This window comes from Ascaphus truei, chromosome 4 (assembly GCF_040206685.1).
Source record: "Ascaphus truei isolate aAscTru1 chromosome 4, aAscTru1.hap1, whole genome shotgun sequence".
Classification (NCBI taxonomy): Eukaryota; Metazoa; Chordata; class Amphibia; order Anura; family Ascaphidae; genus Ascaphus; species Ascaphus truei.
Genome location: NC_134486.1, coordinates 303,188,335 through 303,332,513, shown reverse-complemented (window position 1 = coordinate 303,332,513; position 144,179 = coordinate 303,188,335). Strand labels below are relative to the sequence as shown.

The following is a 144,179-nucleotide window of genomic DNA, read 5'->3' as shown; positions in this document are numbered from 1 at the left end:
AGGAATTAATACCCCCAGCAGCGTGGTCTGCGGGATCGGCATGTACTGTAGTGTCTGCTAGGCATACAGGTACTGTGGGTACAGCGGGGTTTGCAGGTAGTGTGCTGGCTGCACGTACAGGGGGTATGGCAGACATTGCTCCAGCCTCCGTCATGCTGTCAGTGTTGTGTGACGTTCAGGGATTCGCGAAATTTCTATAGACATTGTTACATTGTATATTGTATAGAAACATCTGCCGGACACATACTGAATTGCAATTACATAAATAAATCCCACAAGTAACTCTGCTGCCTGTCGCCAGCCGGGCAAGCCGCAGTGAACAAAGTGCTCCAGTGGGTGGCATCTTGTGCCTTGTAATGGTACCGAAACCAGTAAGTCTGGCTACATCTGTATATTGCCTCTACAAATTTTTGGAGAGTTTGGTTTCTGTTTCTAAAATCATGTAATCTGGAGATGTTTTGCTTCTTGCATTTGTAACATTTCAAATGTATGTGATATTTTACTCCCTAAAAATAGCAGTTACAGTTATAGAACATAATGGTCCATATTTAACAAGCCAAGGTGTAGATGTAGGCTTCATTGGTTTCTTTTCCATAGCATGACTGGGGATACTTCAGTTTTCTGAGGCAGTTTTGCCATTGAAATTCTGAAATATTCTCAGGCATGTCTCGGTATGCAAAGGTATGTATCTGGGGAAGAATGAAGCCTGCTACATCTGTATGTCATAGGACATCTTCCAGCAATGGAAGTTACCTTATGGCTCATTGGCTTGAATGGACTGTAGGAAAATGTCTTATGGTGTAACACCGCATAGTAAATGCGGGTCAATATGCCCGACACACAGCACAAAAATATTCTATAATGATCCACATATAATGTATAATTTTGTGTATTGTCTCAGGTTCCCTATGTCAGGGGTGCACAAACGTTTTGAGCTGCTCTCCCCTGCCCGGGAGCCGCAGCGTTCGCGCCCCTTCCCCCTCCAAAGACTCGGCGTCAAATGACATCGCGGGTCATGTGATGTCACGTGACCCCACCGCATCATTTCACGCCGCGTTACCATGGCGATGCGTTGCCAACGACCCGTCAGAGAACAGGTAAGTGAGTTACAGAGGCCTCATGCCTCCCATTTAATTTAAATCCCGTGGGAAAGAGCGCACGGCTTCTGTAACCGCCCGCGCCCCCAGTTTGCGCACCACTGCCCTATGTAACCAACAATTGGTTATTTCACTTATTTTCGTGCATACTGTACTAGGCAATACAACACATAATACAACTCTAATGTGTTTGGCATGATCACCAAGTATACAAAGGTGCTGATTCTCCTCTTGCTTATCTTAGAGAAAAGAGGATGAGCATAGGGCTTAAACAAGTGTAACAGGTATTCCCCCACCCAACCGCATATAGAGTATGTGTGAGGGGGAAACTAGGTGTTACCAGGTGTGGTGCGTATACCTGCAGGTTCATCAGGGGCCTGAGCCTCCGCTTGCTGGGAACCTGGGGTGCTCTCTGGAACGTCTCTTGATCAGCGCCTCCACCTATGCTGGATTCTAGGAGTATAGAATGTACCCTACACAGGACCCGCATATAGTAATCACATACACTGGAGTATAGGTATAACCATTTACTATATGCAGCATCAATAACACAACACATTAACCATATATATTAGCAACTCAGTAATTGTACCAAAGTCTCAAGTGTCAGTCACTCCCGCTAAGAGTGTATACCCCGTGCCCACCACCGTGTACGCCCACACTGTGTCCACAGTATAACCCCCTTGTCCCGTGGTCAGTGCTGCCACTATGTGTGAGTATTTTGTTGGTGCACTTATAACGATACGTGCCTGGTGCGGCGGCACCTGGCTTTAAAGAATCTTCTCAAAGGATCAGACGAGTTCCTGCACGACATCCAGGATCCACCGCGTGGTGATCTGTCAGGGGCGATCCCACCCTGAAGATAGTCCAGCTCTCTTTAATGGCGTGGGCTGGAGCCCAAGCCTCTTGGCGGGAAACGCAGCGTCTGCTGTGTCCCCAACTAGCAAACAGCTAATGGGGCAGGGTCCCTAACCTAGGGCCTGTCCCTATAGCAACACAAGCTATTAGAGGGGCTCAGGACCTATCTGGAGCCTAGGGGGGGTTGCTGGCCTAATGCAGCAGGTCACAGACCCCTGCACGCACCTCTTATCCCTTACTCTTACTGGTCCTGACTGACCTCGCTTCCCCAGCATGCGAAATGTATCAATTCCTGGTCCTGCAGGGCAACCCTTCATCCCTATTGGCTCCCTGGCATCACATGGGGTGCTGCTGAGGCTCATGGGACTTGTAGTCCCTTCCAAGAGCCTTCCCTGGTAGGCTAGCGTTAGCGTGCTGCAATTGCGCATGCGCCACTATTCAGGGCAACCGGCACTCATTGCGCATGCGCGAACTTGTGCAACATGGCAGCGCCCTACACGGGAGCCGCCGGGGACCTCCGGAGCACCGGAACGCTCCCTGCCTGGCCCCCACCCTCCAGATTGGCCGTCGGGTCTGCCGCTTGGCTCCGGCAGCACCCAACAACGATCCCAGCCACGGAGGTAATGGGGGTCGCAGGGCAACGAGGGGTGACCTGGCTACACAAGTATGCCACTTCAGCAGATTAAAGACAGCCCCACACAACAAACCCTCATTCTCTTTGAAATAACTACCGGAAACAATATATGGCACTATTTGTATGAGTGCCAGTGTTTAAGTGTGTATAATGTGTTTGTGTCATTGCAGTTTGTGTTGTTGTATTTATATGTTTAGGTCTGGCCGTGCATGTAGCCTTCAATGGATGTTTTTAGTGCTTGTATGGTACAATCATGTTTTAATAGCTGGTTTGTGTATGATTGTTGAATGATACAATTGTATGTGATATATCTGTGAATTAAGAAAAATGACCCCCATAAGATAATAGGGACACCAAAGAAGTGTTCAAATTGGAGCACACACAAATGTACAAGAACACAAAAATATATATTTTATTACGGCAATAGCTACATCACCAACATACTACAATATATCAATTATATAAAATAATGTAAAAATACATAGACATAATGTAGAGCAGAAGAACACATCAAAGTTATTGCCACATAATAATAATAATAATAATAATAATAATAACAATAGAGAGCAAACGAACCTCATGAGGGAATCCATAAGGATCTCCTCCTGAGCAAAATACCTGGGTATGTAATAGAATGCAACTGTTGGGAAATAGCACAATAACTATTAAAATATCAGTGTAACCCCTTAGTATATGTTATTGCTCAGCACATGGGTATGCAAATAAGAATGCAATAATATATAGAAAAATATTTTTGCAAAAACGTATCATGTAGTGTCCTCTGGTCTCCTTAATATATGGATTAACAAGCGTTCTTGATATCATCCAGCATGGCATCGGGCATCACAAGAACGTCACTGGTACAAATGTCTACTGCTGCAAACATCAGGAAAAACCTGACGCGCGTTTCACACAAGGTTTCGTGAGGGGTGTGGCTATCTCAGCATGCGTAGTGATGAAAAAAAAGAAACAGACAATTCATGATAAGACCCACATCAATTAGTAACTACCGGAAAGATCAATTTCTCATTTAATCCACTAGGTCTAGCATAAATATCTACTTGCATTCCTTCTATATGCATTAATTGCTGCCTGTCTACAATAGCATCTGAGAAATCCACATCTGTTGTAGAATAATTCAAGTCTTCCAGTTGATAAAGTGCTCATGCTCCAACAGGTGCGCCGACGAGTATTCTAAAAATTGCCTTGGAAAATCTGGGGATATCACCAACAAGATCCAGGTACATGCTGCAAACATTTCAGTGACATTTCTGCAGAGACTAATGGCCCATCGGATTAACACAGCAAGGGTCCCTGGCAGTCCCATTCAGTTTGAATGGGACTGCCAGGGACCCCCGCTGTTAATCCGATGGGCCATTAGTCTGTCTGCAGAAATGTCACTGAAATGTTGCAGCATGTACCCAGCATGTACCCAGGATGTACCCAGGAGGTACCTGGGTCTTGTTGGTGATTGCCCCAGATTTGTTTTAGAATACAGAATACTCATCTGCACTACAGTATGTCTCCAAAAAATGATTTTATTATGCAGATAAATAATCACTAGAGTCCTGTACAGCATGAAATGTGTAAAAAAGGCATTTGTGCAGGCTGTTAATGCTAATAGAGTTACTTGTCCCTACAAAGAGAGATGTGTGATCTCATTCTGATAATATACGTTTTATTGCTACGCATAATCCTCAATGGCAAATGTGCGGTGTTCTAAAGAAACATTGGTCTGTAGTGATCAAGATGTTATTAATTTTACTGGTCCATGTGTTACCATGCCTACAGTATAAAACAGTTCTTCATAAGGGATTATAAATTGTTCATGCACAGGAGTTATTTGTGGTTTAAAATGTCCTTGTAATATGATATATATCGGAATGATAAGATCTAAGGAGATGTGTTTTAGAACACATTTCTAATATAAAGAATGCTAAAAAGGATCAGTCTTTAGGGAAAAAAAAGTCAAGTGTGGCTAGACATTTCCTGCATAAACATAGGGGATCACCACTGGGATCCTAGCATGGAGGATTCAGAAAGTGTCCCTAGGAAGATGCAGTGGTGATATTGAAAAATGTTTATCGCAGAAGTAATGCAAGCAGATCTTTATGCTTGATACTGTGACACCTAGGGGATCAAATGAGGAATTGCACTTTCCTGAAGTTTCTAATTGATGTGAGGTCTTATCATGAATAGTTTGTTCCTTTTTTGGGCTATGAAGTCACCATGTGAATGATATTTAAGTCACTACGTACTCTGAGATAAGCCCCCCCCTGATGAAACCTTAAGTGATACGCATGTCTGTTTTCTTCCTGATGTGAGCAGCAGTAGACGTTTGTTCCTGTGATGTCAGATGCCTTGTTGGATATCAAGAAAACGTGTTCATCCACATATTAAGGAGACCAGAGGACACTATATGATATGGTCTTTGCAAAAAATATTTTGCTGTATATTATTTAATTTTTATTTGCATACTCGTGCTGAGCGATGGCATCTATTTAATGGTTACACTGATATTTAATATAGAGTGTTATTGTGTTGTATTTCCCAGCAGTCGCATTCTATTTAGTAACCAGGTACTTTGCTCAGAAGGAGATCCTTATGGTTTCTCTCATGAGGCTCTTTTGCTCTCTATTGTTATTATTATTTGGGAATAAATGATATGTTCTGCTGCTCTACATTATGTTTATGTAATTTTTAAATGCTTTGATATAATTACTATATTGTAGTGTGTTGCTGATGTAGCTATTGCTGTAATAAAATAGATTTGTTTGTATTTGTTTACATCGATGTGTGCCCAAATTTGAATGCTTTTTTTAAATCCTTATTTTCTTATGGGGTTATCTGTCAAACTTATAATATTACCATGTCTTCATGGGAGCAACGATGAACTTACTTTGGCTGTGTTCAATTTTGGTTGTAGTGCACTTTCAGTTTATTCTTTAATGTATCTGTGAATGTCAGATGATAATGGACTGTGTGATCCCATATTTTAGTGTGTGTTTTGTGCTAACATAAAATCAAAGAAAGGGCGCAATGAAAAGTAAGTGTATGAAAATCTTTATATAAACGCTAAACAAATACACCCATTTTAATTAAAAAATCACACGTTTGTATGATTCCACATCAACCAATTGATTCGTATAATAATAGCAGACCCTCTCCAACTCTACTGTAGTGAAAGCAGAATTATTTGCATCCAGGACCACTGGGGATCCTGGATCACCTTGATTGTGATGGCTGCCATCCGACTGTGTGCCATTATGATGTGGTGTATCACTTGCAGACCTCAACGCGTTTTGCAGAGTTCTGCCTTCTCAAGGGGTCAGTAGTTAAAACATTCTGAAGACTCTTATTTAGCTCTGACAATTACATTTATATCAAATTAAAATCTCTCACTAACAATGAATTGTAAAAAGACAACATAATTCATCTGCATAAATATGAACTATAAATCAAAATACAATGGAGTCAATATAATTCATATATTAGCTTAAGTCTTGTGCTAAAAACGTATAGAAATCCATTTATATAAAAGAAAAGCTGAATTTTATCACTATTCAAATATATATAGTTTTATATAGATAGGATAGTTTTTATATAGATAGGAATTAAGATGCTAAGTAGCAGACAGGTGCTGCTAGTCAAATGCCCTTGACTAATTGATCATCAGCAAGTGTGACCACCTCTACAAAAGCCGAAGTTTTAGCAGTTTGCCGGTCTGTGGCATTCAGGTGTGTGTTAACACAATGCCAAGGAGGAAAGACATCAGCAATGATCTTGCTGCCCATCAATATGGGAAGGGTTAAAAGGCCATTTCCAAACAATTTAAAGTCCATCATTCTATAGTGAGAAAGATTATTCAAAAGTGGAAAACATTCAAGACAGTTGCCAATCTTCCCAGGAGTGGACATCCCAGCAAATTCACCCCAAGGTCAGACCGTGCAATGCTCGGAGAAATTGCAAAAAAAACCAAGAGTTACATCTCAGACTCTACAGATCTCAATTAGCATGTTAAATGTTAAAGTTCATGACAGTACAATTAGAAAAAGACTGAACAAGTATGGGTTGTTTGGAAGGGTTGCCAAGAGAAAGCTTCTTCTCTCTAAAAAGAACATGGCAGCATGGCTTAGGTTTGCAATGTTGCATCTGAACAAACCACAAGACTTCTGAAACAATGTCCTTAGGACAGATGAAACTAAAGTGGAGATGTTTGGCCATAATGCACAGTGCCACGTTTGGCGAAAACCCAACACAGCATATCAGCACAAATACCTCATACCAACTGTCAAGCACGGTGGTGGAGGGGTGATGATTTGGGCTTGTTTTGCAGCCACAGGACCTGGGAACGTTGCAGTCATTGAGTCGACCATGAACTCCTCTGTATACCAAAGTATTCTAGAGTCAAATGTAAGGCCATCTGTCTGACAGCTAAAGCTTGGCCGAAATTGGGTCATGCAACAGGACAATGATCCCAAGCGCACAAGCAAATTTACAACAGAATGACTGAAAAAGAAAAGAATCAAGATGTTGCAATGGCCCAGTCAAAGTCCAGACCTCAACCGATTGAAATGCTGTGGCAGGACCTGAAGAGAGCTGTGCATAAACAAATGCCCACAAACCTCAATGAACTGAAGCAATGTTGTAAGTGGGCCAAAATTCCTCAACAACGATGTGAGAGAATGATAAAGTCATACAGAAAACGATTACTTCAAGTTATTGCTGCTAAAGGTGGTTCTACAAGCTATTGAATCATAAGGTATACTTAGTATTTCACACATGGCTTCTCCATTTTGGCTTTATTTTTGTTAAATAAATCATGACACAGTGTAATATGTGCAAGGGAAAAGTGAGTGGACTGGGCGCTTCTAAAGTGATTTAAAATGACAGTGTATTTCTAATGGAATACAAAGTGAATGAACTTCAAATGTGTGTTATAAACAAAATCCTTCACCAACCCAATAGTGAAAGATAATAAAAGGTGTATACAAAATGAAGTTTGAGCTGCTCAACACCCTCAGATGGGACTGTTCTAGGTCCCAATAGTGACAGATTATTTTCTTCTTGTGTTTGAGGAGGAGCGCTGAATAATTCCAGTGATATATGAAATATAAAAAGGAGCAAAAATAGTGCAGATGGTATATAATGGTGATGAATTATTCTTGAGGTCTAATAAGGTTGCACTCACAAAACTTGTTGATGTTATAGATATGTCAGAGATTCTTCTCTCTCTGACTGGAGCCCTTTAGCAGATGAATGGTAAAATGACAGGATACCCCTCAGTGTATATGGTTCGTGATCGCCGATATGCAATAGGAGAGAAATACCACAATAGTGTATACTATTTCACAAAATTGTATTAGAAGTACAAAGTAGAATAAGCACACTCACATTTTCCAATAAAAAACCTTTCATGGGAGAGAACCGCCGACGGGATAGAGTAATTGACCGGTAGATGCTGCTATGCATCTCACTCGCGTCTCAGCTCTGCCTTCCGCATGCGTCACTTCCAGACGACGTCACAGGTGAGGGCGGAAGGATGCCTTGCCTGTAGACAGGGGTTGGGGGCGGGACTAGGTGGCGAGTAGATTTTTTGGTTCGGCGAGTAGATTTTTGTGTGATTTGTCAAGCACTGTATATATATATTTAAAACCAGAGACAGAACATGAAACACAGACAGAGCTCAGTGCTACATCCAAAGACACTAATACACGGTACAGTGCCTAAGATTTTTGGGTCATTTGTCAAGCACTATATATTTAAAAAAAATTGTGATTTGTCTCTAGGTGCTGGAATATGGCAGCTATGGGACTTTCCAGCGTACAGAGAGTTAATTTCCCTAGAGAAGCCAGCAGCAGCTGCAAACTAATTGAGCAGGCTGAACTCCTGATTGCTCATGTTTTAAAAGTCAGGAAGTGACTACACACTGAGAGAGGCTGCTGTTCCCAGGGAAGGGGGACAGAGAAGAGATCACTCCAGCTGTGGAAGCTGACACAGTCCCCTAGGCTCACTGGACCATGGTCATGGAGCATGTTGGGACTGCATAGGTTGTTAATCTCAGGAAGAAGGAAGGACTTAGAGTAGAGATTCTCTGAGCTGTCGTGGGGCTGAGCTGCCTTAGGAAGGAAGGATGCGAGACTGTTCTGAAGCGGGGACATCTGCTCTATATCCTTGGAATAAAAGATAAGAGAAACACTATATTGCTGTGTGCAGAGACTGTATATGTTTAGCTATAATAGTACCTGTTTTGCGGCGGTAACCATTTTAGCTGTCCATCCAGTTAGTAAGGGCTGAAGCTGCATGTGTAGTTAGTCTCCTAAGAGGAGTAGGCATTTATTTTATGATTTGTTTTGACTTAAAGGGATGGTGGGCCTCTTAGTGTATACAGTATTTACCCATGTAAATAAACCCCATATAGAGACATACTACATTTCCAGCCTTAATCTGGGACGTAAGATCCTACGCTGTACGGAGACATCACAATATATATATATATAGATTGGATTATTAACAGTGAAATGGTCCTAATAATGATAATCAGAACTCCAAGACCGGTTTCATTTGTATTTTGGGGGCTTTTTTGATGGTAGGACATTCGCCTTTTGGATTAACAGTAATTCATGGGGTCTTTGACCCTGGGCACCTTGGAGGACCTCTACATAGATAAGATAAGGGATATTTTTTTCTCATTAACCTCTTCAAAGCTAATGAGGCTACCTAGGCTCTTCCATATAATTTTTTCTATATTTTTTAATGAATTTGTATTGTATCTCTATTTTAAACAGATGTAGCCGCCAGACTTGCTGTCCCCAGGGCCACAGGAAGAAAAGGAGAATGCTGCGGCCCTGGGAACTGTAAAAGCCATGTCTGCCTGCAGGGGTCCATTCTTCCAAATGGGACCCTTCATGGAGAGGTTCAATGCTGCAGGATGATGCCACTGTCAGGATATACAGCTGTAACCATTGAGTCTGGTTACAGCTTTATACAGTATTGGCGGAATTGCTAGGTATGTTTTTTGTTTTTTTTAAACTTCAAATTTTTATTGAATATTTTCATATCAAATAAAACATTGCATATTTAGAACTTTCAAACGTGGAATAAAAAAATATTCTTAACCAAATTGTAACATGTTATCTGTTTGTAAACAAGAAAAAAAAACAAAAGACACAAAAAAAAGGGGGGGGGGGGGAGGAGGGGGATAACCGGTGTGAGAACTCTGCTTCTGTTAATTTACTATTACTCCTATGGGAACTTTCTTCAATTCTTGACTAACGTTCTTATTATTTCTTATATTTCTGGTTAGTCTTATTAAAAGGTGACCTATAGCTCATTCTTACTCATATTCTTACCCATACTTCAAAAGAGAACGCATTTATCTCTATCATTGCCAGATTGTGGTTCTCTCACAACAACAACTGGGATGTCTGTCTGGCCAACCACGGCGTCCAGACTTTTATAAATTTGGCGCCAGTGTCATTAACCAAACTCGTTAATTTTTCCATCTGGCAAATATACCACATTCTATTCCTAATCTGGGGGATATTTGTAATCTCTGCTTGTTTCCACAGTGTCGCGATCTCGCACCTCGTGGCTGTTGCTAAATGCATAATCAATTTGTTACCTGTTTTGGAAAGGCCCGGCCAAGGTCTTTTCAAAAGGAATAGCCATGGATCCGGAGGAATAGTGACATCAAAAATCCTCTGAAGCCAATGTGTAATGTGTGCCCATAATGGGACTATCCGAGGACAAGATCACAACATGTGTAACAGGTTCACCGATGCTCCACACTGTCTTGGGCACAGAGGGGAGCATCCTGGTCCAAACCTTGCTAATTTCTGTGGAGTGAGATACCACCTCATAAGGATTTTATATGCGTTCTCCTTTAAAGTAGTGCATATCGAGCTTTTAGCTGGGTATGTTAAGATGGGGCAGGTTGGGGCTAGGGAGGGTGGCTAATGGGGTAGAGATGCATGCGTTCCTGACCACTATGGTTACTAAGGGATTAGAGATTAGCTTCCTATCAAATCCCGTATCACACATTCAATTCTCCTCCTCTCTTTTAAAGCTTTACACTCTTCTGCTTCTCCTTACATCTCAGCCCTAATATCTTGCTATATACCATCCCAACTCTTGCATTCTGCTCAAGGAGGTCTTCTCTCTACCCCCTTTGTATCTAAAGCCCTCTCCCACCTTAAACCTTTCTCACTGACTGCCCCACACCTAGCACCCTCTCTATCCACCTTTAAAACCCACCTCAAAATACACCTGCTTAACAAAGCATACGAGTAGCTCCATGGCTGATAATCAACACCTCATACATAAACCTTGGCCTCTTGCAGACGCACTTACCAGAATTGCCTCCTACTGTGTCTGTACGTTCTTCCTACCAACCAATTAGATTGTAAGCGCTTTGGAACATGGACTCCTTTTTCTAAATGGTACTTTTGTCTGAAGCACTTCTCCCCTTTATGTGTTATTTATATTATTTGTTATTTATATGATGGTCACATGTATTACTGCTATGTATATTAATGGCGCTATATAAATAAAGACATACATACATACATACATACATACATACATACATACATACATACATACATAAGTCATTGTACATTTTTTTTCAACTAGTACAAGGTTCCCAATTAGGCTTTTTTTATGGGAACGCTATATAGATGGCCAAATTGAGCTGTTTCAGCATCTTAGACTACATGGGAAAAATGATAATTTACCCAATAAATGCTCTTCAGAGATTATTAAATACAGCCAGGCCCTTTCAATGCTATTTTTCTATTCAGCCGGAAAAAAAACACTGAGGTTTTCTTTGGGGGTGGGGGGGAAAGAGGCTGCTTATCTATATACCAAGTGTTTAATTCAGAGAAGATAGCTTTGACTCTTTTATTTGCGCAAATATATCCACAGCCACCACTTTGGACTATACAGAATATGGCCCCATATCTGCCTTTTAGTTATGCAGTGATCAAGCACTAGAGGTCCCTCTGTCACTCTTCAAATAGTAAGAAATCATATACACATTCATAAAACTTGCTTGAACACCACAGCTCAAAGATACTATAACTATAAAGTAATACATGTGCAATGATAGCCTATTAATAGATAGACTCTTAAGCATGGGAATCCTAGCCTCAAAGGTCCAAGCTTCACTTACGTCTTAGGCCTGGGACATAGTGAGATTGTCCGGGCTGAGGCGTGCTGAGGCTCAAGGAAAGCGGTGCTTTCCCTGGCCTTACACAGCGCGCCGTCAGGGGGCGGGTCGGGGCGGGCCAGTGACGTCACAGAGCTGGTTCGCCCTCATTGGACGAACCTCTCACGTGACCGGCCCTGCGCTCCGGCAAGCAGGAAAATCTCAAACCTCCGTCAGACACACGCTTCCCCAAGCGTGCGGACGCGTGCGCGAGCTCCTGCTAAAGCCGCTCTCATTGCGGCTGCAGGGGCTCAGTGCCGAGCAGCAGCACGGTTCAGCACGTGTCAGCGCATAAGCGCTGACCATGTCCGAGGCCTTAGGCTGAGTTTATAGTGGCGTAGTGCTTGCTGAGGCGTGCTGAGCATATATTCAGAGACCATTATATGTTATGGTGCCATTCTGAGTGAAAGCTTCCGCTTGCTTGCTCATGCTTGCTGAACCTCGATCAGCTTCCAGCTACAGGCAAATCTGTGTTTCTGTGCTTGCTGGAGAGGAGGTGTGGTCACGTGACCCACTGCCGTCCAATCAGAGCGAGGCACAAAATTAACTTACACCTGAGAGCAGCCATTGTTCCCTGATCTGACTTTGATCTGACTGATCCTTACCCAATAAATACATTCAAAAACCAGCACCGGTTTTGCCCCCCCCCCGCTCCATTTTTGACCCCCCCACCTCCGTTTCCCCCCCCCAGCTCCGTTTTTGACCCCCCACCTGCGTTTTTGACCCCCCCAGCTCTGTTTTTGACCCCCAGCTCCATTTTTGACCCCCCCCCCAGCTCCGGTTTTGACCCCCCCCAACACACACTGACAGACACACACACTGACAAGCACACACAGTGACAGTCACACACACAGTGACAGACACACACAGTGACAGACACACACACAGTGACAGACAGACAGACACACACACACACACACACACACTGACACATACACACTGACACACACACACTGACACCCCCTTCCCCCCCAGCCTGCCTTTCCCTTACCCCCCGCCCCTGCCTTCCCTTCACGCCGCCTCCCGTCTCCCGCCTCTGCCTTTCACCCACCCGCCGCCTCACACCCCTGCGCCCCACAGCCGCCGCCCGCACTCAACAGACACCTGCCGCCTCTCACCCACTCGACACACACCTGCCGCCTCTCACCCACCCGACACACTCGACACACGCCTGCTGCCTCCCGCCCCTACGCACCGACATCACTGACCAGCCACCGTACCCACTCACCACCCACCCAGCCTTCCCGCCTCACACCCACCCAACACACTCACACCCCTACGCACCGACATCACTGACCAGCCGCCGCCCGCACTCACCAGACACCCGCCGCCTCACACCCGCTCACACCCTAGCGGGACCCCCACCCACAGCCAGCACTCACTACGCACCCGCCACCCGTACTGAACACCCACCCGCCGCCTCACACCCAATCACACCCTTGCGGCACACACATCTCACATTTTACATCATTTATGTCACCAAAATATACATTGTACTGTGGTGTGTTTACAATAAACCATTTTTAACAACATCGTATTACATTTTCTTCCATATTTCTTTTTAACATTATTATACTACCTTTCCACCAAATAGTCAACCTATTGTTCCCCTATTTATACATAATACTACCTATTACGGATTTACATCCCGGGCAACACCGGGTATATCAGCTAGTGATATATATATTTTGGATATATCTATATATATCTATATATATCATACATATATATACATACATACATATAATACATACATATCCATCACACAGATCCCTGTCCCGCCTCCCGACCCGCCTCCGTCCCACAAGCCCCGCCTACCAGAGCACACGCTCTGTCTGAGGGGCAAGAACATGAAAAGCAGCCGCTTGGTAAGCGAGAGGTGAGCATCAGCGCTGGAGAGCACGGCCACTCTCCACTATAAACTCAGCCTTAGTTGATTTGCTAGGCACAGAGGCCCAGATACACAGAGGTCCATGAAGTCCAGGTTCCTAACTCTGTTATGAAAATTGATAACAGATGTTGGTTTCACTGAGCTTAAAGCTGCAGACAGGCAATATCCTACATATGTGTGTTTTTTTTTTTTTTTTTTTTTAATAAATCAGTGCTGTACTATGAAAAAATACTCGTAGCATTTAAAAAAAACAATAACTCTGAATTACCTTTTTAATGTATTATAATGTAACAAGCCTTTTTTGTTTCTATAGCAGTCATTTGCAAAGTCACACTGCCTGCAGAATACTCCTCTGCAGTCATTTAGTGAACCCCCAAGTCAAATTTTCGCCGATCGATCACAGGAGAACGGATCGATCGGCAATTTAGCTAATTACTTATCATTGTGTGGATTGTATTAATACACATACTAAAGGAGGGGGAGGGTGGCAGCTTAGACTGCTGCTTTAATGGCGATCCGCAAAGCTAATCCAATTGAAAAAAGAAAACCCTATGACACAGGTTCCGGGTCACCTCATTGAAGCAACCACAGACGTGATCAGAGAGCAGAAAAGTGCCAAGTATGTTAGGGATTTCACTAGCGAGGACGCAGTTATGACTGTAGCCTGCCTGATATGCGTCACTTATTAGAAGGACAGTGTCACTCATTAGAAGGACAGTGTCACTCATTAGAAGGTGTGTCACTCATTGGAAGGACAGTGTCACTCATTGGAAGATCCTGTATCTCTTTTAAAAGGAGAGGATGGGGCGTGGCCTAAAAACCACAAGATGACCACTTAAGGCTTGCAGTCTACAACACACTGAAACAGAAATAGATACAACAGCAAAGAATGGATAAATCCTCATAAAAAGACCTAATCTCCACTCACCTTCAGGAAGTCTCCAAAGCGAAAACCGCAAGAACAGGTTCAATTCTTTAAAAAAAATTGGGCCGAAGGAGAAAGTGAGCGCACTTTGCGTGGATGAATCAGCCCAAGTGTCGCCACATACTCTATCAGACAGAGTGGATGAAGAAGGAGCACATTATTCCTCCTGTGAATACGTCACAAAAGATGATATAAAGCAGCTATCAAGAAAGACAGATATATGTGAACAATTAACACAGATTAAACATATAATCAGAGAAGAACTATCTGAGATATAAATGGAGCTTTCCCACCTGGGTACCCATGTGGCAGATCTAAAGGAGGAGAAAGAATATATGCTGAACACGCAAGAGCAGCTCTGTCCCTGAGACTGTGTACCCTGCAGAGATTGAAGGATACCTGCAGAGCCTTTTCTCTCATATCATAGGTTTGGGCCCGGGCAAAGACATCGTCATGGACAGAACACACAGAGCCCTCAGGCCCAGACCGAGCAGAGAATTCCCGCCTAGAGACAGTGTTCTCAAATTACATTACTTTAAGGATGCAACGGAGATTATGACTAAAGCTATATACAAATGAGAATTCCCCTTTAAACTCCTTGCTTCTTTCCAGGGAAGTACGCGTGTACTGATGGACCTGGGGGACGCACTTTGGCTCTGGGAGGAACATGATTTGCCACTGCCACTGATGTCGCAGGAAAGATGACTCGCAGATGACCTGCTATTTCACAGACAACGGTGGAATCTGGTAGACCAAATAAGGCCATAGGGAGTACAGGGTTGTGTCCCAGCTCCGGAAACAGGGGAGCCTTCCTGTAGAGGGGTTGGGACAGCCGGAACTGCAGATTAAGCTGCAGAGGATTTGAAGTGACTAGAGGCACTTCCAGACCTCTGGCAGCCTCCACAGACACAGTAAGAGGGGGAAACAGTAACTCAATGTTGTGTAATGTATATGATTACCACCTTAGTTGCCTAGATTAATGCAGCAAACATGTCTGGGGTGCCTTCCCGGGGGACTCAGATCCTCACCCAGGATATTTGGAGTTGGTGGGATCTAGCAGGCCCACTCACTCACCTCCTCAGGTTGCTTCCGTACTCCGTAGTACAAGAGACATGGCCTCAAGCTCACAGTTATATAGGTTAATTATCTAATGTTGAATTATAAATGTTTTTTTATTAGACATCTTGATTAAGTGTAGTATATTGATGTTTTTTCACTTGGAACACCAGTTTGGCTACAGAGCCCTATGTAAGTTAAGTTAAACTAATAACTGTTTTAGTGTGTTGGAACTGCTTTGAAGGAAAATTGTCACTTTCCCCGGCAGATCATATAGCTTGGGAAACAAAACGTTTTTTTTTTATGAAAAGCTAGCTAGGTCATATTCCCTTTAAATCTTTCCCTTTTTCTCACTATTATTTGGGAACCCATTGATAGGGATTACTCCTTTTTCTCAAACCCTCACAGAACATACTCGACGACAATATTTCTTTGACCAGAGAAATCTGGTCAAGGAGGTAAAAATAGGGCCTATTATGTGGTCAGATCACACCTCTATAGTGTTAACTACAGCAATTGGAGGGCTAAACAAATTAAACTGGTCATGGAGGATTAATGAGACTGCTAAAAGATTACACTATAACTGACAGAATACTTTCAAAAGAACCTAGTGAAGGACACCCCCGCAATGGTTAAATCGAGAAGCATAAAAATGTCTGATCAGCGGGGCATTAATTAAATTAGCCACCCACAAGAAAAAACAAATGGCAAAAGACATTGAGAAACTAATCCAGAAAATACAGGAGACGGAATCAGGACATAAAAAAACACTCACCACCAAGGCTGGGCTAGAACTGCTACACTTAGAGGGAAATTAAGACAGTTACTGAACCACAAGACAGAAAAATCTATGATGTGGACGAGACGAAAATACTATGAGAAGGGGAAATAAGGCAGACTACAGGCTGTGGCTTTGAGGAAAAAGCAGAATTTGCAATATGTAAATAATTTAAAAACCTCAGATGGCCAAACCACGTATGACCCTAAACAAAAGAAATTTTTTAAAAGTTCTATGTCAGTCTTTACAATTTATCAGGTAAAAATGATTAATACCTGCAACAACAAAAAATGAAGAAAAATATAATCTAAATTCAGCAAATCTGCTAAAACAGCCAATAGAATGTGGAGATAGAACAAGTTATACAACCCATGCCTATGGATAAGAGTCCAGGCCCTGATAAACTAACTCAATCAGGCAATAACACACTCTGCCAAAATAGATGGCAGAGGAATTACGCGCCAGTTATAGGCCAATCATGTTACTCAATGTTGACATCAAACTTGATAAGATCCTGGCAAACTACCTTAGTCCCCACCTCCCACAGTTAATTCATCTAGACCAGGTAAGTTTCATCCCAGGTAGAGAAGCACAAGATAACATGAGAAAGCTTATAAACATCACCTGTTATTAATAGAAAACACATACCTGCAATGTTCCTTTCAATGGATGTGGATAAGGAATTCGACAGGATGGGCTGGGCCTTCATGGAACAGGTGCTGAAACAGATAGGGTTCAGGCCGATGTTTAGGACATACAGTGGTGTGAAAAAGAAAGTACACCCTCTTTGAATTCTATGGTTTTACATATCAGGACATAATAACAATCATCTGTTCCTTAGCAGGTCCTAAAATTAGGGAAATACAACCTCAGATGAACAACAACACATGACATATTACACTGTGTCATGATTTATTTAACAAAAATAAAGACAAAATGGAGAAGCTATCTGTGAAAAACTAAGTACACCCTTTCTGCTTCCATAGGAATTAAGATGCCAAGTAGCAGACAGGTGCTGCTAATCAAATGCCCTTGATTAATTGATCATCAGCAAGTGTGACCACCTCTATAAAAGCCAAAGTTTTAGCAGTTTGCTGGTCTGGAGCATTCAGGTGTGTGTTAACACAATGCCAAGGAAGAAAGACATCAGTAATGATCTTAGAGAAGGAATTGTTGCTGCCCATCAATCTGGGAAGGATTATAAGGCCATTTCCAATCAATTTAAAGTCCATCATTCTACAGTGAGAAAGATTATTCAAAAGTGGAAAACATTCAAGACAATTGCCAATCTTCCCAGGAGTGGACGTCCCAGCAAATTCACCCAAAGGTCAGACCGTGCAATGCTCAGAGAAATTGCAAAAAAAACCCCAAGAGTTACACCTCAGACTCTAGAGACCTCAGTTAGCATGTTACATGTTAAAGTTCATGACAGTACAATTAGAAAAAGACTGAACAAGTATGGTTTGTTTGGAAGGGTTGCCAGGAGAAAGCCTCTTCTCTCTTAAAAGAACATGGCAGCACGGCTTAGGTTTGCAAAGTTGCATCTGAACAAACCACAAGACGTCTGGAACAATGTCCTTTGGACAGACGAGACCAAAGTGGAGATGTTTGGCCATAATGCACAGCGCCACGTTTGGCGAAAACCAAACACAGCATATCAGCACAAACACCTCATACCAACTGTCAGGCACAGTGGTGGAGGGGTGATGATTTGGGCTTGGTTTGCAGCCACAGGACCTGGGAACCTTGCAGTCATTGAGTCGACCATGAACTCCTCTGTATACCAAAGTATTCTAGAGTCAAATGTGAGGCCATCTGTCCGACAGCTAATGCTTGGCCGAAATTGGGTCATGCAACAAAACAATGATCCCAAGCAAACCAGCAAATCTACAACAGAATGGCTGAAAAATAAAGGAATCAAGGTGTTGCAATGGCCCAGTCAAAGTCCAGACCTCAACCCGATTGAAATTCTGTGGCTGGACCTTAAGAGAGCTGTGCACAAACAAATGCCCACAGACCTCAATGAACTGAAGCAACGTTGTAAAGAAGAATAGGCCAAAATTCCTCCACAACAATGTGAGAAGTATAATGCGTGGTGCTAAGAACTGTAGACAGCTATAATGATAATGTTATGAAGATAATGAATCCTATATGAGGTCTGGGATATATTCTTGATTGTAGGGGGGTACTGGGTGTGGTATCCTAGTTGGTAAACCACCATAGATGGCACTCAAATTGTCCAGGAACCCAAAGGCTAATGATCACCCCAATGAATAGTACCCTAATCCTTTTGTGGAATAATGATATGACCATGTAGCAAGCAAGAAAACTCACGAGTCTGCTGCAGCGTCCACGTTGATCCCACCAGACCTCTGGGTGCGCCTCCGTCCTTGGAGATGGATGCAGATGAGAGAGAGAAATAGCAGAGCACAACCGGAATCATCCGAACAAGAAATTAGGAGGAAAGTGCGTTATCCATAAAAAATGTAATAGTCATGGAAGGAAAAAAGGGCAAGGCATTACCCTACCAACATGTTTCGTGCTACACAGAGCACTTTATCAAGTCCTTCCATAACTATTAAATTTTTTATGGATAACGTACTTTCCTCCTAATTTCTTGTTCGGATGATTCCAGTTGTGCTCTGCCATTTCTCTCTCTTATCTACAACGATGTGAGAGACTGATAAAGTCATACAGAAAACGATTACTTAAAGTTATTGCTGCTAAAGGTGGTTCTACAAGCTATTGAATCATAAGGTATATACTTTGTTTTTCACACATGGCTTCTCCATTTTGGCTTATTTTTGTTAAATAAATCATGACACGGTGTAATATCTCATGTGTTGTTGTTCATCTGAGGTTGTATTTACCTCATTTTTAGACCTGCTAAGGAAAAGATGATTGTTATTATGTCCTGATATGTACTGCTGCGGCACAGTTTATTCGAGCATTTGCCCGTTCTGTGCCGCAGCAGTAGCCTGGCGCGCGCCCGAGTGTGACGGGCGCGCGCCGAAGCAGCGGAAGAGCGCCCTCCGATCGGGGCGCTCTCCCTACCGCTGCCGGGTCCGCCGGGTCCCCCGGAACCCCCTGCCGCTGTCCCGCGATCGCGGGACACCAGGGCTCCCTCGGGGAGCCCCTGGACACGCGTGCAGGGGGCGCACGCTCCCGATGACGCGTGACCGCGCGTCTATGACGCGCGGCACGCCGAGGGGCGGCCACTAGCAAGCCGGGAGATTTCCCGGCTTGCGGTACCGACCACACTTCAATAAAGTGTGTCGGTAGTGTAAAACCATAGAATTCAAAGAGGGTGTACTTTCTTTTTCACACAACTGTATATCAAAGCACTCTACACTAAGCCTTTAGAAAGGATTAAGGTAAATTTGGTATTGTCGGATTATTTCAGTATCGTCAATAGCACAATTGCCCTAGTGTAGGCCTGCACAACTCCAGTCCTCAAGGGCCGCAAACAGGCCAGATTTTTAGGATATCACTACTTAAGCACAGCTGGCTCAGTCATACTGAGCCACTAATTGAGCCAGCTGTGCTTAAGTAGGGATATCCTGAAAACCTGGCCTGTTTGTGGCCCTCAAGGACTGGAGTTGTGCAGGCCTGCCCTAGTGCAATGTACAATGCATGAAAACTGGAACGTTGCTCGGCAACTTACTACTCGGAGGGCTGTCCTTTTAAAGGAAGTTGCCAGAAACAAAGATGGATGATTCAGCCACAGAGAGTGAGCAAAAGCAAAATTCCTAGTCGGAACCTGAACTGAAAACCGGAAATGATTTTGCCTCCAGAATCGATCTCCGGACGATTTAGACGGGCTTGTCGGGAAACCTCCATTGGAAAGTTCGGATCAAAGAGGAAGAGTGAACATCACCAGCCTTCACCCAGGAATTTCTTCTGGACCGAATCCCTTCCAAGATATTAGATACTGGAGACTACCTTGAGATCTATGGGAATCCAGAATCCGACGAATTACATACTCCTCTTTGCCCTCCACCAGAACTGGTCCTGGAAGGGTGGGAGCAGCAGAGAAGTTTTTGTGGACCACCGCCTTTAGTAGCGACCCATGGATGACCGGGAGAATCCTTAAGGTATCCGGTAGCTCCAATTTAAATGTGACTGGACTTACTTGTTTCGCTATCTTTTAGGGACCTATAAACCTGGGCCCCAGCTTCATGGAAGTAATCTTCAAATGGATGTTCCTGATAGATAGCCATATGTGGTCTCCAACCTGGACCTGTGGAGCTGGCCACTGACGCTTATCCGCATGATCCTTCTGCTGAAGGGAGGCCTTAGTTAGGTTGGTCTTAGTCTTCCACAGAGACTGTAGCTCCTGGACTTTGTCATCTGCCGCAGGAGCTGCAGAAAGAGAGACAGACAATGGGAGAGAAGAAGGATGGTACCCGTAGACACAGAAGAACAGGGACTCCTGTGTAGAATCGTGTTTCAATGAATTACTTCCACATTTTGCCCAAAGAAGAAGATCCACCCAGTTATCCTGATTTTCAGAGATGAAGCAACGTAAAAATTGATCCAAGGATTGGTTGGTCCTCTCCGTGAGGCCATTGGACTACATTATATCCTTTAATCAGGTCACATCAAGATATAGATTATAGAATTCCCTTAGTAGAAATCAGGATGAAGACCATATATTAAACTGTGGTACTAGATCAAATATTAAGTGTTTTGGGATAGAAACCCAGTTGGAGCCCCGCAAACAGCTAGGGCAGCATATGGGCTTATAAAAGACCCAGCAACTTTAGATCCAGATAGTAAACAGTTAACGCAACTTCTATAGGCAGTAAGCCAGATATAGAAGATAAACGCTCTACTCACGGATCCGTTCTGTTGATTGAAGCAACGAGTGGGTTCATCCCTACGTGCATCCCGTGAAGGCAAATCCGGAACAATATCAAAAGAGTAACATGGAGGACAGCAATAATCAAAGAGAACTGGAGGCAGGATCAAAAGTAAAAACAATAAAATTGTACAGACCCATGATGCCCGTGAAGAAACTGAGGCAACACTCTGACGCGTTTCCCGCCGTAGCTGGCGCTTTATCAAAGTGTGGCCTCCGTTTCTTCACAGGTACCATGTGCCCTCTAACTGGCAATTAAGGTTGGTTTTTTTTGCTAGTTTTGGCTGTATTTGCCTGCCTATTAAACCACACACCAACCTCTGTTAATTATTGAATTGTTTTAAGTTTGTTTCTTCGCCTTATTTAGAACCTGTTTATTTAATAAAGGTTATTTTGTACTTTGCTGGGGTTTCGAGTGCAGCCACAACTGCATTATTTTCCTCACACAGTTCATTTAAACCCAATTCCTTGCTAGCACCAACCCTTGGATTCTAAATTGCCTCACTAATTCTACACCCTATTTGTAGAGCAGGATTTCTCTACACTTCCGGGTTTTTCGTTTATTGAGGTTTTTAAACCTCTTTTGCACATCATTAACAGTAATGACCCTTAAAGTAAACGGTAGGCTGTCTAAGCAATAAGTTAGGCCATAACACTCATTTTGGGAGCTTTGAAGAGTGCCATTGGCACTTAAGATGTAACTGAAGTTAGAGCCTCACAGAGTTCTGTGGTTTCGGACCAGAGTAGGCAAACTTACATTAAATGTAACATACTGTAAATAGAGGCTGCAAAGTAAAACAGCCAGGAATAAATAATTACACGTGATGGCCCAGGAGGCCCTGCGCTCATACCTGTCAACCACTATATCTCCAGTTCAACAGTGTGTAAATAATCCTGTACTAGTTTTGTATTTTAATTTGCCAGTCTGTTAGCAAATATAAGAGAGACAGGTCTAAAGGAAGACCAGACTTACCTTGGATCATTATCACACTGTTGAGCTAAAGTTAGTTTGCAGACATTGGGTCAGTAAGACCTTGGCATTAAACTCATCCAGCCACTAGGTGAATAGCTTGTAAAAAAGGAACTTTTATAACGCTTGGACAGTTAATGCATGAAACAAATAGTCTGTGAAATCAAACCCGTCCCGGTGAGTATCTGTGAGAATCAACTCTGCTGTTGAGACTTCTTTAAAAACTTGTTGCAGTATTGTCGTGATATATATAATTGGAAACAGGAGAAAAGAGCGCATTATCCCTGATGATCTATATTTGTCATTGCTGTAGATACATATATAAGTGTCCTCATATCAGACCCATGGGATGATTACAAAATTAATTTAATAATACTCAGTGTAAAAATCCATATAAAACAGGTGGAAGTGACCTGACAAGGTATAAAATACTCCACAATTAATATTGGCTGGACATTCCTTCTCTCCGTTGATGTTAAAATTGAAAACCTACTTACTAGAAGTAGCTAGGACATGCACCAAGTACATGAAAATATTGATCTGTTGTGTATCCCTGGCTGGTTGCTCGATAGTGCTGTGAATGCGCTGAATTAGCTGCTTGGCTCCACCTTTCCAGTCGCGTCGCCGGCCGACTTCTCCAAGTGATGTCACTACTCTCAGATGCGGGATCCTCGATAGAAAACCAAATGAACCCTACACATTTCAAGACAAGACTGTCTTCCTCAGAGGGTCTCTAGAATATCAGTTCCTGGCTGCTATTTAAACTTTTTCAGGTACAGCCCTGATTGTTCTTGACGTTTTAGTCTTCTATGACTGGACTATCAATGAATTAATCAGTGTCCGCATATTCATCAAAAACAATGTTCATCTGAACTGATTATTTAGAAAACAACATAGACTCGAATTGGAGTACATATTAAAGGGGATAAGTTATACTGTGCATAATAAGCAGTTGTTGTACCACTCATTAAGAGTGTATACTTATATATAACAATCACATCAGCAATATTACAGTATTTGGCAACAATATGATACTGTAAATAAATACATTCAAACTTCTAATTATAGATAGTTAGAAACATTGGATCTAGAAACTAGATGTTCCTGATAGTGCAGGATACATATATAAAAAATGTTCTCCGAAAATTTGAAATACATGGAACGGTGATAGGGTATATACACATGGAGTACAATTATTTTCTAACGTGTATAAACAATTGTACAATATACACATTGTATTGCAAGAGTATATGTGTACATGTTATTATATATGTGCACTGACATATCGCATATTTGTCGGTGCTACGACGCACCTTGTAGGAATAGCTGTAAAAACACATGCACGTCTGCTATTTTGCTTACCCCGATATATAGTATATATCGGCTTGTATTACGTTTTATGTAACACCTCTTCAATTGGCATATTGCTGAGCCCCAAGCCTGACAGTGAAAATGAATGACACAAGTATTTATGACCTGAAGTACAAGGTGAGTGTAAAAAAATCTAAAGATGATGGGTACATTCATTGACCTCCTAAAAGGACTATGACACTTTGGGTGACTCACATATATATTGATACAAATAGTCCCTGAGAAAGCAGCCAAATCAAACTCTTCATTAAGCCCATGGGACGTGAGGGATTTCAGTTCATATATCCAATATAATTCTCTTCTAGAAATTTGATTTATTCTGTCTCCCCCTCTCCAGCATGCTATTGGGCATTCTATTGCTTGGCATTTAAGACCTATTGGATTTTTATCGTATTTTAGTCGAAAATGGTTTGATACATTGTGAGTCACTAATCCCCTTTTAATATTATAAATATGTTCACCTAATCTTCTTTGCAGTACCTTAATGGTTCTACCAAAGTACTGCAAGCCACAAGGGCATTCAAGCAAATAAATGACATACTCTAGGTGGATACACTGTTCTTTTGGAAATACTATTTAAGTAATGCTCGGCCATAAAATGATACTGAGTATATCATTATATAATGAGTGTTATTACATTACAGACTATAAGGTTGAGAAATATTGTGATTTTATGTTAGGTCTACAGAACAGTGGGAATAATATGATAGGATTTCAGTTTTGGTACAACATTTACAGGTTTTTTTTTTTTTTTTTTAATAAGGGCCGTACCAGCTAAGACAAAGGTGAAGTAATGGTACTGTTAGGTTAAATGAGTTTAAATACACACACACACACACATATATATATATATATATATATATATATATATATATATATATATATATATATATATATATATATATATATATATTGAGAGAGAGAAAAAGGCCCTAAATAAAGCACTCTAGTATTTGTATCAGTACAAATCACATAAAGTTTATTAAATGTATTGTCACAGAACAAAAATGGTTAAAACAAAGCACAGAAATGTTTAAAATACAGCATGGATCCCCTGTTCATTACAAAGCTAAACAACTCCCTCAATGAAGATGCCCAAAATACACTCAGATAGTATTCTGAAACACCTGACAAAATATACCTGGTGTGACACCCAACAGACTAAATAGCCAAGAACTTGAATCCCTATTAGATGACCAAGGTATAATACAGACAGAAGAAAAGGATATCTTATCACATTTGAAACCACAGTCGACCTTCTGCCCTCCATGGCAGATTTGTCCTCCAGTGGAAGTATTCCTGAAAATGGTCACGGAGGATTTCAAGAAAATATCTACTAAGATGGATGACGCAAACCTCACAAGATCAGAGTCTGTGGCGATCAAGGAATTGAAGGAGATGCGGGATATCGTCATCAAACCCAGCGACAAAGGCGGCAATATAGTCATCTGGCCTGAGGTGATGTATGAAAAAGAAGCTTACAAACAATTAAAAAATCATACATGTTATTCAGAAATTGCCTCAGACCCCACTATCCGCTATAAAGCTGAGATCGACCGCATACTGAGGTCAGCAGTATTAGACAACTATATCACTGAACGTAATAGTCAGGCCTTAATCACCAAATTTCCTAGAGTCCCCACGTTTTATTTGTTGCCGAAAGTACACAAGGATCCGACCCACCCCCCGGGAAGGCCTATAGTATCAGGCATAGGTGGGTTATGCGAACCCATCTGCAGATTTATAGACTCTTTTCTGCAATGTTCAGTGGAGACGTTACCATCTTATATTCGAGATACCATGGACGTGTTGGCGCGCTTAGCCCACATCACAGTCGATGAGAATACTCTTCTGGCGACTTGTGATGTGGAGTCTCTTTATACATGTATTGACCATGAGGATGGTCTGCGCGCCACACGATTTTATCTGTCCATGCAGAATGTCTCCACTGGACTGATGGACCTTATCCTGAAGTTATTGAGATTTATTCTCACTCATAATTACTTTATCTTCAGGAGTAGGTACTATCTGCAGAAAAGAGGTACTGCGATGGGGGCCACCTGCGCACCCTCCTATGCCAACCTCTTCCTGGGCTGGTGGGAACGGGAGGTTGTGTTCTCTGAGGACAACGTCATATTCACTCAACACGTGTTGTTGTGGTTGAGATACATCGATGATGTGCTGATCCTCTGGCGGGGCACCGCCGCGGGGTTCAAGGACTTCGTCGATGTTCTCAACCACAACAACATGAACATCAAACTCACCTTCAGCTGTAGCAGTACGCAGGTAGAATTCTTGGACCTTTATATTAATATAGGTCCTGATGGCACATTGCATACTGATATCTTTCGCAAAAAGACAGCCACAAATTCCATACTTCACGCATCCAGCTTCCACCCAGAACACCAAATCAGAGGCATCCCAAAAAGTGAATTCCTGCGACTTAGACGCAATGTCTCCACAGAGAGAGACTTTTCCACAAGGGCAGGAGAGATGAGGGAAAGATTCAGCCAGCGAGGATATAGCAAACGCAGTGTGGACAAGGGCTATAAATTAGCTCTAGCTACCCCCAGAGACACTTTATTGTACCCTAAAAGCAAAGCCCATGCAGACTGTAAAATCCGCTTTATAGGTACTTATAACCGACAATGGTGCCAATTGCGTACTACACTTCAAAATCACTGGCAGATTCTAATGACAGACCCGGATCTCAAAAAAGCCTTAGGCGACAGAATTACAATGAGCAGTCGCAAGTCGCCCAACCTTAGAAACAAACTAGTGACTAGTCATTTTGTTCCTACTATACAAACTACTTTCCTCTCAACAGCTAAGAGAAAAAAGGGTTTCTATAAATGTAAAAATTGTTCTGCCTGTCGGTATATGTATCAGACAGAGGTATTCACTGACTCTTCCAAGAACCATACCTTTAAAATAAGAGACTGTCTGGGATGCAAATCTAAAGGCGTCATTTATTGTGTCATCTGCCCTTGCGGGCTCCCTTATATAGGGATGACAACCCGTGAAGTAAGGTTTAGAATACTTGAACATGTAAGGAACATCAAAAACGCCTCAAAAGACCTTCAGGCGTTTAAGAAAATCACCTCGGTAGCCCGACATTTCTTTGAGGTACATATGTCAGACTTTTGTAAGGAATCCGCTCCGCAGTTTACTGGTTGCCTTACCTTGCAGACGTGTGCAGTCCTGGAGCACCTCTCCTGATGTTTGCTGCAGCCTGGATTCACTCACCAAAGCTATACACACTCCCTCTGGTATCTACTGCAGCTGTGCAGCCTATCACTGCAACCTAGACTTGCATTCATTCATTGGAGCAGTACCTTCACACCCCCCTCCGGGGATTGGCCCGCTGGCCTTTAAGTATTGTCTTCCCATAATGCTCCCTGCCGAGCATAGTCCTTCCTGGATGTCACTATCTGTTCTGCCACAAGCCCTCGCTTGTTCCTGTCTCTCATGCTGAAGCGGAGTATTCTCCTTGTTGTCTGCAGCTCCAGGTTTCCTATGGCCGGCTGCTATATTCACGCAGCGGTCTGCTCCAGTCTCCTGTGTTGTAGCTGAGTACTCTTCTTGTTCACTTCAGCTCCTTGTTTCCTGTGACCGGCTGCTATATTCACGCAGCGGTCCACTCCTGTTCTCCTGTGCTGAAGCAGAGGTTTTCGTCCCTGCGTCCCTCAGCCTCCTGGATTCCTGCACTGAAGCGGATGTTTCGTCCCTGCGTTCTTCAGTCTCCTGTATTCCTGCACTGAAGCGGAGGTTTCCCTGTGTATCTTCAGCTTCCTGGTTCCTGGGGCCTACTCTTTCCCTAATCTAGAGAGGCCGTGTCCTGGTTCCTGCGCTGAGACAGAGGATTCCCTAGCCCGCTCAGGACTCTTGCGCTGTAGCACTGGTGCACCCGTGCAGCAAAGCGGTGTGCTACTCTGGTCTGCCTACCATCTCCTGTGACCAGTACCATGGGCCATGGTCGTCGCTCGCGCAGAGGCCAACCCCGCGCTCCTAAGCTGAAGCGGGGCTCTCCTGACTACCTGTTGCCGAACTCTTGCCTGAACAATGTTTATCCTGATGTCTCCTGTCCTGACCCTGGCTTCTACAACGACGACGCTGTCTTCTCCAATCCTGATCCTGCGACATATGACTACGAACTGCGCAATCCGGATCAGCCTGCGCGGTCTCAGGTCGGTGCTTTTACAACCCCACCTCAGCCTCGCGGTCCGGTCCTGGTTTGTGGCGAGCAGAACCCTGACAGTATGCTTGGCCGCACAAACTCGGACCGCCCTGTGGTGAGGGTTGGTAAGTTTCTGTCTGAAAGCCTGTCCCAGCCTGTAAACCAGTCCCAGTGTGAATACCAATTTCTATGTGAGATAATACCCCTGATTGAAGATCTGATTGTGTTTGTAGGTTTAACCCCTTTGCAAAACAAATGCCGTAATGATCTCATGATGAAGGTTTACCGCCTCCGGGACTTAAAACAATCGCTGGCCGCTTGTATTTGCTTTCCTGGTTACCCTTTAACTTGGGAAAATGTGTACCCTTTAGAATTGGACGACGCCCAAAAGGAACTCTCTTCCCTGGCCTTGTCTTTAGACATTTATATAGCAAAAGAGGACCCTCTCCTCATGTTGGCTGATGCCCAAAAAACATTCCATATCCTTTCCATGACATTGGACATTTGCATAAAGGAACAGGATCCTCCCCTCGCCAGCTTCGCTGCCGCTTGGCTGTATCCCTGGTCTACCACGGATCCTTGCCCTGAGTGTATGCCCGGGTTCCCTGACACCAATGATATGTTTTCGTTAACCCCTGCCGATCAGTCCTGTGAGGTCCCCCTGGAGAATACATATGTTGCTCTACCCAGCCCTAATGTTCTTGTATCAGAGAATAAGTTCATTAGTTCTCCTATTTCTAGCTCAGAAGTCCTTTCTCTAGGTCTTGAGGGTTTTCCAGCTTTAACCCCTGCCGAGCAGTCCTGTGAGGTTCCCCTGGAGAATACATATGTTTCACTAGCCAACACTAAGGTTCTACTATCAGAGAATAAGTCCCTTTGTTCCCCTATTTCTAACTCCGAATCTGTCACTCCAGCTCTTGAGGGTTTTCCAGCTTTAAACTCTGCTAGGCAGTCCTGTGCGCTTTCCCCGTCAGAGAAAGAATCCCTAAGTTCTGTTCCCAGGGTCATTTCTGTATTAACCCCTGAGGGGCAGCTCTCTGAGTTTCCTTTGGTAAATCCCTGTTCTCTGTCAGCCATGGTCACGCCCCTAGCTTCAGAGGAGAGATTCCTGGTCTGTCCTAATACAGAGAGAAGATTACCTATGTTTTACTCTCAGGCATTTTCTGCATTAACCCCTGTAAATTCTTGCTGCCTCCAAGTTAATGCCTTCGTTTTAGCCTCAGAGAATGAGTCCACAAGTCAGACAGCAGAGGTTGCATTGAGGGATTCCCATAACCGTACGGAGTCCCTAGATATTCTTTGCTATAAATCCCCTGCTTCAGCTCAAGTTTCCACAGTTTCGTCTCCGGAGACTTCGGCTAAAGTTCTGGTTCCTGATAAATGTATTCAGGAGTCAGGTTTTTCCCTAAGCTTGCTCGCAGAGTTCCTTCTCCCGGGTGTTTCGCTGAACCAGCCTGTCGCCCACATAGCGGTGATCCCTGCTTCAGCGCATAGTTCCCACATTATGGAGTCTGCAGTAATTTCTGGTTTCCCAGACATTCATTACCAAATACCTACTTCAGAGACCAGTACAGTTATGATTCACCCCCGTGTACTGTCTGAGTTCTCCTCCTCTTTAAGCTTAGGGTTAAAAGCATACAGTAGTCTGTATGTCCCTCCTGGGGTTCATATTATGTTCCCAGGAATGTTTGCTGACGCACGGTTTTCTCCCAAAAGTGACGCTTTTTCATATAGATTAGTAAAAAGCTTGCACACTGTATCCCTTTTCGCTGAATTGTGTCTTACTAGTTTTGAGACTCTGAGAGGTAATGATTCTCCTTCTGATTCTGAAGCTCTTCCTACAAGGAGTATCCTGATTGGGGGTCCCCCTGATTTCTCTGTCCAGGCTAATTCTCCAGGGATCAGCATATCTGTGGTCACTTCCTTAGTACTGTCTGAGGTCACCATGCATATATTACAAGTCCTGGGGTTTAAATCTGAGCTATTTAGCTGTCCTGCCTTTGCTGAAACCCAGTCCCTCAGTACTGTGTCTAAATATGCCCCAGCAAACATGGGGTTACTCTGGGAAGAAATGAAAACTCCTGTCTTAAAGGGTATTTTTTCTCACATGTCCAGCAAATCTAGAACCTCAGTAATTGTTTCTAAGTCACTTATCAATACATCTGATTTTTTCTTTAATCAAACCCAGACACCCTCACTATCGGTTAGGAGTCCTGTGATCAGAGATTTTGCACTAGAAAACACACCAATTCATGTTTTTGTCAGGTTAGGTACCCCTGTGGTTAGGGCCATTGCAGTTTCAGAAAAGACTCCTTGTACTCCTAAGGTGCCTGTCATTAAGAGTTTTCATAGTTCATACTTGCTGCTTGTTGATTCTCAGGGCCCTGTCACTGAGGTACAGACTTCAGCTTCTGATGTTAGCTTCCCTCCCACCACTACCCTGGCTCTGCCTTTTTCTCAAGCTACTGATTTAAAGATCCCAAGGACTATTCCTGATTCACTGACAATATTATCTCCCAATGAAGATTTCCCAGTATTGGAGAGCTCTACTGTTGTTTGCTTCTCTGCTCCTGCTAAACCATGGTTTTGTCCCTCGGAATTTTCGGTTGCCCCTGTTATTTCCTCTCAGTTGGAAATACTCTGTACGTATCCCAAGATTTCGGTCCCTATGCCTGGTTTACTGCTTGCCTTGTCACCTTCCATACCAATACCGGGAGATGCTTCCAACCAACCTATACCCTTACTAACCATTACCTGGGAGCCTTCTAGAGGAAAAATTCCTCGCAAATTCCAACATGCAGTGGTCAGCCAAGACTTTTTCTGTTACAAAGTTCCTCCTGGTGTATTCGATCAACTATCAGGGCCGCTGATCCTAGAGTCCGGTTCATTTATTAAAGACTGGGCTTCCTGTAGGGGTTCTCCTGCCGTTTCTGCTCTGAAACCCTCTGGTTCTTCACAGCCCTGGATTTCCAAGTCATTTTGCGAGGCGAGCCATGTACCAAAGATGTTTCTTCCATCAATCTCATATCCTAGAACTGTACTCACCAAAGAACTGCTCGTTTACGGATGCCCTTTCCACCTAAAGAATTTTAGGAACAACTCAATGTCCCCAAGACCCATGGATGGTCCTGTCTGGCCGCAGTTCTCACCGGGGGGTGGGGGTACACTAAGGACTAACCACGAGTCTCTGGACCACGACTCTAACCCCAATTCTAGACGGTTCAGCAACAATTCCCGGTCCCCCAACTCTAGGTGTGCTCATGTTCGCCCGGAGGTCTCGCGTGAAGGGGGGGGTACTGTAAGGAATCCGCTCCGCAGTTTACTGGTTGCCTTACCTTGCAGACGTGTGCAGTCCTGGAGCACCTCTCCTGATGTTTGCTGCAGCCTGGATTCACTCACCAAAGCTATACACACTCCATCTGGTATCTACTGCAGCTGTGCAGCCTATCACTGCAACCTAGACTTGCATTCATTCATTGGAGCAGTACCTTCACACCCCCCTCCGGGGATTGGCCCGCTGGTCTTTAAGTATTGTCTTCCCATAATGCTCCCTGCCGAGCATAGTCCTTCCTGGATGTCACTATCTGTTCTGCCACAAGCCCTCGCTTGTTCCTGTCTCTCATGCTGAAGCGGAGTATTCTCCTTGTTGTCTGCAGCTCCAGGTTTCCTATGGCCGGCTGCTATATTCACGCAGCGGTCTGCTCCAGTCTCCTGTGTTGTAGCTGAGTACTCTTCTTGTTCACTTCAGCTCCTTGTTTCCTGTGACCGGCTGCTATATTCACGCAGCGGTCCACTCCTGTTCTCCTGTGCTGAAGCAGAGGTTTTCGTCCCTGCGTCCCTCAGCCTCCTGGATTCCTGCACTGAAGCGGATGTTTCGTCCCTGCGTTCTTCAGTCTCCTGGATTCCTGCACTGAAGCGGAGGTTTCCCTGTGTATCTTCAGCTTCCTGGTTCCTGGGGCCTACTCTTTCCCTAATCTAGAGAGGCCGTGTCCTGGTTCCTGCGCTGAGACAGAGGATTCCCTAGCCCGCTCAGGACTCTTGCGCTGTAGCACTGGTGCACCCGTGCAGCAAAGCGGTGTGCTACTCTGGTCTGCCTACCATCTCCTGTGACCAGTACCATGGGCCATGGTCGTCGCTCGCGCAGAGGCCAACCCCGCGCTCCTAAGCTGAAGCGGGGCTCTCCTGACAACCTGTTGCCGAACTCTTGCCTGAACAATGTTTATCCTGATGTCTCCTGTCCTGACCCTGGCTTCTACAACGACGACGCTGTCTTCTCCAATCCTGATCCTGCGACATATGACTACGAACTGCGCAATCCGGATCAGCCTGCGCGGTCTCAGGTCGGTGCTTTTACAACCCCACCTCAGCCTCGCGGTCTGGTCCTGGTTTGTGGCGAGCAGAACCCTGACAACTTTAACCTCTTACAAGCATTTGCGATTGAGAGGGTAAGTTTAGGACTCAGAGGAGGCGACTTAGAAAGGGCATTACTATGCAGGGAGTCGAGGTGGATTGTACAGATGGATTCAATGATTCCCAGGGGTCTCAATGACTACCTGGGTTTCGCAATGTTTATATAGGCATTGCACTAACCTGTACTATATCATACTGCCATTATCATCCTCTGAATGTTTTTGATATCCCCTGGCTTCTTAAGTATAAATTTAGTGATGAGAATCTCATACACTTCTTTTTGTCTCCCCTTCCCCAACCCCTGTTTTTATATCCACAGAGTCCTGGGTTTGCATATTACATGGCTGGTTCCCAACTATACACGACTCACATCGCCTCTCCGTTTGGATATTTCCATAAAGACTTTTGGCTGTTCTGTTCAGCACTGCTCCACACTCTACTTGAACCATTCAAGAAGGACTAATTTCTGATTTATGCATCATCATGACGTTTATCATCTTACGTCTTTATTTGAAGACTAATATCCGGAAGGACACCATCTGGCGTTATTACTGCGAAAAGAAAACCACACACCATGTTTTTTCTTCCAAGTCTGGACGTTCATGTGGGCATTGGATCTTATGTACTTTCACTGATATGTCAATATCATATATACTAATAGTGATTTATTGGGGAACTCTATTGCCCCTTTCCATCATGTATGTGCTATCATACTATACTGGTAGTCCACAGTTTTGTGGAAGATTATTCTTCATTGAATCCCATTTGTGCACAAGTCTATATATTTATTGATGTACAGGTATGGATCATACCTACATGCACTTACCTGTTGATAACAATTGTACAACAATATATCACTCCTATATCATCCCTTAACAGTTATCTTTGGATGTTACATGTCATGCCTTAAGCAATATGTGCTTCATCTATTCTTATGGCTTCCACAGTGATGCGGACCACACAATTGTTTGCCTGGTTGCCCATTTGGGGGCTATATTTGATGAGCTTTTTAATCCTTAGGTTCCCTTTGCACTCTGAATGAATTAGGCTGATCATTATGTACATTGTGCTTACATCAGCTATATCTGTGGGCGCTTTGCGACCGTGGTGAGCAGATATGTGTGCTCTTTTGACTGCTCATTACACTTGCAACCATTATGCAGAGGCGCGCATGCGCGAGACGCGATGCAGGGCTTATTCAGCCTGCCTAATACACGGATACATCAGTTACAGAGCCGCGCATGCGCAGTGAACTGCCCATAGACACTTTCTGCCTCACTAGTGCCCATTACTAAGCTCAGTTCGCCCTACCTTACCAGACGCGACGTTATGACGTCACGGACATGCGCAGTGACATATGGGAGGCCCGTTTTCTGCCCTTAAACACATTATGCCATTAATTCATTACATCTGTGGCCCTGAGGTACATTATGTGCTACAGCCTGAGGATAAGCTTTCTGCTACTGCCACATATTGGACTCACCAGGCAGGTATTCATGTAATTACTGACTATTTTGGAGGAGTGTGAGTGCACCCACAATAACAATCTTTCATTGGCTTATAACCTATGACCATCTCTGACTCTATTAGCCTCACTCTTAGCCTACACCTGTTTGTCCTCTGCATAAACTATGTCATTTTGATTTTTGCCAGGTGATTACACCCACTAGCCCAATTAGTTCCCTTTTTAAACCTGCATGTTACCCTGCTTACATCACCACTCCCAGTAGAAGGCTGTGTGCCGAAACGCGTAGGAGCAGGTCCAGCAGGCAGGATCCCCTGGTTTGTCCCCTCTCTGGGTCACATTACTATGCTCTAACATCCCTCCTTGTTCCCCCTTGAATGTACCGACCACATTGTACCTGACCATAGGTGATGTATCACTCTTTCTAGCTATAGGCTTATATGTGCTTTGCAGGCTTTAATCTGTGTATCTCTGCTGTCACTTACCTGCTACTTTTTGTCGCCTAGACAAACCCTACACTGCAGGGGTTAGTAGGCATATCAGACCTTTTGCAGATGATCACATAGCCCTAGCCGTGACTATTTAGTCTGTTGGGTGTCACACCAGGTTAGTAGGCATATCAGACCTTTTGCAGATGATCACATAGCCCTAGCCGTGACTATTTAGTCTGTTGGGTGTCACACCAGGTATATTTTGTCAGGTGTTTCAGAATACTATCTGAGTGTATTTTGGGCATCTTCATTGAGGGAGTTGTTTAGCTTTGTAATGAACAGGGGATCCATGCTGTATTTTAAACATTTCTGTGCTTTGTTTTAACCATTTTTGTTCTGTGACAATACATTTAATAAACTTTATGTGATTTGTACTGATACAAATACTAGAGTGCTTTATTTAGGGCCTTTTTCTCTCTCTCAATCTATTATACTGCCCTTATAGCACCACCGACACATCATTGTAGTTTGGATTTTTCCAGTGTTGGTATTTAGCTGTGTTTACATGTCTTGTGGATGCGGGGTCCTCTCTTTCTCTCTTGTATATATATATATATATATATATATATATATATATATATATATATATATATAAATACAACTCCAAGGATGTCTGCACATCCCTCTGTGATAGGCTGAACTGCCTGTCACTCACCCAGAGACAGCCAGCGAAGCTGCCCATCCCTCCCCCTCTGTGATAGACTGATAGACCTGTCACTCACCCAAGTATAGCCAATGAGATGACACATGCCTCCCACTCTGTCATAGACTGAGTGGTCTCTCTCACCCAGGGAGAGCCAGTGAGACTGCACATCCCTCCCCTTCTGTGATAGACTGATTGGCCTGTCACTCACCCAGGGACAACTCCTTTTACCCTCTCTGGCCCATTAGCCACTTTTACTCCGCTCCCCCTTAACCCATTTTACCTCCCAAGCCCATTAACCCTTTTTACCTCCCACCCAGACCCATTACCTCCCCCACCCAGGCCCATTTCCTCTTTTTTAACCCATTGCGCCTCTCCCCTGTACCTAGACCTTCTACTCCCCCTCAGTTTGCGATGGGGGTGGAGCTGCTTCTTATATTTCTCCTTTGCCCAACAATTTCTGTTGGCGGCCCTGTCCATACCTGTTAAGAAAAGCATACACATTTTTCACAGAACAGAAATAAGGCATTTTTTTTACATTTCAATCTGTCTGACTGGATATTAAAGTAGCTGCATGGACTAATTTAGCAAAATGGACCAGCCACTGAGGCCACAGACACATTATGTCACGGTCAGATAGTAATGTGGGATCCGTAATGACTGTATTCTTCTTCTTTTTATATGTACTAAATGTACTAAAAATCACAAATACACTGCAGGGAAAGACACAGTCCTACTGTATATAGAATGAAACGAGCAAAATGATGTTAAGAATGTCAGAATATAATGAATTTGTGTAATCACTTTCTTATTCTTTCCCTTGTAGATTTAATTGGGTGTTTTCATGTTTTTCAAGCAAGAAACAGAAAAGGACATTTGTGTTTGAAACATTTCAACCTGAAAACCTGTTAAGGAAAATCAAAGTCAACTACAGGAAACTCTGAAAGTGAAAGACAATATGTGAAACGATATGCTGGGAATAATAATATCAGCAATTTAATACTAATTTGCCGCCGGTACATCCAGGTAGAACACAGTGCCCCATTCATTAGCGGTTAATAAAGCATTGCATAGCAAGGTAGTATATATTTTTTAATGTATGAACCCCTTTGGTGCCTGTGGTATACCTTGGTAACCAGACATCATACAGGTTAATGTTATTTTGATCAGAAGCTTCTGTAATAATAGTTATTACAAAACCCTATGATATAAATATGATCACAATGCAGGGTAATTAATGCAATATTAATGGCTGCATTAATTTCCGCATTGCGATTTTGGGCCGACAATAATAACGCCTGTATTTTTTTTCCCGGGTGCGATATTGTCACGGGAGACCAGGTACTTTTTACACCATTTATATATTACTGGTATCATTCATTAAGCAGAACAAGATAGTAAAAACAAATTGTGTTTATTTTGGTAAACCAACATACAACAAGAAGAAATACACAAGGAACAGTTAAAAATACACTTCCTGGGGGGGAAATCCAGGCTTTCCTAGGTGCAGGGAACCCGCTTGGATGAGCTTACCCTGACCAGGATATACCCTGGGTTATCCTGGTCCTCATTCCGGCTTCAATTCCTAACCGCAACCGCTCCGTTCGATTTTGAGAACATGGACACAAAAGACGGGACTTAGGGGCCTATGCAGAGAGCAGCGAGAACCGCAATCTCGCCAGGTTTTGGCGAAATATGGCTATAGCAAATTAGTTAATGGCGAGAAACTGCCGAGATGAGTAAAATCCGCCAGTTTTTTTTTTGTTTTAAAAACTCGCCGTGCGGGTGGCGAGAACCAATATCTCGCCAGTTTTAAAACCCGCCGTATGCAGGTAGCCCCGATCAGCATCTCGCTGCTGTTCGCGTCAATAAATTGGAGAGATGTTCTCCAAATCGCCCCGCCAAAAAAAGTTGGCAAGAAGCTGGAGCTGAGCGGCGATAGGGGCCATAAAAAAAAATCAGCCCTTTTCCTGGCTGAGATTGATGCTGGGGGGCTCCAGAGCTGATACCCATTAATAGCATCACCGGAGCCCCCCGGCATGCATCTGAGGCAGGAAAAATGCATGTACAGCCCACTTCATTACCTTAGCGGCTAACCGCTAAGGCAATGAAGGGGTTAACCCACCGTGCCAGCTTTATTGTGGGTAGCAGGTGTGGGTGAAGGGGGTATTTGGCCCTTGGTGTGAGTTTTGGGCTTGCGGGGGGGGTTGCGGGTGCACTTAACCCCTTCACGACCGTAGCAGTTAATACCGCTACGGTCATGAAGGGGTTAATCTCTCCCGCTACCCCCCCGCAAGCCCTAAACAACCACCGTTGGGGCTAATACCCCCTTCACCCACACCCGCTACCCACAATGAAGAATAATTACACACAGCAGCCCCACACTAAATAAATAAAACTAAATGAATAAATAAATAAATGAATATAAATATATATATATAAATATATATATATAACAACAACCCCTATAACCCCTAACATACACATATATGCACATCAATTATACTATAGGCCGGCGGGGGCCCTCGGGTGTTACCCGCAGGCCTGCAGTACCAATTATGTGCCCCCCCCCCAATTAATGAATAAACACATACATTCTTTTAAAGAAATAACCCCCCCCCCTAACACATACAGTATAGTTATGGCCACAATTACTATTATCCACAAAGGGATAATAGTGAATGTGCCCATTTTAAATACATAAACAGCAATAAATACATTAAATACATATAGCATTTACTCATTACCGGTTGCCACGAAGAAGGCCATCCTCATCTTCATCCTGCCCATGCCCCCTCCGCTGCTGCAAAACAGACAGAAGAATGAAAACATCCAATGTAATGTCCCCTAACCCCTTAATCACCATAGCGGTTATTAACCGCTACAGTCATTAAGGGGTTAACCCTCCCTCACCCACCACTCGGGACGCCTACATACCCTCCCACAGTAACCCCCCACCCCGTGAGGCCTAACCACCCTCACCCACTACCCACAAGGGAGGCCTATCCACATACCGTTGGGGAACACCCTCCCCCCCCCAACACCTACAGTACAATAATGTGCAAAATAACTATTATCCAGATAGGGATAATAGATTATTTGCACATTATTAAAAACATTATCGGCACCTCATAACGGGGCCTGTATCTCGGGAAGCAGGGGGTCCCCAGACCTGAAACAAATGCGGTTCAGCTCGGGAGACCCCCTGCACATGTACACTCTGCTGCAAACACATCTCGGCAGGGCACGGCTTCTCGGCAGCCTGTCTCGCCACAGGTTACTCGCCATTATTTCAAATGGTGGTGGCGCATTCATTAGCCAGGGATTCGGCCCTTCATGCATATAGCGAGTGTAACACGCCAAAAACATGGCGAATTCAAACCCTGCCGAATGCAATTTTCCGCTGCTTAGTGCATAGACCCCATAGTGTTAGGACCAAATGAAACGTTATAGCCAGGGGCACTAGGCTACCCTTATATGTGTTATTTAAAGATGAAAGCAATGGTAATGTATATTTTATCTCCTTAATGCAGGCGTTCGTTAACAATTGTTTAGGGTTTGTTTTGTATTTTTCCACGTTAAAGGGGGCAATAACATCTGCTACATCTGTAAATTGCTCATTCTGAGGCAACTGAGGAGCTGTTGACTTTGTATACCTATGGCCCAGATTTACTAAGCTTCACTAGTTTGTTGAACTTGAAACTATTGAAGTATTGGAAAGTAGACCTTAGACCTGGCGTATTTTTTTAAAGCAAATACAAGACAAAAAAGTGATGCACGGTGTAGCAGAGCTTTCTACATATCATTATAATCTATGCGCCATGCCTCCTATCGACACCTCATAAATCATAAACTGACACCTACTTACCCTTTGATACAGTGCCACACAATAGGTTAGAGCAGGGGAGTACATACCTTTTTAGTTGCGCCCCCTGCCTGCTCCTCCTCAGTTGCACGCCCCCTTCACTTGTTTCGTGGCGTCAAATGACACCACTGGATGACCCCGTTGCCATGGAGACGGATGTGTGACGTCACTTCGCATGTGTAAGGATGTGCTCACCACAAATGAGACGGGACCGCGGTGCTGAGGTGGGATAGGAAATAACGCCACCCACAGCCACGAGGGCACGTCTTGATTGAAGAGTGGTCTGGGATTCCGGATCGGGGTAGGAGAGGTACGGTAGGTAGAGAGGCCGTTAGCCAAGTCCGGGGTTAGAGAGAGGGACGTTGTCGTTTACCGTAAGCCAAGATCGGGAGGCCAGAGGTGCGGAGAGTCGTGTAGCCGTATGCCGAGTTCGGGATGCCAGAGGTACAGGAAGACGTAGCGGAAGCCGGTTCAGTTCACGAGGAAGTCTGCGAAATAGAATAAGGAGGCAGAGAGAGGTGAGAACTACTGGTTCTATGCTCAGCCAACGAGTCAGTGACTCTGCAAGGTATATATAAGAGAAAGGATCCAATAGCAGCACAGCAAGGTGGAGGTGTGTGGAAAGGCCAGGTTACAGCAGGTATAGGTCCAGAAGGAGTCCCAGGGGAGGAGCCATAAAGCCCAGCAACCTGACTGTATTTGGTGATGGCCATCAAAAGAGGTGTTGTGCCTTTAAGAGGCGGGAGCGCCTCCGTGTGGCCGCGCCTCCGTGAAGCAGTGCCATCGGCTGCGTGCGCGGACCCACGCCCTGCTCCGAGGGCAGAAGAGAGAAGAAGACGTGCGCGCGCGCGCATAGGAGGAACAGCTGTCGGCGGCTTGCTTCCGGAGAACACGTGCGCCGCGGGAGACCCAGACGGAGCTGCAGGTAAGTGAGGAGCACGCCGTGAGCGGCATGACTCCAGAATCCTCACAGCATGACACTGCGGCGTCATTTGACGATGCGTTGCCATGGGACAGTCACAGCAAATCTCCAGATTCATCGTAAGTGAGTTGCAGAGGCCTCACGCGATCCCCCGGCATTTAATTTAAATGCCTCGGGGAAGAGCACGGTACCTCTGCAAGCACCCGTGCCCCCCAAAAGATATCCAGCGACCCCACTTTGCACACCGCTGGTTTAGAGTACAAAATAAAGGAAATTGGTCTTGGTAAAAATATATGCACCTGGATGGAAAATTGTTTAAGGATTGTCAACAAAGAGTTGTCATAAAGTAAATGGAACTTTTTCAGGTTGGGCTAAAGTTCTGAGTGGAATACCTCATGGATCGTGCGACAGGGTGAATGAACGTCACCAGCCCTATACCTGGCTATGTGGTTAGGTCTGCAGTGCAGCAGTGATGAGGTTAACATTCAGCTTGGAGGTCTGGTTAATTAGTCTGATCCCAGCTGCCTCCTCAAGCAGCTTTAAAAACCCCAGACTGCACACACATGCAGCCTGTCTGATCCAGTGAGATACACTGAAACTCTGGAGGGAGAACAGCTTGATTTAAGGTCTGTTTTTCTGGAACATTTTGTTTGATGCTGAATTGTTTCTGTGGACTTTGATTAGAAAGGGCAAAGCCCTGCTCAGGACTTGTTTGTATTATATTGTATGTCTTTATTTATATAGCGCCATAAATGTACATAGCGCTTCACAGTAGTAATACATATCATATAAATAACAAATAATATAAATAACAGGTCATGGGAATAAGTGCTTCAGACATAAAAGTAACATTAAGGAAGAGGAGTCCCTGCTCCGAGGAGATTACAATCTTATACTGCTTTACTTTATATATGCTGAAGAAAAGCTCTTGTTATTTTTGTGTGCCATATTTGGAGGCTCAATAAAAAGCCTTTTTCATGGAAAACCACGTGTGGTTGCATGTACCCTGCAACATATGGTGTCAGAAGTGGGATGCTGAGAGGCCCCTGCAGTTGAAGGGCCACACACACAAAATGGAAGAACTTTTAAAAGAGTTTCTGTGCGAGCAGACCAGACAGCATGGACTGTTAATGCAAGAGCAGGCCCAACTACAGGCAGAGAGAGATGAAAGACTGTTGCAGCAGCAAACCCAACTCATAATTGTCAAGGATTGGACTTCGGCTGAAGTGGATCCCAGTGGCAGGAACAGCAGGGAGCGAAGTCAGGAAACAAGCAGGGGTCCGAGGCAGGCGGCAGGTAGCAAAGTCAGGAAACAAGCAGGGGTCCGAGGCAGGCGGCAGGTAGCGAAGTCAGGAAACAAGCAGCGGTCGGCAACGAGGAAACTGGAACAGGATGATAGCAATAGCTAGCACAGCAGTAAACACAGGAACCTTGCAGAAGCTAAGGAACCAGTATAAACAGGCAAAGAGGAACAGGAAAGGGAGGTTTATATAGGCAGGCTGGGAGGTGGAGCACAGGTGCAGAGGTGTCAGGTATCAGAGTCTGGAATGTTCCTTAGTTTAGCAGCAGAACTCCCGGTGGGCAAGTATAGGTACTGCAGGCTAGAACCAGACATTGAGAGTGGCAGCAGTCCCGGTGGCCAAGCATGGGAACAGCAGGCTAGAGAATATGACACTAATCCAGCAGCAGGCAGCACAGGATGAGCGGAAAGCCAGGTTGCTGACACAATCCCAGGGGTCTGCCAGTCCAGAGTTTGCGAACAAACCTCCGGTCCTCCTGAGGAAAATGACTCCGAACGAGGATCCAGAGGCTTTTCTACTGACGTTTGAAAGGGTTGCCGAAGCCCAGGGCTTTTTTTCAGATCGCTGGGCAACCGCTTTGGCCCCGCTCCTCATAGGAGAAGCCCAGGTCTCATATCAGGGCCTCCCAGCGGATCAGGCAATGGACTACAAAGAAGTAAAAGCCGCCATACTGGATCGCTTAGGTCTGACCCCAGAGACCTACCGGCAGCAGTACCAGAACCTGAAGTACACCTCTAAGATGAGACCCCGGGTCCTCGCTCAGCGGTTATTGGACTTGTGTACTCGCTGGATACAACCCGAGGAGCGCACTAAGGAGGCAATTCTTGATCAAGTTGTTTTGGAACAATTCCTACAGGTAATATCCCCTTCGGCACGCTCTTGGGTAAAACGCCATGCTGCGGAAACCCTAGCTTTGGCGGTCCGACTCGTTAAGAACTTCCTTGGGGCCGAGGAGCAGGCGAGTGTCCTGGACCCGACGGATCCGAATCCACCGGCACTTGCGGACGCCCAAAGAGGGAGATTGCTCCAACTGGGAAACTACGGCCCCTCCATACGCAACCATCAAGTGCCACGAAAGGAGCAGTCCTTCCAACAAGGAAGAAGTCAAAACGCCGGGCACCGCAGAGACCCTCATCCACTTCCTGATGTCGGCTCGTCGCCAAATGAGAGGAACTTCAGAAGACATCACTCACAGGACCCATCAGATGCCTGGTCTCCAGTATCCGGTCCAGCTGAGCGGTATCCACGGCACCCTCCTGCGAGGGAACCCTCTCCATGTTCTGCCTGCGGAGAACAAGGCCACCGGCATATAGACTGTCCTCAGATGGATTGTTCCTTCAGCAGGACAGTCGCCTCGGCCTTCCCCAGAGAAAGTTGCAAGCCTTGGCTACTTCCAGTCCAGATTGGGGGTAAAACCGTCCAGGCCCTTGTAGATTCAGGCTCTGGAAAAACGCTGGTCTCTGGAAAAACGCGAGAACTGTTACCACCTTACGTGCTTTCCTTTGACTCCCCATGGAGTATAGAGTGTATACACGGCGATGTAAAATGGTATCCGACACCCAAAATCCTGCTGCAGGTAAAAGGGTAGGAGGCCAGGATCGAAGTAGGAGTCGCTCCTTGGCTCCCTGCCCCTGTTTTGCTCGGCCGTGACTGGTCTTTCTTTTCAAACCTAATGGCTCCAGTCTCTCAGGAGGAGCCTCATTCTCTGGCTCAGGAGAAACCTGGTAAACTGTTCCCCTTCTCAGCAGACCAGTTCCACAGTAGACCCCAGGTTCCAAAGACTCGGAGGAAAAGACGCTATGACAAACAGGACTGGTTGCAGAAATCTGGGACTCAAGATGGCCATATAAATAGGCAAAAGTCACAAGTAATGACTGGGGATGGCCAGAAGGAGGGAGAGATAGGCCCTGGGGATTTACCAGAGCTATGTCCCCCTGATTTTCGCCAGAGGCAGAGGGAGGACCCAGACAATATGACAAAGTGGTAAAAATTGATGACCAGATATTGAATGCCAAGGGGTAATGGTGTTCCCTCATTTTGAATTGTCGAATGATATCCTGTATAGGGTGAAGTCCCAAACAGGGGAGGTCACCAGACAAAAATTGGTTCCTAAGGCGTTTGTTAAAACTGTCTTCACCCTAGCCCATACTGTCCCTTGGGGTGGTCACCTTGGTAGAGATAAAACCTTGGACCGTATTTCGTTCCGCTTCTATTGGCCAGGGATGCGTAGTGATATTGCTAAGTTATGTGCGGCCTGTCCAGAATGCCAGCTAACTAGTCCGAGGGGACAAAAAACAGCCCCCTTGGTTCCTCTAACCTTGGCGTCAGTTCCCTTTGAGAGGATTGGGGTATACTTGGTAGGACCTCTGGAGCCTTCTGCAAAAGGACACAGGTTTATCCTCGTAATAGTCGACTATGCAACAAGATAGCGAGTATGCAAGAAGACAAGAACAGCCTCCCATAGATCCCTTTTAACACGGCAAAGACAGGCTAATAAAGTGTTAATAGGGGTATAATGCTCCCTGATATGTGTACAAACAAGCTGTAGGGGAAATCAAATGTAATCGCACCAAGTTCTATTGATGAACAATTACCAATAAAAGCCTAATTAGGCAAAACAAAAAAGAGTTTATTCTAATTCATATAACATAACGACGCATAATCAATACGCATAAAAAAACATTAAAACACAAGGTGTGGGTGATAACAGGAGACTAAATGCTATATTAGTATCATATATAGTTCATAAAGTGAACCCTCCTGGTAAGCTCAGAATCGGAGAGGGGAGTAGAGTTGGAGTAGATATAAATATACATATATATATAAATATACACAGGTATAGGATGAATGCTAATATTCTATTGCAATTGATAACCTGTCTGATAACCTACTCCCTAAGTGAATAAAGGGTGTAACCGTATATCATGTGTTGAACCGCAATGTATACACAGCGCAATAACGGACAGTGTGTTCGTAGTCAGAGTGTCATCACCAACATGGTAGTATAATCTCTCTCACCAATATTTAAATCACAGTATTCACAGTGCGCCACAGTGTATTATGAGCAGTATCAAAACACTTGAATTGTAGTCGCCGGTGCAGTAGCACAATATCCACTACCAACTCAGTGCACTCCCTCAATCTCCCCTTCTCCCCGTTACTGGAGCAATCTCACCCGTGTCCTCCGACGTCAACGTGATGACGTCATCCCTATCAGTTGTATTTATATGCAACAAGATATCCTGAGGCGTTCCCCCTGAGGACAGCAACGGTGAAGCAAGTAGCCAACAAATTGTTGGAGCTGTTCTCACGGGTTTGACTTCCCCAGGTTATGTTGACCGACCAAGGTACAAATGTTATGGCTAAACTGATGCAGGATGTCTTGAAATTTCTAGAAGTCAAATCTGTTCAGACATCGGTCTACCATACACAGACTGACGGATTGGTGGACAGATTTAACCGAACTCTAAAAGGTATGCTGAGAAAATTTGTAGATTCAGAGAAGAGAGCCTTGGATGAACTTCTCCTTTTTCTGCTGTTTGTAGTGCGGGAACTTCACCAGGCCTCCACGGGATTCTCTCCATTTGACCTACTGTATGGCCGCCAAACCCGGGGTATACTAGACCTCCTAAAGGAGTCCTGGGAGGGACAGCGGTCCCCTTCTAAGAATACCCTGCAATATGTATTGGACCTTAGGAAGCGCCTAGATGTGGTCGGCCATTTTGCTAGGGAGAATCTTTGATCAGCCCAGAACAGTCAGAAGAGACATTACAATCAAAATGCTTGTATGAGAGTGTTTCACCCGGGAGACCAGGTGATGTTGTTGTTGTTTCCCAGTTGTGAGAGAAAACTCCTAGCCAAATGGCAGGGCCCATTTGAAGTACTCCGCCGCACAGGTGATGTGGATTACGAGATCGCTCAACCAGGGTCCAGGAAGGGTAAACAAATTTACCATGTGAACTTGCTGAAACCCCGGAAGGTGCAGCGGTCTCTATTCATCCACCCGGTGGAGGAGGAAACAGACCTCGGTCCTCAGCCCCCTGGGAGAACATCTGTGGTGACGAGAAAATCCCAGTGGGTAGGCAATTGTCCTCTGAACAAAAAGGGGACATGTTAGAAATAATTACACAATTCAATTATGTTTTTTCTGATTTACCAGGGCAAACTAATTTAGTTTCACATGTGATAGAGACAGCACCTGGGGTAAAAGTACGTTCTCATCCTTACAGGTTGCCTGAAAGTCGTAAGGCCCTGGTAGAGAAGGAGGTACAAGAAATGTTACACTTAGGTGTGATTGAGGAATCATGCAGCGAGTGGTGTAGTCCACTAGTTATGGTCCCTAAACCCGATGGGAAGGTAAGATTTTGTGTGGACCTCCGAAAGGTCAATGCAGCATCCAAATTTGACGTATATCCGATGCCAAGGGTGGACGAGTTAATTGACGCCCTTGGTAATGCGGAATATATATCCACGCTGGACTTAACAAAAGGATTCTGGCAAATACCTTTAGAGGAAAAGTCCAAGTGCAAAACAGCCTTTGCCACTCCCATGGGTTTATACCAGTTTGTGACAATGCCATTTGGACTGCATGGAGCCCCAGCCACATTTCAGAGACTCATGGATAAAGTGCTGAGACCTTATAGGGCTTATGCCGCAGCCTACCTAGATGACATTGTCATTTATAGTAAACACTGGCGGGCCCATCTAAATAGGCTGAAAGCGGTCCTCAAATCTCTAAGAGAGGCAGGGCTCACAGACAACCCTAAGAAATGTGCCTTAGGTAAGGCGGAAACCAAGTACTTAGGGTATGCAGTGGGAGGTGGAAAAGTAAGGCCACTAGCCGATAAGGTAGCTGCCCTGAAAGAAGTTCCGACCCACCGAACAAAAATGCAGGTACGCCCCCTGTTGGGTTTAGCAGGATACTATCCGATGTTCATCCCCAACTACTCGGAAGTTGCAGCCCCACTAACAGACCTCACAAAAAAGTGTGCCCCTACACAAGTGGTATGGTCAAGGGAGTGCCAAAGAGCTTTCGAGGAAGTAAAAAGGTGTGTATCAGAGGGTCCCGTCCTTTGAAGCCCAGACTTCGATAAGCCTTTTATCATTCAAACCGATGCATCAGAGATAGGGCTAGGGGCAGTGCTCTCACAACAGTTTGAGGGAGTGGAACATCCGATCCTTTTTCTGAGTAAAAGAAGGCAATATATATATTTTAATAGAATGCTTTATCTGTATGTAATAAAACAACACCGCCGTATCGTTTCACCTCAGTTACACATTTACCATCATTTCTTGGAAATAGCTCACCATGTACATTTTATTGAAAAGTGGCCTGGGGTTTGCAAAGCACATGTACAGATAACTATTCTTTAACAATATCTAGACATCATACTGCAGGGTGATTGCTTACTCAGTATGTACAGCTGTGGTTTGTGGTAACCTAGTTAGTTGATGTATCACTGTCTGTGACATTAAACTTACAAGGGGCAACAGACAGGGTGTCTTGCTCTTGTAGACTGCTTTTTATTCTACATTTAACTTTTTGAGACACTTTTTTTGTTCTTACGGATCTTCCCCCCATCTTCTCTGCAGCTCTTGGTGCTGCAAAAGTGCTGAGAAAGAAGAGTGTTTTTCTCTTGATAAGGCAATTCGGTGCATGCTGTGGCTGTATTACTACAGTACCAGTGCAGATAATGATGTCCCCCAGGGTCGTACAGGCTGAGCAGGAAGGAAAGGCGATGACGTACGTATTTCCACAGCTAGAGAAAAGTTCCCTCCTGCTGAATAGCTGAGTACTTATGATTTTTCAAAGCTCTGCAACTGAGAAGGTAGGAAATATGTCGCTGTTAATCCATTCTAATGAGAAATGTCAATGGAATGTATAGGCATTGAATAAATGAGCCACATTATAAATGGCTTATCTTTTCACGATGCACTGTGGGCGAGAAACACTGTGAAGTGAAAAAGGATCAAGAAGTAGAGGTAATTCTGTACTGACATGTTTGCATACCTGCTTAAATGTACAAAGCATGATTGTACACTACTGTATGTAGCTTTGTTTATAACATGAGATCTAGATCTTAAACACACCATTGATTGTACTGGAATGACGTGCTGTGAAATGCGGTGCAAGTTTTACCATAGATCATTATAGAAAACCTCTAGATTGCAACAACTAGCACTCTTTCTCTTTTACTGCTTGCATGCTCAGTAATGTTCTAGTTAACTTTTCTATCTCGCATTAGGTAAGGGAAATGTGTGGGGATCATGAGATACAGACCCTCTTAGATAACCATCATCTTAAGTAACGGGGAAGGGTCTATTTGGTCATGCAACACTATTTTTCATTCTTTGCATTGTAATCCATAGGACATTATTAGGGTTGACATCCCCTTTTTTCCAGGCAACACAGATAGCAGGAATTATATTATTCCTGACATGGATGGACCAATAAAGTGTTCTGAGTGTCATAGATATGTTCCTTAATTTATTTTTTCATGTCTATATTAAAGGGATGTAAAGAAACAATTGGCCCTCACATTAATGAATCACTTAAGATGACATCCAAGAGTACTTTTCTAAATTCCCTACATGGTATAATAGTAGTTAGAGATTGAATATGTGGGAAAAAATGTGCCATATGAAGGCTACAGTAGCTCACCTGCACACTTGACTTCAGAACAACACAACATTTTTGTTTGGAAATTGCAAAGTGTTTTAAAGCTGCAGTTCAGTCAATATTCTGCATGTGTGTTTTTTTTTAATAAATCAGTTCTGTAGTAAGAAAAAATACTTTTATCATTTTCTGTTTTTAAAAAAACAACTTTGAAAGACCAATTTTCTTGTATTCTATTTTAACAGCCATTTGCTAAGGCACTGCCCCTTCATGTCCTGTCACAAGCCCTGGCACACCCCTTTGTCAGCCCTGCCCTCCCTCTAGCACATGTCAGTGCAGGAGTGCTCATGAATATTCATGAGCTTCAACTGAGTGACAGAAGCAGAAGAAAAACATATCCCTTCTCTAATGATGTCACCAAATTTTGCCGATCAATACATGGAGAACGAATTCACTGGCAGCTATACAGTTCTTTAGGTAATTAGAGATTGCCCACATGAAACTATTGAAGTAAAAAAATTAAAAAAAAAAAAAAAAGACTGAACTGCAGCTTTAAAGCAGCAACCCATTTTTTTCCATATTTAAATTTATTTGAAGAGATCTCTTATTGACCTTTCTGATGCTATTAAAATCTGCCTCTCTGTTCAGGAGATCTAAGCGTTTTAAGCTGGATGTGTCCCAGAGGTCAAAATGAAGCTCTCCCTACAGCCCAGTATGGGCTAATGGTTACCATGATAACTTCAGATGCTAGCGATTAGGAAAATCAACATTTGTAACACTAAAATGTGTTTTTTGTAAAGAGCAAATCATGCAAGCAGGATACGAATATTATATGAGTTAACCCATATAGGCTTTTAGAGAGGAGTGCTGCTTTAAATCACTGAAATATATACCTAACCGATAATAGAAAAAAAGTTTGAGCTGGAAGGGTGTTTTTAATGTTCTACTAAGCATGAACATGTTTAATATAACAGTTTATTGGTCACTGTAAGAAAAATAACACCTCCCTTTTCCTTAATACATAATTAATCTGTTTACCTATAAATTCGGTTGTGGTCGCTTTGTTAGTTCATTTGCTCCTATGAAAATACAAATTCCTTTTTAAAACGCAGTAGACACTTTTTTTATTTGAATGAATAGAATCATTTTGATGAGAAGCTTTCAAGGGTAATTCCCTCTTCTTAATGTCAAGCACTTAGAAATCTATCAGCTCTAAAGCAGAGGAGATTAGCTTCATCGAGTCTCATTCCAACACATCATTTCTCCAATTAAATCAGTAGCTTATGTTATGAGTTGCAATATAAAGCAATACTAAGGGCTGGATCCACAAAGCTCAGTTATATTAGGGCTCATACTGGGAGCTCATAATGTGACATTACCTAAAACAGGAATAAACGTTATGTTCCCTGAGTTAACATAGTAAAATAGCTAATTACAGGCAAAAGCAACATCCGAAACTACATCTCATTGGGACAGGCTGAAAAATCACATTATTGCATATCTTCCAATAACGGGGCGTTAATTATGTCGAAGCGTAACAATGATCCAGACCCCAAAGTAGGGCTTTTGCTGCAGTGGAGAGAAAGGAGAGGGAAATAATGCCAGGAAATAACGCTATGTTATTTAAAGATTGGTTAACTGTGGAATTACACCCATTCAGACATTGCAAACGCCCTGTTTCAGCGTCTGGTTAGGAAAAAGTATAGGTGTGCGAACCAGTCCATATCGGTTTCCTGTTTTTTTTAGACTAAATCCGTCCTCCCCCATACCAAAATCCATCTGCGGATTGTGTACTAAAAAGTCTGAGCAGATTCGTCTGAATCCGCCATTGGATACAATTATTGTGGATTTTTAATAATGCACACTGAGATTCCACATTGAATGCGAAATCCGCACTGCGGATTGTTAAATCTGAGTGTGCATTTTTAACAATTCGACCACGGATTATTAATCCGACTTGTGGAAATCTTGTGGAAATCTGAAAAGGGCAGATCGCCCTTTTTGAGACTGATCCACAGATATCCACGGACCAAAGGAACTGGCCGATCCAAGGCGGATGCAAATGCGCCCCCCCAAAATATTGCCCATCTCCAGAAGTAACGCTACGTTTAGGTTATAACTTAAAATATTTAACGTTAAGTCTCTTGACCTTAATAAACCCTGGTGGATAAACAATGTTATGATAATGCCTCATGCATAGCATTTGCATCTCAATATCACTAATGCCTGTTCTAGTTAACACTATGTTCTTTACAAGATAAAACATGGCTTAACATTATGTTATTGTCCTTTGAAGATACACCGTTAGTTACAACTGGTTTTGGTTTGCCCATCCCCCATCCCCCTTTCTTTTTTTAGTGGGGCTACGGATCCTTGGAGCTGAAACACACTATTTTGAGCTCCTGGGATCCTCTTGTTCCTGAGATACTTACCACTGAAGGTAGCGCTAATACCATCCCCTCCTGGGGAAACAGAATGGAGGTTTAAATCTCCCACATCATGTGGAGCCAAGAGGAAGCCACTTCCTATAGGCTTGTGTGATGCAGGGGATTTAAATACAATGAAGCACCTTTCCTGTTAAGCATCTTGGGAACCAGGGATTCCCCAGACCTGAAATGAGTGTGGTTCAGCTCCAGGGACTACATGCTTCCAATCCAAGAGTAGGGAACTGCTCATTTAAGTCAGGTTATCGCCATGTTAAGTGCTTAACAGACCTTTGTGGGTTTGGTCCTTAGAGTTACTATAGTCTTCCAACTCCCAAAAGTTGTGTATGTATGTATGTGTATGTGGCCAGGTCTCCCCTATGGGCATCCACCTTTTATCATTGTCTCCCAACTACAAAATGTAAGCCAAAGTGATATAGAAATACTGATGAAGAAACTGCCATTGGAGCAGTTTTGTTGCAAAAATTTGAAGCTGGGAGGTTTTACAATATGTAGCCTACCTGGTCAGAGGGGCATCTCTGAACCGGACCATTTAACAGGCGAAGGTACAGTAGGCAATCTCTACTGGGATGGCTGTACGAGAATGTGTTCGGTAGGTGTTAAAGTGGAAAGGTGTTACAGGACACCAGACAAGTTTTTGGGCAAGGCAGCAAGTGGAGGAGGATTGAGTAATGGCACAATGGACTTTTAAAATACAAATAAAGTTGTTGACTAATACAACTTTCAAGAACCCTCCCCAAAAAAATCAGCTTGAACAATTAACACCAATTTCACCCAACAAGTGTCACTCGGCTTCGAACTTAATAAGGGCACTGTCTTTGAGGAGTCAGAAGGACTACCAAACTTGAGACCTGCTAAGGCTAGGACTAGATGATCCTCTTAATTGAGGCCTCTCTGCCTAAGGCCTAATGGTAATCTGGCGTTCTCCTGTCTGCCCGCTAATTAACCTGTCTCCAGGCCACATGCCCTTTCTAACTACTACACGTGTGCCATGTTAGATGATCTTCACCTTGTCACCTTCCTGGGTCTAACTGTCCTTATCTGATCTTCTTAGTCTAATGGTTCCAAACTCCAGTACTCAAGGAACACTAACAGTGCAGGTTTTAAGTATACTCCTGCTTAAGTACGGGTGGTTCAGTCAACGGGCCACATATGCTAATGAGAGGATATCTTTAAAACCTGCACTGCTAATGTACGTTGAGGACTGGAGTTGGACACCACTGTCTTAGTCCCTTCTGATCGCAGGAAAATCTAACTATTTAAACTCTGCCACTTTGTAACCACTCCCCTGTATAATTTTGACTATGGAAAGGGTGTGTGTCCAAAATTACAAAGTTAAACTATTGCTAACCACATAGAGGTTACAAATAGCTCTTAGTTCAATACAAAATAACCTAATTAAATTGGTTCCTTCATTTTGCCACAGTTAGCATTGAATATTAATATTGTATGTGTTTAATTTGTTTAACATTTGCTTTTGTATACCTCTGTTTTTCTTTTATGTGTGTTTCAACTATAATCTGTTTATACAGCACTTTCTACACAGTCCGGAAAGACATATGGAAGAGATAATTATGTCTGTGCTGTTTTGGAATTTTATCATCAATTACAGAGTTCCTGTTGTCGGCTCGTTATGCATAATTAAAGAACACACCATTGTAGGACGGCAACAGATCATGGTTTATTACTGAATAAAAATGTATTGCTTACACATTTTAACTTCATGAGTTTTAGCGGCTGGAAGTATCTGCAATTATACATGTTCTAATATGGATTTAATATAATACACATATTTCATACAACCTGCCTTCTTCCGTGTGATGTATCTATTGCGCTGATGCTCAAGGTGATTTATTTAAAAATGCAGTATTATAGCCAAAATAAAGTGTTCTTTTTTTTTACTTGGTACTGTGAAAAATAATGCATTTTTTACTGCGACCGATAAAAATATCAGGAACAGCAGCAAAATTAGCAAATACCACAAAGCCCCCTTAGGTAGCCAAGGGGGGTAGGTACTGTAGTGCAGTTTTAGTTAAATATTAATCCCATTTGGTGCAGTAATTAATGGTGCAGTAATTAATGTGTATTTATCAGTCAGTTAATTATGGCATTGTGAGTCATCTTAAAATATCACACCTGGTAATTTTACCGTAATGTTGATGACTTCGGTAATAAAATTGCTGTAAAAATCACTTGATATATATATATATATATATATATATATATATATATATATATATTTTTTTTAACGAGGTGTGATATTAACTGCATTTCAGCAGAGTCTGATGACTCTAGGCCAGTGATAGATAACTATCATTGCACAACCCTACTGGCCTGTTGGAGGTCTTGTGTTCTGGCACCTACAGTATCATAAGAGAAATTGTGTATCAAGACTCAGGTCTGAGGAACTCATTCGGGGGATACGCTGTGTGTGTGCCTCACATTTCTTCCTCACGACCCCTAGGTCACCAGTTTGTGATTTTTATTGCATCATTTTTACCCCACAAGGGAGACATAGGGGGAAAGTCTTGCCCCACTCCCTACCATATAGGGGTTGCTCTTGGTGTAATGGAGAGAGGTAGCCTCTTATGATACAACTGCGTTCTGGTGCCAAGGATTAAGAGCTAACTCTTCCCAGTTCGCGCAATGTGTTTATCTCTCCCCCCAAAATGTGTAATTTACTGAATGCAATGATAAATATATGGTACTGTTTACCTTCACGGTTATTTGTTAGTAAATTTTTAGGACCCTATTTAGTGTGGGGGGTAAAATAAGCTGTTTCTAGCAGCTTGGGGACCTGGATAGAACTTAGGTAAGTGGCTCCCTCACTGGGTGGGAGTGGAGGAGCTATGGAAAGGTCCTAGATCTGGAAACCCAACTTATAGCTCAAAAGAAAGATATGTTGCGCCAACCACTACTACCAATTAGATAAAGTGAATAGTGTAAATAAACTGAATAAGTAAGTAAATAAAATGTATAGCTGGCATGGTTCCACGCATGACTTTCTTAGTGACATTCAATGCCCATGTCTGCGGTGCCTCCCGAAGGGCCCTATGCCCGCTTGGCTAACCTCTCACAGGGTTGACTAGTATTTTCCTGGCTGTTGCAGGGTACATGCAACCACACACAAGGGTTCTCTTGATAAGGCTTATTTATTGAGCCTTAAAAACATACAGCACACAAAAACAAAATAGCTTCTCTTCAGCATACAAAAACAAAATAGCTTCTCTTCAGCAGACAAAAACAAAATAGCTTCTCTTCAGCATAGAAAACAAGGCAGATTCTCTTCAGCATGCAGGACACAGACAGTTAATCACACATGTACTTTGAAAACAGACCTTATAGCAGTAATCTCTTCAGTCTTTCAGTCCTGTCTCCTGATCAGCTAGCTTGCATGTGTGTACAGCCTGGGGGTTTTAAAACACCTTGATTATGCAGCTGGGGTCAGACTAATTAAGCTGCCCTTCTCAACTGAAACGTAACCTCGTCACTGCTGCACTGCAAGCCTACACATAGGTTTGCCAGGTATATGGCTGGTGACGTTCATTCACCGTGTCACATTCCTCCCCTGTTAGTGTGTGGCTGGGGCCACGCACGCCTGAAGCCCGAACATCCACCCCTTCTCTAGAAAAGAAGTCAGCATTTGCATTTTCTTTTCCAGGCCTGTGCTGGATCTCAAATGAGAAGGGTTGGAGGGCCATATACCACTTGGTCAATCTAGCATTGGAGTCGTTCATACTATTTAACCACTTCAATGGAGCATGGTCCGTCACCAGAGTAAAATGGACTCCTGCCAGGTAATGCCTCAAAGCCTCGATTGCCCACTTTACTGCGAGGCACTCCTTCTCAATCACTGAGTAGTTTTTTCCCTCGGGAACAATTTCCTACTCAGAAAAAGGATTGGATGTTCCACTCCCTCAAACTGTTGTGACAACACTGCCCCGAGCCCTATCTCTGATGCATCGGTTTGCACTACAAAAGGCCTGTTGAAGTCTGGGCTTCTAAGGATGTGACCCTCTGATAGAAACCTTTTTATGTCCTCAAAGGCTCTCTGACACTCCCTTGACAATACCACTTGTGTAGGGGCACAATTTTTTGTGAGGTCCGTTAATAGGGCTGCAACTTCCAAGTAGTTGGGGATGAACCGCCGATAGTACCCTGCTAAACCCAGCAGAGAGCGTACCTGCGTTTTTGTTTGGGGGGTCGGAACTTCTTTCAGGGCAACTACCTTGTCGGCTAGTGGCCTTACTTTTCCACCTCCCACTGCATACCCTAAGTACCTAAGGCACATTTCTTAGGATTGGCTTTGAGCCCTGCCTCTCTTAGAGATTTGAGGACCGCTTTCAGCCTATTTAGATGGGCCCGGCAGTGTTTACTATAAATGACAATGTCATCTAGGTAGGCTGCGGCATAAGCCCTATGGGGTCCCAGCACTTTATCCATGCGTCTCTGAAATGTGGCTGGGGCTCCATGTAGTCCAAATGGCATTGTCACAAACTGGTATAAACCCATGGGAGTGGCAAAGGCTGTTTTGCACTTGGACTTTTCCTCTAAAGGTATTTGCCAGTATCCTTTTGTTAAGTCCAGCGTGGATATATATTCCGTATTATCAAAAGCGTCAATTAACTCGTCCACCCTTGGCATCGGACATGCGTCAAACTTGGATACCGCATTGACCTTTCGGAGGTCCACACAAAATCTTACCTTCCCATCGGGTTTAGGGACCATAACTAGTGGACTACACCACTCACTGCATGATTCCTCAATCACTCCTAAGTGTAACATTTCTTGTACCTCCTTCTCTACCAGGGCCCTACGACTTTCAGGCAACCTACAAGGATGGGAACGTACTTTTACCCCAGGTGCTGTCTCGATCACATGTGAAATTAAATTAGTTTGCCCTGGCAAATCAGAAAAAACATAATGGAATTGTGTAATTATTTCTAACAAGTCCCCTTTTTGTTCAGAGGACAACTGTCTACCCATTGGGATTTTATCGTCACCCACGATGTTCACCCGTGGGGGCTGAGGGCCCAAATCCATTTCCTCCTCCACCGGGTGGATGAATAGAGACCGCTGCACCTTCCGGGGTTTCAGCAAGTTCACATGTTAAATTTGTTTACCCTTCCTGGACCCTGGTTGAGCAATCTCGTAATCCACATCACTCGTGCGGTGGAGTACTTCGAATGGGCCCTGCCATTTGGCTAGGAGTTTGCTCTCACAACTGCGTAACAACATCACCTGATCTCCCGGGTGAAACACTCTCATACAAGCATTTTGATTGTAATGTCTCTCCTGACTGTCCTGGGCTGATCAAAGATTCTCCCTAGCAAAATGCCCGACCACATCTAGGTGCTTCCTAAGGTCCAATACATATTGCAGGGTATTCTTAAAAGGGGACTCCTTTAGGAGGTCTAGGATACCCCGGGGTTGGCGGCCATACAGCAGTTCAAATGGAGAGAATCCCGTGGAGGCCTGGGGAACTTCCCGCACTGGAAACAGCAGTCTACAAATCTACAAATTTTCTCAGCATCCCTTTTAGAGTTCGGTTAAATCTTTCCACCAATCCGTCAGTCTGTGGATGATAGACCGATGTCCGAACAGACTTGACCTCTAGTAATTTCAATACATCCTGCATCAGTTTAGCCATAAAATTTGTACCTTGGTCTGTCAACATAACCTGGGGAAGTCCAACCCATGAGAACAGCTCCAACAACTTGTTGGCTATTTGCTTCGCCGTTGCTGTTCTCAGGGGGAATGCCTCAGGATATCTTGTTGCATAGTCAACTATTACAAGAATAAACCTGTGTCCTTTCGCAGAAGGTTATAGAGGTCCTACCAAGTCTACACCAATCCTCTCAAAGGGAACTGACACCAAGGGTAGAGGAACCAAAGGGGCTGGTTTTTGTCCCTTCGAACTAGTTAGCTGGCACTCCGGACATGCCGCACAAAACAAAAAAGGAAAGGCATCACATGGTATGTCCACCAATCCGATTGGTTGGTGTACCATGTGATGGCTTCCATTTTTTTTGTTGCTGAAGTGACATCATCTTAAAGGGTGAGAAGCATATCCTACCTGATTGGCTGGCTTCCCTCCCTTTAAGACGATGTTCCATCATTAAAAAAAACAATGGAAGCCATCACAGTATATCCACCATTTGGATTGGAGGGTGTACCATTTGCCAGTCAAATGTAATGTCACAGGCTTTATATAAGGCCTATCACATCTCATTTGAACCCAAGAAGCTGTCGGATCAACATATTCTGTCCTGGATCTATTGGATTATAAAGAAGAGAAGAAAGAAGAAAAGGAGTAAGATAAGAAGAAAAGAAAGGAAAGAATAAAGAACTGATGACTCGTCCACAATCAACTGAGGATCATGGACTTCTTTGCATCTTGCTGATGAAGATCATTGTGTTGTGGGGCAAGAGTTGGTGCTGCAGTTGGATGAGGAGGTGAATGTTAATCCCGGCAAAGGTAAGAAACACATTGATTGGATTTTATTTAATTGGGTATTTTTTTTAGGCTGCCCATGGACTAGCCATGTGTTTATCTTTGCTCTTTTAAGGGCATAGATAAACACATTGACAATCAATGCATTTTGACAATTTTTTGTTTTTATTTCATTGTAATGTATTGTATTTATTTTAATGGTGTTTTGTTTAGGTTGCCCATTCACTGCCATTGTGACAATCCATGCCCATATTGTGGGCATGGTTTACCACAGTCAAATAAGAACACTGCAGCAATATGTAACCAACGTTGTGTACTAATATTAGTATAAATCACACAGCGGATAGGAGAAACAATAGGGGAGGGAGGAAAACGGAAAGGAAAGGGAAGACAAGGGAAATCGAGGAGGGGGTGGGGGAAAAAAATAGGGGAATAAGGGGTGCAACATTTTGGGGGTGTGCCCATTCCCAGAGGCCACACTGACCAGAGGTACTTCCTCCCACTCTACGCATTTCGCCCAATCAAATCACGGCTTCATCAGGAGTGTCCGACACTCCTGATGAAGCCGTGATTTGATTGGGCGAAACACGGTGGGAGGATCCCTCTATCTTGGAGCAAGAACACTATACCGAGCAAGTAGGAAACGAGCTGCCTGCTGCAAACACACCACAGAAGCCGGAAGGGTGACGTCATCCACCTGGGGACGTGAGGATGCGAGGTCGGCAAAGAACAGCAACTGGCTGAGGACTGACCCCAGAGAGTCTATCTGTGAAGGAGCGAACGTCCAATGGAGGCTGGGTGGTGAGCGGTTGTGATGCATTGTGTCTCCACCACACTCGTTAGTTTATGTGCCCTTTTATTATTGCATTTTTGTAAGTGCATTTTTATACTTTTTCATTTAAACAATTTTATACTCACTGATCTGTGCTATGGAGCTATTTGTCTCTTACTGTTCAGGTACATCTCTCCTGACTTTGCTCGAAGATCCCACAGCCTTTCCAGTTTTTCCTGCGACACAGACCACAGATCACCACAGCCCATTGCTATATGCCTGAAAACACTTGCATCTTGTGAGTAGGCTGAATATAGAGTCAAGATAAAGACCTGATATTTTTACTTCATTGCAATAAATCTACACTTAGATTTTTGCTTTGTGTTGTTGTTTCTCATTCTACACATTCTCCCCCAGGATTGTGAGAATACCTTTCCTACTTTCTGGGACCAGTCAAGACAGGCCCCACCAGAGGGTTTGAGCAGGCAGTTCTCAACCTTATATTTGTATCCACATAAGTCACTTCATAATCACTTTATTATATTTTTGTATGTAACAGATTTATTTATTCATTCACTTTAAAAATAGTGACCACTCTTTGTTGCTTTGTGCCTTATTTGTTCACCTTCACTTGTACACTGCCGAGATAGGGATGCCATGGTGTAACGTCCTCGGGATTCCCTGAATAATGCTGCTGTGCTTACGTTATCTGTGGGCGGATGCAGTCCCAGCAGTAGGTGATTGGATAATCAGCCACCATGTGACGTTGTGCACCGCGAAACCTGGAAGCGTTTGTGATTGGTTGCCAGGATGTATCACAATATTCCATCAGCGCCTGCGCAACAACCCAGCATAGTATGCTGAGAGCATCCACATTGCCATGGAGACACCATGACGTCTGTCTAATGAAGGGACAGAGTCGCAGGTGTTCAGATGTGGATATCCTCCCTCTGAACGCTGTCCCTCCAGATCACTCACATAATGGATATGTATGAGATGAGATAAAAGAAAAGATATGAACAGTTAAAACACACATCAAAACCAAATAAAAGCTACCTAGAAAACAACTCACCCAGATAGCAAGTAATATATGGGGAAAATAAATTGCATAACCCCGTAATATAAAAAAACTGGCCATTGGAGAGTGTGATGAAACAAATACTCTACTAGTAGAGATATTGTGGTACTAATAGAGAGCTCACACCAGCCATCAAGGACAAATTCAGACACACGGGGTAATAACTCCATGGGACCACATATTCCACATAGTAACCCCCCAGAAAAAAATGGGGGGGGGATAGAGGTGGGTCGAGATATGATCCGGGAAGGACTGATCACAACACAAGCTAATCAGGGTAACCCGACTTGAAGAGGATCACATACTTCAGGCTGTGGGCAACAATGTCAACTCGGTAGGCGTTGAGGTGTGTGGAATAAGAAAGGCAAAATCATCACACAAGTGTATAGGGTATATGCCTTCTCTCAAGGCCAGGACCTTATGACCAGGGAAATAAAGCGGATTGCATTCTTGCCAGCAAATTGTGAGGGATCCAGTCAAGAACTCAGAGAAATGCAATCAAGTTGAAAATTTGTAAAATCACATACAATGCCCCCTTGATTATGAAGAAGTTTCACAGTTTTTGTTCTAACCTGTATAATTGAAAAGATCACTCCCAGCATAAAGAAGCCTTAAATGTTAAAATTGATACATTCTTAGATACCTGCAAACTACCCAAATTGACAAACTAAATGCCAAAATAACAATTTTGGAAATGCTAATTATTATTCTGGCCAAACCTATTGAAAATATAAATCCCGCCAGCAGAAAATTGATCTCCAACATTCTAGCTGCCTCAAGATGTTCGATCTCGGCCATGTGGAAAAACCATTTGACCCCAAGGGCTGAGGTAGTGCAGAGACTGGATGAAGTAATGAGGATGGAGAGGCTTACAGCTTAACTGAAACATTGAATTAAAGCCTTCCATAAAATCTGCGATCCCTGATTAATGTATAACTCCTCCAAATGACCCCACAAGTCTAGGGTAGGGTCCCCTGGGTCTGCTCAGCATCAGGTCTGTGCTCTTTTTCAAGTAAGCTGGTCAATGATTCTTGTTTGGGTCTGTAATAACTGTGTATATTTAGCCTAGCCTCCGGCCACTACTTCTTTTCCTGGGCCCTACCAGTGTAAGACCTGTTAGGTGCAGACAGTGGATGGGATAATTCCTTCTTAAAGGCGCTGTGTGCTTTTGCAGCCTTGGATTCATTTGATGTATCCAAAGGCGGGCCTTATCAACAACCAAAGAGTGCCAGACTGAGGGGTGGGTACAGATTGGACCACATACTGGATGTGAGGGCCTATCAGTATCCAGATCTGGCTTGTTATGAGTCAGAGTTAGTGACACCCAAAGGATATAAATACTGGCACTTTCCTAAAGTGGGGTCTCTCTCTCTCTCTCTCTTTTTCCTCCCCCTGTGGAGTGAGCACCATCTACCCTCCATCTCACTAGGGGATGTAAGGAGGAGTCCAGAAGGCCTGGTCTGGGTCTCAAGCCTTAACCAGAGTGCCTTCAATAGTGGAAGCTGGGAGAAGAATGCACCTGCTTTGTACATCTGCTCTGATTGCAATAAATACCATGGAACCATCACCAGTGTGTTTCAATGTCTTGCTGCTGAAAGAAAGGTGTCAGTATGGGCCATCCTGCTGCTATCCAGAGGTTCCGTGCTGACTGGAGGCGCTACACAAAAGAACTAAGGTAACCTGTAAACCTGTCCGGTTCTCCCCACAACACAGCGGAGCACTCAGTCCTTCTGTTGCCAAACAGGTATTGCACATCACCTAAATGGAGTAGCAGAGAAACAGATGACCCCAATCTCACTTAGGGGGGGGTACAAGGGCTACATATATATGATGGCAACCTATCCCTTTCACTTTTTCTTTTGTACCCAACTCCTCCAAACTCAATAAAAATGTTGTGTTTAAAAGAAGCAGTAGTTCCATATGGGCCAGTATTTAAGCCTTTGGTGGCACAAGTGGCCAGCTAGTCATGGGGTGACCGCTTTATCTGAGAAACCTACCACTTGATAGATAACCCTTTATATCTACCTATCTAACTTATGCACCCAGTAGCTCTGCTAAATTAATTTCAGTAGGGAAATCTGCACTCTGCTGTATACTATATATTAAAGTAACATTCTCCTCAACTACAACAACATCCTGTCATGCAGTAACTGTGAAAGTCTTTTTTATGTATCAGATCCTTTCTAACATGAGATTACAGCAAAAGCTTAGTTTGCAACCTCTTATCTTACTAAAACAGAAAGGAGATAGACTGGATTCATGCAAGAGGCCCATTAACTGTCAGGCCTCTGAATAATTAATGGAAATGACTACTGTCTGCGATCCAGCTCCATATTTCCCTTGCATTTTAGATTTTGTGTATGAGGATGGGCAATGAGTTAATAGGAGATGTCGGAAGGATAGCTTGGAGGGGGTAATGACTAACTGGTCTCTTTGTTGGCTGCTTATTTAGACCCTGCAGATGAACATACATTATATATACAATATCCTGTGCATGCGCATCCCACGTTTACCACCACCACCTATTCCAGCCATATATTCATATTGTGTGGAAACTGTAGATGCGGGCATGCCAGTCAGTACGAGAAGTGAGTCACTTTTGGCTTGCTTGCCTCTTTACAGAAATCACCTTACATGTTACATGGTTATTTACTAAAGTTTCCTGGCTGCTACATTGGAGCAGAACGAATACAAAAAACTGCACCAAATTTAACATAGAAAACATTTCCACTACTTTTAAAAATGCGATCCCAAACCTTTGCCTCTTTTGTAATGGAATTAGTCTCCCACACATAGAAAAGTGTGCGTAGTTCTCTACTGACTAGCCTCTGCTCCATGTATGACAATTTATTTTTAAAATGCTTGGTCTTTTACTTTTGTATTAGTGTGAACAAGAAAACCTTAATTACTAAACAAATCCACAATTGCAGAATTAGTATTCAGAAGGGAGCGATTTGACAGAGGAGTACTTTGTATGTAGTCTTCCCACACTTAAAAGTCTTCATCGGAAGCCCACAGCGTTAAGTTAAAAAAAATCTCCAGTGGCATGCTGAGTATAGTGAATGGTTCCATTTAGCGTCTACACGTTTTGTCATTATATGCTTGCTGGATTACCAGGAATCAGTGATTATGTTTCCCGCAGCTTCATTATGCAGCTGACAACATGAAAGTACAGTGTGTAACCTCTAACATGTCTTTTATTCCAGAGCCTGGAAAGGGCGAGCAGGCTGACATTTTCTTCTTGGAGACGTAAGATTCCCGAAGCGCTTGTTATCAGGGAAAACGGACGCAATTATTCATTCTATGTTTTGCGGGTGGTGGGGAAAAAACCCCCTCTGATAATCATAGGAAGAAAAAAAACGCATGACCTTGCTTTGGTCTAGTAGTGTCATCCCTTGGGACACCATTTTCTAAAGAAACAGAAAAGAGAGGATCTTTACTTGTTCCTTTGTACGAGAGGGTGACTTGTAGTGCTTCAGTGGTCCTGTGGAAGTCATGACTTTACAATCTGCTACTGCAAACTGGGTGCACTTTTCCATTCCTAAACCATGACACATTAAGAGAGAGAATTATCACTGACCAAAGAGGGACATTTCTGAGAGTTGTGTTACTCTCTAGCTGCACACTACTTGGCACAAATCAACAAGGAGGTGGACATATTTCTGGACTGTGCTGTGAAGAAGGAAGATGGCTATAGATTTTAATTTGAGCTTTCTAAAGGAGCTGGAGAGGGAAAAGGTGTTGGAGGTCCTATACCGAGACCAGTCACTCCAAAAGGCTGAGGAGGAAAGAATAAGGTAATCTCTTTTCCTCATTTCTGTCTCCAGTATTTACTCAAGTGTACTAAGTAATAATATTATGAGCTTGTCAAATGTAGTAGGGGAGATGTGTGAAAGTGTCCCGGCTGCAAAATTTGGGCAAAAGTGGAGGATAAATCTGTACCCTATTTGCTATAGAACATTAATCCTATTAAAGCAGAATTGGGATTTAATTCACTGAGAAATCTCGTTCAGTTTTCCTGCTCCACTTTATCCCCGGTGACCCAGCTTGAGACTTTGTACATAACTGCTGGTGTCTTCATGATAAACAAATAGCATTGTTTTGTTGTTTCCAGTGCCTAATGTGTTCTTGGTGCTCTGCAATATACAGGGCAATATTAGAAATATACAGTGGGGGTCACGCGTCAAAGTCTCCCAGCTCAAAATGTGGAGAAAAACAATGGCACCAAATGTATTCAAAAGAAAGAGGGTTATGCATTAAAGTCTCCCGGAGTAATATTTGGGGCAAGACTAGAGCTGAAACATTGCACTGTATGTTTCAAACAGTAAAAGGGCATACAGTATGTACTAATATTTTATTCTAGTTTTTTTGTACGATAAAATTTCAGTGATAAAAAGTACAAATATTAAAGAAAATCTGCGTCACTATGTTTGAATAATTCACATAAATGACGCATCATTTTTGGGAATTCATTTTGACGCATCCCTCATGTGGAATATATGATAGATTTTAGATGAAAAAATAATGATGTGGTTTTTATTAAAATGTATAACTAGTGCAAGTAAATATCAATTATTATTGTAATATTATTTCTAAAAGCCATACAGTGAAAATAATAATAATAATCATTTTGTTAACCTATATAACGAAATATCTGTGTGGCATCAAATACATTTTTGGGTTGAGCAATGTAATTCTGCAATAACAAATTGTCGGCGGACAATTTGGACGCACTTTTAACAGTTTTTTGGTACACAGAAATATTATTTTTTAGTATATACCATGTACATCTGCACATCAAGCGTGGTCAATTTCTGTATACCAAAACAAATGAAAAACATTGTTTTATGCAGGTGGCACACATGGAGAATTTTGAGCTTCCTACATATTTGCACACAAGCACAACTGAAATGGAATTTGACATGCGCCAAGATCTCATAGGATATAATGGGATATTTTGGTTTGATAGATATTGTGCAGTTTTTTTGCTCCAGTGTTGTGCCAGTTTTTGCTGTTGTGGGACCTTTACACATAGGGGCATGTTCTTGTAGCTGCGAGAAGTGTATATCCATCAGCATGTGGCTGTATTCTAAAATCCCTTCTCACATGCCCAAACCGTGCGAGATTTCACTTTTTAAGCAATTTCACTCTGACTCTGCAAATCTGTGCGATATGCTCCAAATATCTCAATCTCACAAATGTTGCCAAGTCACTGGCATTCCAGTACCTCTGCAAAGTCCAAAATGCAAAACTGGGCGAAAATACTCACACATTTTATTTGGCCACCTCAAGGATGGCGATATTGCCCCAATAGATGTGAGATTGCCTGTTGGACAGGAACTACGCAAGTCAATTAGTTTAATTACCTTTTTCATGCACTTGTCTAACTTTTACCTGTACTCTCTACTTAATTATGTATATTACTGGAAACATTACTAGACAAACAATAATTGCCTGGCTGGAGGATTCGTGGGGCCAATGTGAAGCTGGGGACCTTTAACCCAACCAGTATATTAGTGGCCAATAATGTAATTTTCTAATATTAATATAAAAGAAATAGGTCTCTGCTCTGTAATATTTTCAATCTAATTTTGGTGGCACAGGGCGGTGCATGTAGCTAATATTAATATTATCGTTTATTTGTAAAGCACCAACATATACTGCAGTGTGGTACAGGGGGGGTACAGAGATATTTATATTACATAAATAGAATGACATACCAAATAAGGACAAACAAGCACAAACAGGTGCAGTTAAGGTGTATAAAGGTCCTGCTCATGAGAGCTTACAATCTAGAGTGAGTGAAGGGTAATGTTGGAACAAACGGTAGTGTCTGCTCATTGTGGGATGGAGTTTGTCTTGGTGGAGTATGGTCCAGCCACACAGCTGATCCCATTAAGGTTTGATTGCAGAGAGTCAAGCAGGGAGTTGGAGGAGGGAAAGCAGAGAGCAGATTGCAGAGAGTCAAGCAGTTGTATACAAACCACTCGTAGCTTGGAGGCTAAGGGGAGAATAGAGATAGGGCAGTAGTTAGAAAAGCAGGTTGTGTCAAGAGAGGGTTTCTTTATAATGGACGTGATGAGTGCATGTTTAAAGAAAGATGGAAATGTGCTGGAGATGATAGAGAGGTTAAAACGGTGACTTAGGGTAGGGCTTAGTGCACCAGAGAGGGAACTGAGAAGATGTGAGGGAATAAGATCAAGGGGACAAGTTGTAGGGTGAGATGATGAGAGAAGAACGGAGACCTCATCCTCAGTCACAAGGGAAAATGAGCTGATGATGGATTTAGGTGTGTGAAGGGAAGTAGGTGGTACGTGAGAGTCTGACATTGAGAGATGTCATGTCTGATGGACTCAATCTTATCTGTGAAGTAGGAGGAAAGGTCTTGGACCTTTCCTGGAGTGGAAAGGCATGCAGGTTCAGTTGGAAAGAGATGGGAGTTAAAGGTGGCAAATAGACGTTGAATGTTAAAGCACAGAATTAGTATGAGTGAAGAAAGGTAGGTTTGCTTGGCAAGAGCAGTGTTAGAGGAGGAGAGTATGAATTTATAGTGTAGGAAATAGATTTTAGAGTGTGATTTTCTCCAAAAACATTCAGCCGTGCCTGAGTACTTTTGAAGGTAGTGAGTAAAGTTTGTCTGCCATGAGTGTGGCTTAAATTGTCAAGGGTGATGTGTGGTTGCAGTAGCTGTCTTGTGTAGGGCTGATAAAGATGGTACTGTTGAATAGAAAGATTACTAGGTCTGGGCAGGAAACGATAAAAATTGAATGGAGATGTTGAAAATTGGAGGAGGTCTAGAGCAGGGTTGCGCAAACTGGGGGGTAAGAGCAGTTAACATGTGGAATTCATTACCCATGGGACTGTGACGGAAGATACAATAGATATCTTCAAAAAAAGTTGTACATCTTTTTTAGAAAGGAAAGGTATACAGTGATATAGCAAATATGTAAACTTTGGAAGGATGTTGATCCAGGGAGTAATCTGATTGCCAATATTTGAAGTCAGGAAGGAATGTATTTTTCCCCTTATGAGATATCATTGGATGATGTTTTACTGGGGTTTTTTGTTTGCTTTCCTCTGGATCAATATATTGTAAATACAAATATAGGATAAATATCTGTCGTTGAAATTTAGCATAGGATAAACTTGATGGACATATGTCTTTTTTCAACCTCATTTACTATGTAACTATTTAACTATGTAACATAGTGTAAAATCATACCATAACATAGTTTAGAATAAACAAAATCATTAATGTTACCAACATATAATAGCAGATCTACTAAAATGAGAAGAGAAATAAAAAACTATGCTACTGTAGTTATATTAAAAATTACCTATAAATACACATAAACCTGAACTAATAAAACATAATAATAATAATAATTAATGACTGTATAAAAAGATGGAACATGCCCTTATGGAGTGCTTGAATAGCCACCAACAGGCTAGAGGATTTATCATCATAGATACCCCTAGTAATTAAACATGGGTGTCAAGGGTTCAAACAAATGAAGGAGCAAGCAATAGAACTCTGGCAAAGTACCAAAATGATCAACCCTAGAAAAAGTGGGGGTGAGGTTTAATGAATTCCCCACAAGGCCAGAGGTAAGACAAAAACTTGAAGAATAATGAAACAATTGGATTAATACAATAACGTAAGAAAGAGTCCCTAACATCTTTTCAATTCGTTAAAAACTAAAAAGTTATACTACCTTAAATATGGCAGATGTTTTGACATATTAAAGGCAGATTTGGTGACGTTTAGGGGCTCACACTTTGATACATCTCATATGTGCATCATTTATCTCCTCCTTTTGACACTCCGCAAATTGCAAATCTGACGGACATGCGGCAAAAACGGAAACACAGTGCTAGATACGTTGACACTCAGGCCAATATGTATCATGGCAAAAGTGGTGCAATTCTTGGCAAAAAGCTGTACCAGGTGTATCAAAGAAAAACTCCCATTGAAATCAATAAGATTTCTTATTTGTTACATGTGGAGCAATGTTTTTGATGAAAATTTGTGTCAATTTTGCTTTGATCCATATGCACTAACATATTTGACTATTTTTTTGCATCACAATTTTAGTGTTAAAAAGAAGTACAACCCTCAGTAAAGGTTTCGTGGTACGTATGTGACTTCTCACATATAATGCATACCTCGTTATCTGAAATGACTCTTGATGCATTGTGTCATGTTGCATTCTGGATGGATACAATTTATATTAAACAGAATTATGTGTATTTTTTTTACTGGTATTGGTAAATATCAAATATTAGTTTCATATATTTTATATTAGCCATACTATGAAAATATAAAATTTTGTTAATGTATATAAGGAAACATCAGTGCTGTGTAAAAAAAATAAAAAAATAGATATATGATTGGTACATAGTGCAGAATTAGAAGTCCTTTTGGTTGCTAACAATATAAACAGATTTTAGGAATTACACATGGTTCACATTGGCAGATGATTTTGGGACACATACACTATCTGTGCATCGAGCACATCCCATTTCTTTGGGCAAATATATTTAACTTAAAAACATTGTAAAAGGGTTAGTACATATGCACATACAAGCCCGATGATTTTTGGTGTTAAATTAACGCCCGAAAATCCTAATTTGCAACACTAATTTATGTAGTCCCAAAGGAGACGCAAAATGAAAATGACGCTATTCATGTAAATTTTCCTTCAAAATTGCCATAGTACAGATGTACACCCCTGGACCCTTTTCACATCTGTTTAGGTGCGTTGTGTGTCCCGCTGCAATGCCCCATGGGGGAACAAAAAACGCCTGCTACATCTGTACATAGCATCTAATAAATTATATTGCACTACAGTGGGTAACAATTTAATAGATAGACAAGATAGTACTTGAAGTCCTTTAAAAAGTTGTGGTTCACTCATTACAATCCTATAAGTCAGGGGGCAAAGCTCTGTAGATCCAATAAAGGGTGATTGAAATTGCAGAAATTGTACGTTTTCTACAGTGAAGCTGTAAATGTAAAAATCCTATTCACATGACTGAGTACTATCAAACTTTCATCGCTGGATGATGGCTGATAAGGGTAATTTGTATGGCCTCATAGATACTGTATGTACTCAGGGGATGAGCTATAAAGATTAATTCTGCCATAAAATGCATGATGAGAAGCATTTTCAACATGTGCTTTTTAAACTCATTCAGTGCTGGAGGGCCCACAATGCATAGAAGACCTATGCAGTGCAAGTTCCTCCAGCAGTGAAAGGGTTAATGTCAATGTGTAAATCTTCTTTGGAGTCTGTTCATTTAAGTCTCCCAGCTGCAAAACTCAGCAAAAATACTGCACCAGGTTTATCAAGGAAAAAACAGCCCAGTTGAAAGCAGTGGAATTTCCCCCTATGTGTGCCCTCAATGTGGTGCATTATTTTTGCACTGGGTTTGCCCTAGTTTCTCAGCTGATAAACTAGGGAAACGCTATATTTTATACCGCGTTGTGGGATGAGTGAATAAACCTAATAGGACAAAGATTCATAACACAAAATGAAACACGGGGGGGAATTGAAACAGCATCAATTTGTGGATTTTGTCAAATTGTTTTTGTATTGTCAAAACGGTAATGTCTATCCAGTTCACTTCTCACACTATTCTGTGGTATTGTACGAACCTATAAATAAACCTAGTTTTCTGCTAACAGTCGAGGCAACAGAGCTGTACAGAAAGGCGGATATTGTCTGTCACAAAGATCAAACACTGTCTTGAAGTCAAACAAAAATTTTAATACTGAATCACTTCATCTCTCATTTTATTGCGTCTTGAAAAGAAATCCGGACAGTATAATATCACAAACTGTTAAACACTTCCATGTAACAATCTAATTCGCAACAAACACACAAAACATATTATTCTCAAGAAGGCTGTGATGTATGAGCAGGTATACTGTACAATTCAAGAATAGAAATCCAGCTCTCCAGTGGACTTAAGAAAGTTATTCAAATTTATTTACAGAATTACATGCAATTCATCAACGTTTCCATTCCCCCATGGAGCTTTTTCAAGATAAAAAAAGCAGTGATACCTGTCCGCTAAATATACCCATCAGCCACCAAGGGAAACATGTAAGGGGGCGGGAACTGGAAAATAGCGCTAAGAGCCCAAGTAAAACTGTTGCTAGGCGATTCTCCTAACAGTGTTGCACTACCTGTGATACAATAGAATAATCCTTATTGTGACTGTTCATAATTATACATATCACTTGAATATAATTCATTTAAATCATAGTAAGGACAAAGAGCAGTGTACAGTATATACAGTGCTGTATATGAAATGAAGCATAAATAAACAATATATTAGAATATATACTACACACATTGTATAATACGACTGTTTTAAATGAATACCCTATTATTCTAACAACTATGCTCAAATATCGCTGAGGAAAGATACAGCCTCGCCATGGACGGTGGACACAATTTGATAACCAGCAGGAAAGTAGATTGCATATAGCAAGCTAAGCAAAGCAATACCTACTATAGTTAACAAGAGAGCAACACTGCATCCATCTCTTGATACCATTTTTCCTGTCCCCTCCCAGCTTCCTCCCCCTTACAAGTTTCCCTGGCACATGTGGGCATATTTAGCACACAGTTATCACTGCTTTTTTTTATCTTGGAAAAAGGTCCATGTGGGGGACCCAAACATTGATGAATTGCTTGTAATTATGTAAAAAAATTTGAATATGAAATTCTTCCCAAATTCACTGGAGAGCCGGATTGCTATTTTTAAATTGTAGAAACACTTGAATTTAAGTTTTAAGGTTAGTCAGTATTAAATCAGAAGGTTAACACCATTTTCAGGGGAAGAGATGGCAGGGAGGCGTGGGTGAGAGCAGGTGTGTTTATGTCTGCATACCTACCGAAATATATGCTCATCCGTCTCTTCCCTGGGGATTTTAGCTCTTTTGCACTGTGTGTGTGTATTTGTATACATATATATATATATATATATATATATATATATATATATATATATATATATTGGGATGGTGTTAAACTACAAGTATTATTTAAAAGTTTTATTAGTCATATCGGTCCACGTGAAAAGCAAATTTGATGTAGATTATGATCAGACCAACATTACAGTTCTTAACAGATGAAATTATAGTGTACAGAGCTTTTGAAACCTTGTAGGTTTACACGTCACTTTGGTGTATGTAATAAAAATGGTGGGGAATATTATGTATTTTAATCAATCTGGTGCTCCAGGGGTCAATGTGGTTACTGGTTGTTTAAAAATACAATATATTGGGTTTATGACAGGTCAAGACTCTTCCTGTGCCTGTCCAGAACTTTAAAGAGGTCTTAATTGATGGGTTATCACTTATGGCCAACTAAAAGTACAAGATGTGTTGTATGGGGCTGATGAGATAAAGGAAGTAGTTTTGCGAGATATGGGATTAAAATATTGCTCTCTTAACATCTTTATAAACAGGACCCTTTTAACGTTACCTTCAAAGCATTCTCTGGAGGGTTCTGCAAGGTTCAGTGGGTGTGGCTAAGTATTCCACACAAGAGTGAATTTATAAAAAAATAAGACTATCCGATAACCTTGATTCTAAAGTATAAAGTTTAGAGATCTGTAATCGTTGCAAGTAGGCGCATGCAGTGAGGCCAGACACATGAGGTCAGAATTCAACAGAGGCATGTTTGGACCAAACACGTGATTTTTCATATTTCTACGTCAGTGACCTCTCTGGGGGTAAAACCTATGACATAGTAATGTACTGTATATGGATTTCTGCTATTTTAAGAAACACTTTTGCATTTATTGTAACTGTATGTTCTTGTAATGTTTTTTCTGTAATCTGAAGCACTTTATTTGTATATATATTAAATAACTCTTTAATAAGTAATGCTTTGGGACTCTGAATGAACTGTTGCACGCTCTGGAGAGAGTATTTACATTTTCGGAAACATTTTGCTAGAACAGATTTTTAAGTGCATATTTGTTTCTATAACAAACAGGGACCTTAGACCCTGGCAGATAATATTAATTATACATATTTTGCATAATTTTTGGGATGGTGGCACTGTATAGATATGATTGCATTTGCGTAAGGGGTTAATATCAACTCATTGAAAGTACCTTGCATAGGAGAAAGGTGAGTTGGCTAGAGTAGCCATGTGTATTAACCCTGGTTACATATCTAAGTCACGTGCTCACTTGTGTGCTGTTCGTGACAAATGGTATATGGGAATGGATTGAGGGGAGATGGTGTTCATTTGAGGGACATTTGCAAAGGTGAAAAGTGAGCCAGATTGCGAGCTGTGTATTATCCTTTGTCCCGTATGCAGGTCAAGTGCTCACAGGTGTGCCGTACGTGACAGTGTATATTGAATTAGCCCCTACATATGATGAAACTCCCTCCTTATATCACAGTGTAAGGCATGATGATGAATAGGGTCTCAAATCACCCTTTCCCATGTTATTATGTACATAATGAAGATCTTTTGGTTTGGACACTGCACCTACAGAGGTAGCAAACGTTATCACCCGTTTAATGCAGAATAATGGGGAAAATACATGTTAACACACTAGTGCAGGAGTGGCCAACTCCAGTCCTCAAGGGCCACAAACAGGTCAGGTTTTAAGAATATCCATTTCCCTTAGTATATTGCCAAAGCAAATTGAGGCAATCCGATTTGGGATGTTTCAGTTACAACAATGTAATTATTGTAAGGTGATAGGTAGACTGGATTACAAAATACCATAAAAGGTTAAAATACAATACTAATAGTTGGTAATAAGTTAACTTATGAGGCTTTGAGTGCAGAAATTACTTATTTAAACCAGCAATCCCCCATTGATATTGATTTTCCCCCCCACATAACCGGAAGGTCCTCTGGAGCTGAACCACAATGTTCTTTCTAGATGGACCAAGAGGAAGCTATAAAGTCATCCCCAATACCGATTTAGTGGCCATTTTGATTTTTCTGAATAGAAGAGATAACGCAGGTAACTAAAACAGTAAATATCTCAGGAACCAGGGTGTCCCCTGAGCTAAAAAAAAAAATTGCATAGTTCAGCTACGGAGGACCTGCTCCGGGTCGAATTCTGTGCAGAAGTTGATATGGAAAAAAAAATAAGTAGGGGAATTGCTGCTTTAAGTGCATAATATAAAACAATGTAAGAAGATCCATTTCCTGTTTTTTTTGTATGTGGTACAGAAAACTGAAAACGCATTTGCAGCAACTTCGGTGGAAAGGTGCAAAGACTGTGAGTAGAGAATACCAAGAAAGATCATGTGCCCGCTGTCAGAAATCCCTGGGACGGATGGTGAACAGAGGAGCTGTGTGCAATGGCTGCAGCCATCGAGTGTGCCATGAATGCCAAGTTTCCCTGTGCAACCTTATGTGGAAGTGTACAGTCTGCTATGCCCATGGGTGAGAGAACCTGATTTGAATTGCTAACAGAATTACCTTCCTGTTGTGTGTCTATTGGTCCCTGGTCTTTGAAGAAATGTTCGTAGAGTTCCTAAGTAGAGATGGAAAAAAAATGTTTGCACACGTTCACAAATTAGGTAGATTTTTTTTTACATCTGCAGCTGGTGGAAAATATGCTGAAATTTAACTTTACCCGAAATCACCAACTGCAAATATATATGCCTGTATGTATGTGTGTAAGTATGTACAGGCATACCCCGCATTAACGTACGCAATGGGACCGGAGCATGTATGTAAAGTGAAAATGTACTTAAAGTGAAGCATTGCCTTTTTCCCACTTATCGATGCATGTACTGTACTGCAATCGTCATATACGTGCATAACTGATGTAAATAATGCATTTATAACAGGCTCTATAGTCCCCCGCTTGAGCACAGCTTCGGTGCAGGTAGGGAGCCGGTATTGCTGTTCAGGACGTGCTGACAGGCGCATGCATGAGCTGCCGTTTGCCTGTTGGACGATATGTCCTTACTCGCGAGTGTACTTAAAGTGTGTGTCCTTAAACCGGGGTATGCCTGTATATCTTTATTTATATCGAGCCCACAGCTGTACTTAGCACTTTACAAGAGAGAAAACACAGTACAGGGAATTATAATACAATAAGTACAACCTCCTTCAGTGTGGCTGTCCCCCTCCCTCCCTCAGTGTGGATGTCTCCCCTCCTCCTTCAGTGGGGTATGTGAGTGGGCAGCCAATCGAATACAGACCCTCAAAAAAACGAGCCAAGGGCAATGACATCATAAGGACCACTGTGGTGCAATTATTCTTGACGTACATCGTCATCAGAGCACTGTAAATCAACAAATTTCTTTTACTTCAACATTTTGCCAATGAACGAGATTTGCACAACTCTAGACCTGATCTTGGCATAACTATTTTCCATTGTATTTATTTAAGAATTCTTGTCGCGTCTGATGTCACAATCTTCCATTTCATTTGTTGACAATTAGAGGGAAGCAGAATTCATAAAATACTTGAAATACCAAGAAAGAATGAAATACAGGGAAAAGAAGTGGTCTTGTGGCAGACACTGGCTTCGTAGTGGTAGATCAATATCCAAAGAAAGTCAGTACTACTCCTTGATAAAGTGCAACACGCACAAAACATGTAGGAGGTTTTGACACTTCCGTTTTTTAATGGACGAATAAAGATTGATTTTTAAACTACTTTTTGACCCACTCTATTTGGCAGTGCGCTACATTTCTTTGGATATTGATCTGGACTCTCTGTACTAGTGGCAGCACGCCTCAGGACAAACACAGGATGGGGGCACTCCAGAGATGTGAGCAGAAATCTTCATTCAACATTGTCATATCTGTGTGGTTCAATAGAGATCCAGGGATCATCCCAATGAAGCGTGGAGTAGTGGGATATATCCCCTTGCTCTGCCCGTTCAGGGATTATTGGTTCCTTTGAGGATTCCATACCACTTGATTATTGTTGCAAGACAAAAAAAACCTTTAAAAGAAACCAGTGCTGTGGATTTATGTGGATGACCATTATCAGATATATTATGTGGATCCGACGCTAGAGCGCTTATACCACACACAACTTTCATATTCGTAGTGGTAGAACCTGGATCTTACATCTAGTACCAGTTCCTTGTGATGTTAAGCAAGTTACCTAATCTCCCTATAGATGTAGCAGCCGTTATTGTTCGCACTGGCGCATAGCAACAGGACACACACAATATGCCAGCTACAGCAACCGCCATTGTAAATGCATTAGCCATGTGTGAAAAGGGCTGGGGCAAACCTGAAAAGGGGTGGGGCTAACCTGAAAAGGGGTGGGGCTAACATGCCAGCAGGGGAAATAACACCTGCTACATTTACATCTGTGTATTTCGGTTACCAGCGATATCATTGAAAAATATAAATATTATTGTATGGAAAGCAACTTTGATGGCTGTTCATTAAAATGAGAGTTTTGCCCGGAAGTGGAATGCACTTTGGTGCAATAAAAATCAGGCGTTTTCTCCATATTTATTGAGAATTATCTATGCAGAAATATTACTACAATAAACAACTAATTTGCATGCACTTTCCACGCAAAATGTTTTCTAATTGATGCAATATTATAGTACAGTAACTGTCCTCTTTACTTTTACACCGTGAAAAATCTTAACCTACTTAACTCATTGTGAGATGTTTTCAAATAAAAGCTACATATACAAAGGTATGCGTAATACGCGCAGAAATATGTATCCATATATATCCAAATACAGATGTAGCAGCCGTTACTGCCCCAGTTGGTGCATTGTAGCTGGACATACAACGCACCAGCAATGGAGCAGACACAATTGTGTTGCAATTAACCGCATGCAGGAAAGGGGCGGGGCTAACGTGCAATCGGGTGCAGTAAAGCCTGATACATCTATTTCCATTATTTCATTCTCACCACAAGCTGAATAGGTTAAGTCGTTTTGTTTTAAACCCACAATCTTGCATGTCTCAGAGGATAGATCTCTGGGTGAGCATTTCCGTGCCAAATGCAATCTCACATCCTATTCAAAAGCATGTAAACATTGAATACCCAATTTAGTGAGGTTTCTTCATAAGCATTTGCTTACCCAGAACTAAATTGCTGTTTTCGCGCAATTTGTACATGGGAGAACGGTTTAATGAATATTGTGAGATGTGTTTATGTGCAAAAATGCAATTTTTACAGTTTGAATTGAATTCACTTTGTCTTGTATGTATGTTTACTGGTCTACCAGTTAAGATTAGTTTATTTCAGATGAAATTTGTCATTCATCATTGTTGGATATGTTCTTATTTACTACTAAATGACATCCCCCATAATGCATTGTTATATATTTAAAGAAAAAACAGATTTAGCAAGTTGCAATATGGAGACTGTGGTGCCTGATCTTTAAAGCAATCTAAACATATCACCCTGTTGTGCAAACTCGATGGCTGATGCAGGTGGGCGTTATTTATTAATGTGAAAAAGATTATGTGGCGTCAGAATTAAGCACCTTAAGAGTTGATTTTTTTTAGTGAACCAAAAATGAACATAGGGTCTGTGGACTTCATAGATAGACCCCAAGGGTTTTGTGATCTCTGAAATAGCAAACACTTCCCATCAGTCATATTACATGAATTCCTCCTCCTGCTACCTATAAAAGGAGGGATGTAAGACCCTGAATATTGGGGGAATCTCAATGACCATAAAGCACTCTTGAGTAGGCAAGGTAGATGAGACAGTTAAAGGGTTAAATAGTATGGGAGATATAGAGGGAAGGGAGGTTAAGTGGGGTTCTTCTTACATTTTAGGAAGATTTCACAATGTAGCTCAGGAAACCAGAACAGGATCTGATTGTCGTGGAGCAGCTTTGTTGTTAAAACTGTTAAATATATGTTGCCAGGTTCCCCCTTGGGTTTCCCCATTGGCTCCGCTTACCCCCGCTGCAACCGGGGTGAGTGCGGCGTATTCGGGAGGCTGCAAGAGCGAGGCGGCGAGCTGTGCGCACTCCCGGGACTGCAGGTGCATTGCAGGTGGTTGGAGAGTCGACCAGGTCGCCGGCGCTCCTCGGCAAAACGCAGGGAAGGATGCCGCCATATTGGAAATGTCGCGCATGCGCAGTGGTAGCGTAAGAGCGGCGGCAATTGCAGCAGAGGGCTCTACGGGGACTACAAGCCCCATCATGCACAGGTACTGGAGATCAGATGGCCCAGAGCAGCCAATAGGGTGGCAGGATTCCCTGCTCAGTAAGTTGTTACATTTGGCGCGCTGAGAGAGCAACGCCAGTCAGAGCTGGGACATTAGAGGTTAAGGGTGTGGGTGCAGGGTGTCAGCAGGCCCCTGCACTAGGCCAGAGACCCCCTGTTAGGCCCAAGCTAGGCCCCAACTCTCCTGTTCAGTTTGTGGGTGCTACAGGGACAGGCCCTTAGACAGGGACACTGCCCATTTAGCATTTAGAATGTCAGGGACACAGAAGGATGCTGCGCAGTAGTTGCGGCCTGTGGTCTGGGACCAGACCACCACCGCAAGGCACAGAGACTATCTTCATGGTATTATCCACGCCGGAATTCACCCCAAGTGGAGGCAGACGCCATCACAGACAACGTTGCTGGATCAGTGGATCCCTTCTCTTCAGTAGGTGATACCAGGTGCTGGAGTGCCTGGAAGGTATACCAACAATAAAACGCGGGTGTGGGCAACGCTGTCACACACACTTTGGGTGGACACCAGGGTGGTTGGGTGCCATGGGGCACCTCAGTACTTTGGGGTTAACCCCACCGGGGTGTGGACATGGTGTTGGAGACACAGTGTGGGGGTATGGCCCTGTGAGGCTTGAGTGGTTCTGTATTATTATTATTATTATGCATGCAGTAAACTGTTATTATCATCAGTGTGTGTATTTCTTATATTGTCCTGTGACGGGGTTATCAAACACTGTTAGGATCCCGCACAGGTGGAGGCGCTGACATCAGAAGGCTCAAATACACCCCAGGCTCCCAGCAGTGGAGGCTCAGGCCTCCTGTGAGCCACAGGTAACGTACCACATACACAGTAGCCGCCATATCACCGAGGAAAGTGCGCTACATATATTTCACAGCTTTGCAGTAGGTGGCCTGGGGACCCAGTTTCTAACCATTGTTTAAGCTGGAGTAGATAGAGTAAGGATGGTGGAATATCATTGTGCATGCTGATAGGTGGATTGTTGGCATCTGCTGAACACCATTACCTGCAGGAGGATGGGCACTTAGGACCATATAGTGACCATTACCTAATCCTATAGTGAGATAACTAGACCAAACAATGCCATTTTCTGTATTATATTATATGGTTAAATAACGCTGTGGTGTTTTTGACAAATACCTGTATCAGTGGTCATATGGAGTGCTATAGGTTATCTTGCAACGTGGGGGTTGTACATGGTATCGTAAGAGAAACTTATTTCCATAATCTTTAGCATAATTAGCGGCCAGAATGGCAGAGGGACGCAATCAAATTAAAACATTCCACTCGTTAAGCAGACCCCCTAATGCCGACTGCCTTCTGAATTACATTTTTGGTGATTCTCAACCTACAAATGTGTGTGTATCTGTGCGTTATGGTAATCTGTGTATTTTATATTATTTCAGGGACGTTAAAATAAAGACAGGGGAGTGGTTCTTTGAAGAGCGGGAAAGAAAATTTCCATCTGCAGGTAATGATCTTAATGTTTGCCAACCCTCTGAAATGTAAATACCAGGTCCTACAAACCAGCCATTAAGGTACATGTTCCCTGATCGCTTGTAGTATTCAGTGGTGCTACCCTGACAGTATCTATATAACAAGTGGTCCAGAGCAGTGGTTCCCAACCATTTGTACATTGTGCACACCCTGCTTGAAAATATTTGTTCCACGAACCCCTAATTAATAAATATTATTGCCTATTTATCAGACTATTGTTAACACAACTATTTCATAACCAATCCCAGGCAGTATAGTCTCTTGAGCTTGTGGGGAACGCACACTTAATAAGACCCTAAACTGCACCTCATTGTGTGTAGACAGCATGGGTGTTATAGCCTTCAATCACTGCAGGAGCTTCCAACGTCACATCCCACAATAGACGACAGAGAAGCCCAATGCTACATCCAACATGACAAAAATACAAAGTAAAATAATTATATATTCTCTTGAAAAAGGGTCGTTTAGTTTAACTCTTTGGCCAAAGCATTGTAAGCTTGCGAGCCACGACAAGGCAGACACCCGCTCGCAAGCTTACAACGCTTTGACCAAAGGGTTAAACTAAATTACCCTTTTCAAGAGAATATATAAGTATTTTACTGTGTATTTTTGTCATGTTGGATGTAGCATTGGGCTTTTCTGTCGTCTGTTGTATATGTAGCCATGTATAAAAATTGTGTACATATCTTTCTCATGCTGGCAGTAATCCTGGTAAGTATGCAGGGTTGCCAGTAACGATCATGGAGGTTTGCCCTCAAACCCTGGTGAAGTGTCATATGTAACAAAGGAAGTGACAACATGCTTTGTGTCCACTGTTAGTGACACAAAGGTGGGTCTGTTTCTGGAGTCTATATAAGACACAGCACTGCCTAAAGTTAGTGTTAACAAGGAGAGTTCAAGGTGAAGTGTCTGCAGCAGTTCAAGTCTGCCTGTCAGATACTTCAGTGCAAGCTGATTACACACTGTGACCAGGGACCTGGCACAGCTGGTGGATCTCCCTTAGGGGAGAGGTGGAAACAACTCTATTAAAAGCGGAGGAACCTTCTGAATGGAGTACCTCATGAAAATGCTGGGCTAAGTGACGGCCGCGATGAGGGGCAGTCTGCCTATGGAGATGACATTAAAGATGCCCTGGTTCAAAAGATCCCTCCTTTGTGAGTGTGGAGTTATTCCCCAGGAGGATGCACCAAGAAGGAGTTCCCCATCAGATACTTCCCCCTGCTGCCGTAGGGATCCTGATGGGGTGGAGGCGCTGCATCGAATGTGAGTAGGACTCAGAACACTACCTCAGACGCCTGTCATGGTGATATTCCTCTATACCAACCCAGCGGGAGACTCAGGGGTCCTGTTGCCAGCAGGTGCCCCACATATCACACATCCATCTAATTGGGGGCTTTTCTTACATATGGGTCAGGATCAGTAGGGCCCAGGGAAAACACCGTTACATATACATATGCCACACTCAATAGCACTCCATTTTAACACTTATATACATATATATATTTTGTGGGAGATCAGGGGTTCCCAAAAAGAGCTTGCTGGGGTTTTGTATTTTGTCACATCCCACAATGCCTTGCCGCTGTGGATGCAAAGCATTGTGGGGTTTGACTTTGGTAGCTCCTGCAGTAATTGACAGCTATGTCACCCATGCTAAGGTGCAGTTTTGGGACATACTAAGTGCCCAATCTCCAGAAGAGTACAGGAACCCACTTTGGGCCTGGCAAACCCATAGGAAACATCCCATGAACCCATAGTGGTTTCCCGAACTCCCTTTTGGGAATCACTGGTCTAGAACATCGTTTATTTTAAACTGACCATATCATGCTGGCCTTTCTTGATTAACATGTTAAATGAATATCAAATGAAAATCAGATTCATTATAAGACCTGATTTGAGGTTTGCATGTTAAAATAAAAACATCAACTTGTCATCAAGGCACATGTTACTTAAACAATATATTAACTTAATAAACACTGAGTGGTCAAGCATTTCTTTTCATTTTAGTTCTTCATCTATAGCTCGGGTATTTATCATGATTTAAATTTTGTAGCTGCAATGCTTATTCTTTTTATCTTATATAATACTGACGATGCACCTAGTGCTGTACTTAAAATTCTGCAGACACAATAGGGTCTATTCATTAAATTGCAATAGTGTATATCAGGTGTGATTGTAGGGGCAAACAAGAAAAAACAAGCGCAAATCACACTGTGAAAACAATGTGCAGTGCACAGACACAGTGATTACATGTAAAATGACAACCATATGGGATAGTGCAGCTCCGAACGAAAAGACTTTCCTGTGTCTTTGAACATGGGCAGGAACGAGTAACGGAGCACAAATATCCTCAGGTGCAATCATAAAATAAAGGGGAATATAGTGCAATAAAGTATGATACAAAGATTGGATAAGGGTAGGGTTTAGGATTATCCCACTGAGATGGAATCCAAAATATTCAGGCAATATATGGGGAAAACCCCTCTGCAACCAAACAGCCACACATCCTTCAACAATCAGGTAAACAGACCAGGGCCTCCCTGACATGGAATGAAGAGACAGAAAATATAATGCAACATGCATTTACTGAATCATAAAGGAAATGGAGATGCACTTACAGTAAAAACAGAAGATGAAAACAAGCGGTGTGACGCAGACGCAGCATAGGAGCCATGCTGAGGCTCACATTGTCCACTCCTCTTCTCCTTCCGAGTATCTGCCCACGACATCACTTCTGGAAAATAACCACATTTCGATCACCACGGAGGGACCTTCATCAGGGTTATGCATACCCTGATGAAGGTCCCTCCGTGGTGACCAAAACGTTGGTTGCAGTGCCCTATTTGTTTCAATAAAATTATTTGTCTGGATTCCAACTTGCAGTGTGCTGTCTCTTATTACTGGACATCCATCTGGTAACTATCTCAACTTTATACATATGGGAAAAGCATCTGTGATCTGCCTGAGTATGTGTGTGCCAGCTGCACACACACACACATACACACACACACACACACACACACACACACACACACACACACACACACACACACACACACACACACACACACACACATATGTAGCCCCCTGTAAACAGCACAGGCTATACCTATCTCCCTTCTACTGTGGTAAGCCCTGTTAAGATCAGGCACCAGTGATAATCCTGGGTTTTCCCCCCTTCATAGCCCTGCCCTGAGTGGTAGATGCAGGCCTGGACTCTGCTGCAGGCGTGAGCAAGAGGGGAGGTTCTGTTGACGTCACAAGAGGTGGGGCTAGCTCTATATTTAGCAGCCAACTCCGGCGAGTTAGGAGTCGACCGAGAGTTCTGTTATGCTCGGAGTCATGCGAGAGTCTGCAGGGCAAGTAGTTATGCCGTGAGTCGAAGAATCCTGCGGATCGGTCCGAGGAGTTGCAGGAGACCGCGGTCTTCCCTGCGCAGAGTGCAGGAACAGAGAGAGGAGTGGAGAGATTCAGCTTCCCTGAGTAGAGCTGATAGAGCTATAGTTCTGGTGGACCAATGCCCTCACCCCACCGCCTGGGGTGATGGGAAGAATCTAAGCCCCACCGCGAGGATAACCTCGGGGGTGGGCCACGGGGTATTGAAGCCCTAGCACAGACCATCCTGGCGGAGTAGAGACTTGGAGGGAAGGAGAGGAGGAATTATCTGTGTGGGAGGAGAGCAGAGTAATAAGTACAGCTTGGCTGTTGTTGTTGCGGCTACTGGAAGCCACTATCGTTTGGAGTTGCTGATCTGCCAATAAAAGAGACTATCCTTTGTTACTCAAAGACTGTGTGTGAATTGGAAGCTATTACCCTGGGACCCAAGGGGTTCTTCTATACAGGTCCTGTCCCATATTCCTGGGAGTATAGAAGATGGAGGCGCTGCACCACTAAGAGATCATGGAGGCTACCACCCCAGAAGCCCGGTCCTGGCTCCCCAATATCATTGCGGGAATCTCAGGCCCTCCTGTTTACCACAGGTATGCACCACACCGCATGTAATCCGCCCTCATGCACCCTAGGCACCACCGTAGTGTCTGGGGGAAGGGGGGAAGCAGGGTTACATTTGGAGGCGCTGCTGAGAGATATATGTCAGGACAGGACCGGCTTATAGCAAGGCGGAACGGGCAGAGTGAGATGCACTCTCCGTGCAAGTGTTGGAGAAGGATGGGCACCATAGAAGGTGGCGTAGGAAGGGTGGATAGTTAGAGCTGACCGAGTCCCTCGAGGCAGGTAGCGTGAGGCAACTGGGGGGGTCAGCCTGATAACCAGTCCAGTGACCATGGCCCAGGGCCCGCGCTATGAGTGGCCAAAAGCAGGAGACGCCCGTACCTAGAGAAGAGGTACCATAGCTATCACCCACACACACGCCCCACAGAACACTTGCATGGTAGCCATCGAGACAGTGCATGGAGGAGAGGAGTTCTGCTGAGCCTGGGGTACAAGCCACCTCAAGTTAGTGAGAAACAGAATGCAGAGTACACAGTCAGTCAGTCAGTGTTTAGGTACGAGATACTTGTTAGACACCTAGGATAGAGCACATGGGTGTTTGGAGGACTCATCCAAGATGGCGTCCATCCCTACATGTGCTCCGCGGAGCAAGAACAGTGATCTAAAATGGCGGCTCTTGCCAAGCCTGGAGCAAGCACGTGCGTTGTGCACAGAGACTATTAGGAGAATGTGGCAGGACATGTGTAATAATCTGGCGCCAAACCTGGATTCTTTGCAAGGGGAGCGGAGCGGTGCGAAAGCCGAAAGCCCACCCACCTGTGCCGTGTATGGACAGAAACCCAGTCCACGTCACGCTGAAGAAGAAAAGATCCCGCCTCTGGATTCCACCAGAGGGAGGGGGCACAAGGAGAGCCACTCAGGAGAGTCCTCCCCAGCGAAGGGAGGGACCGGAAGCCTGAGCGAGGAGCTTCACTTTTGTCTGGCATTCGAGGAGCAAGGAGCTGGAGCACTGAGCTGTTCCAACCCTAAGAGAACCATGTCCGAGATGAATACTTCCATCTGCCAAGTACCAGGAGGACTACTGGTAGTGGAGGTAGCTGAGCACGAATACATTCGGTGTTTGTGCGTTCACTGCGGGATACCGGGCGCGGTACCAAGCACCAAGGCCCGATGCCCTCAATGTGGCACGTTTTACCTTTGGCCAAACGAGCCGAGGCTTTTGTTTGGAACCCCGCGGAGTGCCTCTCCGGGAACATTAACGGAGGTGATGGAAGGCAAAGAAAAGACTGCCCTGGTTCCCCGTTATACCACATCGGGAGGAACCAAGGCCCAGCCCGCTATTGAACTGAGCGAGCTGGCATCAGAGAAGAGCGCGACCACAGTGGAGGTACCAGAACGAGAACATTTTGTACCTATACCCACTGGTTGTATCGCCGAAGAACCAGGTGACTCCTCAGCGGAGGAACCAATCGTGATTTCTTCGGAAGAAGAGATTGGCGTGACATCGGTGGCGATGCGCCTACCGGCGAACCACCCCAAAGGCATCAAGAGAGAGCAGACAAGTCCAGAAGCCATCCGACGGCGAGCGCTGGTGCGGCCGGAGGCCCGTACGAGTCCCACCGCCGTGGTGACTCCCAGTGCGGCGGAGACGGAGACCGAGACGATCCTAGAGGAGCCTGATGTCATCAAAAAGCAGCAGAGCGGTAAGGAGACTCCATCACCCCCTTACTCCCGCCAGGCGCAGACCGCAACCCCGGCGAACGAGAAAGAGAGGCTTGAGGCCTACTTGTTCGACCGTGTACCGGCTGCTCCGCCACCGCTCCCGCAGGTCCTCGACGCACTTCCGGAGCGTGACCACGGAGCGGGTGGAGATTCTGCAGGCGATTCTGACGACGTCGTGTCCGGTTCCTCCGGAAAGCGAAGGCCTGGAGGAGTGTTCTCCTCTCAAAGCATAGACTCAGCCATTGCCCTGGCTACCCTACAGAGTCGAGGCCCCTCCTGGGAAGCCAGAAGTCTGGCGGAGCGTGCCTCTAAGAAAAAGTTCCTTTGGCGCGGTGTCACCCGCTTGCTGGACAATGCCTTGGACGTTCCCCCAGCCCCGGCCCATAGTTCCACTGCCCCGGCCACTGCCCCTGCCTCGTCACGAGTGGTACCACCGGGACCTACCAGGGATAAGTTATGTAAATTCCCCAAATACTCCAAGGACTTGCCAGATTGGGAGTTGAGTGATGAAGGGTCTGATGGGGAAATACCGTATTCAAGTGTTATACCTGTACCTGACCCTGTGCCGTTTTCTCCTGCAGCTGGAGGGAGGGCCCGTCTCACACTCCAGTAGAGGCTGGGTCTACCAGCAACGTGGTGCACAAAATGAACCCCACTACCTATTATAATGCCAAGGGGAGGAGAGATTGCTCACGATCTACTGATGCGGGTACGTCCGGTGTATCATCACAGGTAGAGTCTGATGTAGAACGCACTAGTCATTCCCCAGAGTACGAGCACCGCGACAAATGGTGGGCGCCTTTGTTCACCGGATACCATGAGGGGATGGACCGTACGCGGTTCTAATTAATTAAGAATGATGTAGTAGATCATTGGTGGGTAGCTGGTTCTTTCACTCCGCAGGAGATGGAGGATGAGTTAGATCACCGGTTTAGAGAGATAGAACAGAGACTGATTGTTCCTCGAGGCCCCAGTATCTTGTACGATGAGGTAGCTCCAGAGGAGCCTGTATTTTGGGTACTACCAAGCAGGGCAGGGAGCCGCAAACTCACCAAACTAAGTCGAGCTGACCGGGCCATAGTCGCTAGATACCAGCAATCGCACGGGTATGAGTATCCCTATGTGCCTGAGCCCATCATGAGAGAAATTGAAGAGAACCGAGACAGTTGGCTCAGGGAGGCAATCCAGGAATACCTTCGGACCAAGTTCGGTCAGGGAGGGTATCACAATGAGGATAATATTAGTGAGTTAGTATGCATATGGAGCATAGGTAGATGTATCTACATACACAGTGTTACATACAGGCCTGAGCATGGGTCGGTCCAATCGTACGCTGTGACCGTCACGGATCATAATGGACGGCGGGTAAGAAAGCCTGATCCTAAGTATTATCTGTAGGGTTCTCCATGTTGGGAGTACCCGGGTTTGTACTTGTATTGAACCACCTCATTATGCCATGTATTATGACAATGTTATGTGTGCTGTTTCCCAGGTGGTTCGCCGCAGGATGGGTTTGCTAAAGATAGGTCCAAGTGGGGACCATTGGATTCCACCATAGGGAGAGTGTAGCCCCCTGTAAACAGCACAGGCTATACCTATCTCCCTTCTACTGTGGTAAGCCCTGTTAAGATCAGGCACCAGTGATAATCCTGGGTTTTCCTCCCTTCATAGCCCTGCCCTGAGTGGTAGATGCAGGCCTGGACTCTGCTGCAGGCGTGAGCAAGAGGGGAGGTTCTGTTGACGTCACGAGAGGTGGGGCTAGCTCTATATTTAGCAGCCAACTCCGACGAGTTAGGAGTTCGACCGAGAGTTCTGTTATGCTCGGAGTCATGCAAGAGTCTGCAGGGCAAGTAGTTATGCCTTGAGTCGAAGAATCCTGCGGATCGGTCCGAGGAGTTGCAGGAGACCGCGGTCTTCCCTGCGCAGAGTGCAGGAACAGAGAGAGGAGTGGAGAGATTCAGCTTCCCTGAGTAGAGCTGATAGAGCTATAGTTCTGGTGGACCAATGCCCTCACCCCACCGCTTGGGGTGATGGGGAGAATCTAAGCCCCACCGCGAGGATAACCTTGGGGTTTGGGCCACAGGGTATTGAAGCCCTAGCATAGACCATCCTGGCAGAGGAGAGACTTGGAGGGAAGGAGAGGAGGAATTATCTGTGTGGGAGGAGAGCGGAGTAATAAGTACAGCTTGGCTGTTGTTGCGGCTACTGGAAGCCACTATCGTTTGGAGTTGCTGATCTGCCAATAAAAGAGACTATCCTTTGTTACTCAAAGACTGTGTGTGAATTGGAAGCTATTACCCTGGGACCCAAGGGGTTCTTCTATACAGGTCCTGTCCCATATTTCTGGGAGTATAGAAGATGGAGGCGCTGCACCACTAAGAGATCATGGAGGCTACCACCCCAGAAGCCCGGTCCTGGCTCCCCAATATCATTGCGGGAAGCTCAGGCCCTCCTGTTTACCACAGGTATGCACCACACCGCATGTAATCCGCCCTCATGCACCCTAGGCACCACCGTAGAGAATGGGGGAAGGGGGGAAGCAGGGTTACATATATATAAAGTCTAACTATATAAAATAAAACTTGCTAATATCTTCCCATAGAAGATAGAAAAACCTGGTAAAAATTACGCAAACCTAGTAGCGGCGCTAGCACTGAAAGAATGGATCTGTGGGAGCGCGCGTTCACATCCGGCGACGGTGATCCATCTCCGGAGACATCCTTTTTCCATCAATTAGCTCCCTCAGTCTCAGCTGTATGGAGTGCTCCTTACAATCAGCTGCAAGGGGATTATCATCCAAGTGGGACACCTTAGGCGCGGTCGTTCCTTACCTTCTATATGTGTGTGTTTGTTGACCTGTTTTCTCCTGCTTGCACAATGTCAAATGCACCACATACAGTATAATTGTAGCTGGGTATGAAATCTTACTACAGCCTCTATGCATCAATTTATATTTAATGTATTAACCCCTTTATTGTTTATTCTGTCCATTGAACCATTAGAATGTATTGCAGTGCCCTCCAGCATTCAGATTATTCCAAACTGCAGGAGTCTGGAGGGGCTTGGATTTTAACTCCCCTAAACTCGCTCCCCATCTCAAATCAACAACTGAGATATATATTTAAACATTGCTAGTGTTTATCTCCCAAATATGTATCCAATGCCACTTTGATTGCTTAGGCTGATATTGAATAACTCTTATTCCTTATGCTTAATGGCTAAAATAACAGTGCACTGTTTTCAATGGCTGCAAATCGGAATTCTGTGCAGCTTGTACATATGTTCCTTGAGTATTTTGTAATAACATGTTAATACTTCTTCATAATTAGAGATACTCTTCTTATATTAGTTACAGTCTGTCATTCTTGTATCTGTTTTGTGGCATTCTATCCAGTTACAACCTGTTGTACAATAAAGGGTCAAGTGAAATGGAAGAATTTACTAATGATGAAGATTTTTGCAGATGCTTAAAACATTGTTGGTTGTTTTGCTTTGGAATAAACATTACCGTTTTGGAAACAGGAGTTATATAAATCTACTTTCTACTTTCAAACTATTGAGCTGTAATGTTCTGGAGAATGTGCATATCATCTGCATTGGAAGGTAACCTGCTTCTTTAGCAGTAACTTTCCTTTAATCAAGTCATCTCAGTTACAATAATAGGACAATGGCTCTGCTTTTAGAATACATGTTCCCGGACCTAAGTCAACGCCCTCCTCCACTTCCCCAGTGTTTCCAAGAACTTCACCGCCCCCAAATTAGATAACAACCTGAGGCTTCATTGTGTGCTGGCTGAGCTGAGTGAATTACCAGCCCACCACACAATGGTGTCTGACAAAATACACAACTGCAGAATACACATGGGGGGAATGAACTGTCGTTACAGGGAAAACAAAATAAACAGTTGGCAGTAGGGTTGCCAGGCGGCTTTTCCAAAAATACTGGACACAATGGTGAAAGGTGCGAAACACTTGAGACACACACACACACACACCCTTTCACCTTTCACCACTCCATGCTGTTTCCTCCTCTCCTTAGCCCCACCGCCAGGGCTCCTGACACCTCCTCCTGATTGGCTGATGCTGGGTACTGAAGCCAATCAGGATGGAGGAAGCTCCAAGCCCCCTAGCAACAACCCTGCCAAGCTCAGGGAAATCCTGCGGCCTCCCAAGCTGGTCAGGTCCCTATGTCCAAAGAGGTAATGCCAGACACATACATGTCTAGAGAGGAAATACTGAACACATACATGTCCAGAGAGTTGCTGTAATACCAGTATACATATACGTGTTCAGTATTACTTCTTGTTGTTTACTGGACAGTGTCCAATACAGGACAGTTTCGTTCAATACTTTGACAACATAAAATGGTCATACTGTATTAGCCTATGAAAAAGGCCACCATCTTGACATGTAGGGGCAACCAGAGGGCTTAACCTTTAATATGCATGCCAAGCTGCCCTACAATCACAATTAATTATCTAAGAAAGAATAATTTTGGATCTACCGTTTGGATCCACTTTACAACCTTTTGCATTAAATGTTGAGTTTGATATGAATGCTTTTCTCACTTAATTTGAATGCTCCAATGATTTTCAATATAATATATCCCCTCCTCCCCCTATTTTCTCTCCTGTACTCCTATTGGTGATGGCTTACAGTCTTTTGAAGACTTTTTTATTTTTGCCTTTTGTTTTTCTATTGCACCACTCCCAGTCAATGTTTCTATTTATCAGGTTTTTCTATCTTCTATGGGAAGATATTAGCAAGTTTTATTTTATATAGTTAGACTGTGTGTGTGTGTGTGTGTGTGTGTGTGTGTGTGTGTGTGTGTGTGTGTGTGTGTGTGTGTGTGTGTGTGTGTGTGTGTGTGTGTGTGTGTGTGTGTGTGTGTGGTGATCGATCTCCGGAGACATCCTTTCCCCATCTCATCACCACCATGCTGTTTACTTTACATTGCAAGTTTGCTATTATGTTTGTGCCTTCTCACTTTGGTACAGTATATGGTGGCATAGCCATTATGTTTATTTTTTAACTTTCGTTACAGTATTTTGTACTTTATATTTCACATTGATGTATATTGTGTTGTTTTTAATTTTATATATATATATTTATATTTACATCAATCCCCAGTGCGCAAACACACACATTTATACACAGTATCTTGACACCAAGTCACTAACATTTCGTATCTCTGAATTTGTGTTTTTTCTAAGAGTTCTAGCCAGGAAGGAAATCATTTCAGGAAATTAATCCATTGTTCTGAGAGAAAGTAACATTTTTTTTTTTTTGTAACTTAATTTTATTGCATTTTTCCAAACAAGTGATACAGAATACAGTATACATTACATTCATTTTTAGTGTTAATCTCCGCTATAGACAATACCGTATGTCAGCTTGTGAGACATATCCCGGTTTTTCGGGCCCTACTCGACCGGATTGTTTTGGGTAGACTAGCAATAAAGATAATAACATAATTCACATAGTACGATTGATTCAAATTGACAAACACAAAATCAATAAAGAAAAAAAAAAAAAAAAAAAAATTAATAAAAAAAAAAAAAAAAAAAAAGGAGGCGGGTAGGAAGGGGGTAAAGGGGGGGGCGTGGCCGGAGGAGGAGCATCGACTCATGCTAGGTCTCTTCACCGCTCCTAGTAAGGTTCTTTGTGGGTTGCGTCCTCTCCAGTTTAACACCTCTGTAGGCGTTCTGTCTATTTGTCTGTGTAGTCGTCGTGAGCTGAGTTTCCGCTCCTAAAGGAGAACGCACCTTCATCTATCACAGCCAGATTGTGTTCCTCTCAACCCCGGGGATATCCGTCTGCGCCAGCCAAGGCGTCCATACTTTGAGATAATTGGTGCCAGTGTCGTTAACTAGACTCGTCAACTTTTCCATCTGGCAGATAAACCACAATCGATTTCGAATCTTTGGGATACTTGGAATTTCGGGGCGTTTCCATAGTGCTGCTATCTCGCTCCGTGTGGCTATTGCAAAATGTGCTATTAGTTTATTGTTTGCTTTGGACAGGCCCGTTAGTGGTCTATTCAAGAGGAATAGCCATGGGTCTGGGGGAATAGTGAGGTCGAAGACTCTCTGTATCCAATGTCTAATTTCTTCCCATAGTGGGGAGATACGCGGGCAAGACCACAGCATATGTAACAGATCGGCCGATCCTCCGCACTGCCGGGGGCATAGTGAGGAGGATCCAGGCACGAACTTGGCTAATTTCATTGGGGTGAGGTACCACCGCATTAGGACCTTATATGCGTTCTCCTTTAGTGTGGTACATATGGAGCTTTTTGCCGTGGCCATATATATAGCGTTCCACTCGTCATCTTCTAATGTCTCTCCCAGGTCTCTTTCCCATTGGGTTCTAAATGACGGTGACTGCTGTCTAAAGCTCGCAGAATCAACTACTTCCTTGTACAATTGTGATGTGAGTCCCTTTGTGTCGGTCTCGGCCAGACAGAGCTTTTCGAATGACGTCAGGGGGGGGTATGGGGCAAATTTGTTATAAAATGCTCGAAGCTGGAGGTACCTAAAAAATTCTGAGTGGGGTATATCTTTTTCTTCTCTGACGTGATCAAACGTTTTAATCTTGCTATTGTAACCCTCCAGATCTTTAATTCGTATATAACCTTTATGTTTCCAAATTGATGCATCTCCCTCCAGAAGGCCAGGAGCGAACTTGGGATTGTTCCAAATTGGGGACATCGAAGAATTACTCGTTGTGAGAGAGTATTTAGTCTTATTAGCCTCCCAGATAGACAACGAGTTGGTCATTGAGGAAAGCGGCATGTTAGCAGATCGTCGTGCTGTTTTAGGTAGCCAAATCAAGTTGCGTATTTTTAAAGGAGCGCAGGCAGCACTCTCTAATTCCACCCACCGTTTTAAATGTGGACTGGATTGCCATTGAACAATTTGGCTTAATTGAGCCGCTTTGTAATATGAGAGCAGGCAGGGTACCGCTAGGCCCCCTGCTAGGACAGATCTTTTCATATTTAATTTGTTGACTCTCGGTTTTTTCCCTCCCCAGATAAATTTAGAGATTGCAGACTGAAGTGAGAGCAAATCCTTCAGTCTGAGTGGCACTGGTAACGTCTGGAAAAGGTATAGGATACGGGGGAGTAGGTTCATTTTGACGCTATGTATCCTACCTATCCAGGATATTCGTATAGAGGACCATTTATGGAGGTCAGCTATCAACGTCCGAATTAGGTTGGGGTAATTTGCATTGTAGATGTCTTTGGTGTTCTTGGCTATGTGGACTCCTAGATATTTTATGTATTTCTGTTGCCAGTGGAAGTTAAAATTCAGTTGCAATAACTTCTCTACGTGTCTAGGGAGATTGATGTTGAGGGCTTCAGATTTAGCTTGATTTATTTTAAATCCCGAAATGCTCGAGAATCTGTCCAATAAATCCAACAGGTTTGGCAAGGAGGTGAGGGGCTTTGAAATAATTAGTAGGATATCATCTGCGTACAGGGCCGCTTTATGTGTTTGAGAATATACGTTTAACCCTGAGATGTCCGGGTTGCCTCTAATTTGCGCCGCCAGTGGTTCTATACATAGAGCGAACAGGAGAGGGGATAATGGGCATCCCTGTCTCGTGCCACTCTTAATTTGAAAGGGGAGAGATGGAAAGCCCTGGTGTATTACCCTGGCGGTAGGTCCTGAGTACAGCGAGAGAATCGCTCTACTCACCTGATCCCCAAAGCCAAATGCCGCAAGCGTCTCCTTCAGGTAAGGCCAGTCTATCCTATCAAAAGCTTTTTCTGCATCCAGACTTAACAGCATACTTTGTGTGTTATTTTTAGTGGCCAATTCTACCAGATCAATAAATCGCCGGGTATTGTCCGCTGCCTGTCTGCCTTTAATGAATCCGACCTGATCTGGGTGTATAAGTCTGGGTAGGATTAGACATAATCTATTGGCCAATAGTTTAGCGTATATTTTAATATCAGTATTGATTAGGGATATGGGCCTATAACTTTTGCAGTCCAGCGGATCTTTACCTGGTTTATGGATTAATGATATAGACGCCTGTAACATCTCTCTGGGGATGGGGGCTCCTGCTAATATTGCATTGAACACGTGGAGCAACCTAGGGGCTAGTACTTTGGCAAATTTCTTATAGTATAGCCCCGAGAAGCCATCTGGCCCTGGGGCTTTTGAGGGTTTGAGTTCCTTAATGGCTTGTGACACCTCCTCTATAGTGAAATCAGCGCCCATGGCCTCTCTCTCTGCCTCTGTCAATCTCCCTAGTTTTGAGCTGGCTAAGAAATCTCTCAGCTTCTCGCTCGTTTTAGCGTTATGTGCCACTTTCTCTCCATTATATAGTGTTTCATAGAACGAACCAAATTCTTCTACTATTTTCTTAGGGTTGGCCGTGGGGGTACCTGATTTTAAGCGTATAGCTTGGATATTAAACTTCACTTGTCTGTCTCTTAACGCTCGAGCCAGCATAGTATCCGGCCTGTTCGCTTTTTCGTAAAATTTCCTCCTAGACCAACTCAGCGCGTTATCTGCCCTGGAGGTCAACAACATGTTTAGTTCAATTTTGGTATCTTTCAATTCTTGTAGGGTTTGCGGGTCTGGGTTACTCTTATGGAGTGATGTAAGGGAATGTAATCTCGATTGAAGCTTCATAATTTTTGAGTCCCTTTCCCGTTTTCTCCTAGCTGTGGTGCTAATTAGTATGCCCCTCAGCGTCGCTTTGTGAGCCTCCCATAATACAAACTGGGAATCTACAGAGCCTGTGTTTGTGTGGAAGAATTGAACTATTTCTTCCTTTATTGTCTCATAAATCTCAGGAATTTTTAGGATTGATTCGTTGAGCTTCCAGTTCGCTCCTGGTCTGCCTGTTCGGATGTGCTCGCACCTTAGCTCTATCGGTGCATGGTCAGACCATGAAATATCATGAATCCCAGCTCGGGAGACCATAGGAACCAGTTGGCAAGAGACGAAAAAATAATCAATTCTGCTGTAGGAGCCGTGTGGGTGGGAATAGAACGTATAGTCCCTATCAGTCGGGTGTAGTTCTCTCCATATGTCAGTCAGTTGGTTGTCTTTGAGGCCCTTGCGTAAAGAGGTCCCCACTTTTTTATGTACTGTGCCCGTATTCCCTGATCTGTCTAGATTTGGTTGCATGACCATGTTGATATCCCCTGCGAGTATTACGCCGCCCCTTGCGACGGTGCGTAGAGTCCGAAAAAAGTCTTCAAAGAAGACTGCGTCCTGCTCGCAGGGGGCATAGATTGTGGCTATTGTGATGCATTGCTCCCGTATCGTGCCCACTAGTATAATAAAGCGTCCCTCTGTGTCTCTTTTAATAGTTTGGGCTACAAATGGGATTTTATTATGGAACAAGATGGCCACTCCACGTTTTTTAACCGGTGCGGAGGAAAGGTAGAACTGGGCATAGTCTTTGTCTAGGAATTTAGGCGCGTTGGTCTTGCTAAAATGAGTCTCCTGTAACATTAGGACATCTGCGTGTTTTCGTTTATAGTCAGTGAAAGCTATTTTTCTCTTGGTTGGGCTATTAAAGCCCTTAACGTTATGTGATATAAGGGTTAACGCCATCACTTAATGTGTGAGAAGTGTAACAAACTAACGTTTGATGACTCACCCTGTCCACTTTGTCCCTTGTTCAACTGGCGGACGTTTTTGGTGTTACCATCCGGCAAAGTTCTTGTGTTCCGTCTAGGTCGGCATCCTCCCCGGCCGGGTGGGGAAAGGATTGGGAGGGGTAGGGAGGGAGGAGACAGTACAAGGGAAAACACATAAGGGGTAAAGCAAAATTGGAAACATAAGTTAAACCGCTTTGTAATAATGAAAAAAAATAAAAGAAAAACCAGAGCTCCCCTCGGGGTCCCCCGAGTGGGAGTCTGACGCCCAATGGGCAGGTCGGTATGCCTAACCTTCCAAAATGGCCGGCTTTCCCTTCCCGGGACCGACCCCCCTGGGACTTGTTTGAGGTCCTGATTCGTCAGGGACCTATATGAGGAACACATGTACGACATCGTGGGTGAATCCCACCGGCGCAAAACTGATAACTAACTTAACCTTAAACTGTAGCGTGATTTTTAACTTTATAACGACTTACAGCAGTACCTAAGTTATAGTGAGTGCATATCCATATATATACATGCATATACCCAGCATTTGAATGAACCCAATTATTTAATGAACATATTTAACATATTTAACCCATTAACCCTATATAACATATGAACCATAAATAACATATATAACCTACAACATATACAACAGAAGCAACAGATATTCTATACCATCTAACATACATATAACATAACATACAGAGCCTCATTGAAACTTTATTGGGAAGGGCTCCGCGTCAGATGGTGACAAGTGAATTGAATCTTTCTTTACCCTCTTTCGTTATCCCCCCCCATCCTCCTCCATTTTCATCTTATTCCTCCCCCTCCTTTCATCCTCATCCTCCCCCCCTTCATCCTCACCCCCCCTTTCATCTTCATCCCCCCCCCTTTCATCCTCATCCCCCCCCCCCTTTCATCCTCGTCCTCCCCCCCTTTCATCCTCGTCCTCCCCCCCCTTCATCTTCATCCCCCCCCTTCATCTTCATCCCCCCCATTTCATCCTCATCCCCCCCCTTTCATCCTCATCCCCCCCCTTTCATCCTCATCCCCCCTTTCATCCTCCCCCTCCCCTTTCATCCTCCCCCTCCCCTTTCATCCTCCCCCTCCCCTTTCATCCTCCCCCTCTCCTTTCATCCTCCCCCTCCCCTTTCATCCTCCCCCTCCCCTTTCATCCTCCCCCTCCCCTTTCATCCTCCTCCCCCCTTTCATCCTCCTCTCATCCCCCGATCTCAGCCCCCACCTCTATCCATTACCCCCCCCCCCCGTGTCCCCGGCCCCTGCGCTATCGCGGACCGTCCCCCTCTGCATCTTGGGCAGAGTCTCCCTGCAATGTGCGCAGTCACGTGGGGCCGCGCCGTCCTCTCGCGAGAGAGCGGCCCCTGGCTCGTCGCCTGGCAGTGACGTCAGCGGCAAAGCCCGCGAAAACCGGAGCCGCTCCCGCGGAGCACAGGGAGGGATAGAGGCAATATGGCTGCCCTCCAAAAGTCAGCGACGGACCCGCTCGCGACCAGGAGGGCAGCCGCAGGTCCGGGAGAGCAGCCGCAGGTCTGGAAGGGCATCCGCAAGTGCGGAAGGGCATCCGCAAGTGCGGGGGGGCATCCGCAAGTGCGGGGGGGCATCCGCAAGTGCGGGGGGGCATCCGCAAGTGCGGGGGGGCATCCGCAAGTGCGGGGGGGCATCCGCAAGTGCGGGGGGGCATCCGCAAGTGCGGGGGGGCATCCGCAGTAGTGGGGTGGGGTGGGTAGCTGCAGTAGTGGGGTGGGGGGGGCTTAGCTGCAGTAGTGGGGTGGGGAGGCTGGTAGCTGCAGTAGTGGGGTGGGGAGGCTGGTAGCTGCAGTAGTGGGGTGGGGAGGCTGGTAGCTGCAGTAGTGGGGTGGGGAGGCTGGTAGCTGCAGTAGTGGGGTGGGGGGGGGTAGCTGCAGTAGTGGGGTGGGGGGGGTAGCTGCAGTAGTGGGGTGGGGGGGGGTAGCTGCAGTAGTGGGGTGGGGGGGGGGGGTAGCTGCAGTAGTGGGGTGGGGGGGGGGTAGCTGCAGTAGTGGGGTGGGGGGGGGGTAGCTGCAGTAGTGGGGTGGGGGGGGGTAGCTGCAGTAGTGGGGTGGTGGGGGTAGCTGCAGTAGTGGGGTGGGGGGGGGGGGTAGCTGCAGTAGTGGGGTGGGGGGGGGGTAGCTGCAGTAGTGGGGTGGGGGGGGGTAGCCGCAGGAGTAGGGGGGGGGTAGTCGCAGGAGCAGGGGGGTAGCTGGGTCACCGGAGGACGCGCTTACGATGCCTCCCTCCGGGTGAAGCAAGACACTGCAGCTGAAACACCCCAGCTGGAAGGTAAAACGAAAAGGCAAAATGACATGATGAAGGTTCTGAACACCAAAAGGGATCCCTTTTATATGATTATTTCTTTGCTTGAGCACTTCCAAATTTCATGGGGTGAGAACTCAGTTATGGGCCGCTGCTGATCCCGTTGCTCCTGCCGCCGACCGCGGAGCCCCCGCTTTGCTCCACGTGGGTAAGGGTACGTCTGCGTCTCCTGCTTCTGCTCGTGGGGATGCCCGCAAGACCTCCGCCGCTCCCACTGCGCCCAGCTTGCCGAGGAATCCCTCGCCGTCTTCCAGGCGTCTCAAGGTATGTGCTACCCCATTCCGCAGCACCATTACTGCACATGGGAATAGCCACCGGTATCTAATCTGCTGGTCCCTCAGAATTCTTGTAATGGGGGCTAGGGATTTTCTTTTGGCCAGCGTGGCAGGGGACAGGTCTTGGAACACCTGGAATCTCACTTTATCAAACTCCATATGTTTAGTGTCCCGTGATATCTTGCATACCTCTTCTTTTGTGCGGTAATGGTGGAACCTGATAACAATGTCTCTTGGGGGGTCCCCTGCCTGAGGTCTTCCTCTCAGGGCGCGATGACATCTGTCTAACAGGAGCTCACGGTCCGTCTTGTCAGGGAAGAGTTGTTCTAGCCACTTGGTGGCAAAATCCTCTGGGTCGGTGACAGTCTCAGGGACCCCCCTTAGACGGATATTACTTCTTCTGTCCCTGTTTTCAGAGTCCTCAATCTTTTCCTCTAGGAATCTGACCTGGTCCCTCAGCTTAGTTACTTGTTTCTGAGTTTGTGCCAGTGCAGTAACGGTCTCATCAGACTTAACCTCTAGGGAGTTTGTTCGCTCACCTATGGCATCCATATCTTTCCTGAGAGCCCAAAGTTCTGTTGTAAAAAATTGCTTCATTTCAGCGCAGAAAGCTTTCATATCCTTGCGCCTCATTACATCCATGTCGTCCGATGCAGCACTTGCATTTTCTCCCTCATGGTCTGTCATGGTGGGTTGTGCAGGGGATTCAGGCCTGTCTCCCTGTGCTGTCTCTCCTTTTTTGAAATAAGTAGAGACTGTCTGGGTTTTTCTTCGAACTGTTTTGTTAGAAGCCATCCTGGTATGTTTAGAGATTCTTTACTGCTGGTTGTGTTGCTGTTGTCGCGATTTTGCTGTAGTTATTGATATAACTAGTGCCGGTGGGAATGGAGCTCAGGTACTAAGCAGCCATTCACCTCCCCGTCGTCACGTGACCCCCGAAAGTAACATTTTTAATGGAATAAACATCACCGTTATTCTTGTGCAGTCAACTAAAACTTATCACTAATGTTTCTGTTATCACAGATTTTAATTGAAACTAGAAAGAATAGACCGCGCTATAGCTTCAAAGTCCACAGTAAAATTGCAGTAAAATGTTTAATGGTTGCAATTTTGGGGATTTCTTAAAAAACTGGGTTTCAATTCTCTACTCAGGGCCCTGATTTAAGACGACATTTTGGGAAAACATTCATGTGAAAATGTGCATTTTCAAATGCATTGATTGGTCCTAGCAGCTGGTCTGCCCAATAGTTCCCCAATATTTGATTTGAGATGTGAGGACCACTGTTTAAATTCTTTCGCGCCCAGGTGGGCCTGTAATGTCCAACTGGCCCCTCTGGCAGTGAAAGGGTCAAAGTTTACGACAATTTTACATTTTCTCTCAGAGGAAATTACAATTTCACTTATTATATCCAAACTTTATTTTTATTGTACAGTGCCAATGACCTCTGCTTAGCATTTTTTATCATAGACATAACTGTGGAAATATGTTGTAGTACTTTATTGCGAACACAAATTGAGGTACTGCAGAAAACTTTGTTAGGGAGTCTATTAAAATGTATGATAATCGTATTTGTATTTGAATGGGCGTGTTCTCGTGACATCATCAATGCGATTTGGCCGAGCAACATGTACACTGCAGGCAGGAGGTAGCCGGAGGAGACAGGAAGGTGTGGCGGAGGCGTGGCCATGAGTGGTTCACCCTCATTGGCTGAACCGCTCATGTGACACGGGCGTCACATGCAGAAAAAAAATCCTAGGTCTGTTCTCTGGAATGCCGCCCTGCAGTTTGTGTCTGCACCCGCATCGCGGTAGGTACAGTATGTAAATGTTTATTGCATTCTAGCAATTTGTTATTGCGCCGCACAGTCTGTCGTTTTTGGGATAATCACGGCCTTAGAATGCAGTTATTGTACATTGTGATATTAGTTTCTACTTATCATAGGTGACACAGGTCTTATTTGTCAATCTCACATTGGCCCCTGTGGTCTATCCAGTCCCCATTACATGGTCGTGTCTGGTGGTGCACCTGTTGGCAACAGGACTCCTGAATCTCCCGCATGATGTTGTGTAGGGAATGTCAACCCAGACAGGCAGCTGAGGTTGTGTGCGTGAGTCCTACCTACATACAGTGCAGCGCCTCCACCTCATCAGGATCTCTGCGTCCGCAAGGAGATGGTTCTGATGAGGAACTCCTCTGGGTGCCTTCCTCTGTGGAGTAACTTCACACTCACACATGGGGGTTCTTGTGAACAAGGGCATCTTTATTGATTGATGGTATAGGCAGACTGCCCCTTGCAGCAAACAGCTTAGCCGCTCATCTTCTTCTGTACTCTCCTTTCAGAAGATCTGCCCTCCCAATGGAGTTGGATCACCTCTCCCCTCAGGGAGATCACCACCTGTGCCAGGTCCCTGGACACAGTGTAGGCCCTGCCAGCCTTACTGCTGCAGGTCAGACTATTTGCTGTAGAATCACTCTTAATTAGCACACTTGACCTTGAACATAACAGCCATCATAACAGACACTAACTTTGGGCAGTGCTGTATCTTATATACCAAGGGAATGGCTCCACCTCCTGTGTCACTAACAATGAACACAAGGTCTGTTACCACTCCCCTCATGTACATATGACACCTCACCAGGGTGTGAGGGCAAACCTCCATGATTGATGCTGGCAATCCTGTACACTTACCAGGCTTACTGCCAGCATGAGAGAGAACTGTAAACCATGTTTAACACATGGCTACATATACAATACCATTTTGCTAACGGCCATTTTTTTTAAATTAGCGCAACCCCGGTTATAGCGCAGTCGGATCGGGTGGCCCCCGAGGACCGTGCTATAACAGGGTTAAGCTGGAATTAGCAGTTAATTACCGCATTGTAATAAAATAGGGGAGGGTAATGTAATATTTGTACCATAGGGTTATGTAATATAAATTATTATATAACACTATAGTACAAAATACAATAGCACCTTTGATGCCTTGGGCTACTGAGGTATACTACAAGCACCAAAGGGGTTAATATTACAGCTAAACAACACTAGCTTGCTCCATTGGCTGCCTAAGTAGCTAGTAAAGCATTGCTATGCAATGCTTTATGAACCGCTAATGCAAACAATGGTTAACCCCAATCACAACCACCCCAGAGGTCCTATACACCATCCCCGGGGCATCTACCCACAATGCCCACTCCCCATGCCCCACACCCCAAATGTGGCTAATAGGGATTTTGGCCACTATAAGTACAACAAAATTAAACAAACATACAAAATTCAATAGTTAACATTAATAATACAATGCATAACCATATAAAAACAACCATTCTGAACATTAACCCAGTGAATGTCACTATGTTTACCCAATGGAAACCTAGATAGCCACATTAGCACTCAATGACAAGCTGAATTAAAAGTTTCACACCTCCCCAGCCTGATGAAGGTCATTGTCATCCTCATTGCTCTGCCTCTGTGCAACCTATTCTAAAAACAGGCCAATGCCCAACCATTAAAAAGCTATGAAATTAATCCAAGGCTCTATGGCCACCCAAATTTGTTTTTTGAAAAAATAACCATAAAACTAAGACCAGATGGCTCGAGATTTTCTTATTAAAAAGTTCATAAAAGATCAGCCCAGGCCTGTTGGCTTATTTATAATCCCTTCCCATCCATGGGTCTGCAACGGGTTATCCTCAACTTGCTTCGAAGCCGTGGATCAAGTTCCAATAAATATCAGGTCTTGATGACATGCACGAAAATGACAACATTTGCAGTATTTAGTTATTGTCAGTTTTCGACAAACCTATACATTTGCACGCCCCGGGTGAGTGGATTTAACATCGTGGCGAGCTCCTATTGGCCCAAGCCGCACACGTTTGGTACTAGGTGGCGAGTAGATTTTTTGTTCGGCGAGTAGATTTTTTGGTGATTTGTCGACCACTGTGTGGTGTAGGTCCCGATACTTGTATCGGATGTGGTAAAAAATACATACACTTTTTCATCAACGTTAATGACTTGAACTTTAAAAATAACGCTTTTTCTTTACTATAACACCGCATTTTTTGGATAATGCACTTTATCTCTAGGCCAATGTGTGATATCACACTTATATAGGGGACATGTATGTAAAAAAAAAAAAGTCATGGTGGCTTGTACATGTGCACTTGTGCTTTAACATGTGTAGTCTTCTTTCAATTGTATATTGTAGCTAAAACACGTTTCTTTTTATAATTGCACAGGAAAACATGAAACTGTTGGTGCCAAGCTCTTGAAGTCTTACCAAAGAATGAGGTAAAATCCACAAGTGGATATTTTTCTTGCTTATTTATTTACACATTCTTGATGTTTTATAAAATGTAAGAAAACCTGAAACAAAAGTGGCTAAACAAAAAAGGAGGGAGGAAAGCTAAACGTGAAATTACCAAAAGAACGGATAAAAATGCTTTATTGATGGTTCTTCCCTTGTGTTCTTTTCTTTTTGCCCTAGTAAAATTTCTGTTGTTCCTCCCACTCCACCTCCTTTCTGGGAAGCTGCACCTGGAAACACCTTAGGGGTAACGTATAGAAATATCGTCCTCACATGACCATAGAGCATTGCTTGCATTGGTTACTGTATTTGCAAACCAGCCTACATTCATACACTGTATATTCTTATATATGCATTCCAAGCACATGATATAATAAAGGTACCAACTTTATACAACCACTTTAGTTTGTGATCTTTTAGCAAACTGTTTCCTTTTCTGACATAATTCAGCAAACATCTCTTGATAGCTTGAGAGCTGCCTATATACAGTATGTGTGTACTATGTGTACAATGTGTGTACTGTATGTATGATGGTGCACTGACATTCCAGTCCTTCCTTATCACCACTTCCGAATAAGCAAAATGTTAGCGCCTCTATTTATAGAGGATCCCCACTTTATATGACTGCCAGTTTTTTTTAGCTTACAGTTAGGAATTCTGGTTTTTGTTGTTTGGTTTTCTTAGGGATATTGTAGTATTGGGGATTATTTAATTTATGTTTTAATGTTTTTTCATACGCAACTAATCTGTGTTTTTCAGTGCTAAAATAATATTTAACAATACAAGATAGTCAAACAGTATAATTCTGTGTTTAGCTCTTTTTCATTATTTTTTTTTTTTTTACCACACATACACATCAAATGGCATAGATGCCACCTGACATGGCAAAGGAGGGGTCGGTGTGCTTGGGCAGGGGGTTCCAGTACCTGGTTGCCTCACTTCTCCTCCTCCTCCAATTTGGCTGCCCAGTGCTGCTGCCTTTAACCGCACTGCCATATTTGTATGACGCGGCAAGCGCACCACATGAGAACACTCTCCCAATGAAAACATTGGCGGCTAAATTCAGTTCCATATTTAATTTTCCAATCTTTACCAGATTTAACCGGAAAAACCCAATGATTGGTTGGTGGTGTTTTATCGGGGTTTTTTTCTGGTTTATTATCTGGCTACCAGCCCTCAAACATCCACTGCACCTTACCACTTTAAGACAATTTAAAATAATTCCTCAATGTTTTGTAATAAAAATGAGCAGTATTTATTGTCAGTATTTCTGCTGCAGGAGCTCAACAAGTCAAAAGGATTTAATAAGTCAGTGGAGAACTTGTTCCTGTCTCTCACTGCACAAATGAAAAGTAAGTATTCCACTTCATGCCAATTCAAACAAATACAGCCATCTTGTTTATTCCACATGAGCTGCTGGGCAGGCACAACTTTGTTCTAAAATGAACAACCTTAAGATCTCCACCATTTTTTCTAATAGCCTCCTCAAAATAAAAAAATTTGGAAAATAGAAAGATGAATCCTATTTTGTTTCATTAGAAAGCATAAAATAAGCTGTACATCACACACACCTTATGCCTATCATTTACTTTATGAAGCAACGTGCAAACCATTTTAAAAGTGGTCGGACACGTACAAATGTACAAGCAGATATGTCCAGATTGTTGCCATGGGAAATGGAAAGGAAATAGTCACTGGAGAAAGCACAAAAAGACCACACTAACAAGAAATATGTATCTGGTCAAATCGGGAGGAGTTCTGGGATACATACATATTTCCTAACATAATATTATACAGAAATTCTTCACCGTACTTTCTATTGCATTTAATGTAATGTTGTGTAATATATCTGACTTGAAGCAAAGGAGCTTAAATAATTTAGTCCTCAGAATATTTAGTTCCTCGTTAAAAATGGTGCTGTATACTAGTAACTGACTAAGCTTTCGTGTACACATGGTTACTTTGTATTTTCATTAGAAATGTCCAAGTCTCAGAATGATATGATGACTGATAGAATTCACCTAACCACGGACTACGGGCACAATGCAGAGAGAAGGAAGGAGAGAAGGAGCCACTCTGACACTGCCATCAATATAGCTAGTCAGGTATTCATTACCCAGTACCCATGCACACCAATATCACTGGCATGTTGCCACATGGAATCTCCTATTCAAGTCAGCAGGAGTTTGTGTGCGTTAGCAGTACAGAATCAGCACTATTGCACCTTAATGAGTCACCCCCATAGGATCCAGTGTGCATATTGTTCGCTTGTAAAAAATTTTTAGTTATAGTGAAATTCAAAATTACAAACATATCTGCCGATACTGATCATATTAAATCAAAGTAATCTCGGAGTAAAAATAGATGGTCGTTTGAATAAAATGACGCCACTTGTTGACTTTAATTAGAGTTCTGGGCAAACTTGTGCATTTAAAAACATTTTTTTTGTGGATGCTAAAAGCATGCTTGAGATGTTGGCTCACATTTAGTGAGCAGTGCTGTTCTATACTAATAATAATATTTTTTTCTTGTATAGCACTACTAGTGTACACAGCACTGCTGTATATAGAATTTTTGCAGGCACTGGTCCCTGCCATGTAGAACTTGAGGCACAGGGAGATAAAGTGGCAACCCACTCACATCTGCATCTCATCCCAGGCTATGTTTAAAAGCTGTGTTTAAAGCAGCATGCACTGGCTTAAAGCTGCAGTTCAGTCTTTTTTTTTTTTTAATTTATTTTTTTACTTCAATAGTTTCATGTGTGCAATCTCTAATTACCTAAAGAACTGCAGGTCAATTCGTTCTCCATGTATTGATAGGCGAAATTTGGTGACATAATTAGAGCTGGCATATGTTTTTATTTGCTTCTGTCAGTCAGTGGAAGCTCATGAATATTCATGAGCACTCCTGCACTGACCTGTGCTAGAGGGGGGGCAGGGCTGACAAAGGGGTGTGCCAGGGCTTGTGACAGGACATGAAGGGGCAGTGCCTTAGCAAATGGCTGTTAAAATAGAATACAAGAAAATTGGTCTTTCAAAGTTATTTTTTTTAAAACAGAAAATGCTAAAAGTATTTTTTCTTACTACAGAACTGATTTATTAAAAAAACACACATGCAGGATATTGACTGAACTGCAGCTTTAAGGGCTTTCCCTGTAATGTGGACTTGAGACAAAAGGTGGCACTGTGTGCTCATTTGCATGTCATTTCCCAGAATCCCTTGCTTCAGTGGAAGCACTGAATGCTGGGTGATAATGGCGAAAAGTAGGGTTGCAGACCTGTCTAAGACATGTGATATATATACATATCCATACCCAGTGGCGGAGCTAGACATGTGCGGGCCCCCAGGCAAAAACAATTTCAGAGCCCCCTCATGTTTCTCTCTCTCTGCTCTCTCTTCTCTTTTTTTCTCTCCAATCACACGCTGCTCTCTCTCTCTCTTTGCTCTCTCATGTCTTTCTTTTCCCTCTTATGTATTTCTCTTTTGTACTTCATTTTCTCTTTGTCCCTTCTTTTCTGTCTTCTTCCCTTTCATGTCTGTTTTTACCCCTGTGATTTAACCCTTCCCCTCCCTCTCACCTTTCCCAGCCTGTCTCTCAGGCTGAAGCTCCAGCTCCACGCTGCACTACTTGAGGCCCCGCCCCCTGACCTAGGCCCCACCCACCTACATAGGGTCTGCAGAGGAAAGCATTTCCCCTCTGTCCTTCCTACTGCATCTCAGGGCCCTGACCCAGGCCCCGCCCACCTGCAGAGGAAGGGATTTCCCTCTGTACTTCCTGCCCACTGCAAAGAATGAATGTACGGGCAGGGGGCGGGCCGCCGACAGGGGGGGAGAGCGAGCCCCCCAAAGCATGGGCCCCCGGACTAAAGCTACGCCCCTGTATATATCCCCTCAAGCCCCCCTAGAAACAACATATGGAGATACACTTGTGCTCAAAAAGGAGAACACCTTAGATACCTGAGATATATGCTAATAGGATGTGGAAAGTATATTTAAATTACTCACACCCCACACCCCCTAAAATATGTCCATAAGACCTATACTGACAAGGCTAAGGTCCATTATGATGGAGGGAGTACTAGTGTCAGTCACAAAAGGATCAGAAGCCACAACCTCCGCTATTCTGGTCATTCTATGCTATTCTAACATTGACCTATCTCAGATGCTGGTTAGCTCCACTGTCACCTCATAATTTAGGCAGGCTTGAGGGGATATAAAGGTACATAGTGCTGGGGACTGTACCAAGATCGCTCTCTCTCTGAGCTACCACCAACTTTAGATGAGACGGGTGTAACGCGAGTCATGTTAAGGTAACACAGGGCAGTGATAACTTTACATGGTGTCAAGCCTATTCTAGTGAGATAATTAATGGCTCTTCTTTTTGCATATAATTAGCTTTGTGGAGACCCATTAAACTCCAGGAAATAAAGTCCATTACCTATTTAGGTAACGTCATGTTATTTGCCCTGATTTAATGGAGCTCCGTGGGTCTGTCCCACGTCTTTTTCGTGTTTTCCTCCTAATGAATCAATAAATAAAGAATTTGCAACAACAAAAATAACTATACTTGCAGATTGTGCAGACCTGGATCCAGATATACATTTGCATACACACATGCATATTTTTCTGCAGCTATCCACAGACAAACATTGGCAGTGGATTTCTCACACACAAATAGATCTACTTACAAAGGTATGGCTGGCTTTATTTGGTACACGACATAAAAAATAGGTACTCTACAGTACTTGCTAAATAGGTAGAGGATATAACATTGAAACATTAGGAAAGAAGCACTTGGCCCACCTAGCCTGCCCATTATAATGTCTCTTGCAATACCTTAGTCCCTGGTTGATCTTTGGCTTTTGTTCATATTTAGGATAGCTTTATATTTACGCCAAGCATTTCTTAATTCTCTTACCACCATTGTTGGGAGGCTCATCCATTAACCCCATTAAGGGAGGAGTGGCTCAGTGAGTAAAGACACTGACTGGCACTGAGTTTGAAGCAGGGGAACCTGGTTCAATTCTCAGTGTTGGCTCCTTGTGACCTTGACACCATAAAAACATAGATTGCAAGTTCTATGGGGCAGGGACCGGTGCTTGCAAAATGTCTCTGTAAAGCGCTGCGTACAACTAGCGCTATACAAGAACATGCTATTATTATTAACCCACCACTCTTTCTGTGAAGAAGCACATTCTCATGTTTCCCCCAGGTCTGGCACACTCCAGCTTCAGAGCATGTCCTCTTGTTCTTCTCTTCCTCTGAAATAGGCTTCCTTCCTGCACCTTGTTGAAACTCTTTATATACCTGAAAGTTGACGTCTCCCTTCTCTCCTCCAAGCTGTACATATTGACGTCCTTTAGTCTTTCCTGATGAGTTTTACTCTCAGTGGCAGGTTTTCCATTAGGTCCGATAGGCCCTGGCCTAGGTCGGCAACATTTTGAGGGTGGCAAATTTAAAAAATTTTCTCTTTTCCCCCTATACAGAGGCCCCGCTCTCTTCCCCACTGATTGCCGGGGGAGTGTGTGGAGTCTTTATAAAGGTCTCTGTAAAGGTCTCTTACCTTCTCCTTCGCGCCGCCCTCTTCTGTGGCATTACAGCGTCAAATGACACTGAGACGTCACATGGCAACATGTTGTCTTGGAAACGTGTCATCACGTGACGTTGTGGTGTCATTTGATGCCGCGACACTGCAGAAGGAGGAGGGCGGCACTGCAGGAGGAGGCGGCCTGGGTGACAAAAATGTAAGTGCCTAAGGGTGGCAAAATCTTAAATCCGTCACTGCCTACAGTGTAGACCATTTACCATTTAATAGCAGCCCTTCTTTGTACAATCTCTAATTTATTTATGTCCTTCTGGAGATATGATCTCCAGAACTGAACACAGTACTCTAACTGAGGTCTTACCAATGATCTATAAAGTGATATCACTACCTACCTCTTTCTGCTGCTAACGCCTCTCCATATAAATACCTAGCACCCATCTGGCTTTCCCTATTGCTTTTCAACATTGCTTGACTACTTTTAAGTCAGCCTATCCTCTATAGTAGTTGACAATATTGTGCCATTAATCCTGTATTCTGCCCTTGGATTTTTGTGGCCTACAGTAGGTGCAATACATTCAATTGTAGTAGTCACACTTTTGATCATTCTTCTAAACTTTAAAGCTGTACTAACATTCTAATAAAATAAATAAATAAACACCATGCTGATATATGTCAGTGTTTCTGAAGAAGAACATAAACACCTAGCTTCTACAACCATGCATTATTTACCCGTTCACTGCAACACATTGCTCTTTAAAATGGTTCTTGCAAAAAGTAAACAAAGACCCTCCACATAGTGATACCGTATGTTCTATGTTTTTCTCACAGCTGGAAAAGGCTCACAGCCTGCACCACCTTATCCACAGAGCCAAAGAAGAGGAACGGTTTGAGAAATGGAATACAAAGCGAGAGAGAGAGGAGAAATCCAGTCCCACAAAAAAAAGGGTATTCTTTGAGAGTATGAAGCGAGTATGTCTGCACAGATGTTACTAAGTATACCAAAATATACCGACATAAAGGCTGTGTAACTGTACAATACATTGCTCAGAAGTTGTGAATTATCATATGAACTATTATTTCTCCCCCCCAAAAATATATAAAATCTAGAAGTATAAGTAAAAAACTAAATTTGAAGAAGTTCTAATACCGTTTAAATATACGATATATATATGCATATATGCTCATTTTAAGTTGACATTTTCATTTACTTTCAGTGTATCTGAACTGCATAATTTTAGGTAGTTTCCACATCATCCTGACAGGCACAGCCATACCAGGCTCTGTATTATGCTGAGCTGAATTTTCAAAACTAAAAATCACTTATACTTTATTGAGGCACAGATAATTAAATAAAATCATTACTATAAAAATAAAACTATGTAATTATATAAAATAATAGAAAATATGCACTACATGTATTCCGCAGTACAGAATGAATTTACGGAATCGGGACCATAGGGTCTTTAGGAGAAGACCAGCACTATTCTTAGTTTTGGGAACCCTGCAGTTCCCAATAAATGTACATCTTTATTTGCTGGTAAGCCACTGAGGGCATCCAATAGGAAGTCACAACATCATGCTCTGACGTTGTGGCATTAATGGTCCTGCAGGATCTGGCAGCCATTCTGATTTCTTACACGGGAACAAATGAAAAGGTACATTTTTTAGGAACCGGGGGTCCCAGGAGTTTTGAATAGAGTTATCTGTACCGAAGATCCTTCTGGTTCCAATTCTGTAGAAAAATCAAGAAGGGGTATTAGTGCTTTATTCTAATTATCTGTTCAATAAAAATTCTAAGTGCGACCAGCGTTTGTCACTAGTCACTTGTATGGTTTGTCACTAGTCACTTATATGATAGGCTCCAGTGTTTGTACCCATCGAAGATTGGCAGTATTACTTACAGATGTAGCAGATTTATCTTCCCCGGAGCTGCCTGCAGCCACAGCGGCTCAATGCTGCCCGTGACTTTTACCCCCGCTAATAAAAAAACGTTGCATGCAGCCAGTAGGAAAACAATGAATACCTCTGTAATTTATCTCAACTGAACTGCCAATAAATACAATATATTTGGTCAAAGATAGACACAGATTTAAAAAACTGGTTTCACCGTTTTCGTTTGGCCTAATACAGTGTGTTGCCATTGACTTTGCATGTGTGGTGTTCATTGCTTTCCTCTAGCACAATAGCTCAAATTGTTTACGCTGTTGCCAGCATCTGAATGCACAATGAAAGTAGCCATTCATTTATTTTTTAACTGCAATAAAATCCACAGCTTGTACACATGCTGTACTGGTGGGAAAGTGTAAATCATTTCTATTACCCATGGCATAGTACAACCTACTTTTAAAGAGAAATAAAATTTATTTTATTGTAATAGAAGTTATTTACAAGGACACAGACAGATTATATATAAGCATATCTCAAAAGGGCACAGGGGCTGGAAGTAGGGGTGCGGGAGGTGCTGCAGACCCCTCGGTTCATACATTTGTACATTATGGTATTATATGTATGTAACGGCTGGACCCCCCTTGTCCGACCCACCCAATCTCACATTGGCCCGTGTGGTCTAACCGGTCCCCATTACAAGGTCGTGTGTGGTGGTGCACCTGCAAGTAACAGGACTCCTGAGTCTCCCGCTTGATGGTATTAGGGGATGTCATCAGGACAGGTAGCTGAGGTAGTGGGTGCGAGTCCAACTTACTTCATGTGCAGCGCCTCCACCTCATCAGGATCTGTGCTTCCGCAGGGAGATTGTCCTGGTGAGGAACTCTTTCTCGGTGATGACTGCCACTGTTGAGTAATCTCACACTCACACAGTGGGGGTTTCTTTGAACAGGGCATCTTTATTTGCATGGTATGGGCCAGCTGCCCCTCACAGATAACAGCTCAGCCGCTCATCTCTTTGCAGCACTTCATTAGGAAGGTCCTTTTTCCCTAATAGAGCTGCTTTCCACCTTTACTCTCAAAGAGATTCCCCAGCTTCTCTGGCTGCTGTAATCTCCTTTCCTGAGCTGCTTTGTCTCTCTCAGCTCCTCTCTTGAGCTGCTCTGTCTCTGGCAGCTCCTCTAACTCCTGCTCACTCTGCTGCGTATGCTCACTGACTCACAGCTAGCAGGAGACACTGCAACATTGTTGCAGACCTTCACGTGCCTCTCAGTGAACAGAGCAGCACAACAACAGGAAACTGAACTTCTAACTTTAGGCAGTGCTGTGTCTTGTATCACCCCCCAGAGAACAACCCTGCTCTGTACCACTAAGTGTGGGCACAATGCATGTTGTCACTTCCTTTGGGGACATATGACACCTCACCAGGGTTTGAGGGCAAACCTCTATTGATTGTTGCTGGCAATCCTGCATACTTACCAGGGTTACTGCCAACATGAGAAAGAGATATGTACACCAATCTTACACATGGCTACATTCTCCCCCTGGTGGAACCCCAACGCCCCGGCTGGGATCTAAATTTGCGGAACCTTCCTTCAGGTAGCACTGCAAAACATAACAACACATTACAGTACATATCTTTTCATCATAACATATACATCTTAACTTTAGATGATAACAACCAGGATTACTCCCTGATGGAGTATCCATTAGTGGTACTACCATACCCTCTTACGGTGGCTTGCACACAGCATGGTCCACTGGGCTTAGAGCATCAATGCTGTAACACTCTAGGGGACATACTGGACACCCACAATCAGACCATAACTCTGGCCTGGATGCTAGTGGACTGAGAGGATCATGCCCATACACCGCCCTAAGGCTTCTCCTGGAGATGTAGCATATCCCCTCGTGACTACACCACGTCTCATCTAACCCACCAGGATCCCAATTTTCTGCATCAAGGGAACCCATTTCTAACGTAAGTTCGCCCTCCCAGAAATGGTGAAAATTACGTACCCAATTTTGGCGATCCCTAATAACTCTTCCTGACAGTGAGGGCACATAGGGGGCTCTCTGGGCAATAGGCACCATATGAGCAACATTACCCAAATCCCCAGATGAAACTCCCAATGTTCCTGGAGACCCAAAATTTGACCCAAGGCTCTTAGGATCACATCCCACCATAACAGTACGATTGTCATCATTAGTGCAGTATAATATTCGTTGCATAGACATTTCCCTCCCCGACCCCTCATCGGAGACAAAACAGTCACCCCAGTCCAGATTTTCCCCAGTCCATTCTTCAAAAGTGGCTCGGGACTCCCCAGACAACCCTTGGCTAGACTGGGAAACATAGGAAAAAGTGACAGGGGCAGGGGTTTTAACTATGGCCTGGGGTTGGGCATAGGGAAACACTGCTGGCATACGCGGGGCTATGATCCGCAACTTCTCGCTACCTTGCCCGGTACCATCGGACTGGCACTCTGGTTCACTCGCCTCCTTACTCCCAGGCTTCCACAGGGCCTGCTGGCTCTTCTCGGACCCAGGCAACCAGGTACAGCTGCTTGGCCGAGAGGACACGGCCATCTCGCTGGACTCGCCGCCATCTTGCGTTGGGTTCCCAACCGGAACCTCTTCCTCCAGAACGACATCCGCCGCCGGAAGTGATGGTTCTGTTCTCCGCTCTGCTCGGGCCTGGGCTAGGCCTTTCTCCGGCGTTGCCACCACCGGCGCCTGTGGGGGATTAGGAGGTTCCTCACCACTCCGCTGGCTTGCGATGGGTTCCTCTGTGGTAGGCCGGACTGGCCGTTGTAGGGCACACGGGCCTACATCAGGGTCCGCAGCCGATGGGATAAATGTCTCTTTATCTTCAGCTTCACTTGTGTGGTCCGCCGGCTGGCGCATCACCACAGCTGGTTGACTACTGTCTTCAGTAGTACAGGATGGGGGTAGGGACATCTCCGCAGGGGAACAGCGTCGTGGCGCTTCGCATTCGCTGGTGGCCATCGGCCTGAAGCGGTCCTGCTCCGGCGGTACCAGTGGTAGCGATCCCCCTTCCCTCGGGGCAGTCACCTTACCCTTCGTTGATTCCGTCAGGAATGGTTCCATCATCTGGGGTTCCGGTATTGGAACAGGATCTGGAGCCGTCTCTGTCATCGGAGCTTGGAACTCCTCACGCTTAGGCAGATAAGGGCTAGACACAAGCTGGATTGCTCCTTTTGCAAAGAAAGTAGCTCCCCAAACAAGTTCTTTTCCCAGAGATACACAATCAGAGTCCTCACACCTCAAGCTGGTGATTCCGTCATTGGATACTTCCCGGAATCCTTTAGGCAATGAATAACAGGCAAAGATCCTATCACCCTTCCTCACTTTATTTATACACGGGCACAAAACAAAGGGGTAAGTCACTCCTTTGGCCCGCCATGCCCCTGGTAGCTGAGGTTGTGCTTTGCTGCATTCTGTTTCTTTCTTAGGGGGAACAGAAGTTGCTACTGGCAGTTCACTGTGCTCACTCCCCCTGGTGGACTCTAGAGGAGGGTCTCGTAGACTTGTAGGCTGACCCAGCACAGGGGCAGAGTCAGTCATAGTCCCTGAGGGCGTGGCTCCAGCTTTCGCGCCAAACTCCCCAACAGGGTGGAGTTTTCTCGTTGGCGCCAATCCTGGCCAACAATCAGCAAACTGCAAAGTTGCAAGACTTTCTGCAGCTGGCCCACGCAGTGTCCCGGGAACGCGGGAACCGCCATTTTGGGTCGTATTACCTTTCTTCATCACATTTGAGGTAGCGTTTGGCTGTTTGTATATTGAATGATAACAAAGTCCATTTCGTTCCTCCCATCTAGCAACACTGTCGTCCTCACTAGCCTCGAGGTTACTTTCCCGAGAGCATAGACAGGACAAACCCGGCGCAGCCACGGCTGTCACGCCAGTCTCCAACAGGCTCACAAAAGTCTCTTCTGTAGCTTGTTCTTCTTCCACGCACAGGTCATATGCGTGTTCCTCATTTGCCCACCATCCTGGACCTTCTGCGCTCTGCAGATCCTCCATTCTGACGGTTCTCTCTAGAGGAGGGGCACTTTCTACCAAGGAGTGGTTCTGACTCTGTGCTGAACTACTCACAGTGCAGGGACGGGGTTCAGGGTTTCGCACCCACACCCAACACGGACAATACTCTGCAACAATTTCTTGCACAGTCCTGGTGTTCTCCCGACTTGGCGGGAGCCGCCATCTTTGGTGTGACTCACTGCTTGAGAGAGCCTCCATTCTTGCGGTCGCCATTCTTTTCTCTGTTATAATTTCTGTTATCGCACATGGAGCTCCTCTCTGCGGGGCAGCTGCCACACCGATGCAATAAAATGCCTTGTGCACCACCTTGTGTACCTAATGTAGATCGGACTCGTGTTTGCACTACCTCAGGCTAGGCTCACTCTTTCTGTGTCTACTGTAACACTTTCCTCCAGTCTGTGCTCCTTGGTAAGTGATCTGGAATGGAGACTAGAGTACTCTGGCTCTTCCATGCAGTACTTTGGGCGTCTACCTACTGTTGGCTAGCCTAGTGCGGACCCTTCCAGAATTCCTGCCCTAAGTTACCAGTTTATCCCTTCAGGCGTCCCCCGCTAGCGCAACCTCAAGGTGACTAGAACAGCAATAGCCCCTGGCTCCAGACTCACTAACCCCTTACGGATCCCAAGGCGTCTGTGCGGTCTGCAGCTCCAGCAGCTCCAGCAGCTCCCCGACTACCCCTGGTTCCGTCCCACGCAGCACAAAGTGGCAGCAGACACTCTCCCTGTTTCCTAGCGTGTGCCTAGCAAAAGCCTGTCCTGTTAACAGGTATCTCAGCAGCACCTCCAATTGTAACGGCTGGACCCCCCTTGTCCGACCCACCCAATCTCACATTGGCCCGTGTGGTCTAACCGGTCCCCATTACAAGGTCGTGTGTGGTGGTGCACCTGCAAGTAACAGGACTCCTGAGTCTCCCGCTTGATGGTATTAGGGGATGTCATCAGGACAGGTAGCTGAGGTAGTGGGTGCGAGTCCAACTTACTTCATGTGCAGCGCCTCCACCTCATCAGGATCTGTGCTTCTGCAGGGAGATGGTCCTGGTGAGGAACTCCTTCTCGGTGGTGACTGCCACTGTTGAGTAATCTCACACTCACACAGTGGGGGTTTCTTTGAACAGGGCATCTTTATTTGCATGGTATGGGCCAGCTGCCCCTCACAGATAACAGCTCAGCCGCTCATCTCTTTGCAGCACTTCATTAGGAAGGTCCCTTTTCCCTAATAGAGCTGCTTTCCACCTTTACTCTCAAAGAGATTCCCCAGCTTCTCTGGCTGCTGTAATCTCCTTTCCTGAGCTGCTTTGTCTCTCTCAGCTCCTCTCTTGAGCTGCTCTGTCTCTGGCAGCTCCTCTAACTCCTGCTCACTCTGCTGCGTATGCTCACTGACTCACAGCTAGCAGGAGACACTGCAACATTGTTGCAGACCTTCACGTGCCTCTCAGTGAACAGAGCAGCACAACAACAGGAAACTGAACTTCTAACTTTAGGCAGTGCTGTGTCTTATATCACCCCCCAGAGAACAACCCTGCTCTGTACCACTAAGTGTGGGCACAATGCATGTTGTCACTTCCTTTGGGGACATATGACACCTCACCAGGGTTTGAGGGCAAACCTCCATTGATTGTTGCTGGCAATCCTGCATACTTACCAGGGTTACTGCCAACATGAGAAAGAGCTATGTACACCAATCTTACACATGGCTACATGTATGTAGCCCTGTTTCCCTCACCCCTAAGTGAGATCTGGGGGTAGGATGTAATTATGCTACTGGTGCTGCCCTTTACCTGTTGGCTCACAGGAGCCTGAGCCTCCGCTACAGAGAGCCTGGGGTGATATACTCTTACCCTACGGTGCAGCGCCTCCACCTGTCAGGGATCCCAGCAGAGCGGAAGCAGCCCCTCACAGGACTCAATAATAAACCACACAGTAATAAAATAGAAAGGGGCTTTTCTGTAGCAGACTATGGTGTAACACTTTACATAACATTCTATATAGATCACTAATAATACAACTATCCTCCAGACCTCGCAGGGCCATATCCCCACCTTGTTCCCAATACTGTGCAGCTCACAGTGAGTCCCCAAGAGTCCCACAATACCCCAAGGGTGTGACTGTGGTTAAAGTTGGTGCACTTGATGACTGTATTTGCCTGGGGCTCCTGCACCCGGGTACAGCAGAACAACTGAAGAGGACCCGTCTGTGTCCAGCGCCGAAGTCTCTGTGATGGCGTCCTCTTTCCAACAGAATGATCTCACCATACAGATAGTCCCTTTATCTGTAGTGAGAGAGGTCTGGTCCCAGACCTCACTTGCCAGGCTACGTCGCACTCAGCTGTGTCCCTGACTTACCTAACTCCTAAAGGGCAAAGTACATAACTGAAGGGGCATTCCCTTATGCAATTACATTCTATGATGAGTAGGGCCTAGCTGGGGCCTAGGGGAGTCTCTTGCCTAGTGCGGGGGCTACTTACTTCCCTGCACCTACAACCTCCCTTGTCAGTGTCCCAGCTCCTATGCTCAGAGCGCCAAAAGTATCTCTTTCCTCAGAGGAAGCTAAAAGCCGTATTGGCTCCCTGACATCAGGTGACTTACCTGCCCCTAAGCATCCTGGGGGCTGTAGTCCTTTACAGAGCTCTTTAACATTGGGGCCACGTGCACGTACTGTCCTGCGCATGCGCAACCTGGTAATGGCCGCTGCTAGCTCTTTCTGCTCCTGCTCCTGTAATGGCCACCGCTACCCTTGCCAACCGCTGCACATGGCCCTGCGTAGGCGCGAACTCCCGTGCCAACCTCAACATGGCCGCCAGATACCTCTGTACATGCGCGAGCCTCCGCGCATGCGCAAACTCCACTAACATGGCGGCGTCCCATCGCAGATGCCACCAGGAGCCCTCGGCGATGCGCTCTCCCCCACAACGCCCCCACAGTAAATAAAGGTAAGGGGGAAAGGAACTGGGAGACAGGGGGACCGGAGGGACCCTTTGTATGTACAGCAGTAGTTTCTACGCTCCTGCAAATGGGCAATACTAGCAATATTGTTTAAACATGGCACAGCTTCGCTATTATATGTTAGGATATATTATACTCTTTGCTTCTTTTTTTTTTTACAATAAAATCAGATCCAGTGATTTTTCATGTCTTCTTTCTTCTGAGTGCCATCAGGGTTAGGATATATACACTTTCAATTTTTGGGTTGGTTAAAATGTTTGCCATCAACTTATTTGCCTATGATTAATGAGGACATCACTGGTGTAACTCTCCTTACCCGTCTCCAAAGGAGTTCACATCAGAATTACTATATATGTTGCCATGCTCAGTCTCTCATGCCTCTTCAGGGTGCTGGGTAGGTGCAGGCTGGACATGGATGCTTTAATGTAACAAGGATGGGCGCCAGAAACTTGTATAAACAATAAAATGCTTTATTGGACATCTGTTAATAATGCTTCATAGACATGGACATACTTCACACTTGATTGATATGGCGTGGAAAACAATAATACTCATTTTTTTTCCAATGGTAGCTCTCACTACTACATTAGGGAGATATCTGGGCTTCATCCCCTTGGTAGCTCTCAATCATACACTGGGGAGGCTCTTGGCTTGTTACCCTTACCTAAAAGGCACGTTCCCTAACTGAAAACAACAAATGGTGACAGGAAACATCTTAATCCAGCTATAGCTATACACACATCTATTTACTGGACTCACAGTGAGGCCCCCATCAGAACCCTGAAGAACCTGTTTCTTGAACAGTATGTGGAGCTATATATTTATTTATAAAATGTTTTACCAGGAAGTAATACATAGAGTTACCTCTCTTTTTCAAGTATACCCTTCTAACTCCCTATGGTGACATCACAGGTCACGACATACTGGGGAGTGGCAATCCCTTCTGCATAGTCATCCTACATCATATGATGGGGTGGGAAGAAACTGGAGTGAGCCCACACAGTTAACCCATGAAATTATATAGTAGTCCCGAAGGGGGGCTACATTGGGATGTGAAAGTGCCAGAGATGCATTTTAATAATCACTGTGCTCTGGTGACATCTCCTCCCGAGATCAGCATAAAATATTCTTATACACCAACTGTAAGCTAAGATGTACATGGCAAATATGGCAATATCTCAGTTTTCATGGCTTGAGACTAAAGCACAAAAGAGCACAAATGTATTAACAAAAGGAATCATTTTTTCCAGGGGCTGTTTTTTTCATCAGTATTACATTGGTTATATACAAAGGGGCTATTTGATACCTTTTCTATTACAAACAAGACCACTTACAGTACATGAGCAGTTCCAATGGTTCTTTACAGCTGAATAAAACTATACAGAAATAAATAGTTGCATGCATGTGTAGCCCTGGTTCCTAGCGAACACAGGCCACTTCCATATGCTGTATTACCTGTAGGCTCACAGGCCACTTCCATATGCTGTATTACCTGTAGGCTCACAGCCTCTGCCACGGAGAGTCTGGGGTACACACAATGCCTATAACTTGGTGCAGCGCCTCCACCTGCGACAGCTTCCGCCCGAGGGGAAGTGGGTCTTCGCAGGACTTATGTACATAACACACACACAGCAATATCCCCTAACCCAGCGGTGCGCAAACTGGGGGGCGCGACCCCCAGGGGGGGCGCGAGACTGCCGACGGGGGCTGCGGGGTTTACAGAGGCCCCGCGCGCTTCCCGAAGGCACTTAAATTAAGTGCCGGGGGAGCTGCAGGGCCTCTGTAAACCTAACTTACCGTGGCTCTGGCGGCTTCCTCCCTGCGTCGCCATGGCAACGCGGCATCAAAATGACGCTGCGAGGTCATGTGATGTCACGTTGCTATGGCAACGTGACGTCATTACGCCGGAGCGCGGGTAAGTTGGGGTTGGGGGGGGGGGCGCGGGAGTGAGGGCACAGCCGGCAGGTGGGCGCAGGGAAAAAAGTTTGCACCCCCCTGCCCTAACCAATCAACTTTACTTGCATTAACCATATGTTATACCAACAGGTGTCCCTCCCTAGAGGAGACACTATACTCGGCGTCTCGCCGAACGCTCACCCTCCCGTCTCCCTTCACCGGGTGATCCCACCCCGTTCCAGTTCCCTTTGGGATTAGTTCTCCCACCCTACAGTGAGTCAATGAATGTGTATGAGTGTGACTGCGCAGCCACTGTGTCCTGAATGATTTATGGTACCGTTGGTGCACTTTAGAATTACCTGCCGGGCACTCCAGTGCCCGGTGCGGCTACAATCTTCACAAAGGATCAGCGAGGTGTAGATGACGTCACCTGTAGGTGTCTAGGGCGATCCCACCCAGACACGCTGCGGCTCGATAGCGGGCTCTGAGCCCAGACCTCCCGCCCACTTAGAACTGTCCCGGTGGTGATAGTGTGGCAATAAAGGGAACCGGAACCTAATTATGGCCAGTCCCTAGCTCTGCTTGTCTCAACGGGGACTCAGGGCCTAACTGGGCCTGGGGCATGCGGCCTAGGTAGGGGGTGGTCTGCCTCCCCACACCGAAGCTCCTTCTCCTCTCCTCTCCAACCAACTCTGAACTCACGTGCGCGCAACCACTTCCTTTTCCTCCTGGCCTCGCACCTCATTGGCCCAGGCGCATCACGGGGACCCGCGGGGGCTGCTGGGACCCGTCGTGCTCTACCTCTTCGCGGGCTTTTCCTCACCCTTGCTCTGCGCATGCGCAACCTCTGCTAGGCTAAGTTCGCGCTGACGGCAACCACAACATGGCGGCTCCCTTATGCGGAACCTCCTTTATCGGAGTGTTCCTTAACTGCAACATACCCACCCATAACAACCAAAAGGGTGGAAAGAGGGTCCCGGCTACACATGTTTATATTGTTAGATGCTGCTTACAAACAAAACAAATATATAACTTGCTACCATTTCTCTGCATGAGTATTTTGTTACACAATTTTTGACTTACATTTTAAAGAGTTAACAACCTTATTAATGCTACCTATAGTTCACACATTCAGCATTTTGTTTACGTAACATGAGAACTTTTCACGCTTTTTTTACACTAATAAAAGGAAACATTCAGAATATGATAGATCCCATTATAATTGCATCGGGTAACTCCTCCCTAACTCCTCCACAATCAGAAGCTGATGCAAACAGGACAAAATAGGTGGAAAACATCTTGATACATTAGTGCTAGGAGTCCACAAATTATTGTGTGTGTGTGTGTGTGTGTGTGTGTGTGTGTGTGTGTGTGTGTGTGTGTGTGTGTGTGTGTGTGTGTGTGTGTGTGTGTGTGTGTGTGTATGTATATATACTAGCTGATATACCCGGCGTTGCCCATGATGTAATGTTCTGGCTCCCCCATCCTCGCTCTCAACTCCCTTCCCCCCCTCTTCACAGCTGTTCAGAGCTGCGCCCCCCTCCCCCCACTGTTCACAGCTCCGATTCCCCCCCATTCAATGCTTTGTTTCCCCCCTCCCCCCCGTTCACAGCTCCGTTCTCCCCCCCCTCTGTTCACAGCTCCGTGCCCCCCGTGTATTTGGCAGCTGAGCTGACTGAGGGGGGAAGTGTGTGTCAGTCAGTCAGTGAGTGTGTCAGTCAGTCAGTGAGTGTGTGTGTCAGTCAGTCAGTGAGTGTGTGTGTCAGTCAGTGAGTGTGTGTGTCAGAGAGTGAGTGTGTGTGTCAGAGAGTGAGTGTGTGTCAGACAGTCAGTCAGTGTGTGTCAGTCAGTCAGTCAGTGTGTGTCAGTGAGTCAGTCAGTATGTATCAATCAGTGTGTGTCAGTCAGTCAGTGTGTGTCAGTCAGTCAGTGTGTGTCAGTCAGTATGTATTTATGTGTGGGCTTCCCCCCCTTCGCTCCTGACTCCCTCCCCACCCCCTTTTTCCTGACTCCCTCCCCACCCCCCTTTTCCTGACTCCCTCTCCCCCCTCTCTCCTGACTCCCTCTTCCCCTCTCTCCTGACTCCCCCCCCCCCCCTGCTGACTGGCGGTGGCGCGCTAGTGTCGGCGGCGAGTGGACAGGTGAGGCGCTGCTGAGAGGGGGGTTGGTGGTGGTGGGCTCAGAGGCGGCTGCAGTGGTGTTGTCCTTCCCCCCGCCCCCCGCATCTGTGTCGGCAGCGGGTGGGGAGGAGGTGAGGCGCTGCTGAGAGAGGGTGGGGGGTGGTGGGGCAGAGGCGGGTGTCGTCGGCGGCGGTCGTTCCCCCTCCCCCACGCGGAGCTGTGTCGTCGGCGGGTGAGGAGGTGAGGCGCTGCTGAGAAACGGTGTGGTGGGGGAGAGGTGGCAGGAGGCGGCGGCGGCGGCGGTTCCCCCCCCCCCCCCTGCGCGGAGCTGTGTCAGCAGCGACACTACCCGCATGCTGCTGCTTGCCGGGGCTCGGGTGAGCCTGGTGGATTCCCTGGGGGGAGGTGAGCTGGTGGGGTGATGGGGGGGTGGGGGAGCCGGCGGGGAGGTTAGCTGGGTGAAGAGGTGTGTGTGTGTATGTGTGTGTGTGTGTGTGTGTGTGTGTCAGTTGGGTGAGGCCGAGGGGGAAGGTGAGCTGCGGGTGAGGAGAAGAAGAGAGTGGCAGTTGGGTGACATCATAGAGCCACCAATCTGATTGGCCAGAGGCTGAGGACCAATCAGATTCACCACATCTAGCACCAACCTTACAAAATTAAATTTTATATATATATAGAGTATATATATATATATTTTTTTTAAATATAGTTATAGATAAAATCAAAAGCAAGTATTTCTGCCAATACTGATCATATTAAATAAATGGCGCCTCAGCGTAAAAATAGATGTAGTCATTTGAAGACAATGACCCTACTAATTGCCTCTAATTAGTCTTTTATGAAAATGTGCGTTTACAATTTTATTTTGTGGATGCTAACAGCATGCTTAAGATATGGGGTCATATTTAGTGAGCATAAGACACCTTCTGTCGTGAATGGGCTGCAGGGTGTCATCTGGTGTCAGACTGTGTCTTATCAAATAGCACTGCTTAGTAAATATGGACCATAATCTTTTCCTGATTGCCTTACTTTTCTAAGTGAGGTAGATGGACTGCAGTAACCAACTAAAAACCTTTCAGGAGCCAGCAACTTTGAAGTAGCAGTCTTAATGCATCTTGCTGTGCGAACAGTGGGGGCAACAAAATACAAAGATGCACAAATATATAAATAATTGAGGAATTGTTGCATAATTATTTTTGCTGCCTCATACTGTGTTCCATATATGTCAGGAATACAAATATCTATAAGGTACATTGCACAGCACAATATGCTGATTTTTAACTCAGTACAAACGACCTTAGGTTTGGAGGAAAGGAGATTTCACCAGCAACAAAGGAAAGGGTTCTTTACAGTAAGGGCAGTTTAAATGTAGCATGTATTGTTACCCATAGAGACTGTGATGGCAGATGCAATAGATAACGCCATAAAAGGTTGGACATCTTTTTAGAAAGGTAAGGTATACAGGGATATATTCAAATAAGTAAACATGGGAAGGATGTTGATCTAGGGAGAAATTTGCCTATATTTGGAATCAGGAAGGAATTATTTTTTTTCAACTTATGTGACGTCACTGGATGATATTTCACTGGGTTTTTTTTTCTTCCTTCCTCTGTATCAATATACTGTAAGTACAAATATAGGATAAGTAGATGTCGTCTAAATTTAACATAGGTTGAACTCGATGGACATACAGTATGTCTTTTTTCATCCTCATCTACTATGTAACTTTCAACTTTCATTGATGCAAGGGTCTCTGTCTTATACGTATATACGTACTTCCTTTCCAGGCCAGTATGTGCAGCATTAACAGCTCTTGCAGTGAGGCGGGAAGCTTTGACAATGCCAATGTCACTGGAGAAATAGAGTTTGCAATTGTGTACAACTTTAAAACCTGTACCCTCGAAGTTTCCATCAAAGCATGCAAGAACCTAGCCTATGGGGAGGAGAAGAAGAAAAGGTGTAATCCGTAAGTTTACAAAATCACCTGTAAATGGATAGGAAAGGGACTAAATCCAAGTGTATGGGACATGCACACCGTACAGTACATATTGTTGTGGAATATGCTGTTCCTATACATCCAGATATTGTAGCATTCTGTGTCAGTGTGGAATGCAGAGATCATGCAAAATCCCTCTCCTCTGCAGAACTAAACCTTATAACAGAATTAGTAAAGGTTCAACCCAACACATAGAATAGATAACACATGCAGGGACGATCCCCACTCCAGTAATTAGACAATGGTTGCTTGACTGCAGCAGCCCTGTGACTTCTCCACCCAATCTTCCCAGGCTTTAGGGTAATACGATTTAAAAGGGGAGACCAGGGGTTGGGTGTGGGGTGGAAATCAGAGCCGGCTGGGAGTTTTGCGAGGCTCAGTGCAGTGGGGTTTTGGCGGGGCCTCTTACCTTCTCTAAAACGGCATCATCTGCTGCTACGTTGTGTTGTCATTGTGACGCTTTGTCACGATTGCAGGAGGCGACGCCGGCTCTGGAGATAAGGCATGGGGCACCTACAGAGGCCCTGTGCTCTCCCCTAGCAATGAGTTTAAATGTTGTGGGGAAGAGCACGGGGCCTCTGTAAGAGTGGGGCCCAGTGCAGCGGCGCTGCCATCCAGCGGGCCCTGGGTAGAATTTATCATCAGGTGATAGGAACCTGCTAGCTACTCCGTGTTTGTCGTTTGGGGTGATTGTCCCACCCTAGTCATACAGAGCACTGGCTTAGAGTAAATTAAATTGGCATGGCATTGGTTTTGCTAGAGATATCAAATGATGATTTGGTTATAATCATGTGTTTGTAAGGAAAGCATCATATTCTGTAGAAAAGTACAGAGTGGGATTTGAGAAGCTGTAACATATTGATGCATATGCATGTTTAAATCATACACAATTTGAATTTATGGTTGGCTCATGTCTATGGCCCAAAACACATCAAGGACCTTATTCTTTATTGCCTCAAGCGGCCGTTTGTGATGTTTTTGGCTGAGAATCCCCATTGAAGTAAATGTTTTGTTTTGGACCAAACACAGCCCAGATGGCCACTATACAGTAGACACTCTAGAATTAACCCCTAAACCAGTTGCTCCAACCTCACAAAAAAAGACAAATAAGATAATACCTTCGTAGTTATCTAAAATAATAAACCACATTGTCCAATTGATGTCATGTTTGTCCTAAAGTCAAGGATCATGAATGAAGAAATAGTGTAACCATTTAAATGGCTTTAGCTGCAGGAAAGTAAATATATCCTATGTCCTATGACCTATGTTGGGTAGAAGCATTTATTTCTTTTTTGTTGCAATTTTAGTCTATTGCAAACATTACTACTGTATTAGCCCGAATATAGTGCTATGTTTTTTTCCTAAAAATTTCCTTCCGAAAACTGTACTCGTATTATATGCGCATCGTGACACCTTTTATTTTTCATGTGGAACACCTTCAAAACTTTAGGGTCGTATTATGTGCGAGGCCATACTTTATTCGGGCCAATACGGGACTTTCTGGCAATTGTGGAAAAAAAACAACACCAGCAGCATAATAATAATATCCTATTTAGTAAGCGGTGCTAAGCTATAAGGCCCATTGGGGCTATTTACTAAAGTCTTTCAACTGCAAAAGTAGGGCAAAAATACAGATATATTCATCAAAGAAAGGGAATCCCATTGAAAGCAATGGGAGTTTATCCTTTGATAAATGTGATGCAAATTCTTTTGGACTGACTTTGCTCCAGTTTTGCACCCGGGAGACTTTAGTAAATAGCCCCCAATATGACCCATTTGATTGAAGAGGCATTACAGCATAGCTTCACTTAGTAAATATGGCCCTAAGACATTGTACTCCCATTCAAAAATTTAATTACAGGCAATATATATGGAATAAGTCTTTTTTTGAGTTAAGGTGGGCATTTTTTTAATATTTATTTGTTTAAATCTGAAGTCACTGATATGATATGTGTGTATGATATAAACATTGTATACTGAACAAATGAATTGATTGAATAGTTTGAATGGTTCAGCAGCAGCAGCAGCAGCAGCAGCAGCAGCAGCAGCACCCATTTACAGGTCTGAGGAAGGTGCTGCTCAATTGTGTCAGGCAAATACTTGTCATTTTCATTGTATTATAAATAGTTATCCAAAGGTCAAAGATATCGATTCATACTGTTCATAATGCAAGTACAGTAAGAAGCAAGATGATATGTTGGTCTTGTCACTGAACTTTATCTGTGTCACTGTTCTTTTCTTCCTTCTTAGATATGTAAAGAGTTATTTGCTACCTGATAAATCCACCCACAGTAAAATGAAGACAAGTATTAAGAAAAATACAGTGGACCCATTATTCCACGAAACATTAAAGGTAAAAGCTACAGTAACTTAAAATCAACCCAAAGAGATCCCAGATTACCATATCCTAACATTATGATGTTTCTATATATCTCTTGACAAAAGGTAATTTAGTTAAACTCTTTGGCCAAAGCATTTTTAGCCTGCAAGCCATTTCAAGGCATGACCAAATATTGCAGGTCCTAAACTAACTGATTAGCCAGGTAACCCAGGACAGTCATGGAGCCTATGTGCCATGAAAGTGTCAAAAGCAAGGGGAAGGGGGGAAGGGGGGAAGGGGGGAAGGGGGAAGGGGGGAAGGAGGGAAAACTCCCGCATCAGCTTGAAAATGTTGAAGTGTTAAATAATGTAGTATGAAATATCATCCGGTGCAAAAAGGGAAGAGAGGATGATGAACAAAAACAAACAGAAAGATTCCCCCATGAATGCACTCAAAACGATAAAGTATGAATTCTGAAATATCAATAAAAATAATATATTTATTAAGTGCCAATATTAAAAAAATTCCGTATAGAGAGGCGTGGTAGGAGGGTCCCGGACCACCCCCTAATGACAAACCAAAAGAAACTTCCACATGAAATTATTAGGGAAGAGGACTTGAGGGAACACTAGTATGTATTTGGCCTTATGGTAGAAGGGCTGTAGTGCATAAAGATTAGTTCCAGAGGAATAAGTAACTGCATAAAATATGACAGTACTATTTTCTAAAAAACCGGTAGGATACTGTGATGACCTCTACCAGTACTAAGTCCAAAGGAATATAATCAATGGCAAAGTGTAAATACCAAAATTGCCAACATAAAATACAGATATACAAAACCAGTGTAACGTAATTGTGTAAATGTATAACAACGTATGGTCACAGCACAAACACACACCGGTGAGCAATGATCACCTACAGAAATATATGCAGCATAATCCATATATGAATGAAAACGGCATAATAAGAGGACGGGATCTAAAGAGGGCTAATATAAAATATGCATATATAAAGCCCAGAGGCACGGTTCAAGGACCGTATCCAGTTATAGCCTCCTAAACCATATTAACAATAAACACTAAAAAAAAGTATGTATATAGTGAATAATGTGCACTAAATAATATGGTAGGATCACCACAAAAAAGCAACAGAGGATAATAAATATCTCTGTATAATCCTCAAATTAAGAATAAACACTGAGTTAGTATGTATAGTAAAGTCTACACATACATGCTGGTGAAAGGTGAATACGTAAGTATCAAACACGCGCATGATATAAGAACATGTGCAGCAGTAATCATAGCTATTGTCAGTAACCACTGTTGCAATAAATCAAAGAACCCCTAATGGACCACATTAGTAATATGGTAACACTGTATTTACACAAGGGAGAAACTTCGATACACTTTACTTAGCTATGTGTCGATATATTATGGCTTCTCTTGCTGTCTGTTGGGAAACAGAGGCTCCGACAACAGTGTAGCTAGCGAGTGTGTTCACCGGTGCTGCTGAGTGACGTCATGCCGTTGAGTCACCTGACGTACGTTTCGCGCTAGAACGCGCTTTCTCAAAGGTGTACCATGAAAGTGGTCTGCACTTTTACATTTTTTCTGCCTGAAATGCAGCTTACACTATATATTAGGAGTATTGCTTGCTACTCTTATAGAAATTGGTGCAGGTTGTGCTAGTATTCTGTGCTAAAAAGCTACAACTTTAAGCATTAATGTGATGGAGAAATCCAGTGCAGAAAAACGCCAAGAAAGTAACGCAAACTGCAATACTTAATACATAGTCTTGCGCCAACATGGAATTTTAACTCCATCCTAACCCCACCCATCTACTCCATAAGATTAATACTGTACATAGACGCAGCATATCGCAGGTCTATTTTAGCATGAGTTGCGGCAACAACAAAAAAACAGACTCTGCTCTTAAATTGCGGTGTTGATACATAGTGCCCATAGTTTTTAATGGTCTGTAGAGGGGTACAGTATTAATAGGACGTGAAACTGTAGACAATATAATAAGTGTGCAAGAGTCACCAGAAACTGTGTTTACTTTTAAGTAATGAAACAGAGATTCAATGTAGAGCATCCCCTACTCCATGGATGGCCAACTCCGGTCCTCAAGCGCCTTCAACAGGTCAGGTTTTCAGGATATCCCTGCTTCAGCACAGGTGGCTCAGTCAATAACTGCTCTACTCTATCTCCAATATATTTTTTGGTGTGTCTGTTGAGCGCTAAAGAAATTCGGTAACTTTATGGTAGAGTAGATGATAAAAAACATTTTCACATTATTTTAATGATATTTCATGATGTACTATCATGGTATATTATAATGTGTGTGTGTATATATATATATATATATATATATATATATATATATATATATATATAAAATCAAAAAATAAATAGATGATACCGTTCTGTGGCTAACGAAATGCTTTTATTTGTGCGAGCTTTCGAGATACACTGATCTCTTCTTCCGGCGATGTTACAATGAATACAAGACTGCAACAGGTCTTCCCTGGAGCACCCTTATTATCATACAGACAACCCCATAATCTCAAGAATATTATGGTGAGGAGTAAAGTATTCAGCAGTACAACTGAATGCGGGACAAAACCATGCCAGGACCCAAGATGCAAAACCTGCGCAATGCTCTACACAGTGGACACAATACAAATACCACACAAGAATCGGGAATACAAAATCAGAGGAGGGTTCACCTGTTCCTCCAGAAATGTCGTGTACCTCATCATGTGCATGAAATGCCCAGGGGGCTGCTACTACATAGGTGAGACAGGACAGGGGTTAAACAAAAGAATGAACCTGCATCGCCACAGCATCACACGCGGAACAAGAGACAGTCCTGTTGGCGAACATTACTCTGACTCTGGCCATAAGATGAACGATCTGAGGGTTGCCATACTCAAAGGTAATCTTAAAACCCCGAAAGAGAGACGGTTGCATGAATACAAATTTATGCAACTGTTCGGGACACTTAGCAGTGGCCTAAACAGAGATCGAAATTTTATGAGTCATTACTGACACTAGCGAACTCTCTTCCCATGAGCGCTAAAGGCCATGTATGTACATACTGTGCTATATGTATGCACACACAGCTGTCTCTCACACATACTAATACTCCTTATTTTTCCATCCCTATACACCAATAGGGACCACATAGTATCCACACACACTTTTAGTTGTGCTACAAACTCTCACATTTCCACACCCACCCACACCGTTTATATCCCCTCTCACTCCACACACACCTTGTGTAGAGCACTGTTTATACTGTGGGCTCTCCATTCATTTTTATTCACACTGATACACATACACACTCTTTCTTCACTTGCTTTCAGTTACCCTTTGACACCTCCAGCCATAAATCTCATCCACACCGGGGGAAGGACCAGCACAGATAACATTCCAAGAGACACTGTTTTTAAGTAATCCTTGCTTCATTCATTGTAACATCGCCGGAAGAAGAGATCAGTGTATCTCGAAAGCTCGCACAAATAAAAGCATTTCGTTAGCCACAGAACGGTATCATCTATTTATTTTTTGATTATTGAAGCTCGGCTAACACGGTACTGATACCTCTACATATATATATATATATATATATATATATATATATATATATATATACATATATATATATATATATATATATATATATATATATATATATATATATATATATATATATATATATATAAAATACCATGCATCGGCAGCTGACCCAATAATAATTTACAGTGCTACCAAAGAATAACTTGGTTCTGTAAAGAAGCTCACTTTTTCCTTCTACTTTACTCCAAAGTAGCCAGACACAGATGAAGTGAAAGAAATGAATGTGAAGTGTAACCTCCCCACAAGCTGTGTCTGTGTTTTGTTCCCTACAAATATCTGGAGGGAACAATATCCAGGGAGTTTTGTATTATTCATACCTGTTCTCTTTCACCCAAAGTACACTGTTGAGCATTCTCAGCTAGAGACCCGAACGCTTCAGGTATCTGTGTGGCATGCAAGTGCGCTGAAGCGTAAAGTTTTCCTGGGAGAAGTGAATATAGCCCTTGAGATGTGGGACCTTCAGGATAATTCTACCCAGTCATTCAACTGGTACCAACTAAGAGCAAAGGTAAGTGTTACGTCTTCCACTACCAGAGGGGCCTGCTTTAATATTTTTGGGTATGCACCAAGTTTGTGCTTGCAATAAAGCGCATCAAATTTAGCCTGTGCTTTTTCCCTCCAGCCAAAAAAGCATGACGAGGATGTGCTGCGATATCATGGAGAGCTTTGTGTAAGGATCAAATTGGTAATGCCGCCGCTTTCTAACACATTCCAGTATGGGGACTGGACTTCACATGGTATGAACGTTTTCAGTTCTGATTTGTATTCTTTATTGGATTCACTTAAGTGTCTCATTCGCACAAACTGTTTAAATAATATCTTGCAGGTTCAGGTGTCAAAAAGACTGAAGTCAACCAGCTTCATCTTGTAATAAATGATGGCAAGAACTTGTCATTAAGGCCAGATGGAATATTAAATTCATATGTGAAGAGGTAATTACATATAGTGGTCAGTTCTCCCATACTTGTTTCAACAAGAAAAGATTACTCACTGTTATCTTTATGTGACTTTGAATCACACATCTCAGGAAATTCCAGAATCCAAATCAATCTTGTGCCCAACATGTAAAAGGGACATTCCAGAAAATCTCATATATTTCCAGTGGCATAAATAAAGATAACAGAAGTTCTTATATTATATATGAAATATGACTTTTTTTTCTAGTTGCCTCATCCTGCCAAACCAACGAGAAATTAAGCAAAGGACACCCGTGCTAAAAAAACAAGCTTGCCCGGAGTGGAAGCATACAATCATTTTTAACATGCTGACCCCAAATGAACTTAAGAAATCTCGCCTTGACCTTACTGTCTGGGACCAAGCATCATTTGGCCTGAATGACCGCTTCCTGGGTGGAACCAGCCTTAGCACAGGTAAAGGTCTCATACTTGATCTTCTCAATATTAGCTACAAATATTGCTTTGCTTTGACTCCCCACATTAGATCAACTCCCTAACACCATGCAGTCTGCTAGTTGGATTGCAGTTTTTGCCAGGTTACGACTGTGACAAAACCTTGTCTGTTCTATAAGATTTTTGCTAACATCCTACAACATTCATTGTAAGTTCAGGAGTGTCCCAAGACCAACTTTATTTTGTTTTGATATTATTCCTGGGATAGAAGAGTGAAGGTACCAGTAAGTAAATACATGATGTACATTATGCCTCCGTCTTTTAAAAAATATGTTTGGAGCTGGTCTTGGAACAATATAGATGTGTTACTGAAGAGTATAAGGCTGATTCTATAAGACCTACAGCCGATAAGCCGAAAATTCCCATCACAATTAGAGTAGTTGTTTACTTGTGACTATAAAGAATAAGCTCCTACCGTATGTGTGTGTGTGTGTGTCACTAGCAAACATATTGAACAGTTGCCAATGATGTCTGCATCCTATGAACACCTCAGTCCTTTTTGGTGTGTTTAGGATTTAGAGCTGATGGTAGAATGTAGTAATGTCTATGGGGCTGATAACCATAAGTAGTCAAGACGTCTGATCTTTCACTAAGGTCGAAAGACGCTCACACGTCACAAAACTTGGAATTTAACAATTGATCATTTTGACAAAGCATTAACTGAATGTATTAAAGCAGTAACCTGCCCCTGGCGTGCACATACACATTAGTTTTTTTCAACCTTGCATGAACCTGGGGTCCCATACAGCTGATCTGTGATGCCCCAATCCCCTCCCCCCGCCCCCAGTTGTTCGTACATTTGTTGTTCTTTTTGTGCCAGTTTAGACACAAATAAAATACAAATATGGCCAGATGGTCATGAATACAAAGTAACCACGTCATCTCCCGAAAGTGTTGCAACTTTCTATTGGCCATCGAAGCGAGTGTGACCCCATGGCCATTTTGTGTCCAGCAGGCAAGTGTTCTTGCCCGGTGGTCAAACCTGCTTGTCACCCAGGAGTCAGGGGGTCTCCAGAGGTAGGAAGCCCACAGATCAACTCTGTTCAGCGAAATAAGAAAAACAATAACAATTAGAAGGCAGGACTTCTTCATTAACCAACATCTTTTATGAAAAATATGCCCTGTAAAACAGACCCCAGCAATATTTGATAAACATACATTTTGGGGTAAAATGCTTACAACAACTGGCACAAAGAGTCAGGCCCAGAGTACAGTAGTTAATAGTATGAAAGTATGGGTTTGGTTCAGGATTAACTTCTAATTTGGATTTCATTTGGTAAAAAGCTACTGTAACTTTGATAAATTAAATGTACAGCAAATAAAAATACCACTTGTGAGCACATTTGCACATCTCAGACAGGTCTGCAACCCTGTTTTTCCCCATTATTACTTAGCAAACAGTGCTTCTACTGCAGCTAGGGATTTTGGGTAATGGCATGCAAATGAGCACTCACAGTGAGTCACTCTTTACTTGTCAGCCATTTTAGCATGGACCCCTATAAACTTGTGCCTGCCACATTAAACAGCTTCTCAGGGTCCCATGACATATTAGCTACACCATGATCTTCTTGCTTGTTTTTCTAGGGGAAGTCATCAGTGACTATAAGAGTTAAGGTTAACAGTAAGAAATAGGTACGAATTAATGTTAACTTTGGTAGGAGAGCGCCTTATTTTAGGACATGGATGGGAGTAACAGCAAGATATAAATAATATATTAACATTATTTGGTATTAATATAGCATTATCCCCAAATAACGCGCCATTTACCCTAATGAGCTCCTTTATGACCATTCAGTTTGCATACAGTGTAGCCAGCCTTACGGTCTGGAGGTGGCTACTGTAAAGGTGCTGCAAGGGGGAGGGGGGGGTTCAATTGGACCTCCCGCAGTGTTAATCCTTCTGGGCCGTGATCGGCACGGTTGCTGCACCGGCAACACTAAGGCTGGCTACATCTGTTTAATTACCTTGATGAGAGGCATTAACTCTGAGGGATGTTCCTGTGTTAGGTAACATCAAATTACTTGCCCTGATATAACAGAATTTAATGAATGTAACCTAATGACTGGTTGTTTTCTGTCTTCAAATTTAAGGTACCTATTCAGTCTGCTGTAAATACATCTCACTCTAACTTTGAGAGATTTTGGCCCAGTTCAAAGAGATAGGCTGTGGATCCTTTCCAAGCATATTGAAGACGTGCCTGTGTTTGATATCTCAGCAACTAGAATTTGCATGGGATGTTTGAGTGGCTACATCAGTGTTCTGAGAATAACGTACAAGATTATTCTGCAGTTTACATTTTATTTTGCATGCCCAAAGATGTGTTTACAAGTGAATGTATTCATGATTTTGTTCCATTACAGTTGAGGAAACCAATGCAACAGAAGGTCACCAATCAGCAGAGCTCTTGTGGCAACGACTACTTGGCAGGCCCAATGAATGGATCGAGGAGACACTTGTGTTACATTCCAACATAAGAGCTTTCCATTTCTGACAAGCAGAACTGAACTATCAGCCAATGCAAACAAACTGGGTTGTATGGGAGAACTCCCATGTACATGTATGTTAAAGTGACTGTTTTATGTGGCCAAAAAACAAGGGTAGACTAAGGATGGTGAAATAAAAAATGTATCTGTTAAATTAATGGGAGAATGCATGCTGAAAAGTGGAAGTGGTCTCACTGTATGAAATGGAAAATAAGACATGCAAGGCTGTATACCTGCAATTATAGGACTGGTCATGCACATGTCTCTCTCACCTGGAATTAGTCTCGATCACTCCTAGTTTCTACAACCTTTATGCAGTCTTGCTCTTTGAAGGTCAGAATGATACCATAACATTTGCATTATTTTGATACAGAAACAAATCACTAAATTAAATACATTTGTGTCTTTAGACTGTCATAGATTTTGACATGTCTATTGTACTTTGTACTCCATCCATCAAACAAAAACAAAGTATGCTAAGAATAGAACAAAACAGACAAGACCGCTTTGGTGCTGGAAGGAAATGCCAAACCATTCATGGTTTAGTTTTGTATTGTGCGATTACTTTCCTGCCCTGTGCTTCTTTCCTATTCTTAGAAGTTAATAGGTAAATAAGTCTTTATATTCTTGTTTTAAACTAATTTAACACTGGATTAAAAAAACATGCTGCTTTGCATCTGTTCTACATTTTAGAATGTATCGTACGAATACATTTTTTTTAAGCAACTTTTTTGTAATAAACCAAAAGTGGCTCAGATTATGGAAGGACAGCAGTGTTTTTGTGTAAGTAATGTCTAAAATAGACATATACTTTCAATGTGCCTTTACATAAAATATCAATTTTGCTGTCAAATTGACACTAAAATATTTTCACAATGACAACATATGTTGAATGTCTTTTACTAATGTATCAATGTGCGTACAGTATACCAGTATGTGCCTTGAACATATAATCAGGAATGGGAACCCACACACCACACGTTAGAAAATGTTAGAAAACATAAAAATAAACATAGTAAACAAGTTGAAGATGGGGAAATTAGGCCGTTTTCTCCCCCCATTCGCCCGCAACGCATTCCGAGACTGACTGTTCCTTTTTCTGGCCGGACATATACAGTATCTCCAACTATAAATTAGACTATCTGACTGAGTCAAAAAGGATTGTAGGAGATACAACCACCTACAGGGTTCTCAAGAAATATCATATCAGTGAATATAAATCCAAATTAAAAACACTACTAGACAAAGGTTTAGAAGAAGCCATCTTATTAGAAAAAGAGTATGATTTCTTGAAAACAGAATTTCCAAAAATGCTAGTGTTTTACTATCTGCCCAAAATACATAAGAACCTCACCAACCGCCCAGGCAGGCCAATCATTTCAGGCATAGAGTCTTTAACTCAGAACCTGTCTAAATACATTGACACACTACTGCAACCCATTGTCAGAAAACTTCCATCTTTCCTTAGAGACAACACAAATCCTATGGATCCTAGGGGATCTAAGATGGGAAGAGAGTTTCATACTGGCAACATGTGACGTCACGTCCCTTTATACATGCATCAATCACCAGCAGGGATGTAACGCCAACAGGTACTGCATGGGGAAATTTGGAGACCTGGATACAGAACAAGTAGAGTTCATTCATGAAGGCATCAAATTAATTCTGGAACAAAACATTTTCTGGTTCGATGGTGATGTGTTCCTTCAGATGCAAGGTACGGCATGGGAACGAGGTTCGCACCGAGTTACGCCAACCTATTTATGGTTTGGTGGGAGGACCATCACATTTGGTCCAACAGTGGCTTTGGTGCGGACCTGGTACTCTGGCGTTGGTACATAGACGATGTGATAATCATCTGGAGAGGGAGCCCAGAACATCTAGAACAGTTCTTTGAATATATTAACCGCAACACCTGCAACTTGAAGTTCACCCATACGACAAGTAAGGAGAAAATAGAATTCCTAGATCTAGAGGAGATTTTGGTGGAAGAAGGCCAGATACATATAAAAACCTTTTTCAAAGAGGTCAACTGTAACAACTACCTCCTAGCAAGTAGCAGTCATAAAGAGTCTTGGTTAAGGAACATATCCCAGGGTGAATTTAGACGCCTCAAGCGTAATTGCTCACGGAAGGAGTACAATAATAAGCAGATAGAACCTATGTACAACAAATTTCTGTAGAGAAAGTACAAGAAGGAGACAATCAATGAAGCTCTCCTAAAAGTAGAAACAATTGAGAGACATGAGATGCTTACATTCAGAACAAAGCCAAATGAGCAGGGTAGCAACACTTGCGAGATAATTTCATACATCACAAATTCTAGCAAGTTGGCTTCGAATATTAGTAGAATTCTGAAAAAACACTGGCACATATTACAAAAGGACGAACTGTTGAAACAAATTATTCCAGAAAACCCTAGAGTTATCTTCTCACGTGCACCAAATCTGAAAAACAAATTGGTACCGAGCTGTCTAGTCCAAAAGAAAAAAGAATGCTGGTTGACAACAGGAAACAGCGGTTTCCATAGATGCCTTAATTGTAGTGCTTGCAAGGTGAATAGGCAACAGGAGAATAACCGCAAGGAGTTCCATTCAACTAATTTGGCCAAAAATTTCCAAATAAAAAACCATATGACATGCAACACCATCGGGCTGGTCTATATGCTAGAATGCACCTGCAAATTGCAGTATATACACTACCGACACGCTTTATTGCGCATCGGCCAGATCCGCAAGCCGGGAGATTTCCCGGCTTGCTAGTGGCCGCCCCTCGGCGTGCCGCGCGTCATGAACTTTTAGGCAAATTTCTTAATTGTTTTAATCCTCCAAATGTAATAATTTTATCTTAATAGATTGATTATCTTATCTTCCTTATCCTCTGATTACATTAAATTAATATTATTAATATCTAGCATGCTTTTTTAGTTATTCTACACTGTGGCCAAGGTAACAGGATGTTTTCTGTTAAGATGCTCAATATGTGCACCAGAATAGAACTCATCATGTTGGCCAGCAAGTAATACAATAGCTAGTGAGACAGTATCAACCTTGTCATTCAATTAAATCCATGACTTTGTGTACTACTTCTAACACCATATTATTGTAATTAAATACACCTTATCCAATAGGTAATAAGTAATATTATGATTCCTGGGAATTTATTTGATCACACTGATTTTTGTGTGTTTCAATTTTTTGTGCCTTTTCATTGCATAACAAGGACACTGATGGGTTTCCTCTCTCCCACGAGTGTCCTTAGCTTTTATAATTGGGTATTCTCTGCTTCCCAAATGTCTCTGTTTATTCCATCACCTGCAAATATTCTTATATTCTTATATTGCTGCAAAGCCAATTTTTAGGGGCCTTCCAGAGTCATAGCCGGTGGCCTTCATCTCAAGATGGCTAACGAGAGGAGAGAAACAGATCTATTTCTCGACCGCTGCCATCGAGCCCTCAATCCCCGCCCGGGACCGTTGAGGCCCCCGCGAGACGTCGTCATTTGCTTCCATTTCTTCAAAGTGAAAGAAGCCTTCCACTCAGAAGCGAGAGGAACCGGAAACCTTACCTTTGAGGAAATCCAGCTCCAGGTCTACCAGGACCTGTCCCCGACCACCCTTGCGAGGAGAAGAGCTCAAAAACCAGTGACGGCGGTGCTGAGGGATCAAGGGCTCAGATATAGATGGGCATTCCCTTTTCGCCTGGTGATCACGGGAATGCAAGGCTCAAACACTGAGGGACCCGGCGGGGGGGCCCACGTTCATGGAGGGCCTGGGTCTGGAACCGGGGGGCCACGGCGGAGGTGACCCCAACCAGATGCATGCGCCTAATCTGGGAGATCACGGGCTCCACGAGACCCCAACAGAAGACGTCCCGAACCGCTCGAGGAGGAGGAAGCGGACTAGCTATCTGGGCCCACGTGAGTACCTTGAGCCCCCCAGGGCCAGCTCAATCCGGCCTGACTTGACTTTCTCCCCACACAGAGGTGATAGCCCAGGACTCTTTCCCCCCAACCCAGTTGACCCATCCTGAGCCGGACCACTCCGGGCTACTCTACGGGGTCCCGAGCCGACTGAGTAAGCGGCCTCTCCTCGTGTTTCTCTCGGGACGTTGTGGAGGGGATGCAGAGAAGGCCGGAGGAACGGTAGCCCCCCCATCTAACCAGAGACATGTACTTTGTTGTTTTTCCTCCAGTTATTGCATACGGTCTGTGGGGGAGGGGGTGAACACGGAAGAGAAACATGTATTATCGGGGGGCAGGGAGGCCTGGACTAACAGTACATAAACCCCCAAGGGAAGTATTACAGGGATCTGCTCGCTGATATAAGAGGTGGAACAGGAGGCCCTAACAGCAACATCTTTTAGCTCAGAGGATTGTCAGCAGATTATAGCTACCTACATTTTAGGAGGCCCTGCTAGGACACTCGCTGCCGGTCTTCCTCCCGTAGTTGGCAAGCCGAGACACCGGCCCAAGATCTTTAAGCAGGTAACATTGTGCCCCCCTCCCCCCCCGAAACCCCTTTTTTGAGTCTCCTATAAAGAACAATGGCCCGAGACGCAGCCGGGCACAGGGCCATGGAGGGGTGACAGACGGAGGAGGTTCTTATGGTCTCTTCGTCTTAATTTCTATCCTAACTTCGACGGGCTCCTTTCCACCCCAAAAAAAGTTCTACGTTTGGTTATGATCTATACTATAATCTAAGTTTGGATATGTCCTACATTCTGCTAATGTTGGTTGTGTTGTATACTCTGCTAAGTCCCTGGGGCAGCTGAATGGTCTCCAGCCAGTCCTAGTTTCCCCGAGATGCGACTCCAGTCGAGAGACACTGGTCTCTGTGTGTACCTCGAATCCCCCCTCGGCACCCCCCTTATCCCAATGGACCTCAGGCATTGTTCACTTAGTGCATCCTGCACAGCCATTTTTTCTAACCCCTTCCCCCCCCTGTTATTCAATGAAAGGTGGTAAACTAGTCCCAGACTGCATATCTCGGCACTTAACTATTGCTGTGATGCCACCTTTGCTATTTATATTTGATATGGCCTCACTTCTTTTCAAATTATGCACTTCTTTCTACCAGCCTCATGTCTCCAACACTATTCATATATCTCCATCTTTCCTTTCTTCGCCACTTCTGATTTCACATGAACTACTTTCTTACCTGCGCCCTCTATCACTACACAACTCTACCACCTGCACTAAAACACACCCCTACAAATCATCCTCACACATTCTCTTTCTATCCATGCTTCTCCTTTTTGCTTCTGGGGATCTCTCCCAATTCTGATCCCTGCCTTATTTCCTAATGCTCTCATCCTCGCCTCCCACATGCAACTTCTACGCCTTCTGGTATCAACCCCTCCAACCTCATACCCATCCCCTGCCACCCTCCCTCCCATTTTGTTTTGCCCTTTGGAATGCTCGCTCCCTTTCTAACAAGTTCCTCTCTGTGCATGACTTCTTTCTCTCTCATTCTCTGCTCCTATTTGCTATAACGGAGACCTGGCTCACGCAGTCTGACTCTGCGCTGGAAGCTGCCCTCTCTTATGGTGGCCTTTCTTGCTTCCACACTCCGCGCCCTGATAGCAGGGGTGGAGGTGTGGGGCTCCTGCTCTCCTCTCTCTGCCGTTACCGAACACTTCCTATTCCTCCCTCGATCCTCACTGTCCAGATCTTCTCTCCTCTCCCTGTCCACGTGGTGGTCATCTATCGCCCACCTACCTCTACTCAACCCCCTTCTGCCTCTCTCACTTTGAATCCTGGCTCTTTCTTTCTCTCCTCAGACTCCCCTGTTCTTCTCCTTGTGGACTTCAACTGCCACATTGATGACCCTTCTCTCCCTTGGGCTTCCCGCTTTCTCTCTCTAACCTATTCTTTTGACCTTCAACAGTGGACCTCAGCCAGCACCCACAAAGGTGGCCACTACCTAGATCTGGTTTTTACTAAAAACTTTTCTCTCTGATTTCTCCATTTCCCCCCTTTCTCTCTCTGACCATCACCTCATCTTCTCTCTTGCTTCTCCCCTGCTCCATTTCCCCCCTCGTTTCTGCAGAAACCTGCGCTCTATTAACCTACCAGCTTTTGATTCCACTTTACGCTCCTCCCTCTCCTCTGTTCTGGTTCAGACCCTGACAACCTGGTCAGGAACTACAACTCTGCCTTGTCCTCCTCTCTTGATCTACATGACCAGCTTTCTCTCTGCCGTCCTTGCCCTTCTAACCCTAGTCCCTGGCTAAATTCCCACACGTCAATGCTGCATTCCTGCACTCGTTCCTCTGAACGTCTCTGGAGGAAATCTCACACTCTTGCAGACTTCCTTCACTACAAATTTATGCTATCCTGTTTCAACTCTGCCCTCTCTCAGGCTAAACAAACCTACTTTTCTTCACTAATCAACACGCACAAGCCTAACCCACGCAGACTCTTCTGTCTTTGACTCTACTCAAACCACCCGCAGCTGCCTCTTCTTCCTCCATCTCACCTCAGGACTTTGCTGACTATTTTAAGGAAAAGGTGGAATCCATACGTCAGAACATCCCGTTTCCTCCTTCCTTCCTACACCGCTTCCTAGCTCTCCTCCTGCCTTCCATGACTCTTTTTCCACTGTCTCAGAGGAGGGCATCACTGCTGATCTCCTCTTCTCCCTCTACCACTTGCCCTCTTGACCCTATTCCCTCCCATCTCCTAAAACCCCTTGCTCCTACTATAATCCCTACACTCACACACATTTTTAACTCCACCCTCTACTCTGATACCTTTCCCTCCTCTTTCAAACATGCAACAGTTATATCATTACTCAAAAACAGCAAGCTTGACCCTACCTGTCTTTCTAACTATAGACTGGTCTCCTTCCTACCTTTTGCCTCTAAACTCCTTGAACATCTTGTATTCTCTCGCTTGCACCATTTTCTCAACACCTATTCTCTCCTAGACCCTCTACAATCTGGCTTCCGCACTGCTCACTCAACTGAAACAGCCCTCACTAAAATAACTAATGACCTCCATGCTGCCAAAGACAGAGGTCATTACACTCTGCTCATATTACTTGACCTCTCTGCAGCATTTGACACCGTGGACCACCTTCTTCTCCTTCACATTCTCCATACTATTGGTATTCGTAACAAAGCTCTATCCTGCATCTCCGCTTACCTCTCCCATCGTACTTTCAGTGTCTCTTGTGCTAACACCTCCTCTATCGATCTCTCTGTGGGGGTAACCCAGGGCTGTGTCCTGGGACCTCTTTTCTTTTCCCTGTAGACACTTTCTCTAGGTGACCTAATCACAGCTCTTGGGTTTAAATATCACCTCTATGCTGACTACACACATTTACTTTTCAACCCCTGGCCTTACTCCTGCTGTACAGACCAAAGTTTCTGAATGTCTGCGGAGGGCCAACCAGGATATCGCAGAGACAAACTTAACAATGCAAAAACAGAGCTCCTCATACTTCCTCCCAAACCAGGCTCTACTACCTCCTTCCAAGTTACTGTTGGAAGTACTACTATTAACCCAGTAGCCCAAGCACGCTGCCTAGGAGTCAAACTCGACTCCTTTCTCACATTCAAAACGTATCTAAAACCGGTTGTTCCTACATCTCAGCCCTAATTTCTCGCTATGCACCATCCCAACTTTTGCGTTCTGCTCAAGGATGCCTTCTCTCTACCCCTTTTGTATCTAAATCCCTCTCATTTTAAACTTTTCACCGATTGCCCCACACCTCTGGAATGCCCTTCCCCTCAAAACCCGACTAGCACCATCTCTATCCACTTTTAAGACCTACCTTAAGACCCACTTGCTTAAAGAAGCATATGAGTAGCACAGTGGCTAATATACACGATACATAAAGCTTGGCCCCCTTCAGATGCACTTACCAGAATGCCCTCCTACTCTGTACATTTTACCTACCAATTAGATTGTAAGCTCTTTGGAGCAGGGACTCTTCTTCCGCAATGTTACTTTTATGTCTGAAGCACTTCTTCCCATGATCTGTTATTTGTATTATTTTTTATTAATATTATTGTCACGTGTATTACTACTGTGAAGCACTATGCACATTAATGGTGCTATATAAAGACACATACATACACTTCAGGAGACACATTTCACGCAAAGTAGAGTGTCTTCCTATTTCAATAGACAGTTTAGACAGACGTTCCAGGCCTCAGCCCAAGTGAAAAAAAGAGGTCTCCATACTACGGTGAGGGCAGATAGGGAAGGTAGATTTCAGATTGTGGCAGGTTCTCTCCACTGACAGGACCCAGCATTAGAGAACGTATACGCACCCAATGAGGCCAGCGCCAAATTTTTGTCCAGATTTTTCAATATTCTGGAAAAGGTAGCAGTGGGACGGGTGTTCCTGGGAGATTTTAACCTGGTAATAAGACCTGAGATGGACAGAACAGGCCCCCAAACATGTTGTAGGAAGGAGGACACTAGAGCCCTACTCAAAGGGCTCAGGAATCTGCAGTTATATGATATATGGAGAGAACAGTTCCCTTTTGCCAAAGAGTTCACATTTTTCTCCCCGTCACAAGGCTTTTATTTGCGAATCGACTACATCTTTGCCCCAATAAGACTAATACCCAGAATCTTGCAGGCCAAGATACATGTGTTCTCTTGGTCGGACCATGCCCCATTAGAAGTCCGGTGCTCAGGCCTAATCACCCACCCGCTAAACTCTCAATGGAGACTGAACGAGTCTCTCTCAAAAGTTACCGAGCTAAGGGATCTGGTGGGGGAAGACATGGATTCTTATTTCAAGACCAATGTGGGCAGCATGTCCTCTCCATTCACCCTGTGGGAGGCTCATAAAGCCAACATGAGAGGAAGGCTTATCAGCCTGGCCTCGGAAGGAAAAGCAAGAGGGAAGATAAAATCAGGGCAGCTAAAGATATGATAGCAGATCTCACTAAAGCCCACCAGAGAGACGGCAACAGTCTAACGCTGGGGAGCCTGAGGCGAAATTGGGGCTGAACTTGCTTTTGAAGTCTCAAGCGGAGAACTCTCTGAATTGGTCTAAAAGCAAATTCTACGAGGTCAACAAAACTAGAACAATGTTTGCAGCAAAATTGAGGAAAAAGCAGGCGAGCCAATCTATCCAAGCTGTTAGACAAAAATCTGGCCTTCTCACATCTTGCCTCCCACTAATAAGTAAAGAATGTCATACTACTCTTCCCTCTACGACGGAAACAAAACGCTTCACAATGCAAAAACCTAAAAAAAAAAAAAAAATAGGACCCTCAAGGAAGCTGAACGCCCCTCCATCTCTCAAGTATGGACAATATCAAACTAGGCCAAAAAAAAATAGACATGGAAGAATTATTACTCGTGGTCAAAAATCTGAAATCCTCGAAAGCCCCAGGCGGCTTTTCTAACATTTATTATAAAAAAAGTGCCCATATCCTAGCCCCACATATGCTAGCGCTTTTTAACTCTATATTCACCAATATGCTGCAGGCGTCCATCACTCTAATATACACAAAGAAGGAAAGGACCCAACCAACTGCACAAGTTACAGATCCATCTCTCTAATCAACAACCGATCTTAAAATTTATTCCAAGATTCTTGCAAATAGACTAAACAAATAGCTACCTTCCCTGGTTCACCCTGATCAGGTGGGCTTTATCCCAGGAAGGCAGGCCTCGTACAACACGAGAAGAATTATAGATTTGATAGCATCCTCCTCCAAAAACAAAAGTCTGAGTCTAGACGCAGAAAAAACGACGTTCGACTGCATAGATTGGGTATATCTAGAGAGGACTTTACATGATTTCGGATTTAACGGCCCTTTCCTTCAAGCAGTCATAGCGCTGTATGCGGGGCTGACAGCGAGAGTAATATGCCAGGGATTCTCATCGGATCTCTTCCCCATAAAGAATGGAACAAGGCAAGGTTGCCTGCTTTCACCCTTGCAGTTTGCCTAGTGTATGGAACCGCTTGCAGCAGGTATTACAAATATATATATATATCGGGGATTCAGGTGAAGAACCAGTCCTACAAGATAGTGCTCTTTGCGGACGATATCTCTCACAAACTCTAGCCCTGACCTCTCTTCCCAATCTATTCTCTAGTATACTCTAGGGAAGGGGGAAGAGAAAGGGAACCCTCGCGTCTGCCTCAAATATATATGTGATGTATACAACGGTGCAATAAGGGGAGAGAGAGAACAACATTAATACTAGAAAACAAAAGCACCCTTTTTGACAGCACTCGTTGTATGTGATAGTGTAAAGATGAATGATTTAAAATGTAATCTTTTAATTCAACTAGTTAAAATAATTGTCAAAACATTAGAACCAAAAATCCAACTGACATTGGTGACAAAACACAAAAAACAGACAACATTAATTAGTCCTTAAACTGCAAACTAGGTGGTTGATAAAAATCTAACCAGACTGACTAATGGCAGAGAAGAAACCCATATATGAGAGTAAACCTCCTAGTGCAGCAATAAAAAAGTTAAAAAAGCCTGTGTAAATAAAACAGGTAACATGGGACTGATCTTACACATGTATATACCTCTTGAAGATACTGGGTATATAGTAGATGGATGTTGACTCACTGCCTAAGTGATGACAGTAGTGTATATTGGGCACAAGAGCTCACAAAGTGTGATAACTGGCTCTGGGGCACGGATCTAGTCCGTATCCAGTTATAGCCCCTTAATAAAATGTGCGATATAAAGCAACGAATATACTGCAGTGTGACAACAAACAAACATAAAAGAGGGGATGGTTTGATGCAAACAGCAGACGTAAATCAGCTGCTGTTATAAGGCAGAACAAAACAAGGAGGGGTGAAAATATACACACAGTTCAAAACACCCTCACTGCAGCAGCGTTATATCCACAAAACCAACATCATGGTTGTGGAAGCTGATTAATCCTGCAGATGGTAAAATACCATTAAGTTTGTTCCCCCATATTAGAGTATATACGGTACCTTCTGTGAGTATACAGAGCCGTGCGATAGTACACACACGTGCAGCTAGATTATAGCTCCAGTGCCAGCATAAATGCCAATAGGGCTCAGTGATGCTGCAGCTTACACAAAAATGCTCATAAAGTATACAATCCCTTGGTTAAGTGTATACATTACCAATTAACCACTCGAGGTACCTCCTAGCAAGCAAACCGGCACTTAGCAGTGCCTCTCACCCTCTAACCGGCATGTGAGCGTCATGACGTCATGACGTCAGTCCTGTAGCCGCCTCCCACCTGACGCACGTTTCGCTGAGGCGCTTTTTCAAAGTTTGCAGTTTAAGGACTAATTAATGTTGTCTGTTTTTTGTGTTTTGTCACCAATGTCAGTTGGATTTTTGGTTCTAATGTTTTGACAATTATTTTAACTAGTTGAATTAAAAGATTACATTTTAAATCATTCATCTTTACACTATCACATACAACGAGTGCTGTCAAAAAGGGTGCTTTTGTTTTCTAGTATCAATCTATTCTCTACCATGGAAATGTTCAATTCAATCTCAGGGTTCAAAATAAACAATAGTAAATCTGAGGCCCTCAATATCTCGCATAGCACAGTTAAACTACTGGAACAAAATTTTGATTTCAAGTGGCAATCTTCATCCATAAAATATCTGGGCGCGAACATTACAAACAACTACAATACTCTATATAGGAAAAATTACCTCAGACTGCTGAAGACCCTTAGGGATGAATTAGAAGCATGGTCCGACTACAATATGTCTTGGATAGGGCAAATTCAATCATAAAGATGAATCACCTCCCATGGGTTCTGTACCTGTTCCAGACGCTGCTGATTACAATGATACACAAGGAAATATCTGACCTGCAGTCCCTTATCACAAAGTTCATTTGGGGGGGGGGGGGGGAGATCCAGAATCAGGAGACAGATACTTACGATCCCCAACAAGGCAGTAGGCCTGGCCATGCCATGGCTCATCTCATATTATAGGGCTACACAGCTGAGCCAGTTGACCATATGGCACTCTGACCACCTTTCTAGGAGATGGACCGAGCTGGAGAGCTCGCTATCCCACCCTTTTAAACTCCAAAACCTATTATGGATTCCAATATCCAAAAAGTACAGAGTCTGCTTAGAACTGTCAACAATGATACACTCTCTCAGACTACGGGCATCACTGAAACATAAACACCATCTGACAACCAGCAAATCCCTGATGACTCCTATATTCGGAAAAACACTTTAGTCCGGGACTGCTGGAGAGGAGTGTCCTATTGCAGAGAGAGGCAGGGTTCCTTAGATTAAGAGACCTGGGCCCCAATCAGAAAATCAAACCGTTTGCAGACATACAAAAGGAAAAAAACATGCTGAATAAAGAAATATTCAGGTATCTGCAACTTAGTTCCCCCATCCATGTCCACAAAAAATTTAAATATATGACTGTCACGGTAGACCAGGTCTTACCAACAAATTAATACCGGGATTCTGGACTGAGCAGTACAAGGTAGGTAAAATAAATTGCAATTTATTTCCTTTTAAGACAAACACACAATACTTCACAATTAGTCAATAAACACGTATTGGTATGGGAAACGAAATAAAATGTCCACGGAACAAAACAAAGTCTCTGGGCACCCCTGCATGCATGCGGGATTTGAGCCATGCAACAGTCCTTGGCTAGGGGCGCAACTTGTCGGCCCTATATCTCCGCCAAAAGAAAATATTTCGTAATGTTCTTACAGGATTCGTTCGGGAATCCCTAGCTCAAATGACTTCTTGAAGAGGGGCACGATCCTTGGTTACACTGTTGTTAACCCCTCGCACTCCGGAACCGCTAACACTTGGACGTTTCTTGGTAAAGTTTAGATGAATCTGACTGGGATTGAGCTGCAGGCAGATCTATAGGGCTAAGGGTCCTATTCCTAACATGTACACCCAATCCTCTCGTGGGAACAATTTTCCCCACCTATCCCAGACTTGCCAGGAGTTCCTAGAACGGGCAGAAGTTGCTTCCCGGTCTGCTAAGAGCATGCGTTAACCTCACACCTGAGCTACTTAGCATACCGGGCCCAACCTCTTACCTGGCAACAGTAAGACTGGAGTTTGGCTACCAAGTGTGAAGCGCCCATACTTCACACCGGTATCTGGTACTTACCAATATCCCAGCCACGCTAACACCTCAGGTCTCTGAAGTTTTTCAACTCCGTACTTCTCTAAACACCGTGGCACCAGCTTAGCAGGGTGCACTTTGAAGTACGGAGATGAAAAATCCCTCAGCTCATTCATCCATAACATACGGGCATGTTAATGGATTCATTGCCAGACCGGCAGGAAAGGGTTTCACCATTGGAATAGTTAATTTATAAATGTATGTTCTGTGTATGCAACAAATACAAAACTCATATGTATCTCCATGATTTCTTTTTACCTAGCTGCACTCCAAAAATTAGAGTGCTAGCTCTTTCCTAGCACGTTATCCACTTAATTGAAGGGGCTCTGATGTGGGTTGCGGTTTGACCTATAATCAGCCTGGGTTACAAGCCAGCATACAATGTATCCATGTTGGCTTTGATCGGTAACCGAAGACGCGCGCCACCAATTCAACTTAAGTGAATAACGAGACGGCTGGATTCTATGTATCAAGAAGGCACTTCAGCTAAACCGCAGACCACTTATTCAATTGACTTTGCAGTTTCAAATACAGTTTTAATACAGCTACTAACTCGCAGGCATACTTCTCCAATTTAGCGCTTGGCACAGCGCTAGAAGCTCCCCCTTGTGTTGCAAACACAGGCAGCACATTTCTCATTCATTCATTTAACTGCAGCTAGCTGCTAAGCTGCAAAACAGGGACAATAACTGCAGTGAAGGGGAAAACATGGTGTTATGTTGGCAATACATTTTAACCCCTTCTGTCCCAACACAGTATAGGATTAACCAGCCGGGCATAATACCTTTATTATTGGCATAGTTAACCCTTCTACCGCCACAATGACCCAATGGGAAAATGATCTGGGGGAGGAAATTGATGAGGACTCCTGGGACGATATCCTTTTAGCAGTAGCCAAGTGCTCAATCTTCACAGAAATCAGGGAAACCGGGTATAAAGTACTGATGAGATGGTACCCAACGTCCTGATGCTTTCCAGGTTTATCCCGGGCTACCCCCCAAACTGGCCAAAGGGCTGTGGAGCTCAGGCCACTTTCATCCACCCGTCATGGGCCTGCTGAGGGTATCTGCGCTATGGCATAATGAGAGACTATGGATCCAGGGAATCCTGCAAGTAGACTTGGATCCCTGGCTCTTCCTACAAAAAACAGACTGACGCCCTATCTAGACAGGAGAATAGGCCGATATCCCACATCTCTACGGCAACCAGATGTGAACTGGCGACAATATGGAAGCAGTCGGGAATCCCCACCTTATCTAAAATAAAAAAGACTGGGCTTAATTTGTCACATGGAGAAGCTCCTGAGCCTGACAAAATATTCCTGCAGTGAACTCCTTAAGGTCTGGGAGCCCTGGATCCTCACAGCGGGCATACAGTGTGTAGACACTAGATCAATCTTGCTGTAGTTATCCTAGAAGGCGGGGTTGCAGAGAGTCTGATATGTATAGAAAGGTGCCGAGCGTTCTCTACTCCAACCCACTGACACACGTCACAGGAGGAAGTGTTAAAAATAGGATGTCCCATCCCACTGGGTGGCGGACCTCTACAAGCTGACCCACTACACGGTGCCAAGAGACAAACTCGAGCTACTGAGAAGT

At 44.0% G+C, this 144,179-nt stretch overlaps 1 protein-coding gene across 8 annotated transcripts; it reads left to right on the top strand.

Annotated features, from left to right (window-relative positions):
- The first annotated feature begins 35,743 nt into the window (after window positions 1–35,743).
- Window positions 35,744–129,626, top strand: SYTL3 (synaptotagmin like 3). Of its 8 annotated transcripts, none has more exons than XM_075597766.1 (16): window positions 35,744–35,861; window positions 61,494–62,084; window positions 71,505–71,720; window positions 76,871–76,935; window positions 99,108–99,159; window positions 99,356–99,422; window positions 100,455–100,527; window positions 101,153–101,280; window positions 105,549–105,689; window positions 119,411–119,589; window positions 121,870–121,972; window positions 125,918–126,088; window positions 126,203–126,317; window positions 126,407–126,512; window positions 126,745–126,950; window positions 129,350–129,626. In XM_075597766.1, exons 2-16 carry the CDS (start codon window positions 61,975–61,977, stop codon window positions 129,478–129,480), a joined length of 1,863 nt encoding a protein of 620 aa, XP_075453881.1. In that variant the 5' UTR covers window positions 35,744–35,861; window positions 61,494–61,974; the 3' UTR covers window positions 129,481–129,626. The 8 variants fall into 8 exon arrangements, with proteins under 8 accessions (XP_075453881.1, XP_075453883.1, XP_075453879.1 ...); XM_075597768.1 differs by lacking the exons at window positions 35,744–35,861; window positions 129,350–129,626 and adding exons at window positions 46,481–46,751; window positions 129,080–129,339; XM_075597764.1 differs by lacking the exon at window positions 35,744–35,861 and adding an exon at window positions 46,500–46,751.
- Window positions 129,627–144,179: the final 14,553 nt, after the last annotated feature.

What these genes read in the sequence shown, in the direction of transcription:
- SYTL3 (XM_075597766.1), top strand. Translation starts at nt 61,975, where the DNA reads ATGGCTATAGATTTTAATTTGAGCTTTCTAAAGGAGCTGGAGAGGGAA. An exon ending in TCTTTGAGAGTATGAAGCGA is followed by an intron (nt 105,690 to 119,410) that starts GTATGTCTGCAC and finishes CTTCCTTTCCAG; the next exon opens with GCCAGTATGTGCAGCATTAA. An exon ending in TGGGGACTGGACTTCACATG is followed by an intron (nt 126,318 to 126,406) that starts GTATGAACGTTT and finishes AATATCTTGCAG; the next exon opens with GTTCAGGTGTCAAAAAGACT.